Source organism: Cyclospora cayetanensis, unplaced genomic scaffold (genome assembly GCF_002999335.1).
Source record: "Cyclospora cayetanensis isolate NF1_C8 unplaced genomic scaffold, CcayRef3 CcayRef3_contig_60, whole genome shotgun sequence".
In the NCBI taxonomy this organism is placed as follows: domain Eukaryota; phylum Apicomplexa; class Conoidasida; order Eucoccidiorida; family Eimeriidae; genus Cyclospora; species Cyclospora cayetanensis.
Genome location: NW_020312591.1, coordinates 1 through 132,147, shown reverse-complemented (window position 1 = coordinate 132,147; position 132,147 = coordinate 1). Strand labels below are relative to the sequence as shown.

General features: G+C 52.4%; 21 protein-coding genes and 1 non-coding gene across 22 annotated transcripts; 7 read left to right on the top strand and 15 right to left on the bottom strand.

The window, feature by feature from the left end:
• Positions 1–5,773: 5,773 nt before the first annotated feature.
• Positions 5,774–8,918, bottom strand: LOC113146792 (the record flags this gene model as incomplete). The annotated part of the gene is made up of 6 exons (XM_026335175.1): positions 8,397–8,918; positions 7,979–8,077; positions 7,486–7,552; positions 7,078–7,140; positions 6,606–6,703; positions 5,774–6,079 (listed from the first exon to the last, which is right to left on the bottom strand). Coding segments are annotated over exons 1-6 (1,155 nt in total), but the record flags the coding sequence as incomplete, so codon positions are not given.
• A 6,778-nt stretch (positions 8,919–15,696) lies between these two features.
• LOC113146791 lies at positions 15,697–18,628 on the top strand. Its single transcript, XM_026335174.1, has 5 exons — positions 15,697–15,894; positions 16,880–17,330; positions 17,787–17,906; positions 18,084–18,160; positions 18,455–18,628. Exons 1-5 carry the CDS (start codon positions 15,697–15,699, stop codon positions 18,626–18,628), a joined length of 1,020 nt encoding a protein of 339 aa, XP_026190959.1.
• A 1,434-nt stretch (positions 18,629–20,062) lies between these two features.
• Positions 20,063–24,713, top strand: LOC34619145. Its single transcript, XM_026335173.1, has 8 exons — positions 20,063–20,093; positions 20,246–20,540; positions 20,882–21,026; positions 22,407–22,611; positions 22,717–22,877; positions 23,394–23,661; positions 24,408–24,486; positions 24,608–24,713. The coding sequence occupies exons 1-8, from the start codon at positions 20,063–20,065 to the stop codon at positions 24,711–24,713; spliced, it is 1,290 nt and encodes a 429-aa protein (XP_026190958.1).
• Positions 24,714–26,415: 1,702 nt separating this feature from the next.
• Positions 26,416–28,320, top strand: LOC113146789 (60S ribosomal protein L22-like). Its single transcript, XM_026335172.1, has 3 exons — positions 26,416–26,452; positions 27,343–27,675; positions 28,055–28,320. The coding sequence occupies exons 1-3, from the start codon at positions 26,416–26,418 to the stop codon at positions 28,318–28,320; spliced, it is 636 nt and encodes a 211-aa protein (XP_026190957.1).
• A 4,068-nt stretch (positions 28,321–32,388) lies between these two features.
• LOC34619142 (probable phospholipid-transporting ATPase IA) lies at positions 32,389–43,507 on the bottom strand. The gene is made up of 19 exons (XM_026335171.1): positions 43,412–43,507; positions 43,011–43,124; positions 42,770–42,895; positions 42,126–42,248; positions 41,514–42,068; positions 40,789–40,984; positions 39,880–40,530; positions 39,326–39,412; positions 39,034–39,199; positions 38,324–38,824; positions 37,584–37,698; positions 36,727–37,122; positions 36,444–36,584; positions 35,664–35,885; positions 35,106–35,321; positions 34,532–34,653; positions 33,736–33,949; positions 32,888–33,198; positions 32,389–32,716 (listed from the first exon to the last, which is right to left on the bottom strand). Exons 1-19 carry the CDS (start codon positions 43,505–43,507, stop codon positions 32,389–32,391), a joined length of 4,680 nt encoding a protein of 1,559 aa, XP_026190956.1.
• A 6,461-nt stretch (positions 43,508–49,968) lies between these two features.
• On the top strand, positions 49,969–58,459 carry LOC34619140 (AF4/FMR2 family member 4). The gene is made up of 13 exons (XM_026335170.1): positions 49,969–50,298; positions 50,642–50,975; positions 51,265–51,335; positions 52,131–52,182; positions 52,719–52,724; positions 53,681–53,703; positions 53,912–54,350; positions 54,549–54,916; positions 55,133–55,243; positions 56,213–56,395; positions 56,939–57,463; positions 57,713–57,809; positions 58,332–58,459. Exons 1-13 carry the CDS (start codon positions 49,969–49,971, stop codon positions 58,457–58,459), a joined length of 2,667 nt encoding a protein of 888 aa, XP_026190955.1.
• Positions 58,460–62,139: 3,680 nt separating this feature from the next.
• LOC34621962 (DNA gyrase subunit B) lies at positions 62,140–68,046 on the bottom strand. The gene is made up of 12 exons (XM_026335169.1): positions 67,937–68,046; positions 67,385–67,437; positions 66,723–66,928; positions 66,292–66,384; positions 65,792–66,075; positions 64,913–65,510; positions 64,182–64,344; positions 63,881–63,957; positions 63,433–63,620; positions 63,275–63,367; positions 62,455–62,932; positions 62,140–62,250 (listed from the first exon to the last, which is right to left on the bottom strand). Exons 1-12 carry the CDS (start codon positions 68,044–68,046, stop codon positions 62,140–62,142), a joined length of 2,454 nt encoding a protein of 817 aa, XP_026190954.1.
• Positions 68,047–68,763: 717 nt separating this feature from the next.
• On the bottom strand, positions 68,764–73,120 carry LOC34621961 (polyadenylation factor subunit 2). The gene is made up of 6 exons (XM_026335168.1): positions 72,914–73,120; positions 72,123–72,520; positions 71,693–71,818; positions 70,626–71,165; positions 69,286–69,655; positions 68,764–68,925 (listed from the first exon to the last, which is right to left on the bottom strand). The coding sequence occupies exons 1-6, from the start codon at positions 73,118–73,120 to the stop codon at positions 68,764–68,766; spliced, it is 1,803 nt and encodes a 600-aa protein (XP_026190953.1).
• A 9,002-nt stretch (positions 73,121–82,122) lies between these two features.
• Positions 82,123–83,929, bottom strand: LOC113146788 (antifreeze protein Maxi-like). Its single transcript, XM_026335167.1, has 4 exons — positions 83,741–83,929; positions 83,405–83,614; positions 82,979–83,023; positions 82,123–82,371 (listed from the first exon to the last, which is right to left on the bottom strand). The coding sequence occupies exons 1-4, from the start codon at positions 83,927–83,929 to the stop codon at positions 82,123–82,125; spliced, it is 693 nt and encodes a 230-aa protein (XP_026190952.1).
• Positions 83,930–85,273: 1,344 nt separating this feature from the next.
• LOC34620088 lies at positions 85,274–89,044 on the bottom strand. The gene is made up of 8 exons (XM_026335166.1): positions 88,881–89,044; positions 88,320–88,743; positions 88,153–88,218; positions 87,971–88,024; positions 87,813–87,875; positions 87,637–87,706; positions 86,014–86,133; positions 85,274–85,875 (listed from the first exon to the last, which is right to left on the bottom strand). Exons 1-8 carry the CDS (start codon positions 89,042–89,044, stop codon positions 85,274–85,276), a joined length of 1,563 nt encoding a protein of 520 aa, XP_026190951.1.
• Positions 89,045–95,843: 6,799 nt separating this feature from the next.
• Positions 95,844–97,691, bottom strand: LOC34620087. Its single transcript, XM_026335165.1, has 3 exons — positions 96,656–97,691; positions 96,262–96,381; positions 95,844–96,139 (listed from the first exon to the last, which is right to left on the bottom strand). The coding sequence occupies exons 1-3, from the start codon at positions 97,668–97,670 to the stop codon at positions 95,844–95,846; spliced, it is 1,431 nt and encodes a 476-aa protein (XP_026190950.1). The 5' UTR covers positions 97,671–97,691.
• A 977-nt stretch (positions 97,692–98,668) lies between these two features.
• Positions 98,669–100,061, top strand: LOC34620086 (RNA-binding protein pno1). The gene is made up of 2 exons (XM_022733353.2): positions 98,669–99,411; positions 99,836–100,061. Exons 1-2 carry the CDS (start codon positions 98,669–98,671, stop codon positions 100,059–100,061), a joined length of 969 nt encoding a protein of 322 aa, XP_022592902.2.
• Positions 100,062–100,838: 777 nt separating this feature from the next.
• On the bottom strand, positions 100,839–102,329 carry LOC34620085. The gene has a single exon (XM_022733352.2). The coding sequence runs from the start codon at positions 102,327–102,329 to the stop codon at positions 100,839–100,841; it is 1,491 nt and encodes a 496-aa protein (XP_022592901.2).
• A 2,508-nt stretch (positions 102,330–104,837) lies between these two features.
• On the bottom strand, positions 104,838–106,244 carry LOC34620084. The gene has a single exon (XM_026335164.1). It carries the CDS (start codon positions 106,242–106,244, stop codon positions 104,838–104,840), a length of 1,407 nt encoding a protein of 468 aa, XP_026190949.1.
• Positions 106,245–107,901: 1,657 nt separating this feature from the next.
• LOC34620083 lies at positions 107,902–109,176 on the bottom strand. The gene has a single exon (XM_026335163.1). The coding sequence runs from the start codon at positions 109,174–109,176 to the stop codon at positions 107,902–107,904; it is 1,275 nt and encodes a 424-aa protein (XP_026190948.1).
• A 355-nt stretch (positions 109,177–109,531) lies between these two features.
• LOC34620082 lies at positions 109,532–113,119 on the bottom strand. Its single transcript, XM_022733349.2, has 4 exons — positions 112,212–113,119; positions 110,421–110,569; positions 110,159–110,236; positions 109,532–109,704 (listed from the first exon to the last, which is right to left on the bottom strand). The coding sequence occupies exons 1-4, from the start codon at positions 113,117–113,119 to the stop codon at positions 109,532–109,534; spliced, it is 1,308 nt and encodes a 435-aa protein (XP_022592898.2).
• A 2,635-nt stretch (positions 113,120–115,754) lies between these two features.
• LOC34620081 (ubiquitin carboxyl-terminal hydrolase 6) lies at positions 115,755–118,513 on the top strand. Its single transcript, XM_026335181.1, has 6 exons — positions 115,755–115,858; positions 116,156–116,396; positions 116,546–116,773; positions 116,890–116,947; positions 117,125–117,663; positions 117,905–118,513. The coding sequence occupies exons 1-6, from the start codon at positions 115,755–115,757 to the stop codon at positions 118,511–118,513; spliced, it is 1,779 nt and encodes a 592-aa protein (XP_026190966.1).
• A 1,804-nt stretch (positions 118,514–120,317) lies between these two features.
• On the bottom strand, positions 120,318–121,242 carry LOC34620080 (signal peptidase complex subunit 3A). The gene is made up of 2 exons (XM_022733347.1): positions 121,075–121,242; positions 120,318–120,749 (listed from the first exon to the last, which is right to left on the bottom strand). Exons 1-2 carry the CDS (start codon positions 121,240–121,242, stop codon positions 120,318–120,320), a joined length of 600 nt encoding a protein of 199 aa, XP_022592896.1.
• Positions 121,243–123,872: 2,630 nt separating this feature from the next.
• Positions 123,873–124,079, bottom strand: LOC113146794. Its single transcript, XR_003297362.1, has one exon. It is a non-coding gene; the product is annotated as an ACEA small nucleolar RNA U3 (small nucleolar RNA).
• Positions 124,080–125,508: 1,429 nt separating this feature from the next.
• Positions 125,509–127,043, bottom strand: LOC34620077. The gene is made up of 4 exons (XM_026335162.1): positions 126,672–127,043; positions 126,313–126,540; positions 125,915–126,087; positions 125,509–125,707 (listed from the first exon to the last, which is right to left on the bottom strand). Exons 1-4 carry the CDS (start codon positions 127,041–127,043, stop codon positions 125,509–125,511), a joined length of 972 nt encoding a protein of 323 aa, XP_026190947.1.
• Positions 127,044–128,083: 1,040 nt separating this feature from the next.
• On the top strand, positions 128,084–131,420 carry LOC34620076. The gene is made up of 4 exons (XM_026335161.1): positions 128,084–129,844; positions 129,899–130,694; positions 130,900–131,046; positions 131,170–131,420. The coding sequence occupies exons 1-4, from the start codon at positions 128,084–128,086 to the stop codon at positions 131,418–131,420; spliced, it is 2,955 nt and encodes a 984-aa protein (XP_026190946.1).
• Positions 131,417–132,142, bottom strand: LOC113146785 (the record flags this gene model as incomplete). The annotated part of the gene is made up of 1 exon (XM_026335159.1): positions 131,417–132,142. A coding segment is annotated over one exon (726 nt), but the record flags the coding sequence as incomplete, so codon positions are not given.
• Between the last annotated feature and the right edge of the window lie 5 nt (positions 132,143–132,147).

Below are 132,147 nucleotides of genomic sequence, written 5' to 3'. Positions count from 1 at the left end.
TTTGGAGGGAGGCGTTTTTTAGAGGCGCACTGCACGACACGGCCTTTAAAGACCGTTTAGAGCAAGGAAGGGGAGCTTTCAGACTTGAAAAAATGGGGTGTATGGACACCCCCCACCATTAGGCCTGCCGTGTATGGCTGGCTTACACTTCTCAAGGTGAAATCGTAGAACTTGCCTCGTAAGCGGCTACGATACAGGAGCCTGACTTGGCGAGCGAAGACACCGCAAAGCGCTGTGATCCCGTGGTTCCCACCATTACTGGGTGGAGGCATTTGCTCTGCACTGCTGCCTGCGTGATGAGGAAGCAGCGATTACAGCACTTAAGCGAATGCATTTTATGCTTGATGTCGAAAGACAGACGCGACAAACCCAGCCAACCCATAAAACCCCATAAAAGAAGCCCACAAGGAGGTGGGAAGCTACAGGCACTCCAACACCCTGATGAATACACCTCGCTGCAGGAGCTCGCGAGTTGCTCCTCCCCCTGACCTGTTCAGTAAGGCACAAAAAGTTCAAAAGTTCCTGGGAAAATCGCGTGTCTGGCCGACGAAGCAAATCCTGCAGCCACCATGGATATGCACAGGAGGAGGAGCACAAGCCGTTGGAGAAAAGAACAACAAAAAGACGAGCGACTGCCTTGCCACACACGCTGCGCTGAACTACATCTGCTAGACGACACCCGATGGGATGTCGGTCCCATGTGGAGAGCCTGGATGCCCAGGCCCAATAAAGGCTGCATGCACAGCTAGCCAGCTAGCTGTACAGACACTGGGCGGTTGACGAGCTAGCAGGAAGAGGCGGACCTGCAGATAATTGAAGAGCTTGTTTTTCCTCTTCTCTAAAAATCGCGTGTCTGTCACGGAAGGCAGGAGAGTCTTGGGGGGAAGCTCTGGCAGTGCCGCGTAGTCGCTGCAGTCGCAACAGCAACAGAATTAGAAGCGTGGCAGCTACAGCGAAGTTGCTGTACCTGGACGACGAGCAACAGCGCAAGAAAACGCAGCTATCAAATGCCGATACCAGCTGCCCCACTGTCGCAATACAGCTTGAAAAAGCGCACAAGCCACAAGGAAGCAGCTGCAACAAACAACGAGAACACGAGCAGCAGCAGCAACGACAAACTGCAAAATGGAAGCAGCAAGGCACCTGGCGAGGAGGTGCTCGTGGAGAGCAACGAAGTCGCTGAATCGACGCCATACTGAAAAAGCGGCAAAAACACGCGCATATTATAGTAGGAGCAGTTGCGAAAGACAAAAGCACTCGAAAATATCGGAAGCAAGTGGTGTGAAGGTGATACACCAACAGCAGCGGCACCAGCGACGACGTCATCTCCACACCTTCCCAGGAGAGCTTGGCATACTGTACAGACACCTTGAAGGCGATGCGGCCCTCCTCGATTTCCTCAAAATGAGGGACAGAGACGCGGAGGATGCTGCTCTCCATCCTGACCACAAACTCTAAAGCGTAAATCCAATGCCTGAAGAAACTCGCTTGCTAGCGGTCAGCGCTAATCGTACAACCTCAAGCCCTAAGGCCTTCGCCAGTACCAAGGAAAGTTGCACGAAAGAATACAGAGAGCCGCGCAAATGAAGAAACCACCGATTCTGAAATAAAGGGAAGGTACAGAAGCAACGGAAAGGCGTAACCCCCAGGGAAGAGCGGCTTCCATGGGCGAAGAGAGAGCATCGAGCACTCCAAACACTGAAGCTGCATGATCCCTACGGCTAGTGCAGGGAAGAATGCCTCCATTGACACGTTCTGGAGCTGAGCAGCCTGCAATGCGGAAGATAATTCTCACCCCGAGGGCAGTCAAGTCGGCTGCGCCGCTGTCCAAAGAATCGAGAGCCCTGAGCACTGTTTCCAGTCAAGGTGAGCACTATTCGCCGATACTCGACGCACAATCGAAAAGGAATTCCACGAAATGCGCGAAAAGTAAAAAGACACACAGCGGAGTTTGCCCTGGTTTACTCACACAGGAGAAGCTGCGGTGCTCCCTGGATGGTATGAGGAAACGCAGGTCGCCAATAATTTATTTGCAGCGCTAAGCCAAATACATATATCTAATTAAATGAATTTCCAAACCTCTGTAACCTCTGATGCAGCTGCGGCTGCTGCTCGACCGAGCAGCAGCCGCAGCTGCAGCCCCTGGCACACAGCGGGTCTGCTGTACAGATACCTTCTTCTAACGGCCTGTTCGGCACTACCGAAGCGATCGCGTTGCTTAACGCTGCTAATTTCACGATTGTGCCCACTCCAGCAAACAACACATCCGACTAGTTACGCTGACTCGCACGACAAGAAAATGCCCACTTCCGTCAGTGCCACAGGGTGTTATTTCTAAGCTCAGCTAAACAATCGAGCGCATGCAGGGAAGTACACTGCAGAACCGTTTTCACACCCTCAAGCCGTAATCCCTTTAGCCTGCCATGCTTGGAGGTACGCACACGAAGCCACAACTAGCTACAGCTAGCCAGACTGGCCAGTGGGAGGCGGTGGTACAGGCCTCTCAAGCAATGGTCTATCCGGAACCCGAAAGCCATATTGCTGATAACGCTTAGGAAGCTCTGGGGAGAAGTCAATTTGCGTTCTCCGATGAGACGTCATTCGTTTTTGTCCCCTACTTTCGCTTTGCCGCACTTGCAAGCTATGCACGAGCTAAGCTGCACTTTTTACCGCACCAACTATATTTGGCTACGACGTAGTAAATGACGGCCTACCTATTTGTCCGTGTATCGTATTTATCGCAGATTGGCTTCAGCTCACTATAGGAGAATGTAATGTTGCAGTCTTTGCATGCACGCTAGGTGCTGTGTGCAACTCGCTGTGAATACTAAGAATGCTTAAAGAGTGCAGCGATGCACTCCCTAGCTGCTCCTCTCGCCTCATCTCAGGAACTCTGAGAGGCCCAGGAACGGTGCGGAGGAATTCTTTTGAAGAACACTCAATAATTCTTTATAGAGTGTGCATTGAACTCCCTACCAAGACCTTAGATGAAGCGGTACAGCTGGTGGCACCTCATGGCTCGACGCAGCCGTTCCCCGCTCATCCACTGACGGTCGATAGGGTGGGGCATCATGCTTCTCTACAACGATTGTCTGGTTTTGATAGTGCCACTTCGTAATTCAGTAATCTGAATTTGCTTTGGCAGCAGCCTGAAAAAGCACTTTTGGGGATGAACGTTGAAGGTGGCAAAATGCCTGTCACCATGGCAAAGAGGCCGGCCTGCAAGCTGATGTGGATTGAGTAGCTCCCCAGCTGGGGAAACTCGTGCTTCCCCAGCCGATTCATTTGTATGAATATGCTGATGAATTTCTGGAAGTCGGGAAAGTATGACAGCCTTACAAATACCACGCACTCAAAAATTTTGATTAAGGTCTTTGTTGGGAGGCACTTCACTCCAGACTCAATACAAACCTACTACTGAATAACTAAGTGCTTTCTAAGGGGGGAACCTTACCCCCCTGCCCTCGCCCCTCAGACCTTTCGTCATGAGGGAGAGGAACATGTAGGCTAACACTAGCTTCACCCTCTTAGCACTCCGAGCATTCACACCTAGTTGCTCAAAGCATCTAGCCCGCATGCAAACAATTGTCCTCCTTTGTTTCGAGCTGACAGTGCGTCGTAATAAAGAATATTTATCACTGACAAACCGGCTAGTTAATTCAACCCAAGTCTAAATTAAATTTACGTAGTGTTATACAAAGTCTTCAAGCGTAGCTTAATCGGCTGCGTCTGTCCTTATTTCAAACAGATGCCCCAGGGTTGCCTTATGTCGCTGACAACTGCATGCGGCACAGCGGAGGATTTCCTGCCTTATCGCTACTCAGCAGACACACAGAAACCCCGAAAACACTGCAAATGAGGGAGGGAATGCGTGCCTCAACTGCTGATGCTCAATTGAGGAATAAGGACAAATAAGACACAGTAACCAAGGGCGAACAAGAGACCTGACTAAAACGAACGCGGTGGCGCAGTGGCTCGCGGTCCTTTGTTGGAACGCTCAAATGTACGCGCCTCCCGCTATGCAAACATGGGAGACAAGTAAATTGTGTGAAGAAAATCAAAATATACACGCAAATTCAGGAGTGCCTCGGCGCCTAAACCTCCTAGAGCAGCCTATGCATGCAAATACAGCCGGCGCATGCAACACAGCGTATTACAAAACGTCAGAAGAGGCCTCAGGCAGGCTGTCGGGGCAATAAACCTGAGAGTGCTTGCGCATAAATCTGAGTGTAGACAACACCTGATCAATATTGACTGGTTGCGTTTCAAGCAATACCCATAGATTAAGGTAGCGTATTGAGGCAATATAGATATGCTGGGGAAGGATATTTATCAAGAAGCGCAATGAATACTGTCTAGTGCGACTGGCGTTGCACAGCCGCAAATTCTTTCGCAGGCAACGAGGCGCGCAACTGCTCCTCCGTCAATCACTGTGGTTGGCGTTCCCTACCCCATTTCACTAGACACTCCCGTTCAGTGTATCCTCGGCCCCTAGCCGTTTCAGCCTTCAGCACATCTACGGCTCCCTGTGAATCCTCCTCCACCCGATGAACCGTGCAACGGACTGGGCTGCACTCCAACACTTTACTCTACTCCATGTAAACAAGTGAAAAGGAATGCACTGGCTGGTTCGTCATTTCGCATATTTTTGCTTATTGCAGAGTACTGATAGCTCGATGTGAAAAGAGAAGCACTGGGTGGGCTGTACGCTAGATGCTGTATGCGGCTAGCTGTGGTTGTTCGAAGTGCGTAGAGGGTGAAACATCGCATACCCTAACGGTCCGTATCTCACCTCAAATCTCAAAGCTCAGCGGGTATCGTGCAGGGGAAGTAGGGTGCTTTTTTGAAGAAAACTTAACGCTTTTTATTCGGTCCTGTTGAGTTTGAAGCTAAGCATCTCCCTTAGGAGACTATAGAGGAAGCGCTACACACTGCCACAGTGCGCGCTCGTTCCTTAGCTAAATCTTCCTTCAGCATAACATGCGTAGCACAAAGTGCCAGAGGGGCGGTTGCCTTGTTTTACGCCTGTTGTACGGCACAAAAGCCTGCGCCTTCGATGCTCTTTTTCCTCACCTCAAACACCCCTTGGGGTGTTTTTCGCCTCTCCAGGCCTAGTCACTGCGCTGAAGCTGCTTCCAGCTATAGTGTCCGATGCAATGTTGCCAGCCAAGCAGCCCTCTATGCATCCCCTCCCTCTGTGTATCTCCGTTGCCTTCACTTTTAGTCCTATCTAACGTCTCTGTGTGACTCCTTTCCCAGCAGCTATTTATACATCCTCTCAAAATGTAGCTGTCCCCCTTTCTGCGCTCCTTTTTGCTCTGCCAGTGCCTGTGCCTTCCTTCTACATTTTTTCTCTTCGCTGTAGGAAAGGCCACACCAGCCCTGGCTTCGAGAACAAAGAATTACAGTCGAGCTCAAGGAGGCATCAAGACCAGCCGACCAGCGGCACAAGCAAGGAGCGCCAACTACTGCCGTGCTACTGCACCTCCGTTACGCCCATCTGCACGGCTCACTGCTTGGGCTCTATTTGAGTTTTCAGCAAACGATTCAGCAGCGGCTTCAGCTACCTGGGTGGCTGCAACTGCTGAAATTGGTGATTTCGCTCTTGCTCGCTTTACTTGTGTTTGTGGCTTTTTCTGTGCCGCTGCTGCTGCAGTTCTGCAAGCTCCTGGCGAGCCACACAGGAAACATCACGCACAACTCCAGCCGCATCGGCGTGTTCTTGCAGCAGCACCCGCTGCTCCTGCTGATGCGGAGGCATAAGACGAATGCTGGCCATGCAACGCCCCATTCGCTGCTGCCAAAGCTGCTGCAGTTCCCCAACAAGCTGCGGAGTGGCAGCCACAAAGGCCTGCGCCGTGCCAACTGCTCTTCTGCATGCATCAATGGCTGCTAGAGACAGCGTGGGGGGGCAGATACTCTGTTGCTCCTGCTGCCGGAAGCGGAGATGAGGTCTCTGCAGCTCCTGCTCTTTCGCTTGCTGCGGAGTCAGACCAAGGCGCTCCTGGCGTCGCATCTGCAGCAACTGCTGCTTGTGCTGCTGCTGACCATTCATGCGCTGGGAAGGAGGCTGTAAAAGCTGCATGCAGAGGCAGACAAAGCCTAGCAATTCCAAGGGCATCAGTCCTTTACCCCAAAACAAAAACAGTCATGCATTTTTATCTTGGTTCCAAATATTTTTCCTAATAGTGTCAGCAGCAATGGCAACAAAAGAAAGGACTAAGCGTATATGTAGCAGCAGCAGCAGCAGCAGCTGGGCATAGCAATATTTTCCCCAAGAGTGTCAGCAACAATGGGAACAAAAGAAAGGACCAAGCGCATATGCAGCAGCAGCAGCAGCTGGGCATAGCGATGGGAGGAGCAGAGAAACAGTGTATACGGGCTACAAAGCAGCGCAAAAAGAGGCATCCCCCGCTTCAGAAGCAGCACTGGCATGCGCGCTGAGAAAAAGCGAACCAGCAGCCCAAGCACACCGACTGATAGGGAGGCGTGTCTGTACGAGCAGCAGCATCCTGCAACATGCGCAGGCATCAGCTAATGGATTGAACGTGAAGAGACCTGCTTACGGGGTGATGGAGGAGACGCAGCCTCAAAATACATCGAACATCCTTTGCTGCTCGCAGTGCATGCAGGAGGGGAAGAAGGCAGAGGAGTTGCTCATCTGCTTCGCTCCCGAACCAGCCGCCAATAGGCACAAAGTTTTCTGCGTACAGACACGCCGGAAACCTGGAAGCGCGAGTAATGGGGATGCATGCACTGATAGCGCTAAAAAGAAGGAAAATAGGCAGCAAAAGAAAATTCCGCTGCCGCAGCCTGTGGGGTCGAGGAAGTAGCGAGCTTGCCTTGGCAGTTGGTTCCAGCCACTGGAGAGTCATCGACGAGGAGAACCTTTGAGAGATCTGTGCGGCACTTTGTGAGATCTTTGACATACCCCAAGTCTGCGCAGCACGCACCAGTAAAAGAACTGAGTTGCGATATAAGTAAGGACGCAAGAAACTGACGTGCATGCGCTACGGTGAAGAACTGGACGCATGGCGAACGTTTGACCTAAACAGGGGGGCTAGGCGTCAAGATTACCCGTCAGGATACAGTCGCTTCGCGAGAAAACGCGATCCACGTAGTGTACTAGATTTGTAGCGTCTTAGAAAAACAGCGCAGAAGAAGATCTCAGTACCACAGCAGATTGTAGTAGCGTCTTAGAAAAAACACCGCAGAAGAAGATCTCAGTACCACAGCAGATTGTAGTAGCGTCTTAGAAAAACAGCGCAGAAGAAGATCTCAGTACCACAGCAGAGGGCGTGCAGATGGAGAAAGAAGATGCCAGGCCCCTAAGCGGGATTGCTGGAAAGATCTAAGGCCAGAAGCAGGCAAGCAAGAGCATCCATCATAACAAACAGCAGCAAAGAAGTGAGCAGCTTTGCGTGTAAACATCGCCCTCGAGGAGTCTAGTCCATAGGGTTTAGGCATTTGGATCGTTGTACGTACCAAGGACGGCATGCGCGTACTCCTGCCTACTTGCGGTAAAAATAACGATCTCATATAGATCATAAAGCTGCAGCAGCACAGCGCAGAGAACGAGAAAATGGGCGTCTACCAACCCCAAGAAACAAAGGGCAGTCTTGCAGCGCAACGCAGGGAAAGCCGGCGACTCCAGGCTCAAAGGGAGATGAGAGATAAAAGAGATAATAAGAGACAGACAGAGAGAGCCAGACAAACAGACAGAGAGCGATGGAAATAAAGAAGAACCCGAGCAATAAGGCAAGGGAGAGAAAAAGGCAGATGTAATGCGGGTAGAACGACACGTAAAATGAGGCATCCGTGGAAATGGGAAAAAGTCTTCTGCTCTTCAAGAAGACTCGTGCCCCAAGAAGAGACGCGCACGTCGCATCTTCTGCATACAAGTAAGCTGCTTCTAGGCGTAAAGGAGAAAGGCTGCACTGCTTGGTGAGGCAGTCCCCGTTGGGCAGTGTGTATGTACCTCCTGGAGAAAGTAATCTGCATGTGGTCGCTTTGCGACTTGAAAGGTGACAAGTCCAGAGCTGACACGCATCGGCACGCTCTTCTGAGACGCGAAAAGCTGAGGGCAGCCACAACAACAGGAGTGCGTGCACCTACTGCATCCGTGGGGGAGCAGCTTTTGAGCGGCTAGAGCTAGAAATAGTACGAGCGTCCATGAAAGTGTATATTTGTATGTGTATGTGTAAATATATATGCGTATATATAATATATATGTATGAATATGTACGTATATGTATAAATATGTGTGTAAATATGTATACACATATATATATGCATATATACATATATGTACTCATGGATATACTTATGTGTGTAGGTGTGTTTGTGCGTATGCATGAATGGGCAACTCTCGGGAGGCGTTGAGTGCTTGGCATCACTTTGCATTGGGTGGAAAGAACAAGTGTTTCGTCAAGATCCACTGCGAGTGTCATGGGGGGCCGTGTTCGCTGCCTTCCGCCTAGCTTTTGTCTGCCGCTGTTACTGCTGCTGAGGCTGCTGCTGCTCCGACAAGACGCTATGTGGGCATCGGAAACATCGGGGGAACCCGACGCTGCAGCGGGAGCCACGTGCTGCACTCCGAGCAGGCGACATGCGCTATGGTGCTGATGATGCTGCAGGGGTGAAGACGCAACATCCCTTTTCCAGCGGTTGTTGTTGCTGGCGCCGCTGCTCCGCCTCCGACGGAGCAGCCGCAGCAGATTCCACGAGTAGAAAGCAAGGGGGGAAGGATAGTCTCGCATGCACCCAAAGAAAAAGGGCAGCCCCTGTAGGAGTGTCTGTGCTGCATACGCACATAAACCCGTCGCAACTGCGGCAGGCCACTCCTGCAAGAGAAGTAAAAGCAGCCATTGCAGCTGCTGCTGCAGGGGATGGATGCATTCGCATATGAAGCCTAGCATTCTTGGCAACATCGCAACACTGCCACTGCTGGCGGAGGGCTGAAGGCATCCATCAGGCAACGACAATTGATGGGCGAAGGAGGAGAAAGCGCCGCCGCTGTTGCTGATACTCGCTCTTTGGGGTGAGGGTACTGCTGCGTCTGCCTTTATTGCTGTTGCTTTCTTGTTCTGCTTTCTTCGCCGCTCTCGCTGTTGACGTTGCTGCTGCTGTCTTTGCCGCTGCTTTTAGTGTCGCTGCTGCTGCTGTCTGCACCGCCGTTGCCGTTGATGCTGCTGCTGCCGCTGCAGGACGTTGAGGATGCCTCTGAGCAGCAGAAGTGCACGTATGCAGCTGCATAAAAGAGATCCACTGCCTCAAAGAGGCAGTTTGCCTCATGCAGCACTCCTGTGTGCCGAGTGAAGAGAAATAAATGGCTGCAAGGCTCTCCGCGCTGTCTTCTACACGGATGGTACTTCAGATACAGCGCAACCCAAGGTCCAAAAACCCTTGATCCGAGGCCCTAAGCCCTAAAAGCTAAACGAATTGTTCATAAGCATGTAACAAAGCAATCCCAAAAGTTTTGACCACATTGTTTACCCCAGCATGCATGCGCAGCGGCAGCACGCCTACCCTCTGTATGCCCCGGCCCTTAACGACTTAACCTGAAACACCACATGCTGACTTTTAGAATTACTCCATACACCTCTTATAGGGCTTTAGTTTTGGAGTAGAACTCTCTCAGGGGGCCTTCAGCGATATGCGTGGGTGGTTAGTTTATCGGTTTACGCCCCTGTGGAACGCTTGGCCAGCAACGCAACGGCGCATCTGAGCCAAGAATTCCTCCTCAGCTCCTTCTCCATCGCGAATACACCACACTCCTCCAAGACACTACAGAGGTCAGCACGACACTGAATGCAGAGGGTCTTCTGTGCAAACTCTGCTATAAGGAGGAGGGGGGCCCTAGCAGATTCGCATCGTTTCACGAGGCTACACGGGGGAAATAAGGAACGGAGCTGCCCATCTGCGCGGAACACAGCACACTACGCCGGAGGTTTTACCCGTTGTCTTGGGCTTGCTGTGACTAGCGGCAGTTTTCGGGTTTGCCTAGGCTTGATTGTGCCTATCGGTGATGAGGTGTTTAGCACACTAGGCTACACAACCTTCGACGATTTCTAGCACACTAGGTATCTTTAAAGACAAATTAGTAATGAACCCCTCAACTGTTTGATCTTTCATACTTCTAATTACAGAGTATTGCTACCACGCTAAAAGAAGTCACCAAAGCTTATTCTAGGCTGTCGGGAGACGCTCAACTGCAGACACAAAACAGCCCTCCGAGAAACCAAGGACAAGCTTTTCTAAAGGCTTACCTCATACCCCTGCCCGCGCCCCTCAGACCTTTCGCCATGAGGCAGAGGAACACATAGGCAAATCGTATAGCTTCTTAAGCACTCCGAGCATTCACACGTAGTTGCACAAAGCATCTAGCCCGCATGCAAACAACTTCGCGCCTTTTCGTTTCGAGCTGGCAGAAATTCCTCCTGAATAGCATCACGAATAGACAAAGCAGCTAGCTAATCCAACCGAACTCTGAGTTAACTTTACCTAGTGTAGTACACAGTCTTCAAGTGTAGCTTAATCGGCTGCATCTGTCCTCATTTCAAACAGATGCCCCAGGGTTGCCTACCCTCATATCGATGCCAACTGCATGCAGCACAGTGGAGGAGTTCCTGCTTTTCTCTACTCAGCTGACATGCCGAAACCCGAAAACACTGCAAACGAGGAAGGGAAGGCGTGCCTCAACTGCTGTTGCTCGATCAACGAAAAATGGAGTAATACACAGTGAACAAGAGCAAACAAAGGATAGGAGCGAAACGAGCGCAGCGGCAGCAGCCATGTTGGTGATGCCACATACCTTACTGTACAGCTAAACTGCAGGTAGCGTTCAAGCCAGCGAACCACGCTAGGGTTATCAAGGTCCTGACTGTACTTTTGAAGGCGCATTTGAGATCGATGGTACTCCGGACAGAGACAGACACTCATGTAAATAGTGCTGGGACCTTTTCAGCATCGCTTCATCACAACACATACAGTCCGTTTGCCCGCAGGGGATTCGGCTGCTTGTTTCGTTCAAACGATGAGAGTAGAAAGCAATGGTTGTTTGACTTGCATGGCGTGCAGTCTGTTAAGAGAAGAAAACACCAACGCAATGTCCTAGCATCGGTTGTAAGAAAGGCATGAAGAAGCCCACAATCGGGAAGCGCACGTACTGAACGAAATGCAACGCATCCACTCTGCCATCTAGTTGTGGCATCTGCATCCTCCTTTCAGGTCATAGACTGCGATTTCTTCAGTAGATTACTCGAAAGAACAGCAACTCCAACAAAAAATGGGATGAAGATTCACTCATAGGATTCTAGCTTATAAAACTTGTCAACGCCGTTGCAGCCGCGTTGAGGTAGAGCCCACTCCATGATCGCTCCAAGTTTTCCGATTTCGGCTCGATCCCTACAGCCGAAACAGAGATCCTCAAAAGCGTAATTGTCCTTTCGAAAGTATGACACGTGCGTGCCTTCGCAGTCACTGTTTATCTCGTAGCAGCTGAAGCGTAAGCTGCAGCTGCTGTAGATGCTTTTGATGGTTTTGGCTGATTACGAAGATATTGTCCATGAATAATGCCATGACCAGCGCAGATTCCTCCTTTCATTTTGCCCATTCCTGCTGGTTTTGGCCCAAAGTTCAGCTGCATTACCTGATGAGAGCCTCCATGCAGAGCCATTGAGCTCAGAACCGTTTTCTCTTGCTGCACTGCTAGCCATACGCGTAAAGACTCTGCCTTGCCTTGCTGAGGCACCAGCTCTACCCAGCTCATTGCAGATGAACTGCACGCTACTTAGGAGATCGCGAGATCCTTGCTCGTACCATTTACCGGCACACCAAATTTCGCACCCCGCAGCTGCGGAGGCATCCACGCCTTCCATGGCCTACTTAGAATTTGCATCACGGTGCACGTGCTCAGCATAGAGCTCACCGGCCATGCTGGCCGTGCCCAATCCCGATTTAAGAAAGCAGTCAGCTACCCTAGCCTTGTCACTTCCTATGTTCTGCCTCCCAAAAGCAAACCCAAGCCTACAAGACCGAGCCGACGAGTAAATGCGTAGACCGCACTTTTGTGCCGTTTTGTCAGATCCACTTTACATTCAGTGTCAAGTAACACTATCAATTGTTGGTCATTGATGTAAATTTATCTCTGCGCAAAATTGGCCTACGGTGGATCCCTAACCGCGCCAGTAGCCTCCGTAGCTCCCTTGCCTGCACCACAACCTGTGACGGGGGGTGCTGGGTGTTGGGGGGGAGGAGGGGGCTTCCTGTTTTCCTGATGTGCCTTCTTTGCTTGTCAAGCAGCCTGTGATTCTCTGGGTCCAGTCTTGCTCTGCAGATTCCTTGGACTTTTATATGCGCTTGCAAATCCGGAGTGTATGGCCCAGTCTCGCATGACAGAAGCAAGTGTGTTGTTTGAGGTCTGTCAGTGGCTCCTTAGGAGCGCTGGAGGTTTTTGTCAGGCGTCTGTAGAGCTGTGGTCTTGCAAGTATTTCTCTACTTGCTAGCTTAGTAGTTTAACTTTCTTCAACAACAGGCTGAAAACACCTGGCGATGCAAGTAGCCATAGGAAGACACTTGGCTCCTGCCTTAGGCATTGCTTAGTAATAAACAGAGGAGGTCCCACCTTACTCAATGTGTGATTCTCAGAGCGGAATGGCATCTAGGCTGCACCTAGCTGCACCCTCACGCATCATTGATTCTTATTTTACTAGATCAGCTGTACATTGCAAATAATTCGATCTATGAGCGACCGAAGCGAACAGGTCAATTCTTCACCATTCGTGAAGTAAATATGCCTTGTGCGGTGAAAAGCGTCAAAGTGTATCTTATCCCAGTAAAATTTCGTCATCTGAAGAGAAAGGACTGAAAGAAGCGACTCGCGGTGGTGTGTTCTTTGACAGCTTCGCACATTCGTGCCCAATTACACATTGCCGCTAAGCGCGTAGGCACGGAACTTCCCCAAGTTACTCCGCGAAAGTTAACATACAAGCAGACATCTTGGGGAACTCGATAAAAGATGACTTCACTTTGGTATAACGAGAGTAGCGCGAACCGCTAACGTGGAGCTTGGTTCCCACAGGTAGAATGCACACATACCCAGTCGCTTGACCAACCGCAACAAAGAGACGCCACGCACACACTAGCCTTAGGCACGTTTTGCCAGCGAGACTGCGAACATGTATGCGGAAGGCTCTATTTAGGTGCAAAAGCCTGAAGTTCAGAGCTGCTTCCCGGTCTAATGGTACTTCCTGGCGCTGAGGGCACCAGAGGGTGAAGTTTTTTTACAAGGGACAAAGTGTCAACGAGTCGACTTAACCCACATGCATACGAGAAATAGGTTCACATATTTTCCCCAGCCAGAAATTGGTAAAAAGTAGAGGAGCATATGAGTCCAGCGAGGTGTTTGTGGGGGGAAATACACACACTCGGAGAAACTGGAAGAGTAGAGGTAGTTTCACGCAGGGAACAGGGTGAATTGAATGAATAGCAAATAACGAGAAACTCATGGAAGGCGAGTTCGTAGAGATTCTGATCAGGACACATCAGTGACAGAGAGAAACGCGCACCAAGAAGAGTGAGAACGGCAAGAACAGATCTAAACACTTGTACGCCATTCCACGCAGTTTGAAAGACACACTGCTCCTGTACAGTGGCAGTGTGCCTTGAAGGTGAAAGAACTATAAAAAGGCACAAAAACGTCTTGACAGGTTAGAAATAAATAGCTCAATAATAGGATATACCTTAGGATTGTGTCCCATCACAGCTACCTGCCCTGACGGCCTCGGATTGACCTTCTGGTGTCTGTACGCTTCCCTGCTTGGGCTGTCCCTTTACTTTGGTATATCTAGGTATATAGCCATGTATTTGAAAAAGCCGTGCTCTGCTGAATCACCGCTAAGGCGCACTGAAGTCCTTTGGGACCGCTCAGACCCTAAAGAAGACTACCTGTTTCCTGACTCGCTCCGGCGTTTTCCCTCTAAGAGTAATGCAGAAGACTGCAGGGGACTCTGTTTCTGCAACAGACACAGGGCCCCTCCAAAGGGCAAATCAGTGCCACAGGACTCGGGCTGCATTGCCAAGGTCTCAGGCACATCGTCAAAACCTCCACTAGCCCAAGAAATACTTTGCCTACTAGGGGTCGGAACACACCCGGATACTAGCTGCCCGTTGCACCCTTACCCGTCCGGAGGTGAAGCTTAGTATCGTGCGAATAAGCTTTCCACGCTCGCAGAGTGCAGCTTTTAATTGCAAAAGACACTGCAACTCGGCAATACAGTGCTGGGGACTACTAGCTGATGCCGGCAGGCTTGCTGAATCACTTGAGAAAGAAGGATGCAAGGAAACATTAAAAGCATGCAAAGCTCCTGGGAGGTCCAGTAGAGGGCCCTAGAGTGGCCTGAAGTGCACTTTCTTAACAGATCGCAATGCTCGTTGGATTGCATCGCTGGGGTGTCTGTACAAGTGGAGGCTGTGTAGCTGGGGACCGGCTCTTTTCGCCCCTGATTCTTACTCCAATACATTGCACATAGATGTAGAAAATTTATTTTCAATGTTCAATTGCAGCCACTTCTCTTCGTTCTTTGTAGTGGCAGTGCAGTGGGCCACCCCCCGCCAGCCAGGGGCCCCCAGGGGCCGTGTTGCCACCGCAGAGCGCCCGAGGGATATTTTCTTCAAGAGAAAACTCATAGTTTTTTTCAGTTTCTGCATTGTTTCCCGCGTGTGGATGGATGAACCCTTCTTAGGTCCTCACAGTGAGGCGGATCAACAGCTCCTTCCTTTCGCCCTGAGAGTCTCAGACGCATCGGATAACCGGCTTTTCCCTCGATCTGATTGCCGCTCCAACACCAGGCGACTAAGATTGATGCATGTAACGGCGGGGTACTCTCGGATGCCCCCCTGAAAGTAATTACCAGGGGTCCCTGGCTGGCGTGAGTCTCGGTAGAGACCCTAGCAAAAGACGCTCAAGGGCATTTGTTTCTCCTGGCAGCGCTCTGTTCAAGCTTCAAGATCTCTATTTTTCCGCACTTTCCTGTGTGTTTCTGCTCATGTGCTTGTCTGGACGCCACTCACCTTTCGGTATCAGCAGCCGCGCCTCTTTGCCCTCCCGTCCCCCCTGTTCAGTGTATGTACGTCGCCTCCTGCGACAACATCTTCGGCGACCAGGGGCCACCTTGAAGCTTCAAAGGATCCGGCGAGAGCTCCCTAACCTCGCTTTCGTGGGGAAGGCCTCTACACCGCCAAGAGGTGCAGCGGTGACAGTTGACTCTACAAAGGTCTCCTGCCCCTCGTTCCCTTGTTCTATCGCGCCAGCATCCTTTAGCCTTACCTGAATGCTCTGCCGAGCGAGCATTTTAAAGGCGTTTTCGATAGCAGACTCTGCCTAATAAGGCCCTGCCCTGCTGCAGCTACCCCACAAGCGCAGAGGAGTGCACAGCCAGAGAGTACTACCAGCCTTCCCTGTCTCTCTCTCTCTCTGTGTGTGTGTGTCTCCCTCTCTCTCTGTGTATGTGTGTGTGTCTCTCTCTCTCACACACACACACATCCTCTCTCTCTCATCCTCTCTCTCTCTCTATCAATGCCCATCGCTCCTCTAGGACGCATCTCCTCCTTGCTGGCTCCCTCTATTCTAATTGGGGGTCGTTTAATGGGCAAAGCCTCTGCAATTTTTTAAAGGAGGAAGATTAGTGAGGTCGAATGGGGAAGCCCCCACACGTAGTCGTGTGGCCTTGCCGATGCTGGCTCTGGCTTTGTTTCTGCTGGGCATTTGCCGAGGAGGCAGATGCGGCGACTTCTGAGAGTTGTGCTGCTGGCTCATTCTTCGACGGCTCCTCCTGTCTGCCCTGTCCGGCGAACTCCTTCTCCCCCTCAGCAAAAATGATCCAATGCATGGGAGTATGTCAATAAGATTCTTTAGTGCTCCCTAGAAGCAGCGTGCGAAGCACAATACGTGTGCCGCCACTAGACCCACCTCGTTTCTTGCGTTCTCGAATTCGCCCTAGCAACGAGACTCCTGAGGCTTTTCTCAGGCTTTTTATTTTTCCTGGCCTTGTGTCAATGTGGACACATACACGCTTACACACATACACGCTTACACACATACATACACATACATACACATACATACACACACATACACACACATACACACACATAGACACTCATACACACATACACACATATACATACACATACACACATATACATACACATACTTACACATGACACATAACACTTACACACATACACACTTACACATATGCACACACATACACACTTTCACACATGCACATATACACACATACATACACTCGCCGCCCCCTTTCGGCTCTGCGTGCGTGCCATGCTGGCTGCTGCATCTCCCTTCTTCTCTCTGCCCGAGAGGCCCCTGGAGCTGTGCTGCGTGGTGCATGCACGAGCTCCTCTGTCTTGGCTGCCTGCTTTCGCTTTGTGCTGCCTGCAGTGCCCCTACGGATCGACAACTTTGGGTGTCACTGGCGCGAGTAGCATTCAAAGCTGCAGCTGCGGAGAAGGTGCTGCCTTCCGATGTTGAAACACACAGATAACTCCTTCTGAAGCGTCTCTTATGGCGTTGCATCTTTTGCTGCGTTGCGGCCTCTAACGCTCTGCAAGGGCTGTTCGAACCCGTGAAGCGCCTTCTAACACGCCTCTCAACACTGCTGCTGCTGCTGCTGCTGCTGCTGCTATTGCTGCTGCTGCAGTACCTCCTTCAGCGCTGCTGCTGCTGCTGCTGCTGCTGCTGCTGCTGCTGCTGCTGCTGCTCGAGCACACTCCATTAAGGGGGAACTTTGAGCATCTCGCGCTGCCCGACGCGGCCTCCTTCTTCTGCCGCTCTTCGCTTTCCTATTTTGGGAGTGAGGCGACTGCGTTTGCCGGTGGCTTCGCAGGTTTGTATCTAGACGACAGCCTCTTCCTGTGTGCAACCTGTCCGACTCCCCTCTTAGCCTTTCAGTGCCCTGGAGGCATCACGGAGGAAAACGAGTCTGTTGCTTGCAAGGTAGGGAGAAGTGATCTCTGGCGTTGCTCTGCGGCGTGGGAGCTAACGGGCAGGCGTGGAGGGAGGGGTTCATTGCGTCTGCTTCGCGTGGCGATGTCGCGATTTTCCTGGTGCCTTTCACTGCCTCGAACGCTTGCAACTGCCTCCTTGCTGCCGTCGCTGCCGCATGGATCTCTGCTCGCTCAGAACCTTGTCAGCCTCAGCAGCGGCTGGTGGAGACCTCTAAATTCTTCCTGGCCTGCAGTATACGAGCGATGTCTCCACAGCACTGCATGCAAAGGGCCTTGCGGAGAGTGCCTTGAAGGGCATGCAGGTAGGCGGGAGCCGCCGCGACAGAGATGAGCGGCGCAGCAGGAGGGGGAGACTTGCAAGGGCGGTATTTGCGGGGGAGGGGAGGGCGTAGAGAGGGAAGAAACGCAGGGAGCGCAGGGAAGCAATGGCGACTGAAAAGAGGGGGAAAACCGTCCGAGGCACACTGGGGAGACGTGTTTCCTGAAAGGGCAGGAGTAGGAGCAGCGCGTAAAAGCAGACCCACGTTCTACCCTCCTCCACACACCCCAAAGCTCCCTGTGCATGCGCTTGCTTCCTCACACAGAGGCGGTGGCGAGGCAGGGGGAGGCGTGGTGGAAGCGGGAGCCACGAGGCTTTTGAGGGCCTCCTACGCGAAGGGTGGCTGTTTCGTGCTGTCTATCCTCTGGAAAAGAATTTTCTCCGGCTGTTCGCAGGAGCAGGGCTATAAATAGCCATTTGCATGCGCGTCTGTTCGCAGGGCCCCTCTGCCAAATGTGCAAAGAGAACATGACACGAGACTTCCTTTCGGCAACCAGCGAGTGCTCAGACTGTCCAGCAGGATGGAAAATCGCTCTCATTGCACTAGGACTTATTGCCGGTTAGACGGCACATTTGTTTGGCGGGTTCTAAAGGAGGATTTTTGGAGCTTCGAGCGAGCAGTTGCCGGTCTGCTAGCATTCGTGCAAGGGGAAGAAGCTTTCGGGAACAGTTTTGCATGCGTGTGCGTCTGCGTGTGTGTGTATGTGTGTGTGTGTACGTGGGTGGTTGCTTGCAGCGCTGTTGGTGTTTGTGGCCTTAGTTAGTTTCTGCCTGGAATGTGAAGCGGAGGAACGCCTCAAGATCGCCACGGATGTGAGGGGAGTGCAGACAGACAGCTAGGCAAAGAGGCAGGCAGACAGGCAGAGAGGCAGGCAGACAGGCAGAGAGGCAGGCAGACAGGCAGGCAGGCAGAGAGGCAGACACCCAGGCAGACAGGCAGAGAGGCAGGCAGTCTCTACAATCTGGAAGCAAAGAGGTAGACACGCCGTGCGACGGAAATTAGTACCGGGCTATTTTTCGCAAGAAGGTTCTTGCAGAGGAGGACGTACATTGGGCAGAGAGTATTTTACTTCCACAGGGAGCGATACGTTTGCTGTCGCTTTGCAGCGTATTTGCTTCACTCCGGCGCTGAAACAGCTTTTTATGTATCTAATTATCTGGGGGTCCTTCGGGTATGGCTTCTTGAGTCCGCCTTCCGCAATCCTAAGTCTCAAAATGAATCCATGCATCTCCTTCAAACTGGAAGGGAGATGCGGGCTGTTGAAAGTCGGGGAGACTTGAATTGTTTCTCTCTTTTTGTCTCTCTCTTTCTGTCTCTCCCTCTTTCTGTTTCTCTCTCTTTCCGTTTCTCTCTGTCTCTCTCGAGAAGCACAGCTGCCTCCTCGCATCTCAGCAGCGGGCAATGAGGCGAAAAAGCAAGCCCTCCTTCTTCTGCTTTTAATTCTTCAGTGCTTCGCATTCACAAGGTGCTGCCCCCCTTTTTGCTGTTCGTTTGCAGCCTCTCCACCCGAGCCATAGGCCAAGACAGTTTCCAAGGAGAAAGGGGGATCAACAACAGCGACAGCTCACTAACAGAAGTCTTCCTCAGCTCGTCTTGGTATTTGGGTTACCGCAGCTTTACTTCCATCGCCATCACGTCGGTATTTTCGGTATGCGCTGCGTGCTATTCCCCCCTTTCCTCCCTCTAACGAGCTGCAACTCATTGACTGCTTTACGTGACTGCCTTTCTTGCTCCCTCTCCTAATGCACACGTTTGCAGCACGCTACCCTATTCATCCACGCATGTTAATGTATAGTCTATATACATGTATATGAATTTGTACAGAGCTATGTGTGCACCAATATGTACAGAGCTCTGCGTGCATATCCAGAGGGGCGAAATCAACCCCAATGCATCTCGAAAGTTTTTCCGCTAAAAGACGCATTCGGAAGCTTGTCTCCCTGTCTCTCTCTTTCTCTCTCCGTGTGTTTCAAACGACCAACTGCATATGTGCGCTTTTTCTCTCAGATGCTTGCTCCTGACTGCTGGAGCTCAAACTGGGCAAGTCCTCTATACGCGTATTGCATCTTTGCGTTCTGCTGCCCTCTGCTCTTGCTGTTTGGCTATTTCGTCATTCTCACGATCGTCTTCCACCACCAACGCCATCATGCGCCTCCAGAGAAGCGCATTTTGCTTCTTGTCCAAGGCGAATTGTGGCGTAACTACGTCGGGCAGAAAGTCACTATCATATTCAGCAGACTCTGCCTGATCACGCTGTATCTATGGTCCCCCTTAGCCGCTACCTCCTTTTCCTCAGCCCTCGCCTGCAGGTCAGTTTGGCAGAAAAGGAGTTGGGAGGGCAGAAAATCGCGCTGAAACGTGCAGGAATGCATCCTGTTTCGTTTTCTCCCGTCTTCTTCCCCTCCCTCCCTGGCCATACCAGAGTCTGGCATGCAGAGGGCGGCGTCATCACTGCAGCGTTGAGCTTCGCTTGCCGCTGTCGCTGTGTCGTCGCTCTCTGGAGTGTTGCAAGTGCTTAGCCTCCCAAGCTGCGCTCTTTCTGCTCATAAGAGTCAGCGGTACTCACTCCGCGGGAGGCAGCGACAAGCCTTGGCACGTGCCTCTGCTTCTGTGCTGTTTCGTGTTGCGCTGCGAATCTCTTGCGCCAAAGAAATCTCGCCGATGGAGTATCCTACTTGGCATACGATCCTACAGTGCCGTGTGGCGGTCCCGAGATGTCGCTTGGAGCTCAGCTCGCCATGCCTGGTAATAGAGCACGCAGAAAACACCCCGCTTGCGTGTCTTATTCGAGGCTGAGAACCTCTACCGACGAGCCAAATCGTGCTTGACGTAGTCCAATTGCATGGCTTCTACGGAATGCGCGCGCCTGCATGCGCTGGCGAGCCGTCTATTCTCAGGGCTAATGGTGTACGTCGTTGGATTCCCCTTTGTTTGCTTCATTACGATACTCTTCTTCATCGCACGCCTGGACTCTCCCCGCATCACAAAATGTTTAGGCTTCCTCACCGACTTTTACAGCTCGAGACGCGTCGGATGGGAATGCTTGCGCCTCTTCTTGACCCTCTCTTGCGTGTGTGTCTCTCTCTTCGTACAAACCGTCGAACCGCTGACGATTGCATGGGCAATTGTATCGGGATACGGCATTCTGGTCTTGTTCTTCAAACCGTATGGAGCTGAAATGGTTCCTTCTTGGTGCGTTTTTGCCATGCTCCTTTTCTTTCCCTCTCGCTTCTCTTTCCCCCGCATTCTGCAGTAAGAGGAAGAACAATAAGGGACCTTTCGTTCTGCGGCGAACGCATCTCGTTGTGGCATTTTAGAGTGACATTTTCATCCCCTGTGCTGCGCTTTTTATGACGCATGCTCTCTGTTGCTCCCGCGCAAAAGCGCAATAATCGCTTCGCTTTGCTCCAGAGGCCTTCAGAGCCTTCCGCATGGCTGTCTCATGGCTTTGCAGCCTCAGTGCTTTCCATGCATGCATGCATGCATGCATGCATGCATGCATGTACGCATCCCGTGTGTCCTGCTGCTTACAGGGCCCCCTTTAAGGAGCAGAGGGGCCCCCAACGTCACTTCAGCGTTCCCTTGACGCTGCACGCGAGAGAGTTAGCTCTCTGCAGCTTTCTCGCCTTTGCCATCCAATTTCACTTCCTTTCCAAGATCACGCAAGGGGTTACCTCCGTGTGTTGCCACTCCCCTTCCTTGCCGCGCGAAAGCAGCTGCAGTGCATTCGCTGGTCGGCTTCCTCTCAAGAGCCTCTTGGCCTTTGAGTGGAAGCACAAAAAGATCACACGCATCTCGCCTTTTCCCACCGCTTTCTACTCTGTCCTCCCGCAAGACTAGGTGCTGTCTGCCTTGTGCGTGTTGTGGCTTTCTTCCAGCTGGCCATGGAATGCATGGTAGTGCTAGCCTCTTCTTGCGGGCAGCTGCTTTTCCTGTGCTTCGTCTTGTACGAGGCGCAGCGTGTAGCTAGATTCTACTGGGAGCGATACATGAAGAGAAAGAAGGACAGGGATGCTATGGACGCCAGCTACGCTGCGGTAAGTAGAAGACGGCATCACGATACCTCCCCAAAAGAAAAATCCTCACATCGAAAACGGCTCTCTTTTTCTGCAGCGTGAGCGCCTGTGCGATGCTTCCTGCGGGAAGAAAAGCCGCCCGGTCTGCAGCACAGATCAAAATTTACAGATCACACTGCTATGTATATATATATATATCTACTCGAAAAAGGTATATCTATATGTATATGTGTATATATGTGTAAATATATGCAATTAAAAAAACACTTCTCCGTCCTGTGTTAAAGGCGTTCACGCGCATGTGCAAATATATATATATATATACACATGGAGAGCTACAGAGAGGTGTCTGTACACACGTTAGGCAGTGTAGGACGTTAATAGCGCCTCCTGCAGAGAGATCCTTCACGTTGTGTGTCGCTGCTGAAACACCCCATGGCATTTCGCACTGTATATTGATGTAAAATTTGCCGTTGAACGGCAAACAAAAGGGTGCTCCTCTGCACTTCTTATGTTTGCCGCGCATGCACCCGCCTGCAGGGGGCCCAACTTTGCAAGCGCCACCATATAAGTGCATGCACGAGGTTCTGCTGTATATTGTTGTAGAAGGCATCCTTCGCATGCGTCTTTGTGCTCCTCAGCAGACGCGGTAGATCCGCATGCCACACACAATATGCAGAATACGCTTCCTAGATCAGCGCGTAGAGAAGGGCGGCAAGGGACATGAATTTTGCGTTCATGTATATGTGCATATGTATATTTGGATATATATATATATGTATGTGTATGTATATATATACATGTATACAGATGTATATATATGTCGATGTAAGTGTATGTATATATATGCATGCATATATATGTATATATGCATGTATATATGCATGTATAAATAGATGTATATATCCATGTATATAGATGTGTATATGCATATGTATATTTAGATACATATATACGTATATATGTGTATATATGCATCTACATATATCTATGTGTATATACCTATATATACATGCATGCATGTAATTATCTATGCTTGCAGCAAGAAGAGCTCGCCGAAATGCTTGGGGGGCAGTTCGATGAAACTCGCCATAGATTTCATCGCTCCGACGAGCGTTTCTTTGTAGACGCTGTCCGTATCGCTCCCTTTCCCGCCGAAGCGATTGCTCAGCTGAAGGCGCTTGCGAATCTCCCGGATTTGGCGAGCTTTGATATTGTCGATGCTGCCGGATGGATATTTGACCAGGGTATGAACCGCTGAGAGTTACGTGATGGATGTGAGAAATGCATGCGCGCGGGTGTCGCCTGCGAAGATTGCGAAACTTTGAGGCTTTTTGTGCGCGCGTTTCAAGGGCACATAGAGGTGCAGGGCCAAATCTTGTACGCTACTGTTGGTCAGATCGCTTCCATGTACAGCGATCTGACTTATGACATCTCCACTAGCGAGCAGTTCACTGAGGAACTGAAAAAGCTTCTTGACAAGGTGGCCACGACTCTTAATATCCAGGATGAGGTCAGCAGCACATTTTCTGCTGTCAACAAACGAGCAGCGCCGCTTAGAATTTTGCGGTATCCTAGATGGGCGAATCTGTTCTCATGGATTGCACCGCTGTGGGCTTGAAGTGTACAGCCTGGAAAGCCTTTTGAATCCTTCGAGGCACCGACCACACAGCGACACACACACACACACACAGACAGAAGACACACAGAAGACAAACACACTTACAAATACATCCATACACAAGCACACATACAAATACACACTAGAGCACACATACAAATACACACTAAAGCACAGATACAAATACACACTAAAGCACACATACAAATACACTTTCAAATACTCATACACAAATCTACACACCAGAACACCCGTACATACACACAAATATACACACCAAAACACACGTACATACACACAAATATACACACGTACACCCTGTATATGTATATTTAGAGGTGTGGCAGCGCCAGCGTTCATCTTTCCCTCGTGTGGAAACTTTGTGGCTTGTTGTGCATGTGGACATAGGTTGCGGCTCGAGTCTCTGCTGCTGCTCGTGTGAGGAGTTGCTGCGGTTCTCGCCAAGCGGAAAAAGTGGGGGGGCTTGCAAAGGCGGAAGCGGCTCTTGCGCGAGCAGCTGCTAAGCAAGAGGAAGGAGGCGCAGAGACAGGGTGGAAGAAAATGTGGGGCGTCCAGACGGATGCAGATGTTGCTCTGAAGTGGTTGCAACACCAAATGCAGCCGCAAGGCATCGACCCCGCAGTTCTTCGTGCACAGTTTGTGGAGGTGTTTCCAGGTAGGGGTGTTGCGGGAGAAGGGGGACAGGGGTGTTGGCTTTAGGGTGTATGGAGCCTTCAAGAGTGCTGATGCTGCTGTTGCGGGAGGTGGGGGGTGTTGCTTTGCGTGTGTCTGCTGCTGTCTTGGGAGCAAGAAGGGGGGATGGGGGAGCAGGCAGCATCGCTTGTTCTGCGGCTCTTGGCAGCGGCACGGGTGCTGCTTTGTGGGTTTGGAGCTGCCTGCATGCGTTGTTGTCTTCTTTTTGCCTTGTTGTCTTTTGTTTGCCTTGTTGTCTCTTGTTTGCCTTGTTGTCTCTCTTTTTCGCGTTGTTGTCTTCTTTTTGCATTGTTGTCTTTTTTTTGCATTGTTGTCTTTTTTGCCTTGTTGTCTCTTTTGCCTTGTTGTCTTTTTTGCCTTGTTGTTTCTGTTTGCATTGTCTTTTTTACCTTGTTGTCTTCTTTTTGCATTGTTGTCTCTTTTGCATTGTTTTCTCTTTTGCCTTGTTGTCTCTTTTGCCTTGTTGTTTCTTTTGCCTTGTTGTTTCTTTTGCCTTGTTGTCTTTCTTTTGCGCTATTTTTTTCTCGCGTTATCTTTTTCTGGCGTTGTTGTCTTTTTTTTGCGCTATTTTTTTTCGCGTTGTTATCTTTTTTTCGCGTTGTTATCTTTTTTTTGCGTTGTTGTCTTTTTTTGCGTTGTTGCTCACACCGTGCTGTGGGGAGCCTCTGGTGAGGCGCGTATGTATGTGCGCGTTATTTGGGGTCGCAGATGCAGGAATCGTGGAAATGCAGAAAATGGAAATTGAAGTGCCGCCTTCGCCCACAGAGCCTCCGGGAGTTTTCGCGAGGTGAGAAGCGTCCAAAGGACGTGGCGCGGTGTGGACGATCGGCACCAGCTTGCATTTTTATGGTGGTTTGTTTACGGCTCGGAGTCGGTCTGTCTGAGGGTGTTTTTGTGTCTTTTCTTAGGATTTGGTATCACCTTGTCGGCTCTCCACCGCCCCCTCCTCCTAAGTCGATTCCCGACCCGCTGGGCGTGAAAGTGCATCCTATCAACGCTGCTGATCATCTGTGAGCTGAGACTTTTGATCGTGTTGCGCTTGATGCTGCAGTACGTAGCGCCAGACGCTTCCTGCAGCATCCAAAGTTTCTTCACGAGGCAGGTGTTGCGGTCCTAGGCAAAGGAAGAGTCTGTCTGTCTGCTCTGGCTCGACAGCGTACTTCGCGCAGCATGCGGCTCAGCATAGGGCGGAAAGGGGATACACACGGGGAGGGAGAAGGGCCTGCGAAATGGAAGTAGATAGAGAGCACTACTAATAGGAAGTGTTATCGCGTCGGCGGCTACTACGCAGCAATGCATAAATTGTTCTAATTTTATGTGTCTGTGGCAGGTTGTGCTTCTTACGCCCTATATATATATATGTAGAGGGGATATACACATATATATATATATATTTATGTATCCTCTCTCATGCGAATTGCGCCCGCACTGTTATGGCGTGTGCTTTCTTGCTACAGCCGCAAACTCCGAAAAGACTACTAGTTGGCTGCTGTCGGCAGGACTGTAGGTGCAGACACAGCACTTGACGCCGCTTGTTGCATAAGCTTTGCTGCTGCAGCTACCTCTGTCACACCTCCAACTGTGGCGTTTCGCTGCGCACGCTGGTGTTTGCTGTTGCTGTCCCCGAATTACAGCGCCATCCACGATACGCTTGTAGAGACAGAGGCATATATATATATATATACATATATATATATATATGGCATGGCTCCCGCTGCAGAGGGTGTCTCTCGTAGTCGTGTGCTACAGCCAATTTTTTTGTGTTCTTCGAAGAGGCTTGCGCGTCAACGCACGCAGCAGAAGGCTGCAGTGCCGCCAGCAGCAGCAAGTGCTGCCTGCCACGGCTTTTCCCCCAGCGCTCTTCTTCGTTTCGGTTGGAGAATTGTGTGCAAGAGATAGAACCTCTAAAGAGAAGGGAATGAGGCATACACAGAGCGTGGATACCCGAAGAAGATGCAAGCAAGCGACACTAGGGAAGGACGCCTTATGTTTAAAAAATCTTAGGCCAAACGGGGTAGCAGTAGAACATATACAAATATATTCATTTATTTAGTTGCAGAGAAGAGTCGTTCGGATGTAGATGCATGCATGCATGCTGCATCCTCATGTACAGCAGGCGTGAGTCGTATGTTTTATGTATTGAAGTGCAAGCGATGTATTATTAGGGTCTATAAGGATCGGCTTTTGCCGAGTCTCGCGTTCAATGGGCCCCTCTTCAGTTCCTTCCAAACGCCTTCCCCTAATGCTAGGCCGTTGTAAAGGCTTCACCTTTAGTTCCGCGCGGCTGCTGTTTTAGTGTGGACAGCCCAAACATCGGCGGCTGCCTGCAAGACGTGCTGCCCCGCGTTGCTGTTGCTGCTGCACAGTACTTTCTGAGCAGCGGCGTTCGTCATGAGCAGCAGGAGGGAGCCGCAAGACGAACGAAGTGTCTCGTAGTGGCAGTCGCAAAAGTGACTATACCCGCTGGTGTAGGAGTGCTGCTGCGGCAGCAGCAGCAGCAGCCCGGAGCAGCTGCTGCTCTGCCGCAGTTTTGCGACAAAGGAAGATTTCTCTCCTTCCGCAGACGCACTCCAGTCCGGAAGGCAGAGAACAAACACTAAGGGGTCGCTGTTGTTGGTGCTGCCGTTGCTCTCGCTAAGCACAGAGAGAATGTGCGCTTCTAGGCGCTGAATAAGGACTTCTTCGAAAGGCGGATTGCAGAAGATGAAGGACCGCAATGGGTGTTGCCGCGGGTCCAGCTCCCGCTTCCAGAGGCTTGCGAAGAAGCAACCCCTGCTGCCGAAAGGGGCATCCGTGTCTTCGAAGAGGGAGAAGTAAAGGCGACATCGAGCGTTTAGGGGGGAAGCAAAGGCTTCAATAGGTTCACCCAGGTGCTGCTGCAGCTGCTGCAACACAGATAAAGGGACCCCGCAGCCGAGGCCCCTCCCCTCCTTATTCTGCCCGCAGATACAGTAGGTTCTACACAGCAGCACGAATACACGGTGTATGAAAGCGTCCACCAGGCAGCCGCAAACGTCGCGCTGCGGCTCTTGCTCGCAGCAAGCTGGGAGGGCATGCAGCCTCCTGAGCTCGCTCCCCACACATTTGCAAGCACCAACTTCGGAGGAGCTTTTCTTTGAGCACCGGCACGCAACACTGAACCAGTCCGGGGGAACAGCCTCATCGGACTGCGCTGACTGAAGGCCGATCGCGCAGCTGCTGCAGTGCATGCCGCTTCCAGGAGGACTGCCGCCAGCACAACAGCAGCAGCAGCTCCTGCTGCCTCTCCGGCGCCACTCGCTGAGGAAACGACGCCACAGAAGCAACAGCCTGTTGCCTCTAATGAAGAACCGCGTCTGCAGGAGTCCTACAGCCCCCTCCAGCTGCTGCTGCTGCCCCTCCGAGTGCCGCTGCAGCAAGACTCGAGCATCGCCTTGCAGCGCTAGACAGTGGAAGCGACGGCCTATCCTCCACGCCACCGACCACTGGGGAGGCCCTACAAGGCGAACCTCCTCCGAAGACAGTCTGTTCCCGCGAAAGCCGCTGCTGCATCCCAGCGTGGCAGGCAGCTGCGCTTCTGCCGCTGCTGCTGCTGCAGTGCAGCAGCGACCCCGCCAGTAGTCCTCCACGCAAGAGCGCCTTTTTCCCCCCCCTTCCCCTGCAGCCGCGGAAGCCTCGACGGAATATGCTCTCAAGGAGACTGCTGCGCCTGCATGCTCTGCAGTGAAGGAAGCGATGCGAGCAGCAGCTGCGGCAGCTTCTGCGGCGAGGGCAGCGCTTGCTCGCAAAATCATTGGACCCCACAAAATCCACGTCAAGGGGCGGCATAGCCGCAATAGCCAGGGGCCGTGCAGCCGCTCAAACTCTGCAGCTTCTCGCTCCTCTACACGCGCAGACGCAGCTCCGTCCGCTTCTTCGGCAAGCTTCCCCGAAGCCGCTCCTGGCTGTCTTTGCAGCTCAGCGAGGCGAACTGAGGAGTGCAGCTGGGGCCAGAAAAGCAGCCGTTGTTGTTGCTGTTGCTGTTGTTGGTGTTTTTGTTGTTGCTGCTGTTGCTGTTGTTGCGCACTGCTGGCTGCAAGGGTCCCTCTGTCCGCATATTCAGTCCGCTCTGAGATCTGCTGCTGCATGCGCTGCTGCTTGCGCCTCTTGAGGCCGTCCAGCGCTTGGCTAGCCGCCGCGGCAAAGATGCGCAAGCACTCAAGCTTGAGGCTCACGTCTCCGAGATGAGGATTTTCCGCGAAAATAGACCCCGCATCTCCAGACGTAGACGGATGCGCTGAACAAGCCTCCTGCCCCCCCTCTGGCAAAGGCCAGCAAACGTTCCTGATCCTCAAGAGACACAGCAAACCTCCTAACGCCCCCTGCATGGCACTTAGCGGCATGGCACTTAACGCCGGCAAGCTCAGCCCCTCATGCTGCTGCTGCTTCTGCTGCATATTTCTGCACACCTGAATTAGCAGCTCCGCAAGGCGCGAGGCCATTGCCTCAGCTCCCTCTACGGAGATTACGGCTGCCTCGCGTAGCCGCCGCTTGGCATGCAGCCGTTGCGGGGGTTGCTTTTTCTCGAGCTGCACCAAGACATCTTGCAGCAATCCCTCTTCCAAGAGCAACGGCGGAAGCTCATCTAGCCACTCCCCCATGAGTGTTTTGCACAGCAATGGCCCCTCTAGAAGCTCTCGCGGCTGCTGCTCAGCGACTGAAAGTAGCTCCTGCCACCTCCTCAACAGCGCATGTTCGATACTGCCTGCGCTTTCGCTATCAGCAGCACTTTTGTTGGTCGCATCTGATGGAGCACCCGCTGCTACCCCATGCTGACCAACCGACTGCTGCACTTCTCGCAGCAACACTTTTGCAACGGCCTCCAGCTGCTCTGGCGTTGCCTCCTGCTGCTGCTGCAGAAGCTGCTGCTGCAGGTCGTCCAGCTGCAGCATTGCGCTGAACGGCTGGCAGGGAGGCATGCTAGCAAATCCTTCAGAAAAGGTGCCGCTAATATTCATGTCCTTATTGCTGTTGTTGCAGCAGCTGCTGTTGTCGTTGCTGCCGCTGTGGCTGCAGCAGCAATTCTTTTTGTTGCTGTAGTTGCAGCAGCTGGTATTGTTATTGTTGCTGCTGTTGCAGCAGTAGCTGTTGTTGTTGCTGTTGCAGCAGTAGCTGTTATTGTTGTTGTTGCTGTTGCAGCTGTTATTGTTATTGTTGCTGTTGCAGCAGCAGCTGTTGTTGTTGCAGCTGTTATTGTTGTTGCTGTTGCAGCTGCAGCAGCAGCTGTTGTTGTTGCCGCTGTTATTGTTGTTGTTGCAGCTGTTATTGTTGTTGCTGTTGCAGCTGCAGCAGCAGCTGTTGTTGTTGCCGCTGTTATTGTTGTTGTTGCTGTTGCAGCAGCAGCAGCAGCTGTTGTTGTTGCCGCTGTTATTGTTGTTGTTGCTGTAGTTGCAGCAGCAGCTGTTGTTGTTGCAGCTGTGATTGTTGGCGCTGCTTGTGTTGTTTCCGCTGTTGTTGCTGTTCTTTCCGCTGCTGCTGTTGCTACAAGTGCTAATCGTGTTTCTGCTGGGTCCTCTGCAGCAGCAGTCGCCTCCGCCGCTACAGCGGCTGCAAAGGAGAGGGTCGACTTTGGAGATCTCTGGCAAGGGGGAAGGTATTAGAGGGTCTTGGTGTTTTACGTGTGGTGTGCCTCTTCGCTCCATGATCCATCGAACAAATCCTTCTCTGGGTTGTGCAATGAAACGCGCTTCTTCCTCTTGCCCCTCAGTTTCGCTATTTTCTTCACCACTGCTGGTGCTTCCGGCATGTCCTTTGCAGCCTGACTCGCCTTCTGTCTTCTCTTGCGTGGTGGGGTCAGAGGCTTCCTTTGCTATGAACTCAGCTGCTGCATCCGGCTGTGTCTTGTGCTGCAGCAACAGTCGGTGCTGCTTCTGCACAGCGGCGCCGAGGGCAGCACTGATCTGCTGAAAACGGACTCTGAGGCTTGCGAACTCCCACTGTCTGTACACCTCAATACATAGGCAGGGCCCCCACAAATCTTCGGGGTCCTTCCCGCAAGGGGGGAGACCTTGGGGGGCCCCCTGAGCCATTGCGGCCGATTCAAAGTCTGAAGACTTCCACACAGAGACAACGCTCCTTCAGCAGACCACCTCATAACCCCCTGCTTCGGATCCTGTGCTTTGCTGGGAACGGATTGAGGCGCCAGGGGAGGCAGGAGGCGATTGCAAAAATCAGAGGAAATCAGGCCAAAAGAACTGCTCAAATACTGGTAAGTGGAGTCTCTGGCAAAAATTGTTCAGACACTCCAAGTGCAGTGAGTCTCTATGATGCATTGAGGGGGCCCCTGTTGAGGGTCCATCGAGATATCGAGGGACCGGTCCCCCGCCGGAGGGGGGCCCCTTCGCCCAAGGATGGCTGCCCCTTTAGCCTCCTTCTGTTAAAAGTTTGCACTTTTTTGCCCGTTACAGAGGCAGACAAGGCACAAAGCCGCAGTGAGCGTCTCTCTGCAATTCGCCTTTCAAAGGGGGAAAAGCAACATGGACCCTTGCGCAGGGGCTTGCTGCGAAGGGGCCCTTCGGCCTTTGTTTTGAAAAGTACTCCAGCAAAAATGGTGCAAAGGAACGCTTGCTTTCTGCATGCAGGAGGCTATGAAACGGTACTACAGCGTCAATGCATGTGGAGCTGTGAGGCTCAGCGAAGGAGGACTCTCGGCGTAAATTATCAGACCCCCATCGTCGATTGCCTCGCCAATGATGGCAAACCTTCACAATCTTGCACAAGGAGTAACTAGGAGCAATGGGATGGCGCGGAAAAAGAGGAAAATTACCCCTCTCCTCCCTGCCTTGATAGGGTTCTTCCACTCCTAACAAAAAACTGTCATGGGGGAACCCCTCTCAAACTGTAAGATTCGCTAGGTTTGGCCGCTTATGGCACCGAAATTCTGCATCCCGAGTCTCTCGAGGTGCACACGTGGCAGGGGGCCTTTTTTTCCTAGCCTAAACCGGCGACGTTCCGGCACAAGTCAAGTCTTCTTCCAGCCATACAGCCCGACGCAACACAGCCGTGGTCAAGAGCGGCACTAACAGGGTGGCATATCCTCGCACACTGCAGCGCTACAGGGGTCTTTCTCTAGTGAGGAGTTACCCACCCGGTCCGTATCGGGAGGGTGGGAGCCTGCATTGAGCCTCCAAGCCGGAGGCATAACGTACGAAAGGATGCGTCATGTGTGTTGCGCACGCCTTTAAAAAAAGTCTCGCCCCTTCCTGGTTCCAACATCCTTCCACAGGGTCTCTGCCGGAGAGGGTTAGGCGGAGAGGGCAGGGATGCGCATTGTCACACACACACACACACTCTATGCTGCAGGCGCTCACACTTGTTTAAATGCAGCAATTAGCGCACAGGCACGACCACCCACCCCCACGTAGAAAAGAAGCTCGTGAGCACTACTGTGCAGCGAGCCGAATAAGACACACCAGGCACCGAAGTTACGAGCCACTACGCAACTCCCCTGTAACTGCATGCAACTAGCAAAGGACACAAGGACACAGGGGAATATTTTACGTCAGGGGGACCAATCTCAGTTTGTGCTGCAAGTGGCCAGCCTCTCATCCAAGATTTCCCTTTGAAGAATTAATAATCGTGTTTGGCCTATCTACCGCCCTTTACGAAAGGTCTTCGTCGGGCACTGCTAAGCTTCAGAGGCACTGCAAACCTGCCAGCAAATTCCTAAATGCTTTTTGAAGGGGTCCCTCATTCAAAAAGCGTTTAGCCCTTCTGACTTTCCGCCATGAGGGAGTGGAGCCCCTACAGCAACCGTAGCTTCACACTCTTAGACTTTGACCTTCCACACCCAGCTGCATATTACAACTGGCGCACGCGCAAACAACATTCCGTCTCCGTGAATCACGCCACCGACGGTACGCTGCAATAGGTTATGCGAACGAACCAAGGGTGCAACTCTTTGCCCTTGCTTAACTGAATGCAACTACTGTGCAAAAGAATGCGTTGAAAAGCAGCATAGTTCGCTACCAACAGCGCTGCGCAGGACAGCCTGCAGATCCGCTACAAAAAACTTCAGACACCCACATGCCCAGCCGGCCCCACGGCAAGGAGCCGCATTTCTAGCGAAACGGCTTTCCACCCGTAAAAGATGCGTTGACTCGTCTTTGTACAAGGCCATACAGTGGCAGGGACAGGGCAAGGAGTGTCTTGGGGGCGCAGTCAAGGTTGCACTGACTGCAAACGCTTTGCTCACAGCAGCGGCAGGTGCAGTATTTATCCCGAGAATAACGAACAGCAGGACGTAACCGGTTAAACAGCGCATCAGCAGCGAAAGACACAACAACGGTGCACAACAGGCGGGGGGCCTTATGTGGCGAGAGAAAAGCCGGATGCTACGAATCATCACATGCGCCTACTGAGGGTTTTGCGTCCCGCTACCCTGTGTTTATGCCTACGCAGTAGTTCTGCAGCCCTACTTAAAGATTTGAGGATTTTAAATAGAGACCAGCTCGCTCGCTCTGTATATATCTCTATCACTCTATCTATCTATCTCTGCGTATTCATCATGGCACATGGGTAAAAGCCAAAGCCGTGCAGCGTGTGTGGAAAAGGCTTCCACGACCACTGTACAAAAGCGGCTGGCGTGTTTTTTTAAAAAGCAAATGCCACGGCATCGTGACGTTCGGTAAGTTTTTCCCGAAAGCCGCGTCTCCGCTGCGCAGTCTCGCGTTCAAGCGCCTTGATGGGAGTCAGCGTGCTTGTTGGTGCACGCTGAGGACTCTCTGGTCAAGCTGTTATGCGGATCCAAATTGCTGTTGCTACTCCCGCTGTGCCCCCTTCTCGTGTGAGCGCTGCTCATGCTTCTGCTGAGGCTTTTGTTGTTGCATCGGCTGCTACCGCCGTGCACCGCGTCTTGCGAGGGTGGTTTCAGAGTAGTGCGCTGCCTGTGCAGAGTATCGCCATCTTGATTCAGGACGTTAACGAAGGCAGGGTCTGCCTCGCTGAAAGCATAGCCGCTGTACGGCCGAGGTGAGAGCTGCGTGCTCTCCCAATCGCAGCTCTAAGAAGCAGGGTTCACCACACACGAAAAGTGCACACCGAAGACTCGTGAAGAAAAACGGTTTGCAGGAGCAAGGACAGATGATAGCAGGGAAGAAGAGGCGAGTGACGCAAGGCGTCGTGCGTCCCACAACACAGGCAGGCAGCACAGCAGTTCCACAGGACCTAACCAATGCAAGAAAAATGGTGCAAGTACAATTTTTTGGAAGGAGCGACGGGCGTCAAAGGAAGGAGAGGAAGGAGATGCGAGGCATGCAAGCCACAGAGGTGCACGATGCACATCCTCGGGAGATACCTGATGACGCGGAGTCGATCCTTCCAGGAGGGTTCCTGCGGGAGACTGAATGACCGATGGTTTTGGCATAAAGGAAACACTGCGTCCCGCAGGTCGTGATCGTGCTGCTGCTGCCTCTGCGGCGGCAACAATTGTTACTGCCTTTCGACCGCGGAGCTTCTGAGGCTTGATTGCGGCTAAGCCGATCTGCGATGCCATGTCGGCACTCTTCAAATACTCCTGAGGCGAAAATAGCAGTGAGCATTGGCGCAGAAGGTGGAGAGGCATGCATCCCGCAATCAGAGGGAGAAGCTCCCCCCCGACACGGCAAAACATCGCGCCGGCAGGAAAAGAAGAAGGAGGAAGAAGTGGAAGCACAAGGGAAGCAGGAGCACACAGCGGACTAAAACGGCGGTTACGGCGGCAACAAGGGGCACAACACAAAATGTGAGTTGCAGCATACACCCGAACGCGGGAAAAAAATCCAGCGAGAGAGAGAGACCCTTGTAGAACAGGGAAGAAAACCCTACAACTGTACAGATACATATATAGAGATCTACGTATAGCTAGATCTCTCTCTCTCTATATATATATATCAGTTTTTGCACGGATGTATGTGTGCATCCGCGGGTGCGACACGAAGCACTCGAGCGCTCCCTCCCTCCTCCCTTCCCATTCCAGAAGAAGGCACAGCGCAATCCTCTCAGCAGCAACACAGCAATGTGCTTTTGCGAGACGGACCACCTGCTGGACATAGTGGTGAAGTTCGGGCATGAGGGTGAGCTTGAAAGTCTTCCAAATCCAATCTCGGAGGAGGCAGAGGGTCGGTCCAGCTGCCATACAAATGATTGTGCTCGGGGCCGCATGTACCAGCAGATAGTAAATATTTCCCAAGACAGATCCCGCAAATCCTGGCCACGACGAAAAGCCGAACATGAAGAGCAAACAAGCCAGCAAGCTGCAATCGATTCACGCAGAACCCCGCACTTGCACACCGGCAGTCATTTCAGCGCCAGCAGGTCGAAGACATCCACAGACATGAAAGGCCACCCGCACGCAAGACAGCCGGCAAACATGTATGTCAATAAATATTTATTTATAGCCATATTTTTTGTATATACATATACTTGTTTATATATATTTATGTATCATTTTGAAGGAGACCGCAAACTTTTCTTCTCCCTGTCCCGTGCCCCGATTACACATGGCGGCGAACAAGAGATCCACAATGATCAATGAGACACTTTATGCACACAAGACAGAAGCAGCAACTGCACAAGCTGCAGCGGCAAATGCAAGTGCTGGCCATCAAGCACATACATACATCTGCAGGATCATACGAAAAACACCGCTGCGCCGCAGACGCCGTTTTCCAACACAACTTGCAGCCCCCAACTCCTCTCTTCCCCCATCCCCTCCCCCTCCCCCGCGTTTCACTAGCCCCCGAAAACTCCCAACAGGAGCACCACCCACCACCGTCAGCAGAACAGCAGCAACACCAGCAACAGCACTCCCTGCAGCGTCCTCAGCAGCCTCATACCTAACAATAAACCCTCCCCAAACTACAGTATTCAGGTAAGCAGTTTCCAAGAGGACCTTCACGTTTACGACTATCATCGTGAGCGCAAAGACAACCATCCCACACATCCACAAATCGAACGGCTGCATCAAACACAGCATATTCACACACAGATAGATACTCAGTCACACACAGAAATACACACACAGATACACACAAAGACACATACATACACAGGTACAGATACATACACAGATATACCCTATGGCACAAAAACCCTCTATTCAAAGCCCTTTCAAGGATTCGCAGATCCTGCAAAGGGTACCCTGAGAAGCTCAGAAAGCGGGCGGCCGCATGCAGCCCTATAGAAGTAAAAAGAGTTTTTTCGTCACCCTACAACCGGCAGCCCCGGAGAGCGGCAAACACGCCAATAGAACAACAGAAAGAGCCGCAGAGAAAGGGACACACATACATACACAACCCGAAACCCAACAGGCTACACCTCAACAAACACATGAAAGCTTCTAGCTAGCTGGCTATCCGAACAGCTAGCTAGCTAGCTAGTTGGAGCCTTGAGCGTCGTTTCTGTGTGTACCTGTCCTCCGAGTGTCGGGATACTATAGAAGCCGAGAGCGCCGAGGGGGAGCGCGAAAACAACAGTTGCATGCCAGAATCCGGTGAGGCACCATAAAAGGAAGACTTTGAAATTCAGGTAATAGTGGTTTTGTCCGCAACGATACAGCTGCGGATATTTGAGGGACAGACGCCGATCTACGTCCTGATCGAGCACTCCGTAGAGCGTAATGGGGATCTGCAGACGGCTACGCATCATGCATTATGTATCCTTCATGCCACGCTGCGACCCAGGCATCGTTCGCACTGAGGTGCTCTCTAGAAGCGCTTCCCGCTGCTGCAGGGAAGGGCTGCGTGAGCGTGTGCTCCGGAGGATGAAGTTGCTAATAAGGAGGGAATAAAGAAAAGGCGTATATATATAGAGAGAGAGCGAGAGAGAGAGAGCGAGAAAGAGAGAGAGAGAGAAAGAGAAAGAGCGAGAGAGAGAGAAAGAAAGAACGACTCGATGCCCGTTATCTATTCTCCCCATCAAGCCGCCCCCGTGACTCCCGCGAAAGAACCCCCCCCCCTCGTTTCTTACAGCGGTAAAAACAACGTTGTACATTTGGTAGAGGTACTCAAAGTAAAACTTTTGCGAAGAAAAGAGGGAAAAGGCGCCGTAAAAAAACATGGGCAGAACCAGAACGAGATTCTTGTAGAACATGTACAGCACGAGGCGTGAGATGCGGCGATAATTCCAGCGGCCATGCACCAGGAGCAGGGGCTGAAGAAAGCGGAACTGACTCAAGCCGTAATCCGAAGTCTGCGCATGCCACCCAAAACAACGCACGCTCCAGGTGCATGCAAGAGGCAAGAAGCGATGGGGTCCAACGGAACGCATGCATGCAAACGCGCACAGCCCGAAAGGGCGCAAGGCAGGAGGACACCGCCACGGTCGAGTTGTTTAAGGCGAGCGTTAAAACAAAAAGGAGGCGCAACGAATGCACTAGACGAACAAACAAAGTAGAGAGAGAGAGAGAGAGAGAGAGAGAGAGAGAGAGAGAGAGAGAGAGAGAGAGAGAGAGAGAGAGAGAGAGAGAGAGACAGACAGACAGACAGACGAGCGCAGAGACGGGAAGTTGGGGACGACGCGCGGAGGGGCCCTGGCGGAAGAGAGGCGCAGGTTTAAAAGGTCGTGCGTTTAGAGAAGAAAGACGCGTGAAGAAAGGATCATCCTGTCGGTAAAAAGATAGACAGCCTTTGAACAAAGGCTGCAGCGTCAATAGACAACCAGCTACTATGGCGCTATGAAAAAAACGCTCAGATTCACGTCAAGGCAGGCTCGCAACGCTCAACACAAGCTTTAGAAGAGGCCCCGTACATTAAATGCTTGCATGCCTTCTTCGCCTCTTAGCCCAACCCCGACATCTGCGGCTTGGATCATGTTGCAGTCATTCGCACCATCCCCAATCGCAAGCGTCACTTCTCCAGTCATTTCTTTGAGCAGAGATACGACAGCTCCCTGGCCATGCCACACATACGCGGCAGCACAGACACATACCAGAGGCAATTAAAACACCCCCGCCAAAAAATAAATGCATGGCCGTCTGTCAAGAGAAAGCAAACAAGGACCCCCACAGCACGCACGCGCACCTGCCACTCACCTTTTGGTAGGGTGTCACCCTGCTGCAGATAACAGCCTTGCATGCAGTGCAGACAGCGGCAAATTGGATAGCCGTGTCAGGCTCGAGCAGCACGGCCAGAGCGTCCCCATCAACAAGCATCGCACGCTCAGTCTGCACGGCCCCTCCCGCTTCTTCTGCGTTCTTGCTGGGGTGTCGCTTGCTGCCAGCCGTACCAACCGAGAGGGCAGCAAGCTTCTCCTGCCGCCTCTCTGCAGCAAGCGAACGAACGTCCTGCTGCAACTTCTTGATAAGCCGCTCCTTGCTGCCCAATTCTTCCCACACGTATGTAGTCTTCTGCATGGTCTCTGACAGCAGCGAGGTCGCTACGCCAATGTTTACTGCCGTCTCGACTTTGTCACCCGTCAGCATCCAAACCTAGGCAAGAAAAAGGCATGCACAGCAAAGCAGCACGAAAAACAAACACTCGACGACGGTCACATATATGTGTTACACACACGCGAACGAAAACTGCACATGCGAAGGAGGAAGAGAGGAGGAGGAAGAGGGAAAAGACGCCACCTTTTACAAATACGAACATCAGGAAACGCACAAACGACACCGCGCACAGACGGAAAGGGCAAAAACGCGTAAACAACAACACCGCACCAAAAGGCCTCCCCCCACACGTACAAACGCCTCTAAGCTGCATAGCTAGCTTCTTTCCTGCATATCCTTTCTGCTAGGCCCTCTCTGTGTGCGCAACAAATGCAGTTTGGGTGCATCACGCCGGGAAAAAGTGCGCTCAAAACGTGATCTTCAAACGTGCCCTTGGAAGCCGCCGCGACTGCATAGACACCCGCTAAAAATCGTCGCAAAAGCACACACAGCAGACACACCTTAATGCCTGCTTGCCTCAGCTTCTCGATGGTAGGACCCACGTCCTCCTGCAGCTTGTCTTCCACGCCCGTGATACCCTGCAGCTCAAGATTCCTCTCTAGCATCTCCGCCACTCTGCCGACATGCAAACAGTGCATTGCACGCAGCACACACAGAGCCACCAAAACGTATCCAACGTCCAAGCAAAACACTACAAGGTTATGACTTAGACACACAATCCAGGGGAGAGAGAGAGAGAGACAGGGCAAGCAATTGAGCGAGCGAGCGAGGCATCGCCTCACACACAGAGTGAAACACAGACAGACCGAAGTTGTACAGACAGATACACCCCACAAATATGTAGAGACACGCATGCGCGCACGCGAAAGAAGCAGAGAGCAGAGAACCATCGATACGCCGAAAAACGGAGGAAAAAAGCCGAGATCAGCACCCTGGAAGGCGTGTAATGTAGCTTTGTAATACACCGATATGGAGAAGCTGTAAATACGCAGACGGTGATGCCTCAACGTGAGCACCTCCCTCCTACCCCCCCGAAAAATGAATACAGAAAAACCCAGATAGAACTCGCAGCACAAGTCATATCTGGCTGCGTTGATGATTTTCATTCCCCTCCCTTCATTGGCGTTCCCCTCCTCATCCGTAGGACCTTTTCCCTCCTTCCTCCCCTACCCCCAAAGGCTGCCTATCGATAATACACAAACTACGCCTAAGGGCTAGAGTAACGCGTGCACATCTTTACTGCTCGATCCTCTCCTGCCGGTTCTCGGTCGTGTTTTCTGCTTCTTCGTAGAATTTTGCCCACTGTACGAACTCCTCGGGTGATACTTCCCTTTGCGCAATGCAGAGCGTTCTCAGTCCATCCTTCGCGTATTCCTCCATGGTTTCGATCATAGATTCCTCCAAGGGACCGATGCCAGAGAGCAGCGGAATGATTACCGTATCTGCACCCTTGGTAAGCAGCAAGATCTTCCCTCGCAGCCCCTCACACGCGCTGCTGCTGCTACTGCTGCTGCTGGCAGCAGCAGTAGCAGGGGTACCTTCATCAGGGAAGCCGACATGAACCAAAACGCTCGATCGCTTTCGTCTCGAGGTGAATTCAATGCAGCATAGAATTCGGACAAGCACACGCCGCCCCAATACGGAAACAGACAGCCCCTCCGAGTGTCTTCCCAAAAAGGATATCCCGAAATGATGCGCGCTGTACACGAGAGCTCCCTCATCAGGACTGCTCGCGCCGTATCTGCAAGGAAAAACACACGCTGCCTCCCAAAGCCGCCGCTTCGCTGCAGAACGCGCATGCCTCAGACCGGCTAGTTTCCACACTTATCGCAAAACTCCCTGTGTTGCCCCTTCCCCCCCTCATCGCCCCCTCCCAGAGGACTACCGGCATCACTTGGGAAGACAGACCGCCCTCGTTCCCGCAACCTCTGGGGAAAATGCAAGTCGTACGTCGTGCCTCCGTCTTCCGCAGCCTCGCAGATCACCGAATGATTCACCGCGAGATGAAAGAAAAAACGAACGGCGTGTGCGTGACACGGACTGAAAGGATCCGAAAGGTGCTCACGCAGTTTGGTGTCGCTGATGCGCACATGGGGTGTATCCTCATCTCCAGGAACTGCACGCATTCGAAACACGCAGCACGATTTATCAGAGGCAAACCCCCTTCATTCGTCCTGCCCGTGAAGAAAAAACAGCCGCAGGCAGTGCATGCAGCGAAAATTCGCAAAAACATGAAACTCACGGGGAGGCGGCTCGGGCGGCACAGGCTCCCCAAGCCGACGCAGAACTTGACGTCGAATTTCTGTCATACCCGTTCCGTAACAGATTCCTGATACCATATGCAAACACATTAAAAAAATCCTCTCCCCCCTTCCAGCAATCGCTCACACACCATCGGCTATCAGGAAATCTTCCTCGAGCCTACCAATCCACCACGCTGAGCACTCTATTTGTACATCTACAACTGTAGATGCTATAGGTATGTATATATGCATAAATATGTATGCATGCATCCATATTTATATACATATACACCCTACAAATACACATATTTGTGACGCATATATATATACATATATATTTATACAGTTGTATACATATATATATATATACATATACATGCACGTATACATGTGTATACCTGTACGACGCAGGCGTCTCCCTGAATACAAAAAATATGCTTCTTGAAACCCCTACCCCCCTCCCTGTAAACGAAATGCAGCACTGTATGTGTATAGGCCACGGCGTAATCTGCATCACAGGAAAGACGCCGTCTTGCCGCCGCTGCGCGCGCACCCTTGATGCAGCACTTTTTGAATTCCATGACGTTGCGTGTGAGTGTTCCTGTCTTATCAGAGAAGATATAACCAACTTGACCAAGCTCCTCGTTGAGGTCGCTTGTGCGAGGCCAGGCCCCCTGTTTGGTGGGAGCCTTAGCGGCAGCAGAGACAGCAAGTGTTGAAGGATCGCGGCTGCGGCGCGAATTCGCTGAACTCCGTGTTTTGCTGTACTGTCGGTAGTGGGCAAAAGAGGTTCCTGTTTCCACAACGCTCCCAGACACGATCCATCCTTCGGCCTTGGCTGTGGAGTTTTTTGCGTAAGGAATGAGGGAAGCGTGTGCGTCCTCTCCCCTGAGCGATTTGGTGCCTGCTCTCCTTCCAAGTCCGTCTTCCAGCCCGCCTCTGCCGGCTGCTGTGTCTTTTCGTCCGCTTGCTGCTGCTTCCCCCAGTGATGCTTGACCCCCTCGAAAGGCGCCACTCGTCAAAACATCTTCAGTTGGCAGGTAAATCCGCTTCCTTCTCGCTGAGACTTCCTCTCCTGACATCATGTCCTTGTCTTTGAGAATAAAGAATGCCTGCAAGGCCTTCACCATGCCCATCTGAACGACTAGCGAGATCGGTACCATGTTGCACGTCAGCACCATCCACGTAAAGAAGCTCACAAACCCTGAACCGCAAATAGGAGGGCACTCATTCCACCTTCCCACATCATCACAACGCTTTTCTCAGTCGCTTTCCCTTGACCCCCCGCTGCGTGTGGCATGCACACACATAAACACACCCTCTGCAGAACTCTCTTCTTCCATTCGGTCCTCTGTGAGCCGAAACTGCAAAAGCACCGGCAATAATCGCCATCCAACCCCCTTTGCAACCCTTTTCCCAAAAGCCATACCCCACAACGCCTCCACCCAACCACCCGCCTTACAGAAAAGCGTAGCGGACTGACTCCCCTTCTCCGCAAACTGCTTGTAAAAATCCGTTGTCGAATGCCAGTACACCAAAGCCAAATGGAGAAACGCTGCCAACAAACACAGGAATACCTGTAAGGCCCAGACGGACAAGGTCAGACGATTCGTCAACCGCTCTACCCGAGAAAGCTTTCGAGGAGCGCTGCCACTATTCTGCAAGCATACAAAGAGATATTATATTGATATATCCATACATATGCACATAGATATATATACATATACACACATCCATACATACGCACATATATATATATATATATATGTATATATATATATATATATATATATATATATATATATATACATATATATATCCATACATATACAAATATATATATATATATATATACATCCATACACACACACATGAACATGTATACATACATTTTACGCGCATAAGAAAAGGACTTAACAGAGGAATAGGCATGCATCCAACCCTCCATCCATCTTTTTCTTGTGCGTGTTTTTCGAATCGCATCGGAAGACTTGACGCATGTGGGGCAATCCCTGGAGGGAGTTTGAACGATGTAAGAAATTAGCGCTGTCCTCCTGAAGCCTTAAAAGATGCATTTTTGCTGACGGAGAGAGAGTGCCTAGATCACCACTCATGCACATGAGCCCCATTGCACATAAGACATGCGAGCACGCAGACACACACCGTAGAATGGACAGTTAGATTTACCATCTGAATCTTGGTTTGCTTCCCCGTGTATACTACCAGTCCAACGACCCAATCCGTATTCCTCAGTCTGCAACCTCGAAGGAGGATTTGGGAGTAGCCGACTGCCACGGGTTTGTTGAAAGCGCTTTGCGCCCCTTGGAAGCCTTGACGTCCTGGCCGTAGGCTGCGGGAAGAGCCGAAGGCAGGGGTTGCTTGCGACTTGGTAGACAAATGGAGCAGCCCTTCGAAGACTCCCAAATCACGATTGGGCTGCTTGGTGACGAGCTTGCCTTCAAAAGCCTTTGCCGCCTTCACGGCCTCCGGCAGCGAAGACGGTAGAGCAGCTGCCATGCCTTTCGCCGTTTGCTTCAGCTTCAGATTTGTTTCGCCGTCCAGGCTGCTCGTCTCGATGAACGCTAGGCCCTTGGGATCGGACGATCCCAGCAGCAACACATCGGCTGCAAAGGCCTCGTTCTTGAAGCAGACCACGAGGTCTCCCACGCGCACATCTTGCCATTTGCGACTGACAAGCCCCAGACCAGCCAGTCGATCTCTTTCGGCGTTTTGCTGCCGCTGCTGCTGCCGCTGCTCTAACAGCAAATCCAGATATCCCTCGCTCTCCGACACATAGACATCGCCTTCCCTGGCTCTAAGGCCCTGCCGCACGGCTGCATCTGCAGCCCTTTGCTTTTGCCGCGTGTCTCTCCGTGCAGCCTCCGCAGCGTCTGCAGCATTCCGCGGCAAGGAGTGTGTAACCTGCAGATTCGTCGCAAGAAATCGATCCGAGTCGTATCCCCATCGCAATACTTCGAGGGGCAGGGACGGCACGGCTGCATTCACAGACAGGCGTAGGCTGCTGCACCGCCAGGGCCAGAGAGATCCTTGTTGCTGCTAGCCACCCCAAGCGCTACACTTCAAACCGGAAAAAAGACGAGTCTGCTAGCGTCGAAGGAGCGGAGGTTGGGCTTGGAAGAGGGATTAGGAGAGGGAGAAAGAAGATTCGGGGTTAAAATAAGGATTAGGAAAGGGAGAAAGAAGATTCGGGGTTAAAATAAGGATTAGGAGAGAGAGAAAGAAGATTCGGGGTTAAAATAAGGATTAGGAGAGGGAGAAAGAAGATTCGGGGTTAAAATAAGGATTAGGAGAGGGAGAAAGAGGAGGTGGGGTTAAAATACGGATTAGGAGAGGGAGAAAGAAGATTCGGGGTTAAAATAAGGATTAGGAGAGGGAGAAAGAAGATTCGGGGTTAAAAGAAGGATTAGGAGAGGGAGGTGTACCTGCAAGTTTTCGAGTTTGTCTGATCTGTGCCTTTGGATGTCCTCATACGCATCTTTGAATGCATTTACTGTGACAACAACCGCTAAAGGAAGAGCCAGCGTTGGCGTTCCGTTTGTTGTTGAGATCTGGAAAGCGAAACAAGCGCATCATGAACAATTACCCCATAAAGATGCAAACACGAGCCTGCAAGGACCTCCTATCAGGAATGTAAAGGCTGGGGGGATGAGACCTGAAACTTACTGCTGGAATGCATTGTAGCGCGCAAATGACGATGAAATAAACATTCGACGTCTTCTGAAACTGCTCCCACAAATTTATTGGCAGGAAAGTCAAAACGGTGTATTTCGACGTGACCTGCAGCATCACCCCCAAGCACACACACATTAACACACACACACACACAGATAGATACATAAATACTAACACGTTTCCATGTGCATACACATACGTATACACGAATACGCATATTTACGTACGTACATACATATATATAGACAGACACATGCACATATGTGCATGCACTGCACCCTCTTAATAGCGCAATCAGCCAGGAATGTTCAGTTCTCCAGGAACGAGAGTGAAGTGTGACGATCGTAGCTAGCGGGATGCAGCGCAAAGTTCAACCACTCGGATTCTAGCGCGGTTCGGAGGCAGCCGTTGTCAAGGTCCCCTGAAGAGGGAAGGGTGAGGTGTGGCCATCTCAAGGCGGCATGACGTGGAGGGTTGGCAGCTCTCATATTAGACACAAACGCGTTAAGACTACTTGAAAAACGGGTATAAGTACGATGCTCGCTCCGCCCACCACTTCGTTGGTGACACTCTCCTGCCGTTGCTGCGCATTTAGGTATACTGTCCAGTCGCTGGTAGGATCTCTGCAAAAAAAGCAAACTCTGAATCCACTCCAGAATCTTCAGGGAGGTAAAGGGGGCTTATCTTTCTTTCAGGGATGGGAGCGGGCGCACACACTCGAAGGGGACCCTGTCTGGAGGATCTCTCCCGAAACGCAAGAGTCTCACGTCTTGTGGCGCCTCAAAAAGTTCCCCATGTTGACAGCGTTTCCCAGCGTTGTGGCTAGCCGTGGGAGCCGGTGCGGGCAAAAGAAAAACTGTGCCTCCGCAGACTTGTCGGATAGCCTTCTCTGGCTGTGCAGCGTCTCAAGGGAGCCGAATTCTTGAGGAGGGGCCCCCCAGCCCAGCAGGGGGCCCCCTTGGACCGCTGCTGTTGCCGCGGCTGCTGCTGTTGGCGTTGCTGTTGTGCTGCGGCTGCGGCTGCAGCTGCAGCTCCCTGCAGCCGCCGCTGCTGGAGTTCGCTAGTCCACTCACAAGGGAGGCTCGAGTTGGAGTGTTATAATACACCTTCCAGTCTACGCCGGAAGTCTTGCACTCCACACCCGGAGCTGCCCCTAGAGGTCAGAGAGGCCTCCCCCCGTTGTGCTTGGGGTCGTCTGACTCTCCGATGAGTCGAGCATGCAGGCGCTGTCTCACTCAGCCTTTGGCAATTATTACCATCGCGCTCAGTTAGACCCTACAAGTCACACCCTCAAGCCTGAAAAAAAGCCGTGGGTGTGGCTTGTGTGTTTGCTGAGCGCAGGGGCGGACTGTTCTCAACGTCTACCGAGGCTCAACGAGTATTCGCCGCAGGAGCGATTACGACACACGAACCTGTCTACGTTAAGGCACAATTCGGGAAAAGCACTGAAGGAAAAGGAGGTTAAGTGACTTCAGCTGCATTGAAATCCGCGGGTGTCCTCATCTAGACGGCAAACGGCTCACGCTCATCACTCCCAGGAGTCTCACTCCCAGGAGTCTCACACTCCCTACGAAAGGGGCCCCCTAGCGGCGGTGCTATGGCTTCCTTCCCCTCACCTCCTTCCTTGTATCGAACACCCCTTTCTTGTGAGTAGCGCTGAGACACAAAAAAATTGTTTCTTAGAAGAAATTGAGATGAAATGCAACTGGCGAGGCTGTCCCAGGCAGTGCGTGGCACTCCATTGCACACTCGCTCACCCCTTTGAGTACAGACCGCCGATGCAGCAAGGGCCCTCGCTCTGTCTCATTCCTGTGACAAAAAGAAAAGTACATGCAACCTCTAAGCAATATTCGTGTGATCCATGCCTCTTCAAGTGCTATTGAGGGCTTCTGGGAATACTGAGCCTTCTGAGTGCGCCTTGTCTGCCTGCCCCCCTTAGCGCCGTTCTTTTATGGCCCCAGCGTATAGCCAGACAGACACACACACAGAGACAGGAAAGCAGATGCTCCTCTATGTATTCACAGGGTAACTCCTCTCTAGCTGGTGCGTGATACCCGCTGCTCTTGCTCCCACCCTGCAATGCGTTGGGCACGCAAAGGCGGGGGAGGGGAAGGGAAAGCAGCCACGAAAAAGCCTTCAAACTAAACCAAAGATAAAAATCACGTCTAATATCATCTGTCCACGGCTTCCCAGGAGAATGCCGCCCATTCGTCAAAACCACGTAAACGCATCCCCCAAGAGAACTTCTCTTTTGAAGGAAAAAACGGCTTCTGATGGCAAACTCCTCGCACCGCTCTTCGAAAACGACACAAAAGCCCCAGGGCGCATTCGGCGGCAGTCGCTTTTTGCCCTTCATGCGTGTCAAAAGGTAGCTGACCGGTGTAGCATATCCTAGATCACGGCAGTGTGCGCTACGAATTTGTAGCAGGCTACGCTATACTTTAGCCCTTTCCACTGCATGCATAAATTCTGGCTGAGAAAAAAGACTCCCTATTGGGGTCGGATGCTCTAGGATATCATGCTGCTTGCAAAGGAGAGGGGAAAAATGAAAATCCTGCGGGTTGCTAGGTGCAAGTATCTGCAAAGCCTTGGGAAAAAACGCCGACAGGGTGCAGCAATGGCCGTGTACTTGAACGCTCCGTTCCTCTCGCCTTATGCCAAAGCTCTGAGGGGCGTGAACGAGCAGAGGGGGAACAATTTCTATGGGAGGAATTTAGAGGGCGTTCAATTCGCTTGTCTTTGGTGTAGGGTTAACATACCGTCTCCCTATGGAAACCTTCCGTGCAATAATACAAAGAAAGTAGCCTAAAACGCACGGCAATAGCAGAACGAATCCAAGATCAATAGGCTTCCTTGGTTCATGGTACCGTGCACAAGACCAGAACGTTGCCAGCAGTAACAGCTGGAGTGTATGCTGCGCTAACAACTGAAACTTAATGCTGGAATACGCCTTTCTAGAGGAAAGTTCCTTCTGCGGTGGTACAGGCAAAGTAAAGGCTCACCATTGTGCTCGATAAAAGAAGAGAAGGCATTATCTGTCTCACACTAAGGGGATGTATCAGCTAGCTCAAAAGAGTTGCACTGTCTAAGAATAAAAGGAGATGCGAGCCAGCTTTATAGGAGTACACGCTGCCGGTTTCAACCCACCTTACTCAACCGCCTGCTTTCGTGGCGCTTCAAAGGAAATTCAGGGAATGGGGAGGAGCAGCAGGTGCATGCGTGCAGCAGGTGGACAGCATGTGTTTTAAGTCTAAGAAGATCAGGTGTATTGGCAGCTTGAGAACTACTGTAAAGGTATCTACAGAATGACGGAAGCACGCAGGGCTGGTACTGCCCTTATCTAGCGGGCAGAAGACCTTTGTTCCTTCTGCGTAACACACGGGCAGAAGCGATAAGTAGGCGAGAGAGCTAAAATCAAAGGCAGCGGAGTGCGCGAGAATGCGGGGACAACAACAGAGGAGCACAAACTTGTGGCTGTGCGTCTCCGCCTCAATCTGGATGACCTCAAAGAAGGGTTTAATAGGATCGAATCATGAGAGAAGAGAGGGCTACTTAGAGACCCACGCAATGGGGAGGATTGGGAACTTCTAGGCAGGCTGATGAAGCAGCACCGTTCCTGCGCCAGTGTGTGCCCCCCGTATTCTATTTTTTTTACTCAAAGCGCGTGGAGTTGTACTTGTTTGGGTGTCTCGAAGAAGCTGAGTGTTGTTGATCCTGTCATGTATGCCTCCTTGGTGCAAAAGGGCCGCTGTGAGCCGAAGGAGGAGTCACCAGAAAATCCTCCAGGCTAGGAGGAACGCAAACTCGCCATAAGGGCAGGACGGACCGCTGCACTGTATCTGCACATTGCTACGCATGTACCTCCTACCTCTAGGGGGATGCATATGTTGGCAGACGCGTGCAAACGTGCGCTCAGCCAAGCCACCATCAGCAGGGAGACAGACTGCGCTTTGAAGGAACTCTAGAAAGGGTAAAACGCCACACACAACTCTCCTTCGCAGTGTACAGGCCCGATGTAGGGGATCTCTTTAGAGTACGGACAACAGCGAGCATTCTCATGTGCGTCCTTGAGAGCACCCCTCTGCTGATTTTTCGCATTAGAAGTAGTTACCTTTAGACATGCATTGACTCATGAAACGTCCTCTAAGGATGCTTATCGAATTAGAGCCGAGGCAGCGCCTCTGTTCCATACGCATCAGAAATGGCGAATTGCGAGACAAGAGGAACAAGAGGAATCGAAAGGCGCAGTGGAATGAAAAGAAGGAAAGAAAAAGGGTACGAACGAATGCACAAAAAGGGCTAGGAAGACAACGCCGAAGCGAGGGTTCACTACAAGTAGGTACGATGGTTCTTCGCTGACCTGAGGCTGTCGGTGTCACCCGTCCATTTATTCTTCAGAGGCGTCTCCTCATCTGCTTTGGAGGTAAAATGGAAATGCAGTCTTGTGTTTGTGGGCGTAAGGTTTATGGTCATCGGGTTGGCTGCCTTCAGGGCCTGTGGACAGGGCCACGATGGTCTCTTCCGTTGGGGAATTGTATATTATACGTGAAGCAGCTTTCTTTTTTTTGGAGCTCGAGACACTCAAGGAAGGCTCAAGCTACCTCCCTTCTTCCTGAAGACACTCAAATGTGGTGCTGTGGGACCCTATGGGGGATTTACAGAAGCCGTTTGACAGGGCAGTTAGGACACAAGTCACTACACCACAGGTGCACCTTCTGCGGCTTCAAGAGAGAGCCGAAGCCTCCAGCGCAGGAACCAATATTATGGCCTTAATAGGGCTACTTAGCACTAGGCCCCCGGGATCCCACTGGAAATCTTGATGCGGCAGCAGAATGAAGAATACGCCACTCTTATTTGCCTCTTTGAAGGTGCTGGTTTCCTCTATCCTTACCCGCACCGCCTGAAAGGGCTTTGGCACATGCGGGGTAGGAGAATGCACAGCGGGCGTGCGCGCGTTGCTGCCCGCGTCAGCCGTTCGATGTATTCGCACTCAAAGTCTGATAGAGCTTTGCCAAGAGGCACACAGCAACCACTCGTTAAGCTCGGAACTAGTCCTCCCTGCTGTGCAGCAAATACCCTGTAGAGTTGCCAAACCATGCGGCGTATCCCCAGCTAAAAGCACATTCACACGTGCTATCTGGGGGCGTTTTTATGGGCTCAAGATCAGCTTTCTTTTGGGGTAGCAGGGTTGTGCTGTCACACACATGGGGGACCGGACCTGCACATCTCGCCAGAAGAGGAGCATCTGCAAAAGTCAATTTGCTGCCAATTTCTGAAAAACCCAACCCCCCTTAACCCCCGTGCCCGCAGTTTGTGTCAGACGCTGGGTTCCATTATCGCACGCCGTCCGTGACAGGCAGGCTAAGCGGGGCCTAAACGCCTCCTTTAGGTTAAACCTGTTCATTATAAATACTCAAGACTCCACAAGCACGGCTGCCCCCTGAGCGGGAAGCTTGCGAGACAAGCTTGATCGCAGTGCTTCTCGCGCATTGTTTGTCCCTAGAATTAAGCGCTTGCATCTGCTGTGCTAGGCAACTGGGACCATTCTTCCTTTCTGCGTGCCTGCTGCTGTTGAACTGTTTCTAGTCGCCTTTTCCTGGTAGCCTGCATTATCAATCCCGCGCAGCAACCCTGGGCAGCGTGACCTCTGCCCGTTGAAGGGTTGAGCTGGGGGCAGGTTTGGCGAGCAGGCAAGGATATTCTAGGGGGATATGCAAAGGAATTTCAGAGTGCGAGAGACGCTAAGAAGCACTCCTCTAGCTCCCATAATGTGCCGCCGTTTTGCATCCTCTGCAGCCCTTCGCAATGGATGCGTGGGCCAGTGCCGTCTCAAACAGCCGCCAGCCTTCAAAGTGTGCAGACATTAGGGTTTAAAGTTCATCGACATTTAGGTTTCAAGTGTCGTCGTCGGGCTTGTGTGAGCCCCCACAAAAAGGCCTTATCCTGCTGCGCTGCCACTGCCACCACAAGGCAGCGAGCGGCAGTGGCAGCGCAGCAGGATGAGGCGCGCACCGTGGAGCCGAGTCGGCCGGTAGGATCCTGCAGACGCTGCATGCCCACGCAATAAGGTCCTAAGCGAATTTATTTGTTCCCCGCGGCAAAATGGATGACTTCGTTGCTCTAATAGGGAGGAGGGCGAATATATATATTTATATAAAGCCGCAGAAGGTGGCCTTTTCAGAGGGTTGGTCTTGGCCCCCCTGCAGCCCCCACCCTTCGACCCCCCCGTAGCACAGCACCTCAGAGCAGCAACACCACACACCGACCCCATCGTACACACCTCAGCCCTGCTGCAGCAGCTGCGAGCAGCACAGCTCCCTCGCCAAATTAGCCACTATTGGCGACGATTGTGGTTTCGATCTCTCGTTTCGCCTTTGAATCCTTTGACCGTCGTAAAATCGGGGTCGTGTGACCCTCTGGAGGGCGACACTCCGCGAGCAGCGCAGGGGCCCCCACCCCAACGCCCACCGAAAGGGGCCCCCAAGGGAGGCACTCGGCTCCTAGGGGGGCCCCCTGGGCCTCTCTTTTGGCTTTTCCGGCCAGAATTTCCTCTAGGAAGCCTCCAGCGGCTCCTCGGCGAGGCACGTGAGCGGGGGAGCAACCGCTAGAGGCGGCAAGAGCACGAGGGTCGTGCCCTCTCCCGACGAAGAGGCAATGAAACACGCATGCCAACTCCCGCCAGGCAGCGGCTGCAGAGAAGGCGCTACTGCTGCAGCACAGACTGCCGTCCTCAGACTCGAGATCGTTAGAAAGCGATGGGTGCCTTCTCAGCCCACGAGCAGCAGCAGCCTGAACCCCCCCGATTCTCGCCTTTAATGCTGCACGAACGTGCAGACACCAGCATTCCGCCTCCTATCCCCGGCGCAAGCAGCCAGCGTCAGCTGCTTCAACGACTGCAGAAACCACCCGCCTCTGTCGCAAGTACCCTCAGCTGCAATCCTACGACGTCATGGGAAACAGCAGAGAAACGAATACCAGACACTCCGGCACGCAACTGCGTCTCTCAGACTTCGGCAACAGCAATACGATCGCCAGAGCACAGCTGTCTGCCGCAGGGAACGCAAACGCACGGCCAACAACACCCTCTACACCATGTGCAACACCCTATACAGCATCCTGTGCAACAACACATGCAACACTCTATGCAACCACAACAACACCACCCTATGCAACAACACATGCAACACTCTATGCAACCCCAACAACACCACCCCATGCAGCATATGCACCAGCAGCAAAAGCAGCAGCATGCTCGGGAAGACTCCCCTCTGCGAGCCTTGTTAGCCTCAAGTAGCCTCTGGTGGGGTGGGGCAGGCTCCCCCGCCACTTCAGCATCAGCAGATAGCCAAAAAAACGCGTATAAGAGCAGGCAGGCTTCCTCCGCCTCTACTCGGCGCAGCCGCTGGGGAGGCAGCAACAGCAACAGCAATAGCAACAGCAACAGCAACAGCAATAGCAACAGCAATAGCAACAGCAATAGCAACAATAGCAATAGCAACAATAGCAACAATAGCAACAGCAATAGCAACAATAGCAACAATAGCAATAGCAACAGATCCCTTCTGGGAGGCGATTTTTCTCCGAAAAAGGTTTCGTGTGCCCCTCCTGCAGCGTCTGCTGCTGCTGCAGCGTCTGCTGCTGCTGCAGCGTCTGCTGCTGCTGCAGCGTCTGCTGCTGCTGCAGCATCTGCTGCTGAGACGTTCTTCCGGAAGGAGGAGCAGAATGAGACTGCTTCTTGTGGCGGGCATACCTTGCAAGAGTCGCAGCTTTGTCGTGCTGCTTCAGCAGAAGGAGGCGGTGCATTGGAAGAAGGCCGCGTCTCTGTGTGGGAGCTCCTTGAGAGGTGGGCGAGCGACAGCGATGATGAAGAGTTTGTGCTGCACTCCCCCGATTCGAGGAGTCGTTCCTCGAGACCACACTCCTCCTCGGATACCACTCGCTGTTGTCGTCGCAGCAGCAGATACAAGAAGCACAGGCAGCAGCAGCAGCAGCAAAGGGAGCCGCTGGAAGGCGGGGAAGGGCGCTCTTACGAGGCGCAGCATCTGTATGCAGAGGAATCGGCGGGAGCAGCGGACAGCAGCACGTGCTACAGCACTTCGAGCTGCAGCTGCAGCAGCAGTTGCAGTTGCAGCTGCAGCAGCAGCTGCAGCAGCACCGAAGGGGAGAGCAGCGAGGTAAGCGCGGAGGAAGGAGGCGCCAGCAGCAGCGTCCAAGCGCTGCCTAGGAAGCGTCATCACCGCAACAGGAGCAGCAGCAGCAGCAGCAGCAGGCCTGGCAGCAGCAGCAGCAGCAGCAGCAGCAGCAGCAGCAGCAGCAGCAGCTGGCGGCTTGGCAGGGGCCCCCGCAGCAGCAGCAGTAGCAGTAGCAGGCTAAGAACGCTAGGGGAGAAGTGGATCGGTTCCAGTGGAGGCAGTGGAGACGCAGCCGCATGCATTCTGCGCCCTCCCTTCGCACTTGAGAATGTTCGCCATCTGTTGCCGCAGCTGCAGCTGGGGCAGCAGCGTCTGCAAGGCAGCAGTGGAGGAGATTGCTCTGCAGCAGCGGATGTGGAGGCTCCTGGCATCACTGGGTTTACGCAACAGCAGCTGAGGAGGCTCAAGCTACAGCTAGACGCGCACTTGCAACTCCTAATGCAGGCAGTCTTTCTCACCAAAGCCCCTCAAGCAGCTACAGCCACCGCTGCTGGGAGTACTCTGGCTGCCGCTGGTGTCAGCTGCAACACTATGGAGGAACGCTCAGCAGCAGCAGGAGCAGCAGCAACAGGAGCAGCAACAGGAGCAGGAGGCGTTTTGGAGGCGACAACGCATCAGAAGCTCTTAGGTCTTCTTGGTGATCTCCTTGTCGCACGCCTTAAACATGTGGGGCCGTTGCTTCCTCTTATGCGCCAAATGAATCTTGCGATCGCTTGTTTTTGTTGTTGCCGCTGTGCGCTGCGTAGCTTTGAGCGGCATTGTGTTGTGTTGTGTTTTTGCCGCATGTCTTCTGTTGACAGCCGAATGCGTTTCTTCTCAGATAAACGCCTTGCGGCGATATGAGGGGTTGCCGCCTTTGGAGCTCCAGGAGCCGCTCCCTGCTGCTGCCGCAGAAGGATGCAACAGCAGCAGCAGTAGTAACAGCAGCAGCAGTAGTAATAGCAGCAGCAGTAGTAACAGCAGCAGCAGTAGTAACAGCAGCAGCAATAGTAACAGCAGCAGCAACAGCAGAAGGGCGTTAGATGATAGCAGCGGACTGGTGCCATTTGCAGGATGCAGGTTCCGCACATGTGCAGTTTCCGAGGGGGAGTGCCCTCGGTGCTGTGTACTGGACGTTCCTCTTCTGCGGAAGGTTAAGCACTTTTTGCTTCTTACTGAGTAAGCGCACCAGCTAGCTAGCTAGCTAGCTAGCTAGCTCTCTGAGGATGCGTTTTTCTCAGGGGCGTTATTTCCTTCTTAGAGCGTGCCTGCTGCAGGCTCTAAGAGGAAAATAGCGCCTCTGAGAAAAGCGCATCCGCCTCATCCTGCCCAGACATTCTCCTTTGTTGAGCTCAGGGAATCTATTCAAGGGGTCCATTCTTAGACGCATGCAGCACGCAACAGAGCACAGCAGAGGGATACGACTGCTTCGCGCTGTGTTGCGACGTGCAAAAAATATGATTTACGGACAATCATTATGCATTCAAAGTGCCCACAAGCATATACATATACATAATTTCATACATAGATAGATGTAGGCGTGTGTGTCTATTAATATCTCTGTATAGCTATGCATCCCCCCGCGAAAGGGGGCATCTGCTGCATCTGCTGCATCTGCTGCTGCTTCTTCCGTGAGGATCTCCGCTCACCTGTTTGCCTCTGCAAAGGCGTGTTGGCTGCCTTCAGGGAGGGAGACAGCTCCTTCTTCGACCCTCTTCGAGAGTTCTTGAGACTCCAGCATCCCTTTGTCGATTTAAGCCTCATTCTGACACAAAAGCCTACACCCAGGGGGCTTCTAAGTCAGCCTGCACAGCTCGCCGGCGAGGAGTGAGTTTTTTCACGCATCTTTTTCCTTTCCCTCGCCTTTGAGCACTGCCTCGAATCGCCTAAAAGCCTGTCTGACAATATGCATGCACGACGCATGCATGCACGCTTGTCTCTATGCGCATGCTAGGGGCTTGAATTTCTTCGTGCCTTTATGGCCCTCGCGCTTCTCCACCGCTCTCCCCACTCCCGTCTCTCCTTGCGCGGCTTCTTTCCACGCCTCTGCTGCTGCTGCTTTCCCTCTCTTTGTCAATGCCAAAAAACATCCGTAGACTTGCGTCCTCTCAACTTTTCCTACGCAAAGGGCCACGTGTAGACCCCTCTTGAGGAGGCGAAAAACTCTTCACAGCTCCTCCACTCGAATGTGTGTGCATGTATGTGTATATGTGTATATATATATATGTATACATATATATATATATATATGTATGTATACATATATATATATATGCTTGCCTGCCTTTTTTGTGTTGCTCAATGCTGTCTTTAGGGGATATTTTACAGTCTTTACTCCCGCGGAGGATCGGTTGCTGGCCTTAGGTCTTCAGCTGTCTGGACGCCTAAATTTCGCCTTTATTCAGAGACAGCTCCTTCCCACAAAGTCTCTTCAGCAGATTCTCCGACGCTTCAAGGCGCTGCAAAGGAGGTGGCAGGCAGCGAAGGTAGGCATCAGGACGTGTTGCTTGGACGTGTTGTTTGGAGGGGTTGTTTGTCAGGGAATTCTTTATGTGTGGACAGCTGCTGGCAAGCACGCGAGAGCTTTCAGCCCGCCCTAAAAGGGGAGTACAGCACAGCACAGCACAGCACGACTAGAAGGAGGCGTGTCTCAGCGACAACACTAGCAGCAATAGCAGCAATGGCAAGACGCTTGCTACTGCGCGTCATGTGTGTGTTTAGGACCTGCGTAATCCTTTGGCGCGATGGCGTCTGTCTCTAGCGCGGCCGTTTACTGCAGAAGAAGATGCCTTGCTGTTGCGACACCGCTGCAGCAACGGAGGCAGCGGCAGCAGTGCAGCAGGCTGTACCTGCAGCGTTGAGGCTATTCTGCTGTACGCGCTGCAACAAGGCCTTGACAGAGATGTGACTTCGCTGCAAAAGCGGCTCAAGCGTCTCCGCAGAGAGATTTCTTTGCGCGCAAGTGCTGCAAGTGCTGCAAGTGCTGCCAGTGCTGCTGCTCTACCCGGGGGGAAGGCAGACTTTACGAGAAGACCACTGCAGCGGCTCGAAGGGTGCTTGCCACCCCTCACCTCGGAGGAAAAGACTGATCCGCAGCAACACACGGCCTGCATCAAGGGCGTTAAAGGCACTGCTTGCAGCAGCAGTACACCCCGTGGAAGCGCGCTGTCTAGCGAAGCAGGGGAGTCAAAGCAGCAGCAGCTGCAGCAGCAGCAGAAGCAGCAGCAGCAGACGCAGCTGCAGACGCAGCAGCAGCAAATGCAAATGGTGCTGAGGCGAGACGTCGAGATGCCTGAGTGCCTCTTGAGCCGTCGGACAGCTACGCCCTCAGACGCGGCTGCTCTTTTTAAGATTTCAGCATCCATGGAGCTCGAAAAGCAGCACGAGGAAGGCCGCATTCTCGTGGAGTTGACAGAGGACGATGAAGAAGGCGGGCATCTCGAGCAGGAGCAGCAGAAACAAAGCGTCCATCCAGAAGCAAAGCACACGCAGCCTCAGGATTGCACGTTCATTCGGTGTCTGTCGTTAGGAGACTCCTGTCTCACTCCCGAGACTGCTGGATCCGCAGAGTTTACGGCCTCTGCAGATCCAGCAGCAGCTCAGGGGGAGAGAGAAGACAGCGGGGATGACGGCCTTGTTGACATATGGGGAATTCTGCAATCCGAAGCCGCTCAGGTGCAACAGCACGTGCAGCAAGAGGAGCAGCAGGAGCAGCAGCGGCAGCGCCAGCAGCGGGGAGGCATCCACCAGCTCGGTCCGCGCGAAGCAGAAGACGCAAGGCAGCAACAGCAGCAGCAGCAGCAAAATCTGACGCAAGAACATGGCTTGCAACGGCAGCAGCTGCCACTACCACCTTCAGCGCACCACCGCTACCCTCGGGGTGGACGTACACCAGGGCTTTCTCCAAGTCTCAGGCTTCCTCTCCCCCCCAAAAATCTGGAGAGAGTTTGCGTTCCCTTCTTCGCAGATGTTACCTCCATTGCCGAAGGTCTCGATGAAATGCCATACGACTTTCTTGAAGGCAACATCAACTGCCAGCTGCCAGCTGCAATGGTGAGAGACAAAGAAAATACACTTTTTCATATTTGGCTCGGCTCCACACTCCATCCTAGAGCTCTTTCTCGGTGTATATATATATATATATATATATATATATATATATATATATATATATATTAACCCTCCTCTTTGCAGCACCTCTCGCGTGGATCTCTCTGTCCCTCCGAAACTTGCCTACACCTCCAGCTCTCCATATTTCAGTTGATGTCTTTAGAGAGAACTATCTCAAAATCACCCCTGTGTGGCTCAATATCTCCCACTAATTCTCTAACTCTCTCTGAATATATATTTATATGTATATGTATAGCCACGTCTCTCACATCTGGCTCTCTAACTCTCTTACGTCCAGTTCTCTAGCTGTCTAGAAGCTCTCTAGAAGCTCTCTAGCTTACTACCTTTCCTCTTTGAATCATTATATGGCCTTTCTTTGAGGCACTCCCGCCTTCCTTCACCGCCGCGTGGCATACGACTACGTGCTGAGGAGTGCTGTATCTGCGTTTTTTGCAACCTCTCTGAAAGCTGGAATCCACTACGCTGTTTGTCATGGTCTCAGGTGTACGAGCCGCTTGTGCAGTCCATCATCAACTGCCATTCGCATATTTTTAGAGATAAACCGAAGCCTGCAAGGATTGGTGATCGCATCATTCGCGCCAAGCGCATCTGCCCCCCATCGCTCTGTGTAGGTCCCGTCTAGAGCGTTTTTCGCCGCTTTCAGCTGCTGACTGGCACGCATCGAGCAACAGCAACAACAACCCCACCTGCTTCCTCTCCCCTTCCCCTCCCTTCCCTTTTGTGCGCCTCCTCGCATATTGAATCTGCTCTGCCTGCACACATGAGGATAGGTAGGCATCTACAGCTCCCGTATGTGCTTGTGTTTGCTCTCGTTCTAAGTGCTCTAAGGACTGTAGTTGTTGCTGCTGCACCGTTGCTGCTATGGCTTTGCTGTTGCTGTTGCATCCACAGGTAAAGCGCGAGCTGAATTCTTTGTTGCGGGAAATAAGCAGCAAACGGCGGGTCGACTCGTCTTGCCTTTCGCATGCCGCTGAAGAGGAGCACTACTGGCGAGGCGATGCGCAGCTGCAGCAGCAGCAGGAGGTGCAGCAGCGGCAACAGCATCCAGAGCGGCAAGAAAGCCGGGAGCAGCAGCAGCATCAACTGCAGCAGCAGCAGCAACAACAGCAACAGGATGATGGGGCTGTATGGGATGCGCATCCGTATGTACACCAGCACTTGTTGCAGCAACACCACCATCTGCAGCAGCAGCAGCAGCAGCAGCCAGCGGCCACGCAGCACGAAGTGCTGCAGTCACAAAACTCAGACAGCAGTTTCAGCTGCTTGTACAGCCACACACCCCATGCCCTGAGAACACCTCAGGCTGCAGCAGCAGCAGCAGCAGCAGCAACAGCAGGAGCAGCAGCAGCTGCAACCGCCCCAGAGAATGAAGCCTATTCCCAAGAGGCCCTTTACGCGCATGGTCTTCCGGCTGGTGAGTTTGGTGTTATTTCCACTGCACACGTATCAGCGGGAGCAGACGTTCTAATGCAAGCACCAGCAGCGGTTACTGGCGGCACACAGGAGCAGCAGCAGCAGCAGCAGCAGCAGCTCTTGTTGCTCCCTGGTATCGCCCCCGTGGCAGCTCCGTGTTGCAAAAGCTCGCAGCCGCAAGAGCAACAAGAGCAGCATCAACAGCTGCAAGGGCTGCATCCTGATGATTCAGGCACATGTCGCAGCGTAGAAAGCAACAATATGGATTCTTTAGTCCAGCGTCTACTATCCTGCACGAAAGATCTGCAGGAGCAGGAAGATGATCACCCAAAGCAAGCCAGCAAGGCTGGCGATGCAGCTAGAACAGGGCATACAACTGCGGAAATTGTTTCTGACGAGGCTGATTGCCGAGAGCATCTCGAAGGGGTGTGCATTCTTGCGCCAACTATTGAGCAGCAGCAGCAGCAGCAGGAGTTGCACCTGCAGCAGCAGCACCTGCAGCAGCAGCGGGCTTCGGAGCTGCTGGTAGAACTGTGGGGCTGCATGCAACCCCATGCAGCCACGCCAACGGCTAGCGAGAAGCAGGAGCTTCTGCTTCAGGTGCAACAACTTTTCTTCGGAATTGTCTGTAACCGGCAGCAGCAACAGCAGCAACAGCAGCAGCAGCAGCAGCAGGGTGTGGAGAAGCCGGAAGATGAACTGACGCTGCAGCCTCAGCAAGAACGGCAAGTCCAAAAAGGCAAGCAGCAGCAGAAAGTTAACACCCGAGAACACATGCAGCTAGCGCCGCAATCAACGCAACAGTATACAGTCTGTAGCCGCATCGAAGGCGATTCCTACGCCTGTTGTGCAAAGATGCAACAGCAACAGCAACTGCCGTCTTCCCGCCTCCCCAATCAAGTGCAGAAGCAGCCGCAGGAGCAGCAGCAGCAGCACTTGTTACAGCGGCAACACCCCCACGATCCAGATGCTCAGCAGCACCTGCAGCAACAAGTATATGCGCAGCAGCAACAAGTACATGCGCAGCTGCAGCAGCAGAAGCAGCAGGAGCAGCAGCAGCAGCAACCCCCACACCGTACGCTTCACAATGGATCTTCGGGGGAAGGTGGCCTTTCTCCGTATGCCTCCCCTGCACATAACCTGCAACCGTACCCCTACAAGCAGCAGCTAGCACTTCAGCCTCTGCCGTCGCACCAAGTGCAGCAGCAAGAGCTCGTGTTCATACACCGTGAAGGCGCCCTATCCCATCGTGATTCGCCTCAGTTCCACTATGCGAGTTATCCGCAGCAGCAGCAGCAGCAGCAGCAGTTGTTGCAGCAGCAAACAGCAAACCCTTGGGCCGCACATCCGCTGCAGCAGCCGCTTTCTTGCAAGTACTCCAGGGGCAGTGTGAATGTGCAGCAGCAGCAGCAGCAGCAGAAGCAGCAACAACAGCCCTGTGACTGGAACGTTTCGACGCTTAAGGTATCGACTGTAGGTTCGTCTTCCCAAGACTGCAGCAGCAGCAGTAGCAGCTGTTGCACGTCCAGTTGCACTAGCGGCAGCTGGAAGCTCCCAGCGTTATATACATGTCCACCCGTTGGAGAGACTTTCGCAGCGGAAAGTCTGCTGCTGTCTCCGTCTAAACCCCCTGAGGGGTCTACAGGGGCCTCTTTAAAGGAGCCTCCGCGCTACGCAGGCTGTGGAGCTCTGCAGCCACAGCCAATCCACGGGCTAATTGAATAGACTTCCGCCGTCCATCCAATGCAAGCCCGTTTGTACCTTGAGTTGTTTCTTCCACCGCCTGCTACGTGGGAAGCTTATTCCCAACACGTTTCCTTTTAAGCCGTATTCTTGCTCGCTCGCTTCTAGCGGCCCTTTCGGCAGCGAGACACAAAGCCACAACGGCCTCAACTGGGGTGTGGGGTGTGAGGGCGTAGCGCTGCCTCGGCTCTGATTCGATAAGCATCCTTAGAGGACGTTTCATGCGTCTGTGCATGTCTAAAAGTAACTACTTCTAATGCGAAAAATCAGCAGAGGGGTGCTCTCAAGGACGCACATGAGAATGCTCGCTGTTGTCCGTACTCTAAAGAGATCCCCTACATCGGGCCTGTACACTGCGAAGGAGAGTTGTGTGTGGCGTTTTGCTCTTTTTAGAGTGCCTTCAAAGCGCAGTCTGTCTCCCTGCTGGTGGTGGCTTGGCTGAGCGCACGTTTGCACGTGTCTGCCAACATATGCATCCCCCTAGAGGTAGGAGGTACATGCGTAGCAATGTGGAGATACAGTGCAGCGGTCCGTCCTGCCCTCATGGCGAGTTTGCGCTCCTCCTAGCCTGGAGGATTTTTCTGGTGACTCCTCCTTCGGCTCACAGCGGCCCTTTTGCATCAAGGGGGCACTTCAGGGGCCCCTGTCAGGCATCATACACGTCATTTTCTGGTGAGATTTCTTTCTGTAGAGACTTCTTGATGAAATTTCGAAGCCTGCCTAGGTAGCGGCGATGTACGCTATACACAACACGCCGCCGCTGAAAATGCGCCTTGAAAAGGAGTGCATGAAGGAAATGCGCGGTTTGAATTCGGGGGAGGGGGAGGGGGGTTGCTTTGTACGAGTTTTTGATCCTATGGAGTTCATGTAGGCTGCAGTGAGTCTTAATTTGTGGATATTTCCCGCAAGACCATTGGTTGTTGCGGTGCTATGGTGACAAACAGCATCAACTGCAGCAGTACTAACAGCAACTGTAGCAGCAACCAGCTTGCAGCGAGCGCTTGGGGTACAGTAGGAGAGTCGATTCCGTTCAAGAAACAAAGAGGTCTAGTGCTTCCTTTGCAAAATTAGCATCCATCTCGGGGAGAACGGGGCTTTCGCATGCGTGTAGCAGCATTGCACCAGAGCAGGAGCTGTGGCAGCCGCATGCAGCTCCAGTACTTGCTGCACGAAAGAAAGCAGTGTATGGCTTTTCCTTGTCTCTGCAGATTATGCGCATTAATCACCTTCTTGGCCTTATACAACGTAGCATGCACAGAGCAAAACTCCTTGCGATGGATCTCACCTGACATCTTTGATTCCCTGACCCTCGAGTCTGAAACCTGCACTGTTGTTCGTCCTCCTCGACTCCAGCTTTAACTCCCCGTACACCTAAAGGCTCGCACGGTATCGCCGTTGCGCCTTTTTGTGTGGACAGCCCAGTTTAGCTGTCTATGTGCTCGCTTCGCTCACTCGCGAACCTCTGCTGACTAAGCCCTCCTCTCGTACAGGAGTGCCTCTCCACGCTTTGGGGGTTTCTGACTTTCATTTTTTTTTCTCGAGGGTTTCCCGGCAGTTCCTGAGCCCTCTGATGTAGAATGCCTTGCCCTCCTCCGCCCCCTCGCACGCTTGATGGTTGAGTGTAAACATAGACCCATGCATGCATCCCTCCACATACTCATGCCTGCATGTGTCTGCATATCCATGCATTATTGTTTGCACTTGTTTCTACCTCCCGATGTATCCCTGTGCACAGAGGTATGCGAATATGCCACCAGCTCTGCATCGAACGTCATCCCTTAACTCCCAGAGTGTAGGCGCAAGGCTCTAGGGTTGAACCCACTACGGCTTTTGCCGCAGCGAGAGGTGAGCAGCTGCTTTCGTCTGAAAGCGCGCGCGTTGGTCTGGTCGTCTTTCGCTCCTCCTCACGGATCCCCCCTATGCACAGTCCCTCTATGACTCTCGGCGAGGAAGTTTCCAGCAGCAGCAGTAACGGTAGCAGCAGCGGCTTGCTGCACCGGAGCGGCCTATTAGGCAGCTCCGCATGCTCCTCCGCGATCAACAGTGGTAGCCTCGGCAAGGGGAGCAGCACCAAGCGGAAGGACGCGTTCCCTTGTCTTCTTAGCCACCCCCAGGATGAATCCTTCTACTTCGGGTTAACAGAAAGCAGCTGCCGAGGCAGCACTGCGGCAGCAGCCGCTGCTGCTGCCTCGGCGGCTGCTGCGGCAGCCTTCCTTCGATCCAAGAGGCGCAAGTCTGCCTCCCCGTCTCCCCTGAGAGGCACGCGAACTCGCAGGGGCCCCCCCGATGGGATTTCCGGCGGGCTTTCCTGGGCAGGGGCCCCCGGGGGGGGGGGGGCCCCCATAGGGCCCCTAGCGGGAGGGGGGGTCGCGTCGCAGCTGTCGCTTCCCACATTCTCTCCATGGGGAGGGCCTCCCGTTTCTCCCCCCAAAAACCCCGTGTTGCTGCAGCAGGGGGGCCCCTTTGGGGGCCCCCCCTCGGTATGCGGTGCATCTGCCTCCATCCTGCAGCAGCACTCCCTCGGCGAGGCCCCCCCCCCAGCGCAGAGGCTGCCCTCCAGTCAAGGGTGTTCTCAGCAGGCGCAGCCGCTGTCGGAGCTGCAGCAGCAGCACAAGGAGCATCTGCAGCAGCTGCTGCAACAGCAAATGATGCTGTACAAGCAGGAGATCGCCACGCGCAGCGGCTGCAAGACATACCCCTGTGAAGGGCTGCCCCCCCCTTACCACTAGAAAGGGAAGAAAGGAGGGGTGGTGGCTCCTTCTCGCTTCATTGCAGGCCCTCCGCATTATGCGATGTGTGCACTTTCAATCTCCGTCAGTGATGATCTGACGGGGGGGATGGGGGTTCCGGGGGGGAGAGCTCCGAAAGCTGCACTCTCCCCTCCGCATGTCAGAGGGTTGCTAGGGAAAACTCGCGTGTAACAAAGCGGAATACAGAGGGAGGTAGGGGGGAAGGGAAGGAGAGGGTAGCGGCATGCAAACGCGACGACGGTTCTCTCGGGTTGCTCATTTTGACGGGAGCTGTCGCATGCGGTCGGGGGAAGAGGAGATCGGGGGAGGCGCTCTAAGAATATGTTCGTGTAAGCCGCTATGGAAGATGAGAAGCTCCCTAGTGTTTGGGGAGGCCAAGAGGCCTCCCTCTAGGGAATCTGCACGGTGTGGCAGATTGCGCCTATTTGACAGCGAGAGCTAGCCGCGCGTTGGGTTGTGGATGCTGCTGCCTCCGTTCACTCGCGTCTGTGTCTTTTAGGAACGTTCGTTCCTTTCAAAAAGGCGTCCGTGTTTCTTAGAACGGCAAGGTTGTGTGCTGTTCTCAAGAAGGCCCCCTGTAGAGCCACCTCGTCTTCGCACCCACCGCCTTCTCTCCACGTTGGGGTCTCCCGAGCAGAGAGGCTTTTATATGTATATATATAATACATATATATACATTCGCGCAGAAACGTAGAGTTGGCGGTGGGAGTGCTGGTGCTGCTGCCGCTGCTAGTTTACATTTGAAGCAACGGTGCAGGTGTGTGAGATGCAGGACGAACGGCCGCACCTGCAGCAACAGTCTGGCCTGTATCTATGTCGGCGAGCATAAGTGTGCGCGCTGGATACGTAACATCGTACGACCCTCTCGACTGACTAGAGCCCCCATAGAATTTAGAATCTTAGGGCACTCCCTTAGGTGCTTAGCGCCTGAGGGTCAGCCGCTAAGGAGGCACTTAGAGACAAGACGAGCTGTCGCCGCTCCATAGGGGCCTCTCCCATCAGAGAAGAGACAGCAGCCTCAGCCTGAAATGAACAAACACTCACGCACCCATATTGTTGGCGACGGCCTGAACTATATGCGTGCCTAGATGGAAAAGCTTTCTGCGTTCGAGGGGAGCCGGAGAGGTGACAGAGGGAGGGAACACAGACAGGGGTGGACAGAGTCTGCGAGAGGAATATATGATGTGCAAGAGATGACTTGACTGGTTGCTTTTGGGGGTTAGCTACCTTGGCAGCATCCTGCAGAGTGATCCTCTTGAGGCTTCGTGCTCTAGGATCCATTGTCGTCTGCCACAGCTGTTCTGCCTGCATCTCCCCTAAACCCTTAAACCGCTGCAACCGTAGGATGCCTCCGCCGCCTGCTTCGCCGTATGCTGCCTGTGTAGTTTTCTTTTTAGGATGCTGCTGCTGCACGAGGGCTGCGAGACGCTGCGCTTCTGCATCCGTCCAGACGTATGTCTCTGTCACTGTGCTGCTGCTGACGGTGCCACGGCTGTCGCGGGTGTGCGGGAGCTGCTTGAAATGCTGCTGCAGCAGGGCCAAGGGCATCGGCGGGTGCACTGCCTTGTAGAGAGGGGGGCACGCAATGAAGAGCTTATTCTCTCTCAGTAGCGCCGTATAGAAACGGTAGAAGAAGCCTAACAGCAGGGATCGAATATGCGCGCCGTCCACATCCGCGTCCGTGAGGAGGATCACCTTCCCGTATCTACAGCGCGCATGTACACGCAACCGCAAGGGCGGAGCAGAGGAACGAGTGCAAGAGAAAGGAACTGGGGGAAAAAGCAAGCGTACCAACGCCAACACCAACAGCCAGAGCCAAAAAGAGTGAAAAGACACATAAAGAGAGCCAACACGCCGAGACATGCACACTAAAAACGCTTATTTGTGAGCGCCTGTAGGCGCATCCGCGGAAAAACGGCAGCCAACCGACAAAAACGAGAGCTCAAAAGGAGAGAGCAGGTGCATGACGACATGCACATTGCAATAACAGGCATACTGCCTCCTAAGAGGCAGTTGACACGGAACCCACAAGTGCGTGCCTCCCTACCTTAGGCCCGTTAGGCTTTGCTGTTTTGAGCTATCGTCTTGCGGTGGGACGCCTAGAGCAGATACCAGTGCCTGGAAATCGCAGCAGCAGCAGCTCTATCTATCAGCTGCAATAGCACGTGGCTAAGTGAGCGCGCATGTAGTCGTTCCTCCTGGCGCTGTGGTGCAGCCGTGGCGGGAGCCGTGTCTGCTTCTATAAAAGTTGTGAATGTTGCTTCGGAGCTGCGTTTTGCACAGCTGACCTTGACCTCCTCGTTGTTGAAGATCTTGCGTCTGTTATTCTCGCGCTGTACATTGAGGATCTTTCCACGGAGGGGCAGGACCGCCTGTAGTCGGCGATCGCGCGCCTACAGGTGCAAAGCAGCAAAGCACCACCAAGTCAGGGGGTGACGGGAGCAGCCGTGGGGGTAAAATGTGCAAAGTGTACTCATGCGGGGCCTTGGAGGAGAAGGAGAGCGGCGGCAAAAGAGTGGGGGGAAGATCAAGCTGCCCGCGAAGTATTCTGGAAAGCAAGTCGGAGAAGCAGAAGAAGCCGAGACGCGGAAAGCCCCTACGAGCGTGCTTGCTAGGAACGCGCCTGTTGTGCGCATGCGCTTTTTAGAGATACCTGTTTTGCGCTTCCGGCTGCTGATTCACCTTCCACGATAAACAGTTCGCCGCCTCGCTGGCAGTCTACCAGCTTCCCTTAAGGGTGCAACGGGAGAAGCAACACATGCGTTTGAAGGGATAGAAGCGAGTTTCTTGGGGCACAGCGTGGAGAGCGCACTGGTAGAGGAAGTTTGCGATGTTGATGGCGCAATGCGGTGAGGATTGTGAGCGAAGAATTGAGCGAGCAGAATTTGGCAAGAGCAGTCATCACCTAGCTCCCACTGCTGCCGTCCATTGGAGGCTCAAAGGCGGCACCGTACCTGGAAGAACAGAGGCCTGTACTGCCCTTTGTCGAGCTTTCTGGAAGTCTCGCGCTGCCTTTGCTGCCGCGGCTGCTGCGGCAGTGGCGGCAGCGCGCTGCAGGAGCTGCTGCAGCTTTCCCGGATTCGCCGAAAAGAAATTGAAGAGTGCCTCCTGCACCAGCTGGTCAGAGACACAAGCACATGCAGACAGCCTGCTGCATGAAACAACTCTCCTGCCACTGCCCCACGCCTCCTTAGCCAGCGCCAGCAGCCGGCACATACGGCCAGTAATACCGTCCCCTCACTAGCAGAGATAGCGAGAGAAGCTAGAAATGCAAAAGAAAAAGGAGGAAAGCGAGGCGCGGAGAGGAAAAGAAACCCAGAGAGCAGCAGAAGACGAAATCGCATGCGAATGCGAGCAATCAGCGCCCCAAACCTTCCCGCCTCCGCCTGCGGAAATCAGCGCGAGCGTCCGCTTTTCGCCGCAGTACAAAGAGACAGAGAGAAAGACAAAGAGAGACAGAGAGAAAGACAAAGAGAGAGACAGAGAGAAAGAATGAAGTAACCGAGTCTCGCCCTTTGGCCAGCACGCATCTCTCCTTGTGTTGCATAGGCTCCATTACCGGGGAGACACGGGCTGCGCTGGAGCAGACATCGCTAGAAGAAGAAGGCTTTTACAGAAGGGGCAAAAAAGAGGCACCCTCGAGATCAGGACAAGCTCGGGAGCTAAATCGGCATATTCTCCTTGCCTGTTCTACAGCGCGTGCGACTTCCTTCCCCTTCAGCCTCCTTTTCGTCTGGCCCTCAAAAACAGGATCGGAAAGTTTGAGGCTCACGATGCCCACGAGGCCCTCGCGCAGATACTCCCCCTTAACCCCAGCAGCTCCTGCGGCTAAGCCGGAGGCACCTGCTCCCGCAACCCCCCTTCCGCTGCCAGGCGTTGCAGCAGCTTTTGCACTGTCTGCAGCTTCTTGCTGCTTTGTGCGCAGCAGCAGCCGCTTGTTCCCCCGCCCAGTCCACGCCGCAGCCGCTGCGGCAGCTGCTGCCGCGGCTGCATGCACTGCCTTGGTAAGACCCGAGAGACAGCCGTCCACATGCGAACCGCCGTGTGGCGTGCTGACGCCATTCACGAATGAGGCAATGCTGCAGCCCAGTGTGTCTGCCGGAACGGCGAGCGGCGACAGCCGCTGCAACTCGCTCGCCAATCCGCTGCTTGCCTCGCTACGGCTCTGGCGCTCGATGCTGCAATCGCTGCGAGGCGTTCTCACAGCGGTGTTGGGAGTCTTGGTTGGATCCGTAAACATGAGGTGGGCCTCAAGAGAGAGGAAGGCATTGCTACAGACGACACTGAGGCGCAAAGCGGCGCAAGCAAGACGGCCGGCAGCCACGAACTTTCACAATTGTGCAAGCACCGCGGCGCACGCCCACGGCATCAGCAGGTTTCAATGCCGAATCTTGGCGAGCGAGCTCCATAGAGAGGGCACACAGAGAAACAGACACACTAGGATACATGGGGCACATGGGCAGAGGGGGGAGCCAGAGTACAGACATACAGAGAGACAGTCAGAGAGAGAGACAGTCAGAGAGAGAGAGCGAGAGAGAGAGACACAAGGTACCAATAGATGCACCTAATAATGGGTGTATCCGTGAAGAGGGCCGCGAGACCATGGCTCATTTCACGCAGCATGGACTTGAGTCCGCCCCCTTCGTCTTTGAAGCGAATCTCTTGAATCAAAGGCTCCTCTGATTCCTTCTCTGCGCTGCCAGCCGTGCCCTGCCGCTCGCTGCCATCTCCAATTTCGGCTTCTTTACGCGCTTCTGCCCTTGCTGCCGCCTCTTCAGTCTCTTGCTTCGCGGCGGAGGCGGTATCTGCGCTGCAGTAGGCACGCTCGCGCTTCAGATGAAACACTGTCTGCGGATACAGAAAGGATAATTCCCTCAAGCGCTCCGCAACCTTCTGCCACGGCACGACTGCTGCCTCCCCGAAGATGCTTCTGTCGGGGTAGTAACGAATAGCGGTGCCCTGGTGCTGCGAGGAGGGCCAAGTAAAATTCCAGACTTCACCTGCGGCTGCCCCTGCCGTCAATTTTGGAGCTGCCGCTGCTGATGCCACTGCCGCAGCAGCGGCGGCAGCGGCCGCTGCTCTGCTTTGCCTCGTCAGGGGTTGCGTGATGCGGCCTTGGCTGCACTCGAGGGTGCACACTTGAGAATCGCGGAGGACCTTCACACAACGCAGCAGCAAGCGAAGATACCGAGAAGAGGGTACACCTGCTGGAGTCGCGGTTTTTTGCCTGCGCTTTCTCCCCTCCCTTCGCTCCTCGCTTGCTTCCGTAGCAGATAAAGCCACACACATACACATGCTTGCACACACTGTTAATGCAGTGCAACGGCCACCGATGCCAATGAGGAGGTTCTTTAGGCCGCCATTTGGTGTGTTGGAAGCGGCTCTGTTGCGCAGGTAGGGCAGCTGCTACCCGCAGCGCGTGAGGCCTCCACCCTTGAAGTGCTATAAGGTTTCATGTCGCATTCGGAGAAACAGGTGAGGGTTAGACAAATTACTTCTGCTCTGAGCCTGGAGCTTAGCGCGTTAAGGACCGGCAACCCAACGCCGTGAAGGCCTCCGCTGCAGCTGTACGGAGCTGTTTCTGCCCCCGTCGCTCCCACAGCGCCTTCTGAAGAGCCGGCTTTTACGAATTTCCCTCCAGAGTGGAGAGTTGTCAGTACGACTTCCAGTGCGGAGGGGCATTCGGGAGCTGGTGAGCCATCTGAGGGGGCCGGAGCTGCAGCGTACGCCACAGAGACACCGCGGCGCACGGTGGTGAGAAGGGAAGCGACATACACATATACGCACAGACAGACAGATGGACAGATGGATATAGAGATATAGATAGAGATACGCATGACAGATAGATAGATGGATATAGAGATATAGATAGAGATAAGCATGACAGATAGATAGATGGATATAGAGATGTAGATAGGGATACGCACGACAGATAGAGGGGTGGATATAGAGATGTAGATAGAGATAGGCACGACAGATAGAGGGATGGATATAGAGATGTAGATAAAGATAAGCATGACAGATAGACAGATGGATATAGAGATATAGATAGAGATAACCATCGGAGAGGCGTGCAATGAACACCGGAAGAAACAAGCGGTCGGGCAGAGCGAAAAGGGTGGCAGGGACGGCACAGGAAACGAACTTGGATGGTGGCGCTGGACAGGGTCGCAGGGGATGCCTCTGCCATTGTCTTGTACGGAGATTGAGCTGCAGCATCAAAAGAATGCGGGAAGGCACAGGGGGAGGCAGCGGCTTCGGGGAGTGCAGAGGCAGAGAGGTATCAAGAGGAGGCGGCTGTTGACGTCGCTAAGCGGCGGGCTGCCAGGCGAAAACATCGCACATAGGCAGCCGGCCCCTTTCCTCGATACCAAGGAGGCCTCAAGATTGCGCGCGACAGTGTTGAGACTGAATACGGCAAAGAGGCACAGGCTGTGGAGGTGAGGAGAAGCATGCGACAGGCAGCGCAGCGAAGGGCGGTAAAGGCCCTTCGCGAGCACTGCAGAGAGGGAGCTGCCGTGCAGGCGGAAAGTAAGCCCCCCTTGGGCACGAGGCACCGAAGGCATGCGTTCAACGGCGGCAGGAAACTCAGCGAGGGCCATAAGGCAAGCCAGACACGGAAAATGCATGCCACGACCCCACGCAAGTCGCCCCTTTCGCGTATGGCTGCAGCGTTTGAATCGTCTCCCCGCACCTGTCACGGTGGAGCCAGACCGTTATTTCTGTGCAGTTGCCTTGAGCGATTTCGTCTGCAGAGTTCTGTAAGAGTTCCATGAGGAGGTGCAGCGCTCCCGAAGCGTCGGAGTCTCCGACATACATCCCTGCAAGAATCTCGCGAACAAAATTGTTAACGAGGAGTGGAGATAAGCAGCGCGCATTTTTTCGCGGAAACGGGGAGGGAAGGAGGGACAGTTGCGAGCCCGCCGATGGGCAAGAAGGACCCCGCGCATAGCCAAAAAGCCTATTTTGATCCTTAAGGGCTCAACGGGAAGCCCTCTATGCCTGCACGCGTGGCAGGGAAGAAGCTAGCGAACGAAGGGAAGGCGGCTGCAGGGCATGTTAGTAGGAGGTGGGAGGGGCATGGGTGGGTCAAGTACCGAGGCGGTAAATAGACCCTGAGAGCTAGTTTAGAGAAAAGAGGCGAGTCGAGTTCGCGGAGAAGAGTGCGTATGAAGAGATAGAGAGGTAGAGAGAAGACAGGTAGATGGTCAGAGAGACAGGAGAAAGAAAGAGAGAGAAATAAAGAAAGAAAGAAAGAGAGACATGCTCATGCTCAGTGTAGGCTTGAAAGCGGAGACCAGAGGGTGGCGGGGGGGCCCTGCCCCCGTTGGCGGAGCTTTGATGTCGCATCGAGTAGGGTAACACCTGAGTTGATGAGAAAGAGTACTGTTGACTGCAAGCCAAAAACAACCGAAGCCCTTGATTTCCCTCATGCACTATGTGTGCAATGTACCGGGTCTGAGTCGGACGGCTTCGAGACCTTCCAACACGCGGATGTCTTTGGCCGTGTAGGACGCCTGCTGGCTTTGCTGCTGCTCAGTGCATCCATCGTTTCGCGCCGCTGCTGCCTGTGGGGCCCTCCGCAGAGAGTCTCGAGGACTCACCTTTTGAGAGCACAAGTGGAGGGGGCCCCCCATGAGGGGGCCTCCTGGGCGCTGCCCTTTGGAGAAACGCCGCTCGTCGAGGCCATAAATTGACCTCAAAGGGAACCAGCCGCTCATTTGAAGCCTTTCTGCCCCTCTCGGCGCGGCTCGGAACGCAAAGGTCTGCTGGGGTCGCAGCAGCAGGAGCAGCAGCAACAACCGTAACAGCAGTGGCATTTTGATGTTGCGCTGCAGCACAGGGGGCCCCTTAGGGCCCCCTGTTGCGTTGGGGGCGAAGTGAGCGCAGGTGGTGGCTCTTGCCGTGCGGCGTTGTGCCTTTCGAGCTGTGAGGCCCCCTGTGCTCCCCCTTCGTGGGAACCTTGGTGTTAAGGGCTGAATGCTGGAGTTACGGCTAAATCCGCACGTGTAACGTAAAAATTGCAACAAAGAAGCAAAGAAACACCTGGAAAATTACCTGAGTAACGGAGGGCCCTCTTGAGGGGCCCCCTCCACACCTACCCCCAGGGTCTCGTGTCTGGATCGCACCCACCGTGCAGTGTCTTGACACCCCGGTCCATCGAGAGGCCCCCGGGGTCTCCCGATGCGGGGCCCCTCCCTGGCCCCCCACCTGGGGGGTCAAAGCACCGTTATTTTCTGCTGTTGTATGAGAAATTTTTACCAGATAATATTGCAGTCCCTCTTTTGGACCGCATGCAATGTCTGGTGTATGCGTATTCAATAGGCGGTGGGCAAACGATGCGCACAGGGCACTCTCCTGGGGGCAGTCATTCAGCCTCCTTGAGCGAGCCCCCTGATTGTGGTCCGCTATTATTGTTTGTAGTATCCTAAATGGAACATGGCAGGATAGGGATAATTAGTAACATAAGCTACATACATTTATGTGCAGCGTGTAGAAGTATGGGAGAGATGCAGTCACAAGGGAGCTGGGTCACGTGGGGGTGCAGCTGGACACTAGAAAACGGACCGGCGCAAATGTGCCTTTCTCGCGCGCAGGCTCCTACAAGAGATACTACGTCTGCCTTCCTACGCATGGGCCTACTGGAAGATGCCCCTAATAAAAGCGCTGCACAAGGCAACGGCCACCGGCGTGGGGGCCCCACAGGGCCCCCCCTTTCTTTCTCCCCCTCCCCCGTACTCGTAGAGGCCTCCCTCTGGGGAAACAGACGATATGAGAGGAGGTATATACCCCTAACTGTGTAGTGCTATCGTTCACACACACTCCCCTAGCTGCTCTCCTGCCGCCCATGACGCCCCTGGGAAGAGAACAAGCACCGCCGTACGGCCCTCCTTAGCAAGGGGATGGCATTTCACAAGGGCTCCCCCTCAAAGCCAGTCACATGCACACGTCCCTGATTTCCCCGCCTTCTGGCCTTCCTCTAAGGACCCGAAGTCTGAAGTAGCGTAGAGGGAGCCAAAAGCAAGGTCGCAAGCCTGAAAAGAGGGCCCCTCGACCCAGAAGTTCCTCCACTGAAAGAGCGTCCTCTTCAAGTGGTGGCTGTGGTTGCTGCACGCTTCTCGGCGAACTGCAGCAAGAGGTGTTTTGAGGGGGTTGGCAGGCCCTCCATCCATTCGTCTTCACCCGGAGACCCCATCCCCCCCCGCAAGGGGGCCACCCCCTCTGCAAAGAATCTTCCCGCTATGTGGCCCCCTCCTGTAGGACCTCCTGTTGCAGCTGTTGAGGGCGTGGGGCCGCCTGCTGCATCGCCGACCCCAGTAGCAGCAGCAGCAGCAGCGAGCCGTTTGTCAGACAGCACCAATCTGTCTTCGACCCTAAAGGAGCAGACGGGGTAGTACCCGTTACCATCTAACTCGAGGAGGGCCCCCGCATTGAGAGCCCTTCCTACGGGTCCCCCAGGGGCCCCCCTTCCCCAGAGCCTAAGTAGTCTACTTTCCGACGCGGAGGCGATAGCGGCCCCATGAGGCGCCCATTCTAGCGCTACGATTGCATTTTCCCTGCTGGAGGGCCCTCCGGCCCCCTGAGGGCCCCCTGCAGTGGGGCCCCCAGCCTGAGAGGCCCCGCTATTGTCAATTCTGCACAGGGGCCCCCCAGGCTGCAGCAGCGAAAAGAAGGAGAGGAACCCGCCCGTGTCTCCCACACAAAAGACATGAGGCTGCGCCGGACTAATAGCCAGCGTGCTAGGCTCCCAGCCGAGAGGCGGGGGACCCGCGGGGGGGGGCCCCCCACCGCCGGCCTGGGGCCCCGCCGCGTGGCAAGCGGAGGGCCCCCCTGAAGGAAGTTTGTGCGTTTGCAGAGACCTTAGCGTGCGGAGGTCCAGCAGGCGGACCGAGGAGTCTCTCGAGCTCGTAAGGAGGCTGTCTCCCGATGGATGGAATCTGCACAGCCACAACCAGAGAGACGGCAACCCCCAACCTACAGGCGCAGAAAGAGACGAGGGCAAACACGGCTGCCTCCCCCTAGCCAAAGGGGTTTTCTTATTCCCGCTTCTACATCCCTTTGCAAGGACTCAAACTGCCTAGAAGAATAAGAAGCGCGGGGCGGCACACAGGCTAGCCGAAAAAAACACACAAGCCTCTTAAAATGCACTGTAAGGCAGCAACACGGCATAGAGATATGAACCCCCTCTCTTCCTTCCATCGTTCCCCGCCTGCCCCTTTCCGCCGTATGGCCGGCCCCACATGTAGAGGCATAACAGGCGCAGGCATCTGCAGCGTGCCCTTCTTTTCGGCTAAAGCTCTCTTCCCCTCTTCTCTTCCCCTCTTCCCTTCCGCTCTCCTTCCTCCTCTTGAGCGCAAGAAAGCACAACGAAAGGGCCGAGATCTAGGGTTGCAGTGGATGTGCTTGGCAGCTTAGAGGCTCGCTCCCCGGCGTTCCCCCGCTCCTTCTAACGCCTAGCGCTTACAGAATCTTGTTGACGGTGCCTCTGTGGGGCTGGATGGCCGCTACGGGTTGTTGCTCCCTGACATCCCAGAGATACACCCAGCCCGCAGTGGTGCCTGTTGCAGCCAGAGAAGATACTGGGTGCCAGCAGCAGCAGCAGCAGCTGCTGCAGTCCAGCGAGGCTGCTGCCGGCGCAGCTGCTAGGGGCCTCAGCAGTCGCTGCATCTGAAGGTCCCATAGGAGGGGCGAGGAGGAATCTCCAACTCCCAACAGGAGCGCCGAGGAGGGGCATACAGACAATCCCAAGACGGAGCGCGAGAACCCCTGCATGCAAAAGCTCCAGCCGTGAACATGCACAAAAATCGAGCCCAGCCCTGGGGGAGAAGGGGCATGCATAGAGGCTCGCCAAGAAAGGGGGGAGGAGGAGAACAAAGAGGCCCCTGCTGAGGCACCCCAGTTTGCTGCTGCCACACATCTTAGCACCCCGTTTTTCGCCACAATGCACAAGACACACCTCTAGAGGTTCCGTTTCGATTGGGCTGAGTGCGAGCGAAAGCACTGCGATCTTTCCAGCAGCGTCCCCCACAAAGATGCGATCGTAGAGAGTATCGGCTTCGATCGCTGTCACAGCGCCACCTGCATGCGGCAGCCGCTTGAGATCTTCAAATCCCAAGGCGCCCCCCCCCCAAACCACCAATTCACCACCAGCTGTTCCTCCAATGAGCCTCACTCCGTCCCCGATAAAGGAGAGGTGAACGCAAGCCGTGCGCGTCCGATTCACCGAGGAGACAGCGAGAGAGGGACAAACGCCAGCGAAGGAAAACGGGAAGGCGTAAAAAACAGGGGCAGCCTGCACACACACACACAGATTTACATACCTATATATACACATATACATATGGACCCGAAGACGGACCGCTACTACGATGTGGCAAGGCACCACAAGCGTGCTGCATGGCCATGAGGAAGCCAAAGAAACCCCCTCCCACAGACAGAGAAGAAGCAGTCCAAGAAAGCGAACAAAGACAGAGCAAGTGAGGCAATCACAGACAGACACAGAAAAAGCAAGAGAGAGAGAAGGTATGGGGGAGGAAGGAAAGGGGGCCGATGGCGCGGACAGACAAGCAGAAGAAGATACAGGAACGAATATGCGGAGAGTCGTGTAGCAGTTTGTGTGCAGATACACGGGTGTCGGATTAAAGCTGTGAGCGCAGGGTTCAATGGTTAGGGCATGTGGCGTTACATAGCGAGCAAAGAGAGGATGAGGCCTTGGAGTGTGCTTAGGGGGGCCCTCGAATAACAGAGAAGAGAGCAGGGGCCCCCCTAAGGCTGCGGGGTCCACACAGGGCCTGTCGATTCCCAGACTGGGAGGAGGCTGGCCTTGCGGTGTCGCTCCCCCAGAGTCTTCAAACGAAGGGGGGGCCCTGCGAAGCCCTTGGTAAAGGAGCATCGTGGGGCCCCCTGCTGCTGCTGCGGAGACTTAGGAGCACAGCCAGTGGGAAGAAAAGCAATGGGACGGTCCTACTCCTGCAGCCTTTGATTCATGGCCCCCCTGGGAAGCTGTTTTCGCACTCTCAGACGTTAGCTCCCCATTTAGGGCTTACTCTTGGCAAGTTACACGCGAATGCAGCAGCTTTCCTGCCTCGATTTTACTTTTGCAAATTAATTCTGAAAAAGAAGCCGCCAAAATCGCGCTCGCGCGCTTGAGTTTAGGCCCGTGGGGGCCCCCCGTTGGCGGCCGCTGGAGGGCGGCGACCCCTGGGGGCCCCGGGCCTCTCGACACCCCGCAAAAATCGTCTTATAACTTCAAACGTTAGCTAAGAAACAGCCGCATAATTCTTCGCAATATTTGCCGCGGGTGAAGCAGCAACAGCTGCAACCCTCTAGCCACCAACCCGGGGAAGGGGTGCGCCACAGGGGGCCCTCGGGGCCCCCATCAGAGTGCTTATCCCTCGAGCGACTCTCTCTCTGTCGTGTCGCATATGGAAGGCATCGGCAAGTCTGGCACCACCAGCAGCAGCAGATGCGACGGGAACCCGCAGCTTTCCTCTACCGTGGCAGCCAGTGCAGAAGCAGACCGCGGATCTGTACCGGCAGCAACAACTGACGCCGCAGCGTCAAGCTGTCCAGCTGCAGCAGGTGAAGTTGTGCAGTTCTTCCGCAGCCGGAAGAAGCAGCGGAAGGAAGCATCATGTCTGGTGTCTAGGGAGGCCCCCGGGGGCCCTCCGGCAAGTGTGTGCAGCGCTGAAATGAAGGCTGAGTCGGGGCCTTCCCGCGTGAAGGTTAAGACGGAAGAGGTGCAACACGAAGAGCAACGAACGGGAGGTGGGGCAGCAGCAACGGCAGTACTAGCCGCTAGTAAGCGTCCTCCCTACGCGCTCAAGGATGAGGCATGCAACAGCGCAAAGTTCGACCCCTTGCCTTCCGCTGCTCCTGGCGATAGGACGCGGAGGGTCTGGACTTGCGCTGTCTGTACACTGCAGAACCGTAGGAGGTTCCTGCAGTGCTCAGCCTGCAGGGCCGAAAAACCCCACGGAGCACTCACCTGCCGCCGCATCAGCATGAGCAGCAGCAGAAAAAGCAGCAGCAGCAGCAGAAAAAGCAGCAGCGATGATGGAGTCGAGGAGCTGGAAGACCCTTCTGGCCGCCAGGAAGATGCAGGTAGGGGCACCTGCATACGGAATTTCTGGGTGGGATGTCTCTCAGACACACTATCTGACCTAGCGCCTTTCCAAAATAATTCAGCCTTTGTGTTATGGTGCTTACTAAATGTTGTTTCTTGTTGTCTGCGTCGTCGCTGCCTTCCTTCAGCAGCAGCAGCAGCAGCAGCGGACCCGACGTCGATCCCTTGGGCACAAAGGAAGGATTGGAATAATGGCGCGGAGGTATGGGTTTGCAGAAATTGCTCAGACGTCCTTCCCGTCAGTTTCAAGTACTGCTACTGTTGTGGAGCTCTCAGAAACCTAAACTGGCAGCCCTAATGGGGCAGCCAACCACGTTGGCTTAGAAGCGTGTTAAAGACTTTCCCCTTTATCTAAGATCTCCACAGGGGGACATTTAATTCCAGAAGCAGTACAAGCCTATACAAGCTTATTGAAATGTGCTCTAATATTTCCCTTCAACATTTGCCTGTCTTTGAGCGAATTATTTTGGTGATTCAGTGCTTTTGTTTACTTTGGCAACACTGTGGGAAGCAAAAATCCTCTGGCGATGGGATTATTTGGTGACACACCTGCTGGAGCGGCTAACGCCAGCGCGGAATTCGATGTGAACACGGTAGCTCCATAGCTCTTAGAAAGGAATGCTTTGTTAATAAAACGTTTGTGAGTGATTCGATAGGGCTATGCCAACCAGAAAAATATGACGGGTGCAAGGATGGGCAAGTGCTCAAATTTATTATCAGCCAGTTGTAGACGTACCTCCCGCTGTGCCCCTCAGATAAGAAAAGCAGGTTCTTCTTATGGCATGATTTTTTGACGGAGTAGCCTTATCACTTACTTTATCCTTGCAGAGGAGGTCGTCTTCCCGCAGGGGGTACTACAGCTCAAGGCTTCATACCAGCCGCGGTTCATCGGTTTTAGCTTGAAAGCAAGCAGCGGGAGAATGAAAAAACATTTGACAGGGGAAGGTATCAGTATCTCAGCGTATGGGGAAACACTAAATTTGGGTTTGTAACAGCCACTGCGTAGTCGAACAGCTGCCTTTAGAATGGTTCACTTCGGGTCTACCAGAAGTGTCATGTCAGATGGTCCCAGGAAGGGCACCAACTCAGCAACTGAACAGCCGAACGGAGAGGCGTCCATAAGTGAAGGATTAGTTGAAGCTCAAAGAGCAAATGGTCGCAACGTTTGCGCCTTTTGGCTGAGAAGGAAGAGCCACAAAGGAAATGAGAACTTACAGATGTGGGGGATGTGGCAACCGGCCCTAGCCTACAGTCGACGGCTAACGAGAAAACCAGACAGGAGGAGCTCGCGCTCCAAGGTAACCCTAGACAGCCCTGAATGCAACGCAACTGCTGTGTGGGCTGTTGGGTTACATAATCCCGAAGTTCGATCGCATGCAAAATGCCATAAAGCTTCAACAACGGGGACTAGGCCTAGCGAAAGCAGGCTGCTTGGTAAACAGAAAGGGCGCATAAGGGAAGTGGCGGTGGCAGTAAGAGGGCTCCAGCGGGTTGAGCAGCCATTGGGGACCCGCGCAGGTGAATTTCGCGCTGGTACAATTTGCAAGAACGATCAATAAATTGGTAGCCTAATTTGACACTGGATGTAAAGTGAATCTCTTATCCGAGGAGACGGCAGAATTGCAATCTGCCTGTTCACAGGTTAGGGCAGTCCCCAAGACTGAGGATTGCAAAAGGGGCGGCAGAATGCACGGATAGGTAAAGCTGCGGGAGCGTGATGCTACTTCAAATTGGAATCGTGTCTTGTCAGCATGTCCTTGACTCCTATGTTGGTTGCGTGCACCACGAGGTAATCCTAGGTATGTTACAAGCAATTTTCGGCTTCCTCAAAGTCTAACATATCGTCTATGGGAAGCGGTATACAGTCCAAACATCAAGATGAGGCAAAGTGACCATGCCGGCGGCTCAGCGGTGCACTGGGAGAAAATTGTTCTACACATGTATCCCGCCCCAGTAGCCTTTTAACTGGTTCTTCATTAGGAAGTTTGATGGCATGTCAAACTCGGAAACAGCAGAGATGGGCAAATATGAAGGTTTTGGCTGGGGTGCTAAAGAATGACGAGCTGCCAGCAGGCACAGCCAGCTGTTGGCCGTCCAGAGCACCGTATAGTGCAAATACATGAGTCAGCCCAAGCCACGTTTTGGGTATCGAAAGACCCCACAACATCAAGAAAAGAATGACCGGCAGGTGAGTGACTAATTATTGAAGGCAAAGTACATGAATTGGCCAGCGCTTTAAGCACTTCCCAGTAATGTCAAAAAAGAAAAGAAAATGCCAATCCACATAGTCATTGGAATGCAGAAGTTCCCATAGCCTAGTATTCGCGAAACAGCTAAAACCTCGGATGGATCATAGGTATACTTGAAACTTGAATTCACAGATGCCGTCTTACAAGTTCCGGTTTACCGAAATGACACGGACGAAATGACATTCCCATTTTGCATTGGCAAAAACCGGTTGGACCTGTGTGGGTTTTAGGTGCTGTATGGCACCGGTAAACTGCAAAAGTAGATAAATCGGAATATTTACTGAGCCTGTGAAGCAGTGTTTCATAGCTGTCTTCATGCACGGTGTCTTAATGTTTAGCTGAAACATTCAAGAGCACCTACTGGTATCATGGGACCAGCAGTGGTATGTGGAAGCACGCTGGTACTCGTCCTCCTTAAGACTAACTGCGTTCCTATGAATCATTGTATCTGTTGCAGGAAGTGAGCCGGATGTGGAAAAGAAAAGCCATAGGGGCGTGACCCCTGCCACCAAGCACCTTCAATGACGCTCAAAAGTCCTATGACCTTGCATTTACTCAACAAAATTTCATTCCTGGGTCTGCTTAGATCGCTGGTCCATTTACTACGAGCACTTCAAAACACGACATGTTTGGTTTTTACTTTCGCGAAAACCGAAGCTGAGCGGCGGTAAGAAGTGCGGGCAAAGGAGATCTGTGCATTATGGTGGGCCTGGAAAGGCCGGCACTATTCATATGGGCGTCATTTCAGTTCTCAGACTGAATATCAGCCTTGAAACTGGAAAAAAGCAGTTTCCGGGAAGTTGATAGCTCTAGAATCCCAAGCTGGCTCGGAACCCCCATGCGGTAGGAGTTCGTAGTAAGTATATTGAGAGCATTACCACGGTGGTCGCCAATGGGCTCTCACAATGCCCCAGCGATTAAGTAGTACGCAGAGTAGCCGCTCTTGTCTATGAGGATTCACGGCTTGTATGACAACTGTCTAAAGCTTATGCTTTTTGGCACTCATGCATCAGCTGGTATTGTCATGATCCATAATGGCAAACAAGTGAAGCATCGCCGCTTTGAAAGTGGCCTGTCGCGTCTCGAAACAAACCACAGACTCGATCCCTTTTGCATGCCGACGTAGCTCTGCAGTATTCTTGCGCGCAAAACAAAAGATAATCTTTTTTGGTGAACAATGAAAGTATCTACGATACGGTATAAAAGCTATTGCAATACTTATGATCATCTGGGAAGCGTTTCGCTGTAGAGGAGCATGCAGTATCTTACTCAGGCTGTAGCAGCTAAAGCCTCACGGCTCCCCTAAGCCAAGTTATTCGCAAAGTCTGCAAGCTTCTCTAATGAGCCCGAGTGATATCAGTGTGCTCTTTACTTTCGGACTTGCTCTAGGCCAAGGATAAGGCTAGCGCCTACGTTGTTGTTGGACGGACTCAGGACAAATGCTCATTTCACTCGTTGCTTTAGCTCTATCACGACTCAAGAAACAGCTCAATCAGTCTTGAATTATGTATGCGAGCCTTACGGGTTTACCAAGAGTACTATTATGAGTTAAGATTGGAACATTTTTCGTGAGTTCTGACATGCCTTTACGAAGTGCCTACGGACTGGCCATATTATTACCCCGCGAAATACCATGATACAGCCGGGCATACGGAGTGCAGCAACAGCGCTACTCTGGAGTATGCGCAGCTCTAAGCTCGCAAAGATACAACTGCATGGGTTGGTTTTCTTTCCTTTGCCAAGTAGGTTAATAGTACAACAGTGCCCTCACTTTGTGCACCATAAGGGGATCACACGAAGAACCTTCATGTGGCTAAGCCCATTCGCTATCCCTTCATGGACCAGCACTGCTTCTTGCTCTATCGATTTGCCTGCGGGTTTTGACATGCCAAAAGGCTACTAATATTGAATTTCTCGAAGAAGTTTTACAAGTTCCTTGATTATTCATGGACTTTGTTACGCAGCCAGGAACTCAACTCGCATGATGCCGCAGGATCCACAGGGAATCGCAGGAATACAGGATTCAAGACCTGTTGAGCGCCAAGTGTACACAATTTGATGAAGGTGCAATTTCGATGTTGCCTGCGGAAGCATATGTGGCTGTGCTTGATTAACAACCCCGGTCACCAGTGATGTACTCCTCAGTCTTTTTGGTAATTGTCATTTCATAGCACATGCTCTGAGTGTGGTGGCTGCCTTCATCAATGGGTATTGCCCTGCAAAGTCCTTGGTTCCTCGTGTGAAAGTCTGTTTTACACTCAAATATATGCGCAGGTACCCTCAGGTATGGTATTACTATTCAACTATGCTGAATACACCGGCTGTACCTGCGAGCTGAAATCGCTTAGCCTTCGAGGCACTGCTGTAATAATGTGCTTTTGACCCCCTCTTATGCTTTATCTAAGCAGGTCACTCACACGTTTCAGCTCTCTAGCGGTGGGCTGTTGTCTCGCCGCTGTAGTGGTAGATTGGTTGCTCTTGATTTGTTGGATAGTGTATCTTTCTTTCTCCTCTTTGATTTTTACTTCGCCGATCGATGCACTCTTGGCTTTCCTTATTTGCACTGTATTCGCACTTTTGCCTGGTCATAAAAGACGACAGAGCGGAAATTCTGCCAATGTTCTACATACAGTTGGTCTCGATGTACAGGAACGGAACGTGAGGGCGTATGTTCGTAACTGGGGGAGAGGATGTAGCGAGCTGTTACCCAAGCACTTTCTGCCGAGCTGGCTATTGTTATCTATAATTACTGAAGACTTCACCGTTAAATTTGTTTGCTAGTATATATTATCTATCTCATATTACAGTATTCTTTGTACAAGAAGTATCAGTGTTGTTTGCGTGCGGATTAGATGCAATGCGCAACTGGCTGTACATGCTAGAAGCGTTTCGAGTATGCAACTAAGCGCATCCTAGCTATTCCTTCAACCTCATGTATAAAACTGTGAGGCAAGGGTGGGAAACGGTGGTTTTCCTTCTCGAAAATGTTCAATAACTTTCCATTGAGTTTGTATCGAGTCTGGAGTGAAGTGTACCCATAAGGCGACCTGAGATAGAGTGACCCAAGAGCCCCCACCTGCCTGTTCGTAGGCAATGCCACTAGTTGACAACTCACGATACCCTGTCTCTAAACTTTAAGTGTATAGCCATGGAACACGTAGCTGTCAGGGGCCCTCCTTAGCGCTTCTGGAGGGCTTCTATTCTCGTAGAGAACGCAGACGCGGTGCCCTGAGGAGCCGCAAATATGGTGGTTTTTTGCCAAGCCGTCGTCTCGACTGGCTGGAATGGGAGGATATTAAAGAAAAAGTAGCAGTCCTGAGGCCCCATAGGCCTTGGTTTCTGTGGTAGGTTGTTTTGGGGGGACTAGCATTAAGAGAAGCAGTTGTCGTGACTCCCCCACAGACAACGAATGGCGCTATGCAGAACAAGACCTAAGTCGCTTGTGAGAGCCTTGTATAAAGAGTTCCTTGCTTGTTTTTTGAGATAGCTAGCAGTTAGGTTGTGGGTTGGGGGGAGGTTGGGTTGTGTTCGTGTGCAGCGGCTGCACGAAATGCACGTGACCCTCCGCGAGCTGGTTTAGACCGTTTATACCTCATGTCTCGGTGTATATTTTTGGAAGTGTAAAAAAGAATGTACATAAATGCATTAAAAATGCAGGCAGAATATATTTCGAAGATAAGAGTTTGGGGTTCTGCGCTTATGACGTGCTCGCGGCGGTGGTGGTGATCCCACTCCCTCGCTGGTGAGAAACGGGTTTTTGGGTGTAAGGTTTAGGGTTTCTTGCTCGAAACATTTGCCGTTTTGTTTCTTTTTGGTGCTTATCTATCCTATAAAACAGCTGAATCTTTACGTGTTTTTACCTTTACTTCCTCAGACCACTGGTCTGCATTGGGCTGCTAGGCGTTAAACGCAACAAACACCCTGAACCCTACACATAAATACCTGAGACTGAACATTTGTATTGTTGAAATATTCGTCCTCTTTGTAGTTTTTGTATCCCATGAATCCCCAAAGGACACTGTTGCGGCAACTCCTCTTGAATTAAAACCGACTATTCTCCCTGACATCCCGCAAACACCGACGAAGCGCACCGAACAAGAAGCGCTTTGCCCTTCCCAGTGGCCCCTTCCTTTCTTCAGGATTCGAAAACGCGTGTTTGTCGTTTTGCCCATATTGAAGCGTAAATTCCACGCAAAACCCACCTCCCATACCCATAGGCGCACGTCTTTCTCTGCCCGACCCCGTGCACCCCCCTGTCTACCTTTACAGAATGCTCCCTCCACTGGCTCTTTCTGCGAAACGTGGGCCGGCAAAGCAGTATCAGGCGTATCCCTGGTAAGCACATTCGCTAATGCATGTGTGTAGCTCCGCTCCAACAGCTGCTCGCTCTGTGTTGCCTGCTTTGCCTTCCTTCGCGCTCTACAGGCACTCCTTTGTCTGCTTACAACATGGCGGCAGCTCCTTCCTTCTCCGTCCCCCTGCAAGGGCACGGGAAGGTCACCCCCTCTCAAGCGACAGACCAGAGTCCAACGTGTTCAGAAGCCTCTCTCTCTGTCGCCCCCGTGACTCCCACCCTCTCCTTTGCCACACCCCCGCGCTTTGTCGGGAGTTGCGCGACTTCGGGTGTCACCAGAAGCTCACGGGGGGGCCCCCGCCTGGTGGGGGTGCCCAAGCTCCAGCAGCACTCGCCGGCTGTCAGTACACCCGCCACAGCGCCGTCTTCTTCCTCCGTGGCAGCGGCACAGCCTCTAGGAGAGGGAGGCTATAGTACGAGCAGCAGTCAGTCTATTGCCTTTGGTCAGGCCCTCCGTTCTTCTCCAGAGTCTGTTCGCAGCAGTCCTGGGCAAAGCCGCCGCCGACCGCCTGTCAAAGGGGGTGGTGCGTCGCATCCAGGGAGCGCCATTGTTGCAACGCAGATGATCAAAACGAAGCTCTGCATGGATAATCAAACGCGAGGTTGCGTACGCGGCAGCAGCTGCCCCTACGCGCACTCCGAGCAGGAGCTGAGGGCTCTACCTGACCTGCGGAAAACGAAGATTTGTGCTGCCGTGCTTGCGGGAAAAGGATGGTCAGTCGCTCACCCACCCCTCTAGAGCGGGACCGCACGCAGTGGCGGGGAGAAGGGGGAAGAGGCTGCAGCGACGAGAGCTAGATAAGAACGCGTTCTGCAGCCGCGCTAAGTCGGCAGGGCAGAAGCTCGCAGGCTTTTGCACGGAGGCTTCGGGCGTATTACTCTTCTCCGCCTGCGTCCAGTCTGCATGCATGCAGCAAGAACAAGGCGTGCCGCTACGCGCATTCAGATGAAGAGCTGCGCTTGACGTGCCACTTTGCCGAGTACAGAACTCGCGTCTGCAGGTGACTCCCATGAAGCCTCGAAAAGATCTCCCTTAATCGCCGAAAAAAGCCTTCCAGCCAGTGCTTCCATAGAGTGCAACGATCCCTTGCAGTTCGCGCAGTTCCCCAGCGAAAAAGCACGGCAGCGGCACGCTGTCAAGGTGTGGGGTGATGCGCATTTCGACATCAGGTTTGCTCGAGAGCAAGGAGGCCGTGGGTGTCTCTACGGCTCCCGCTGCCCTTACGCCCACAGCGAGAAGGAGCTGCGAGTGTTGAGCGATCCAACAACGCCACTGGTAGAGGGCCTAAAGGAGGGGATGCAGTCTCACACAGCCTCGCCGCTCCTTGAAGGCATGCAGAGAGATGCTGCTCACGCACAGGAGGAGGGGCGCCTCGGTGTCTCTGAAATGCGACAGCAGCAGCAGCTGCTGCTGCCTCCCCCCCGGCAGCCTGTGGGGGCTAGGCAGCAAGGCAAGGCGAGACAGCAGAAAGCCCAGCACCAGCAGCCTCCGCAGAAGCAGGAGGTGGCTGCACAGCTGCTCAGGCAGCAGCAGCAGCAGGAGCAAGCGGAAGGCGTCGCTGCGCTGGACGGCAACGCAGAGGAAACAGAGCTCCCCAGTGTTGCTGTCAGGGGGGAAGAAGAGGGCCCCCCCACGCAGCAGAAGGCAAAGAAGCCACAGCAGCACAAGCAAAAGCAGCAGCAAGGTGCTGCACATCATTCTGGCCCCTTTCCGCTTCGAGGCAGCCGCGCATCTGCCGCAGTCGGTATGTATTTTGCCCTTAAGCGTTCGCCTGACCTCCTGTACGAGCGAATCGCCAGTAGAATCACCGTAGGGGTGCGCTAAGGGTGAATATGTGTATGTATGTGTATGTATGTATATGTATATGTATGTATATGTGTATGTATGTACATGTATGTATGTATGTATGTGTATGTATGTGTTTGTGCCATTGTTTTCAGGTGGAGGGACGCTGAAGGGGGCACCTGCAGGTAATGGAGGCTCCCGCATTCGGGAAGTAATGCATCACGCAGTGCAACAACAGCTGAAGCGTTCGCAGCAGCGACTGCAGCAGCCGCAGCCATCCCCTGTGGCCTTTCCTTCGCTCTGTGCGCAAGGGGGCCCTCTTGAATGCCTCGAAGGCACCTTTGGGCAGCAGCCTCTAGTTGCGCAGACACCTCAGGTGCCGCATTGGTTGCAGCAAAAGTCAACGCTCTCTCCTAGGGGGGGCGCCGCCAGATGTGGGGTAGCACAAGCAGCGCAACACAGAGTTGCAACATCTCCCGCAGTGCAAGAACTCCCCCCGACATTGTCGATGAACAAGGGTACCTCTGGGAGCCTTTCACAGCAGCCAGAAGGCACTTGTGGCGTCTCGATAGATGGCATCTGTTCAGAGCTGTTGCTGCTCCTACGAGGCCTCCTCGAGCAGCAGCAGCAGCAGCAGCAGCAGCAGCAGCAGAGTTCCCTGCTGCCGCCCCAGCAGCCGCTGACGTCGCGGCTTCTTTCACAGGAGCACCATTTGCAGCTGCAGCAGCAGCACCATTTGCAGCAGCAGCACCATTTGCAGCAGCAACAGCTGTTGCAGCAGCAGCTGCAGCAACACCTGTTGCTGCAACAGCAGCAGCAACGCTTGGACGCCTTCCCGTGGGTAGGGCCTCCCCAGGGAGCTGCTGGCATGTCTAATAAAGGTTTGGACGTTGCAGACATAGCAGCGCTGGGAGCACTTGCCTTGGGGCAGCTAAACATAGGATGATGTGGCATGCATGCCCTCTTCTTCGCGCTGGTTCGCATCAGACAGCGAATACTTCCGCAGGTGCTGCTGCCACCCTATCCCGCTGGAGCACACGAGGTGTCTGCGCAGCAGCGGATTTCGTGCAGTTGTCTCTAGTGAAAGATCTGAGTGACGCTTTGCGGACAGGCCTCTGCCTTGCTGCTCCTGAGGTGTGGTGGTCAGTGTATTCTCGTCGTGGTAGCTTGCGAGCCGGTGCATGCATGCAGAGGAGGGCTGCCAAGCTGCATCCTGTGGGCGAAAGCGGGGAAGGAAGGGAGGCGGGAGGGGAGAGGCATTACTCCTTCCTTCTCTGTTGGGGGTCGCTGCTCTTCTCACTCCGCCTCCCCCCCTACCTCTAGGCTAAAAATATCTCTTCTTTGTGTCTTTCTCTCCACACCTCGCGCACGGCGGATCCTCTCTGGGCAGAAAGAGGGAGGGTCCCCTTGCGGCGTATTTCTAGGCAACGCAGTTTTCTTCGCATTCCGAGTTCGTCCCTCCCCACGCCATCCGCAGCCACACGCGCAAAAGGAGCAGCAGGCTCCGCGTATTTGCGGGAGCAACGTCAATGAGCACAGCAAGAGGGAAGGGGGAGGGGGGGGCACATCCGAGGCTGATTGTCTTCCTAGGCCGATTTCGGAGTGAACGGACGGAGGTCCTGCTGTTTTTGCAGGCTCCACTATTTTTGAGACCATAATGACTTGTGTCCATACACTACATCCATGTATTCCTTCCTTAAACGCAAACCCCAAAGGGTTTGCTTCAGCGGTGCACAATCCGCCACTATGTATATACATGTATACTACTGAATCCGCTTGAGGATCCCTGAAAGGCCCCTCCCCCTCGCAAGGTAGTGGGCCTCGCCATGAGGGGCACGGCAAACCGATCCTCCCCGATTCACGGGCAAAAAAAAAGCGAGTATATAGACATGTACAACCCCTCCTATTGCCCAAACCCGCTTTCGGAGGCTCAAACCTTCGGAGCAACGCCATTGGGCAAGCTACAGCCAGCCCCCTCCCCCCTCCCCCCCTGCCCTGCACGAGCACAGCAGAACTATCGACAGGCCTGCAGGGAAGACAGCGAAGGGGCAGCGAGCTGACTGGGTATGCAGTGCAGGCATTGATAGTGGGCTAGCAATCCACCCTGCGGCTAGGTAGCAAGCTACGCATGGGACTGAAGAGAGTTGCCCTCTAGGACTCTTGTGTGAAGAGCTAGGCGGCCAAGTATTGAGCTGCACAAGAGAGAGCCTCGGAGTCTGTTTCACCGATATGAACTGCATAGCGCTAGACGCTGCACGCCCGTCAATCATCAGTCACGCAATAGTCGTGAAAGCGGGGGAAAAGAGGGAGTCGGGGGGAAGGAAATCCCTCGTTGAAGCGAAACCCTACTCGGGAACTTCTAAAGGGGAGGGTGCCACACAAACAATTCGACTCCCCCCAGAGCAAAACGCAAGAAGGGCGAGTAGGAGGCTTACAGGAGCCCATCAGTTTAAAAAGCGCGGGGGGGTGGCCTTAGTCAAGAGGTGGGCCCAGCAGGTATCACTAGCGTTGCAGCTATAATTTTCAGGGTGTTAGTGGCTCCTCCCCCCCGTGTTTGATCCCCCACCAGGAGAAGCCGGGCGGGCTGCGTTCCCTGGTTGGTGCTGCATGCATTCGTAGAAAGAGAAAGACGTCGACGGCTCAGTGGTATCCACGCCATCGCAGTCCGTTGCAGCAACTGGCACTGCTTCCCTTGCAGATGCAGAGGGATACTGCAGGCCGGCATTAGGAGCTTCACGAGGCCCCTCAACTCGTCGCGAGCGAGGCTCACTGGAGCCTTCGTCGCTATCCCACAGCTGGAGCCCTCTCCACGAGCGCTCCTGATGATGGCACTGCCCCCTTGTTGCAGAAGATCCTACCGCTGCCGCTTGCTGAGATTCCTTTGCAGCGCTCGTGGATGCCCTTTCTTGCCCTGAGGGACGCTGGGAAGCCGCGAAGGGGTTCGGTGTACTGCCGCTAGGTGAGGGGCCCCCATTGAAGGCTTCTCCCTGCTGCCGTGATTCGGGGAAAACAGGGGCCTCCTCCGTAGATGTGGAATGGGCAGGAGGGAACCCTGCACTCTGGGAAGCGCTCCATCGGGAGGCCCCTGGGAACGCTCCCCCCGTTGCAACAGAGGCAGCCTCGCCGTCACCTCCTTGATGGCTTTCTGTAAATGAACGGCGTCGGAGACTGTCTTGCAATAGCTGATTCTGCTGGTGTAGCTGTTGCTGGAGCAGCAATGAACCTTGCTGCACCTGCTGCACTGCTGGAGCTCCTACCTGCTGATAGTCGCCATCCCCTTCCTCTACAGAGAAAAGACAAGATGAGGCCCTCCGCGTGTCGAGCGGTGGTTGCTCAAGGTCGTTGGATTCCTTGTGTCTGAAGGCTGAGAACATGCGAGCAGCCGCACGGCCTACAAAGGATGAAGACGGCGATACACCCGCGTTTTCTCTCACGCGTTGTCTGTTGCTTTCCGGGCTCTGTTGCCGCAGAATTCGCTGCTGTGGGGGGAGAACAGGCGAGTCACTAAGAAGATCCGGGGGATGAGATCTGTACCTCCCAGGAAGCTGCTTGGGGGGCCCCCACTGTTGGGCGCTTGAAGGCATCCTGCTGCCCCCCCAAGACTGCATGTCTCTATGGCCTTGCTGCTGCAGCTGCTCCTGCTGAGTGTTCGTTTTCTTGAAGCTCGCCGCCATCTTGGACAGGGAAGCGAGGGGGGCCCTCAGCCAACCCCGCGAAAAGCTACCCCGCCTGCGCGCGCTATACACCCCCGGGAAGTCTGGTGAAGAGGAGGCCCTTTCAAAACTCCCGAGGGGGCCCCCCTGCGGCTGCCGCGGCTGCTGATCTTGCTGCGGCTGCCGCGGCTGCTGATCTTGCTGCGGCTGCCGCATCCCCGATTGCGGCACCGAATCCAATGACAGCAGCAAGGAGTTCCCTTCCCAGTCTCGCGGGCTCTTCGCTTTTGCGGCTGCTGCTCCTGCTGCTTCCAGCGTGTCGCTACCCGAATCGCTGGCAGTATTACAACGTTGCCACGAAATCCCTCGACCCTGCAAAGGGACCCCTGAAAAAACCTCCTCATCGTGTAAAGAGCAGGAAGAAGAAAGCAGTGGAGCGCTCGATCCGGCTTTTTGCAGGCCTGCACAGCGGCAGCACAATACCAGGAGCAGCGAAGGCGCTTGCCAAACGCGGCAGCAGCAATAAATCCCTAGCAGCAGCTGCTGCAACCACCTATTAGCAGAATCAACGACACATTGAATAAGGGTTTGTCATTACCCGAGCTGGCTGCTCGGTGCCGCTTCACGAAGTACAGAGTGCTGATACTTTGAAGACAGCGCATAAGGGGCCCTAGAAAAGGCGACAGAGAATCCACCATGTCCGCTGAAACCGAGAGCGACTGTAGCCATCACAGAGACACGCAATGCATGCACGAGGCACCGCTTATTTTTGCGTTTTCAGGTGCACTCCGCATTGAGGCAACAGCAGTTAACCCCCCCACCCCCCACCCCTCCCCACAAACACACACACTCATACATACACACACAGTTGCCACCAAACCTACGGCGATCCTGCTAGAGGCAACAGGAGCTGTGGCAAAACCCTGTGTGCGCCTCGTGGCAAATAAACCACCTCCCCTTTACACCACACGCATGCGAGCCCCTTTAACCTTAAAGTTTCCAAACTGAGCACACCTTGCTGACGAGAGATGCCGCCAACATAAAGCGATTAGCCAAAAAGCCATCGACTTGGTTCCTATGGAAACAGCGCAGAAAGTACCCTTGCCCTCCCCCGCGGCTTAAGGTAGCAATTGCAGACCCTCTTCGCAACGCCGACTTTGGCTGCCGCCATCTTCACGGGCTAAGAAATATACCCAAAAGGAACTTATAAAGTCTCCCCCCCCCCCCCAAGCGTAGAGAACCCCACACCCACTTTACTATTTGTTCTTTCTCGTAGAAATCGGTTAGAGCTTTGGAGAGCTTTTGCTCATTCTGAAGCGCAACAGCGCATACAACCGCAAAAACCGAGCACTACGGACCGTTCCGCAAGAGACACTGACGCCAATAGTTAAGCCTTTTATTCCCTGACCTTCCTTACCCTCAGGAGGCGAACTTTTGCCTTGTGTGTAGCTGCAGGCTGCCCCTTCAAGAAAGTCAGTTTCTGCAGGCAGCACGCACACCTCTGACTGCATGACTTCAGCAAAACTCCCTCTCATGCTTGAGCAAACACCCCAAAGCGCTACTTCGCCTACCCACCTTCGTGTAATGGGAAACCTCTCGGGCAGCTGAGTCTCTCTGATTAAGCAGCGCCTGCAGCACCAAACCGCACAGCCGCAATCCCCAAGGCGTAAGTTCCCTTGGCATGAAGCACGCACGCCACAAATCCCTTTATGCGACAACACTAAAACAGCCCTTATCCTGCATTTACAGGCCAGTACCTCTGCTCTTCGGGTTCTCCGCAGCATCTCTGCGCCTCCAAATACCGCATTTTCGATGGCTGGTCCCTGAACGTTAGAAGCATCAAAGCGAAAGTTGGGAGTTCAACGTCCTCATTGGTATGCGCAAAAGGCGCTTACGGCAGCCTGCGCTTTTAGCTCTACACTGCCGCTGCTGGTAGTGTGGCTGCAGTCGGAAAAATCATACCAAGTCCGCTTGTGTTTTCCGCATGCATTCCTGAGCACAAAAGGCACAAGATGCCACAGGGGCCATCCACTTCCCTGAATGCCACGAGACTCTCCACTTGGTGAAAAAAGTGCCCTGTTGCGCGATGCTGCCGTCCCGTCTGTGTGGTTTCTAGGGCTCTTGCACTCGAGATCCTGCATTCCACAAGGCTTACGCAGTAGTGCATCAGGGGGAGAAGTACAGCTTCGTAGGGTGTGCCCCTGAAGAAGTCTGTCACAGCAGTGTTGACTGCTCTGTGGATGGATTCTAGCTCTGCAGCACGAAAACCACAAGCCACCGAGCGAAGGGTTAGTAAAAAGGCCTCCGCTTCTCTGAGCCTCCGCCTGCTGTCGGCCTCCTCAACCCATCTCCGCTAACGCTAGGATCGTAAGGCCTACCTTTCAGCGTCTTTTTGTATCCCTTGAGAAACAGTTCGAGTCTTTTCACCAGATCCGCCTGTCTCCTGAGGTCGCTGCAGATCTCTTGACTCACCTCGAGCTGGCACTGCGCCTTGCCATATGCCGGTACAGCAGCACGCAGCACGCTAGCGAGGCCTGCAGGATCGCCGACAGAAGTGTTCAGTGCATTTTCTGCCAAAGGTGAATTCGCGGAATGAATACCTGCAGGAGATCCCATGGTGGGGAAAGCCCCCGTACTAGCGGCCCTCATTTTTTTTCTCTCAGCAGCCAAAGGCTTGGGTGGATTTGATGCATGAGGCAGTTGCTGCTGCCGAAGTTGGAGCCGCTCCTCTCCCTCCAGCCTCCGGAAATGAGGGTCGCTCTGCAGAGAGGCGTGTAGGAGGTCCAAGGGCTGGTGTTGGTAGTGGTCCTGCTGCTCCTGCTGCTGCATCGGGTAGAGCCACGCACGCCGTTCTCGCCTTTCCTGCTGCAAGTTGCTGATGCTGCCGGCGTTGTTCGTGTCGTGGCAGCCGCGCTGCTCTCCGTAGAGGCGCTTTTGAACCAGAGGCCCTGCGCTGTATGGCTGAAATATTGGAGTCGCTGGCGCTTGCCTCAGCCTGATAATCCCCGACAGGAGCCGTCTTGCTGTGCACAGGTGAGCTGCCTCTCTCTGCGGATGCACACTTTGCAAAGAGAGGACCCTCCAGCGGTGGGAGCCCTTCCTGCTGAAGCACCCGATAGCACCCGACTCTGCCGCCTACGGACGTGAGTACGACCCAAGAAGTGCAAGGGACCGGAAGCGCGGAGGCTGCGCGCCAGCATTTAATGACGAAAAGGCTAAAAATTAGGGAGGAAAATCAGGCGGAAAGAAGAAACGACTAACCGCAGCCGCGCAGCAGCATTCGGACCCCTGTGGGAGGGGAAGGGGTAAATGCAGCCCTTTGTCTCGATCGATTTTCATGAAGAGGACTAACATAGACAAAAAATTGCAGTCGACACAGAAAACACATGAAAGGGGGCCCTATATATGCAATTTGCCTTTGCAGCGACCACACTCCGATGCAGCCCGAGCGAACACTGCAGGGCTTCGACTTCTTGAGCGAAGGGCTGCTCGGCATATTTTCGAAGGATTGCCACATTTGAGTGAAATCAAGCATCATATACACTCTACATATAGTTTAGACCTTCTGTGCTACAAAAAAACAAATTGGTTTGACCCTAGAGTCCCCTACGGTGTCCGAGCAGCTTCGAGCGGGATGCCATAGAACAAAACATGAATTTCATTTGTTAGATTTGTAACCATGATGTACAGCGGAGCGCTAAAGCCCAGAAGGACGTGAGTCAAAACCGTGTAATCAGAATGATCACAGGGATTTTACCTTTTCTCCTTGATAATGCTGCAGACAGCGGTTATACGATAAAACGAATACGTAGTTTGTTGAGGGACTGCACAAAGTAACAGGCTTACAAGGCCTCTCTCTAGGATTCAATAGACGAGAATGAGTATGAATCGCACAAAGGCTAACTTGCAGTTTAGGTATTGCCCTTCTGTGAACAGCAGATGAAGGTACAGTTATGTGCATTGCTAGTTGATATGTATGCCTATGCAGCAGCCATCAGGAAGGAGCTGCCACGAAAAAGTAGCAGAGACCGAAAGAAACGAAATACCCATTCACCAACAAAATATACAAAAGCTCTAAAATGCAATGTTGGGTGCTCTTGTGCAGTTAACATGACAAAAATGGCATCGTGCGTATACGCAAGCGTTCGGTTTTGGTTTTGTTGTATGAAGCTACTTCCTTCGCTCCTCAGGAAGGCACACTCTAACGCTGCATCAAAAGGTCTTTGTAAGGAATTAGTTGATTCCTTCTCAGTGGAAACGTAATAGAAAGTTATGAGGTGTTCTTTCAAACAAATTGCCTCCTTCCACTGCCCGCGCCCCTCAGAGTTGGCTGCGTGATGGGAGCAGGACAGCCAGACTGCGCGTAGCTGCTTCACTAAACTCTCGGAGCCTGCACAACTGGTTGCACAAAGCACCTAGCCGAAACACATGCAACAATGATCCTTGTTATAGCCAGCCAACAATGCAGTGCCATAAGTAAGATATACGAACAGACAAGCCTAATAGTGAACTCTGTACTACTTTTTGGCTGACCAAAAGTAGTGTAGTAGAAGTGCCTAACTATAGCCAAGTCCGCTACAACATAAGGCAAATGAGGAGCATAGGCTTCAACCTGCTGACGGAGAAACAGCCCTGCATTCCTGCTTCGGTGATACTCTTGCCTCTATCATCCTGCAAAAAGGTAACTAGGCACATCATTAAGAGCCGTCGTACTGCATCGTAAACAGCGGCATTCCTTAAGTACAGAAGAAAGCAAAAACAGGCTGGAAACAAACACAAAGACCCATCTACTTGCTTTGCCTCCGCTTCGCATCGGGATCCACATGCTGCCTCTGTATTGACAAGGCTATGAAGTCTTAAGCGCCTCTGCAGAGTCACTAAATGGGGCAACGTAAAAGAATGAACGCCTAAGGTCTGCAGTTTTGAAGTATCAGGCTGTGAAATGTTAGAGTATAGTGCCCATGGCGCAGAGTTGAGCACAGGGCTTATGTTTTAGTCTATACGATTCGCTGAGAAACTCAGCCCCTTTTTGACCTTTACACGGTGCAACGTAGCTTTCTGCGCATGATTCGCAATATGGAGCAAAGGAATTGTGTGTGAGTGAGTTCTACTTTGTTTTTGTAAGCTCCGCACATCAATTTTGTACTCCTTTCCCATGCTCGCATCTCCATCACGTTTATAATCTCAGTTTACTGAATGCCAGCGGAAAGGAAAAACCTGGAGCCACTGTGTCTGGTTCACCAACGGAGAGCAGAAAACCAGCAGGCAGAGCGGTAAAGAAATGCGCTCGGCCAAACCTACGTGCAAAGACCTCAAGGAGACATGCAGGAATAGAGAGATCATCAGGAGTGAACGAAGGACTCGAAGAAAAAGTAGACGCTGGACAGCAATGCAAAAAGGATCAGAAAAGGTCGATACCGAAACAGCGCACCTTGCGGATTTTCCCAGATTGCCCCTCTCGGTGGGCAGATATGAACCTTGACTGCACTTATGTGAAGCACTTTTAGGATTAAAAGGAAGACAGTAGAGTTGTGTGTAGCGCCAAAAGTGCATTTTGATGTTCTGCCTCCACTACAGTACAAGCGAGCATTTTTAGCTGCCGCAAAAAAAACAGCTTCCACAGAAATCCATGCAGCATTTCTGGCAGTAAGATCACGGATGCTAAAAAGGCTTCCCACGACGATGAACTAGAGCTTCTGCAAATGCGTGTGGCAAGGCTTGCTTAAGACTTTTACGGATCTCCACCAGCTGTCCAACTGAGATTTCCATCCCTTTTCCAAGTAGTTTTCACCCATCAACGACAGCAATACCGCATCTAAACTACTTGAAACAAAGCTGATCACGACGAATTTCCCCCCCCCTTGGACTGCTTCACCTGCAGTACAGACCGACCCTTCGAAGACAGATCGCCGTGGCAACGTATGTGCAGCTTCAAAAAGGCCTGTGTGAAGGCATGTGGATGAGGTTCTGTGGCTCTCGGCACTTTTGAGCGTCCAATGAAACCCCCTCTACATCCAGGCAGTGCTTCTGTTGCTACCGTCGGGATTCCCGTGGGGCCCCTCAGGATCACGTCTGTTCCTCTAGGTTGCATTTGTTCCAGACAGCATGAGTTGTTGTATACAGTCAAGCAAACTTGGACGGGCCCTTCAGGGTGAAACTTCTTGGATTGACGGTAGTAATGCAACCTAAGACTACAGCAGTACCTCGTGCTCTTCCTCATAGCGATGTCGTCCCGCGTCAGTACTGTAAATTATTTGACATACTGTGTGCAGCAGCGAAAAGATCAGGACGAATGCAGAAATGCCACCTGTGAGGTTACCTGTATACTCAAATCCATGAACATACAGTCGAATGTCCTAGGCTCTGGGCTCCTCAGCAGATCGACCACGTTCTCGTCATGCGTTGCAGAACACGCAACAGGCGCATAAGCGCTGCGGAGCCATTCGCTGAGAGATCCAGTTCTGCGGCATTACCCGCAAGTGTCGTATGAAAGATACATACGGATGCAGGAACTTTCCCACAGCAAAAAGAAAGCACAAATGCAAGGGAGCAGACCAGAAGGGTTATAGCTTCACTGGCCAGCTAGCACACGTTATAACTGAAGAACGCGGTGGAAAAAGCTGCTGATGGCTTCTTGGTTGTTTCACCACAAAGCAACACCAGTAGGAAGAAGCCCTAAGACTCTCGGACTGCAGTGCACCCTTCAGCCAGCCAGAAACCGAGGCTCCTGCTGTAACGCCTTTGGGAACGCTCGTCGTCGCCTCTATAGAAGCCTCAGTGAGATTCCAGGCAGGTGCACTGTTAAGAAACAGGCTACATTCGAGCCTTCTCCTTGAAGACGCCTCGGGCATGGGACACGCTGTGCGATATTCTACCTCAGGCGAGAAATAACAGAGTGCGCTGCAGCGTGGCGTACGAGCCTGGCTTTGCTGCCTGCAAAGCACAAAATGCTGCCCTCTTCATCTGGCAGTCGGCTGCCCTGCTCCACCTACTTAGTGATACCCAGAGCTCTGAGCTGCGCGCGCTCCTGGAGCAGCTCCAGTACCAGCAAGGATGTACCATCTTTGCCGGCTACCCTAGTCTCACCTGAAAACGCAACAAATCACTGGAAAAGCCCTCATGTAACTTCTGCCACTGCAGAGGAAGATCCATTTTTTAAGGCTTTTCGCATGTACCGTTCATTTTGGAAAAAGCATGCACATGCCACCTACTGTTAATTCGTGGAAATCTCACGGCTACAACCATTGGACTGAATGAATCCGTTCCTGCCTTTCCAATAGTAGTTTGGTCCACTGAAATCTGTTGCTTTGTAGAGGAATCCTTTTTCATGATTCGTTTATCTGCTTGCCGCAGGCCTCGCATATGGCAGCGCTCTCGTATTCCCTGCTTTCGGGTACTTCTTTCCCTGTCTCCGAAACGCGCTTCAGGGCTGCGTTCAGGCAGCCCTCCCTGTCGCATCCTCAGCTGTAGGGTAGAGCTTAGGGCTCAAATCCACAGATGTGAACGAGTCTACGTGCCGTTAAACCAGGTGTTTCGCCGCTTCTGAAGGGTGAAGTGCACATCAGTACTGAGAAGCAAGCTGAGCCAAAGATTTGTCGCTCAAACAGCTCCACCACCACATTTGATCGGCTGATTTTTGCTGCTAAGACTTCGCGCTTTGGCTTCCCCCATACCTGCACTAAGTCAGAAAGGCAAGGGCCAGCGTTACCCCGAAACAAACTACAGGGACTGTGCAGCGTGCAGAGTCTTGGGGGGCACCCTAATCTTCACTAGGGAGCACCAGAAGGGTGCAGGCAAGAAGCCTTCGGCTGCTCATGAAAGCCAACGACTTTCCTTGGTGCATGTGACACTTAAAGCTGAACTCTGCAATGAGACACAATGGAGAGCACCTCAAATGGACCCGTCTTGCAAAGCGAAACTCTTGTCACACACGATCCCCATAAAGTCATCGTGCAATCAAAAGGGGTTAGGTTGCATTTCCCGGCATCATATGTTGTACACCTCTCTAGGATAATCGAGAAGTACACGCATTTTAGCTGCAGATTGCAATTACACTTGAGCCGAGAGCGATCACTTTTTTGGCGTATGCTTGCGAAATAAGAATAGGGAACCAGAAGCCACGGTGTATTCGAATTAAAGTGGCGTGCAGCGTGCATGCAGGATGGGCGAATAGGGGAAAATAGCAAGGACAGCCAGTAGAGGGTAACACTTCGTGTTTATCCCTCAAGGCTGCAATGCCAGTTCTGCCTCGAGCCCTGTGGCATTTTTTGAACTCTCCACCGGTCCTGGCCATCAACCCAGTGGGCATTATAGCCTCCGTCAGCACTATATCTGCAGCAAGCCTGCCCTCGGTGATGCACCCTTACGCTACGAGCAGGTGGAGGATATCATTCACGAGGTTACTGCCTTGGGTGTATCCCACGTTTCTGAAAGGCAGGCAGTGTGGGGCGCGCGCTTGTTCGTTTGTTGTAGCTATGAACAGGGAACCGACCGTCTCATATGGAGATCCGGTTACACCGCAATAAAGAAACGCGCTTGCCAGCCCCCGCAACACCTTCCGCAGTTTTCTGCATATTCCACTGCTAGGCTTTTTTGGTCTGAAGTGCTCTTTTTCAACTGCTTAGTAGTGCTCGTTCTCTGCGTAAACTGTGCACTTTAAGACTCTCGGGTGACCTGCTGAAGCCGCCACTTGTGATGTTATTTTGCGAGCTGCCCGTGTTCCTTCTGAACTTCACAATAGCCTCCCGCATCTCAAAAAGTACCATATGGAGTTTGGAGCCTTCTGCTTCGACTTATCCTTCGAATTGAGCCACAGAGGCCTCCTGGGACCAATTAAGCAATTCCTGCTCTTCCCCTGTCGCGACGGTCATCCTACATGCCTCTCGCAGTGGAAGCCAGCACGAAGTGAAAAGCATCTTACAACCAACTAACGACTAGGGCAACCCGAGTCTCCATGCGACTGGCTTCTCAGTCAAAACAGTAGGTGGAGCTTAATCTGTGTCAGCCAGCCCAAATTTTCAGTGCAGCCTTTTGTATACAGGCCGCCTGGATGCCCTAATGCAGCAGTCTGAGGTTGACAAGACCAGAAACATGAATGACTCACTCCTTGTAAGAATTTTAACGTTGATGCTTTGCAGAGGTATTTTCTGGTGCACCAGCATTTTGGCCAATGCGATAACTATGGCTGTGTTGTACAGCATGAGGATGCTCTTCTCCCAACGAGCAATCTAGTGCTGCAACTGGCGGTCAGAAGTCTCAGTTAACAATTCCACTGCGACGTAGGTACTCTGCGAAGTGCGTGCCTTAATCGAACTCACCCAGACTGCTAAGGAGAGCTGCTGCAATTCTGGGAACCAGCCACCTGTGCAAGCGGCCCCAGGCAGTCTCAATCGATTTTACAAGTTGCAATAAAAGCAGGGGTCCTTGTAAAAATTAGAGACTACCACCATCACACCGCAAGGATTCGGTGCGAGCGGCCAGAAGCCCAAGAAATGTTCGCTCTCGGAGGTACTTCAAACAGTCTCAGCCTTAAGACGATCTTCAACACCCTCTGCAGCTCTTCTCTGTCCCACGACGTTTCCGCACCAGCCACCACTGGCACAATTCCACAGCCATGTGGAGTCAGCCTTGTGGGAGGAGACCAGATGTGAGGCCAAACGCGTCCAGCCCCTCCGTTTTTCGACTTCTCAAGAATAAGCTGCGCTGCCGTTTGCAGCATTGCGCGCTCTTCTTGCGAAAACGAATCTGAGAAAGTTACAAACACCACCCACTGCATGTGCACTGCCAGGCAGCCAGTGAAACTGCCCTCAGCCGGTCAGAGAAGTTCTTCACGGAAAACGGCTGTTTCGACCCAATTCCCAGCTTACCCTTCAGATTGCAAGCGCGCTTAAAAACGGTTGCGAGCCATGAACTTCCAGAGGCTTCACAGAGGTTGTACCGCAAAGACTGCAGCGACACAGCAGCAACACGAACAGAGGCAACCACCACTGTGTCAAGTGTAGGGTAGGCACTCCGTGGCACTGCCATTCAGCAGGTGTACATGCTTCACGCCGTGCCGGCATGGAAGAGAACCTGGCTGCTGAGGTCGCTAAGCGTCTGACGCGCCTTTTCGCTTCACCCCAAAACTGGTACTGCTGCTGCCTGCCTACGCCGCACTCCGAGCACCTGTTCGCAACTGGGGAAAGACGCAGATGGTGGCCTATTGCCGTCTGCAGCACGCTTCCGCTACAGCAAGACGGCTGCACTCAAAAGTGCGCGCACAGTGTAAAAGTCTGCTCACCGCAGCCACAACGTGAAGGACCTCCTTTGGCTCCAACAGAGGAGCTCTTCGCGTCGCTTCTGCCCGCGCATGCGCCTCAGCGGCTGCAAGGAGGGGCAGCAGTCCGTGTGTTCTTACCCCCTCTGTAAGAAACTCTGCAGCGCTAACCTTGGCCTTCAATCTCGTTAAAACCTCCTTCAAGTCTCTTAAAGCCCCAAAGACCACCTCGATTTGAGTTGCAGACAACAAATGCAGCGGAGCGCGAAGAACTGCACGTAAGCACATCTCGGACCAGTCCGCGACGACGTTGCTTTGGAGGCCGCTTGCGCCGCTGCAGCATCCGCCCTTCTCTTCTGCTAGCCGTTCGCATTGCGCCGTGTGCCTCAGGAGTAACCGTGTGCAGATGAGCGCTGCCTCGACCTCCCGATCCCCCTCCTGGAAAGGCTGCAAGGCCCCTGCAGCCCGCACGGTCGTCTGTAGGTGGCTTGCCATGTCGTCGCTTTCTTGACACGCCTGCAGCGGCTCGAGAAGCAACTCGATGACGGCAAACGGATCAGAGCGCACAAGGCTTGAGAAGGATTCTGGAGGCGGTTGTGGTTCCGCTAGGGTGACGTCTGGCGCTGCTGCAGCCGTTGCCGCGTCCTCAAGAGCTTGGACGCACTGCGGCAGAATGGGAAGAAGAGCGCGTCTCCTCTGCTCGAACAGGTGCTGCCTATCTGCACTAAGGCAGATGAGCGGCTGCAGCTGCAGCAACAGCAGCAAGCGGCTGCGAGGAGATATTCCGTTGGCTGCCAGGGCTGAGGGCACTGCTGCTGCGGAGCATGGTGTCGCCAGAAGCTGCAACAGATGCGTCGCTAGAACGCAGGCGTCCGAAAAGGGGCACCCAGTTGCACGGAAAGCAGCAGCAACAGCAGAAACAACAGACAGCACGAGGTCTTCTCCTCCTGCAGCAAGCGTGCCAGAGTTTCGACTTATCCGCTGCAGCAAGCGTCGCCAGGGGCCCTTGGATCCATACATTCCCCTCCGATGCAGTTCTACGAGCCGCGTAACTGCATCCTCTACCTCAGCGAACCGTCCGGTGGAGGCCTCTGGCATGCAGCAGCTGGCAGCCTGGCTTCTTGGTGCAAACCTGGCTCTACATCTTACAAATACGGTGGACAGAAGCCGCAGTTGCGCCTGCCGCCTCAGGGAGGCTCCCAGAATAGGGACTCCCCTCAAGCTTCCCGATAAGCAGGACGGGGAAAGGGTGGGGTTGGTGGGCAACCAGGAGTGACTTAGCCGTTCACGGAGCAGGGAAACGGCAGGGGAGGGAGAAACAGGCATTTCTCACGGGATCATACGCATCATTTTTGTTTGCTCTTTAATAAAATCGCGCGAAAAGGATAGCCGCAAACACGAACTGGGGCATCTTGGCAGCTGTCAAGAGGAGGAAAAAACGGAGCCATGCATAGGGGAGCAGCCCTCTAAGACTTGTATTCTTATGAAAAAGTACAAATGAGGCCCTGAGGTCCCCATTATTGAGACATCGCTGGTTTAGTTGTTTTTGCAGGTTGGACTTCCGGTGAAGGTGGTTCTCGATGAGCACAGAGGCCCCTAACGGGTTTTGTTGGCTTCTTCTGTGGGGCCCTTGCGCAGGGCAGTTAGTGCCTGAAAGGGGGCTATTTTAGGTAGACTTTTGTTTTTTTCTTCTTTTTCGTTTTCTTTGTTGCTGCGCCGCTGCGCGTCTGGGCAAGCCTTGCGTGGGCTGGAGTTTTTCGGTACATTTACTGGGAAACGAAAGCGTAGGTAGCAAGGAAAGGAGCGTCGGAGGAGGCTGCTTGCGTGATTCCGCTTGTTCGAAGGGTCAGAGGCGGCTTTCAATTTCGGGGAGCGATCCTTCCTCCTTTGTCGGCAGCACTGTCACTCTGAGGGAGGACGTTCGCGCCGTTTTCCTCATTTTTCACGCCGCCTTCCCACGTCGCACCCTCTCCGGAAGCCTCGAACCAAGTCTTGTTCTGCGTTCCACGTATCCCACTATGGATGCGGATGGATTTAAAGCCGTGCGCCGTCGCAAGGGCCCCCGCAAAGCTGAGGTGATGCCTTATGAGGGGGGAGGGGCGGTCCAAGACCCCGCAACAGTGGCAGCGGGATCGCTCACGCATGCAGGTAGTGCGGAAATGGAGCAAGAGGCTTCAGAGCTACTGCGTCGCGTGGAGGTTGCAGATCTGGACGCTGCGACAGACGAAGAAGACGCAGAAGACGCCGGAGAAGAGGCGGCCATGGAGGTTGCAGAGGGGTCTGCTGAAGAGGCTTCAGCACGGTTACCAGCCACTAGAGGAGGGGCGATCTCTGCTGATCGCAAGAAGGGCGTCAAGCGTGCAGCAGCAAAAGGGAAAGATCAGCAGGAACAGCCGTTTATAAGACGCCTGCCCGTGCCGCAGCACAGGTACACGCCTCTGCGTCAGCAGTGGGTTGACCTCATCAGACCGCTAATTATGCACATGAGGCTTCAGGTTCGTATGAACGTGAAGAGGCGGTGCGTGGAGTTGAGGGCTGCCCCCCCTCCTACCGGTGCTGCTGCTGCTGCAGGAGCAGTAGCAGCAAAGTTGCAGCTGGGGGACGACAATGCGCGATTGGGAAAGGGAGCTGATTACGTTAGGGCCTTTCTGCTGGGATTTGAGCAGAGAGACTGCGTGGCACTGCTAAGGCTCGACGATATGTACCTCGAGACTTTCGAAATCCAAGATGTGAAGAGGCTGACAGGCGCTCACTTCTCACGGTAAGCGGCAGGCAGCTGGAAGGGAAGGAACAGGGACAGGGATGCAGAGGGGCGTGTGGGGTGGGGGAGAGGCAGAAAACGGACGGTACGATAGGGAAGGATTGTCAGGAGCAATGATTATGAGTGACAGAAGTAGATAAAAAGGAGGGCTCAATAGGCATAGCAATTGACAGACCAAAGCTCCGTACCCGCGGGACCAGCTATATTCTGTGGGGGCTTCACTTCGTCAGTAATCATTTTTTCATACTTTACATACATTCTGAGCCTCTTTTTGAATATTTGTGTCAGTGTGAGTTCGCCGCTCTCTGTGTCTGAATGCCCCCCCTCGCATACCATTCTTCCTTATTTTGCCTCCCTGCGCTTTTATCCTAGTCGTAGGAGCACGCTGTTCATGTGTCTCTTGGCTTGCCTCCTCTCGCTGCAGGTGTATCGGCCGTCTGACGGGGCGGAATGGCTCGACCCGGTTCGCCATAGAAAACGCCACCAGGACACGCATAGTTATCGCGGGGAGAAAAATACACATATTGGGTTCATTCGACTGTATAAAGCTGGCGAGACACTCCATCTGCTCCCTTATTCTAGGGAAGCCCCAGGGGAAGGTGTACTGCCATCTGCGAACTGTGGCTAAACGGCTCAGCCAGAGGATGTAAAAGTATTTTCAAACCACATTTTGTACTGTATGGGGAAAACCATTGTATGAGGCTTCATGATGGATAAGACCTTAACACAAACCTACAAAACAAGGGCCAATCTCATCAAGCAGTTTGTTGTTCAACAGAGGCACAACCGACGGGCGGCCCATGACCGACCATAGCAATTTTTCCTTCAAAAGCATGCCTGGCTTTTCCCTAGAGGAACCGTTCAGCTGTCTCTTCGCTTCTTTCTTAGCCAGAGACCCAGTCCTTACTTGCTGAGTAGACCATAGAACCTTATTGTACTCCTAAACAGTCGGGCATGTTGTAAACGGATAGCAGTAACTGGAAGCAATTTGGTGAGCGTAGATTAGCGAGTTGCGCTTTTTTGCACAAGCTGGCATCGACGTGCCAACAAACGTGGAGTGTCAGTGACTATTAATGTGAGGTGTTAGTGACTAGGGCTTCAAGGAGCCCACTTAATCTGCCATCGGCGAAAGAGTACGTTTCGGGGTGCATCTACGAGGCGGGATAGGGTTGACAGCTGTGCGTGGGCTGAGCGCTCAATTCCTTAGTTGTCTGGTCTTCTCATTAGAAACGAATCGTGGAATTCGGTTAAAAACGACCACCGCATGGCGGCCGTTGGTCGGAATGTACGTTGTATAGGGGCAAGTGGGTCATACAAATAATATTCGTATGCAGCTGCGCGCTTTCGACGAGCCGACTTGCTGTGGTGTTCCAGCTAGTTGTTTTGAATAGGGTCTTCATGTTTATCTTAAAGTTCCTGGGAAAAGATTAGTTGTAGGTCGTTTCCCAGCCGGTTGGGGTGGTGTCCATACCAGTTGTCTCGGTGTACACGGGAGTCCCGCTGGTCTGCATGTAGTACGTGTTTTGGCCTTGGGGCATGCGGGTCTCTCCTACGCGTCGAAAGGTGGTGGTGCCAGTGGAGCTGTTGGACTGGGTGTTCTCAGTGATTTTTGGAGATGGACCAGTCGAAGAGTAAGTTTTTGCAGGGGAGAGGTCAGGAACTTCCAGACGACGCCAGAAGTAGGGGGAACCCCATGCCCAGGGACTGTATCGGTGGCCGTAGTATGGGTAGCTGCTTCCGTACCAACCATGGTAGTGGGGGCCCCAGTAGCCATAACCGTAGCCGTGGCCCCAGTTGTGGTACAGGGACCGTCCTGTCATCGCCTCAGCGGTGCTCATGGGAGACATTTCTGGTTTAGTATTCATGGGAGAAATGCCGGCTTCCTCAGGGGTCATGGGAGCGCCCATCTCGGGAGTCATCGGGGGTCCCATGGGAGGCATCGAAGATTCAGGAGTTGTATTCTCGCCTAGGCGGCGGAGCCAGCCATATGATCTCGCGTAATAGGGAGACCTCCATCCGTAAGCGTAAGAGGGCCCCCAAACAGCGCCGTGTAATGGGTAGCCCCAGTCATAGGCATATGGGTGGGAGTACCCATAGTAGGCAGGATACGCGCGGCTGTAGTACGCGGGGTAGGCGGTGCCAACGTACGCGGGGTAGGCATAACCGTATCCATAGCCACCAGAGCCCTTCCTGCCCAGGTTGCGCTCGGGGCAAGTATCAAACATGCCGGTGGGACCCTCTTTAGCGCATGTCTTGGATTGAGGGAGCATTTTGGTTATTTCCTCCTCAGTGAAACCAGTGGAACGAAGCCTTTCTTGCATGCGGGAGAGGAAACCATGGACAGCCTGAGTTGCGGCCACGTGCATGGCCTGCTGCTCGTTTGTAATCCAAGGACGATTCTGTGAATCACGCAACACTGCCCAGAGGGTCTCAATGACGGCCTCTTGCACCATTATCTCTTTCAAGAAATCGTTGGTTACTCCCCGGAGGGCTGTAGCCGTGTTCATAGTGGCTCGGCCAGTCTCAGTCTCATTCATGCTCGTGGTGAGTCGCTCCCTTACTTTCTCAACTATCTGCTTGACTGTATCTGTGGCTGATTCCATGGTGTCCCAGCCGGGAACTGTCAGAGTGTTTTTGATAATCGTCTGAACCTCCTTCATAATCGCATCCAAAACTGCCTCCTGGACAGCACCCTGTTGGGGGGTTGTCTCAGTGGTGCTCATCATGCGGGACATTGGGATGCTCATGCCCTGAGTTGTCATGCCGCTGATTGCCTCATCCACTGATGCAGCAGCGGCGCGCTGAGCCTCAGCTGCTGCTTCTTCCCATTCCATGTGCGGAGTGGTCTCCATGGGCAAAGCAAGGCCCTGGCCAGCGGCCAGGGCAATAAACCCAGCCAGAGCAGCTGCACGCGTCATCCTTCCCGCGAAGCCTTGTGCTCTTCCTATGGTGTATTGTCGACCGGTGTGTCGTAAGATGAACTTCGAAAACCACAAAGGCTACACGAAAAATTATGTGGGAAACTAAGGCAACCATATGGACACATTACATAGAACTATTTTTATTCCATTGGTGGAAGGAATATGGCCACCTGAGGGGGAGACAGCGGGAGCGCTGCGCGCCATTGCCGCGCGGTGCGACATGGCGGCGCTCGCGCACCGCTCGTCTCGCTATCTCCATACGAAGGAAACACAAGAAGCACACCTGAAATTCCATTCAAAATTCTATCTGGGCATAGCTAATCCGTTCTAGCGCTGACCTTGGACAAGGAACCAAAGCAAAGACTGGCAGCTCTATTTGGTTTCGGCGTTCTGTAGAGTTAAGATGCTATGTAGAGGTCTGATCAGCCGTATGGTGAGCTTTATCATCTTCCTTCCTCTAAGTTAAAGACATTATGTGCGAAAATAGCCAACAATCATGGTTTCATAGTTTCGGAATGGGTTTCCACAGGATGGTACATGATCTAAAAGACCTGGCTATGGCAGAAACCCAAAACGCCCTAATGCATGTCCAGCAAAAATGAAAACAACACTGTTCCTGCATGATTCCCCGATAAGAATACTTCTTATCGTGCCTGAGTTACATCACCTATATTGATACTGCCCGAACTAGCCAACCCAGCCTGCTCTTCTAGAGACAGAACGTCTTCGTGCACCGTGACTTCGGCGATCATATGAATGAACCACCAGCTCATTCTGCAATCTAGGCTTGAGTTCCATATGGGAGCACAGTAATAATTACAAAACATTAGTTCTTACTCTTTATTTTGCTGTGTTGATCGTAATTCTGTCGTTAATGCCATGCGTTCCTTGCTTGCGCATCCATTTTTTGTATTGGCATGCCCGAAGCAGGCGAAGGTTATGGGTGAGGACGCACAGCATAAGCATGCCACAACTAACGGCGCAAAATCGTTCCCGCCTAAGCTGATTCGCTTCAATGTAAGCTACTACATCCGAGAAAATACACATTTGTGTTTCAACACGTTTAGACAGCGCCAAAAGTGCACGAATAAGAAGCCGGAATTCTCGTGCTTCCGGCAATTGAAGGTGCAGAGACTGAAACTCCACTTGGTCACGCAAAATTTTTTCACAATCGCCATAGGGTACTCTGTTAAATTGCACTCGCCACTTATTTTCATCATCTCTTGGTTGCTCACGGATGCAGGGGTACCCAGTACGATCTAGGAATTGGCTACATTCATAATGCTTGCTTTTTCAGCATACTAGAGCTAGAGAAACCCTATAAACCCATAAACGGACAGCATCCACTTAAACTCTCTTTCAGCAGAAACGAACACGAAGGGCATCGCCCAGTGAATGCCGATCCCTCTTTGACGCAAATCGTCCACAGCTGCAATGTGTTGGACCTTCACCAGCTAAAGAACTCCGTTCACTGGATTCACAGAAATACGGCTAATACTCAAGCGTCCCAGAATTTGTGTAATAACCAGCCCAACGAGCACCACCTGAAGAAAAGTAAAGGTCTACAGCAACAAAAAGATTGGATCGAATCACTTTAAAATTAAACAGCCAAGCAGAAATATATTAATTCTGCACATTGCGAGGAAGGCTGCGCATTCGACCCCCGAATACGCCTTTACGCATTTCTATGTATCGTTAATCAGATTCATTTCTGCAAATGACCCTGACAGAAACAAGGCTCCTCCAACATCTAACTGTAAAGGACAAGCAAATGCCCTAAAAAAGAAAAGCAGATCCTGCTTGTGAAGCGTGCACAACATTAGGCTAAACCGAATTGCTCAGGAACACAGGTACCTCAGAATTACACTATCTGCAGTAATTTAACAGACATACGGCTAAACAGTGCTGACTATAGGTAGTACCTAAGAAGCAAACACACGACGCACACGTCGGAGCCACATGTGTTTACCGTGGTGTAAAAGCCAAGGCGATTTTGCACTATTGTGGATGCGGTGATAAGTCTCCATTAGAAACCAGCAGCTGCACAAGGACTAAACACCCTGTGGCTCACTAGAGAGAACGCAGCACCGGCATGGCGTACTAACCATATGAGGCCTGCTAAAAAACAAGGCCTAATGTCCAAGCAACTTAAAACGTCATAGGGATTTACTAACTAAGTTTTGCCAGCCCACGCTACGACGAGTCGCTCGAAGTATTAGAAAACGAAGAGTACAGCCTCACAATCTGCGAGGGGCTCGAGCGTTTGTTCCCTACTGACGAAAAGAGTGCACCATTCGCAATGAATGCAGCAGGGGGACGAGGGCTAAGGGAATAAATATATGGTGAAATATACAGGTGGGGAGACTCGTTTCGCGCCCAGCTTCGCTTAGAAAGGCATTCTGCAGTGCAGACACACAATCAGCAGAACGACCTGCAACCGAAGGAATACAGGATTAAATCCATCGTACACGAATTTTCATCTAAATTGCCAAGCCTTAATGTAGCTCACGGTGGAGTAGGGCCAGGGCCCAGAGGATAAGCTTGCATAGAGGGTTCAGGCATGTATCCCATCATATCGATGCTGGGGGCAAGGTTGCGGTGGCCGCTTAGGATACCACTCTCGTACGGGTTCTCCATGGTGGGTGCCGCGTTGTGAGTCATGGTTTCAAAGGGGTACCCCATACCCTCCATGGTGGGGGGATACTCAGGAGGCATGGGAGTGTCCATCATTGGGGGGTTGTAGCCTTGATTCATCGAGGGTGCCATGGGTTCGTTGCCAAGGGTGCGAAATGGAGGCATCACAGGAGTCGGAGCGATCACACCAGGGTTACCAGCAGGTGGGCAGCCTGGGCGGGGAATGGGAGGGTTGGGTTGAGCTTCGCTCAGGTGCCTCCAGTAGTAGCGGGAGTAATATGGATAGCTCCAGCTACGATAAGTGGGGTAATAGCCGTAGGAATAGGGATAAGAGTAGCCGTAGCTGTACGGGTGGTGATAGCCATAGCTGTATGATGGGTATGAATATCCATACCTATATGCGGGGTATGAGTATCCATAGCTGTATGGGTATGAATATCCGTAGTATGAAGGGTATGAATATGCAAAGCTGGAAGGGTAGCCATAACCATAGCCAGCAACACGTCCATAGCCATATCCATAGCCATAGCTGCGGCCCATCTTGCCCATATTGCGGACCTGTTCATTGGTCTGGGTGTAGTCAGGCTTCGGCACGAACTTTGCAATGTCCTCCTCAGCCATGCCGGCGGTGCGAAGGTTGTGATACATGCGGCTGAGAAGCTCCTCGGCAGCGTAGTTTGCAGCTGTATATGCATCCTTTTCGTCAGCAGCAGTTGAGCCGGAAACCCACGCGCTGGTCTGCACTCCGCGAAGGGATGCCCAAAGGGCGTCGACAACAACATCCTGCAAACGTACCTCTTTGACGAATTTGCTAGCAGCATGCCGGAGGGTTTCCTGGTCTACAGACCCGCTATGCATGAGTTCGTTGGTGTTGTCAAGTGCAGTGTTCATACGGTTGCTGATCATCTCCATCATCACGTTGAGCCTCTGGAGCGAGGAGGATTGACTGTCCGTCCCCAGGTTGAATGTTTGTTTGAAGAAGTTCTCTATGTCACTCAAAATCTGCTTCAGGAGGGTCTCCTGGAGCTGCAGCTGCCTTTGTACGGCCTTGGTAAAGTTTTCAAGCCAAGTTTCTGGGGTCTCGGGAGCGGCAGTAGAGGTGCTGGTGCTGGTGCTGGTGCTGGTGCTGATTGCGATGTCATCGCCATCACCGTGCTCACTATCCTGGTAAGTTCCCATCTCCTCGAAGTGGTGGACAGAATGATCCGTGGGTGGTAATGCCAGGGTGTGGCCAGCGGCGAGCGCCACGGCGAGCGCACAGAGAGAAAGGCGAGTCATTGGTGTGGCGCAACAAAGACGGCAATGAAATGAGTAACGATGAGCAAGTAGACGACGAACGTAGATGATGCACACTTGCTAAAGAATTTGTGCGTGCTTTTAAAAGCGAAGTGGGCACTCTATAGGCTCTTTGAGGTCGCCTTGTTTGCGGGAAGCCGGGGGAAGGGAGGGAAGGGCACGAGCGGCACGGCGCGCTTCGCCTAGTCGCGCTCCTTGCTGTCTCGCCTAACCACCCTTCATTGGCAACTGCCTTGGCAGTGTATTTTTTAGCACGCTTTATATTATGCTTTGTTGTGTAATCAGATTGATTTCACTAGCTTTCTGATGCCCAAAGGCAGGGGGTGTCCTCGAGCGGTTGCAATATGCACGGGCAGGTTCACTTTTATTTCGGTGGGAAACTGACATGAACTGGTGGCTCCATCTGGGGAAAACCGAGACATTCCTTATTAGATAAGCTTATAAATGAGAAGATCTATCAAGGTTTTAAGTATTTCTTATTTCGGCACTTGGATGGAGGCCAAACCAGTTAATAGGCTTGAGAGTGTAGCACTAGTATAGTCTCGGTCATTCTGCCCAGTCATATTGTTTTTTATAGAAATATAAGCCAATAAGTCACATAATATGAGGAAAATAATGCACTGCTGTAGTAACATACAAGGGGAGTCGAAGCTGCCGTTCTTTTAGCGTAGATCGCACGCGCCCAGTGGTCTGTTTGCACATTGATAGAAATCCCTTTCAATCACCCCTAGCATTTCCTGACGTCTCACAGGGTTTTTCTTGTATATCGGGCTAAATGCACTGAAGAAGCCCCGGTAACTCAGATATTCCTCATTTGGGATTATCTACGCCGTATGCTGAAATCATGTGTGAATTACCTAATATGAGAGGCTGTCTGCTGCTTATACTGAACAAACACTTAGTTTCCACCACGATTAGGGTTAAGCTTAATAGGAAGGATCATAGGGCATGCTTACATGTGGCTAGCTGGATGCGCTTTCGTCAGCTGCCCCAGGTAGAGGGAAGGCTACAGCCGTCAACCTGGATTGTACAAGGTGTAGAGAAGGCAATTTTTTGATGCAGCCTCATTCTGTACCATAAGTTCTCTCGATGGAAACCTGGTCACCACTAGATCTGGTGCGACCCAATGTGTCTACGGGTAGTCCCCTACTGGCTTCAACCAAACCGCAATGTGCATGCATTATATTTAAACCCCTATATGATCTATTGCATAAAGCTGCACTGTGGCTCAGCGTAACTGTCTACTTTCTGTCCACTCTCTGTCAAGCACTGTGCTGCTCATGATTGCGCACCACGATGCCCTGCCTGAGAGAACTTTGTAAAAAAATGTTGAGTTGGATATGCCTTTCAAAAGGGCCCTTCGAATGCTGTAAAAGTTGCACTTTAACAGTGCATAGGGAGAGCCCATCATGTGCAAGAAACGCAAAACTAGAAGAGGGCATGCGGACATGGCTGTAGCCTCAGACAGGTTCTTGACCCTCGATCTGTAATCTTCTAGTAGGGCATCCTGTATTTGCATTGTCACAACAAACATACATGGATCGCTGAGCATCAGGTGTTTTGGCTATCGGGAGAGTGCAACAACAAGTGTTCATGACCGGCTTTCATAGTAAATTACTACTCAAATGTCAAATAGGACTTACCCAGCAAGCATAGGCTCTGGAGCAACCCCTAACGTCTCGGGGGTCGGGAAGAGGCTCCGGTAGGAACCGGTGTAGGTGAGAGGCATCATTGTGTTGTAGGGGGTTCCCATAGTTCCCGCGGTGTTCATGCCGCTAGCCATGGTGTCCATGGGGTAGTTCATGCCTTCCATCATAGGATTGGGGTATCCCTGGCCCATCATGGCGCTGTACCCCTGATTCATGGTGCTGTAGCCCTGAGGCGTCATGGGGGTGGTGCCCATCATGGTTTCCTCCCCCATGCTGCGGAAGGGAGTTGTCAAGGGAGACATCATGTTTGTGGCTGGAGTAGGAGGGCAGTCTGGGCAACTGGTGGGGCGAAGACGACGCCAGTAGTGGCGGGAGTAGGGGTAGCCCCAACCGTGGCTGTAGTAGGGGTAGCCCCAACCGTAACCGTAAGAGGGGTAGCCCCAACCGTAACCGTAAGAGGGGTAGCCCCATCCGTAACCGTAAGAGGGGTAGCTCCAACCGTAAACTGGGTATCCGTATGCATAGCCGTAGCCACGGCCTTTCTTGCCCATGTTACGGGCCTGCATGGTCTCAACCTCCATTTTAGGGACGAACTTGACAATGTCTTCCTCAGAAATACCAGCAGCGCGGAGGTTGTGATACATGCGCGTGATAAACTCCTCAGCAGAACGGTTGGCAACAGTAGTAGTATCCTTCTGCTCAACTCCCGCGGTGGTTGTCATCCAGGCACTAGTCTGTACGCCACGAAGAGAGGCCCACAATGCATCGATAACCACGTCCTGCACGCGCACTTCCTTCATGAATTTGCTGGTGGCACGGCGGAGGGTCTCAGTATCTAGAGTCTCGCTATTCGCCATCAGCTCGTTGGCGCCGTCAATGGCGGTATTCATGCGGTTGCTGATCATCTCCATCATCTCGTTCACCTTGTTAACGGCGGTGGATTGGGTTTCACCCCAGTGGAAAGCCGCGGTAGTCTCCTTTAGGTATTCGTCAACATCCTTCATTATTTTGTTCATCAGTGTGTCTTGGAGCTGCAGCTGTTTCTCCAAGAGCTTGGGCAACTGAGAGAGCAGCTGTTGAGGGCTGCCAGCATAGGAAGTCGTTTTAGGGGTAGTAGTATCTTCCATGGTGTAAGTTTCAGTCTGTTCCTCCCCTTGAGTGGCACCCATTTCACGGAAGCGTTGCATCGGCTGGCCCATGGGCTCCGCCAGTGACTGCCCGGCGGCAAGGGCCACTGCAAGAGCACAGAGGCTAAGGCGCGTCATTGGCGATGGGAGGCAGAAACGCTACTGAAATATGAAGAACTATCCAGAATGATCTCTCAAAAGCATTTGTGGTGCGTAGATAATGATCAAAGGGACTCTTAGCATCCCTTAGACGCCTGAGATTCGGGGAAGAAGGGGGACAACGAAGATAGGGCACCACGGCGACGGCGCGCTGAGCGGCGTCGAGCAGGTCGCGGGTTTAGGTTCGCATCGCTTGAAGTTCTGAACCAGATGCTTCGTCGACCCCTCTTCAAGCTACATATACTTTCACCCAATAATGATCTCTTTTCTTGGTAGTAGGAAAAAGGCAAAGAAGTATTCAGGAATGGGAAGTTGGAGCCCGCAGCAGCGAGATCTAGAATCCCCCACCAGCAGAGCAACTGTCCCTGTCTTTTGGTACATATAAAGGTTCTAGAACAGGGAAAGTCTCTAAAAAGAGGTTATTTGTTTTAAAATTAATTTTTTCGCAATCATCCAGTGTAACACAGCTAGTGACAAGTTCGGAAACGCACACAAACGCATTCGTACCTACCAGATTTTTACATTTCCAGATCTTAGCAGTAAACAGTATCTAAGCCCGTGGAAGGGTTGCCTCGTTACATGTCACGCAGATCTTTGGTGATCGGCTCCCCAATACAGAACCCGAGCGCTTTCGAATTCTTGGGGATAGCCATAAATTCCGAAAGCTGGCATACCCTAATGGGGTGGCATGAGGTGCATTCAAAAATGTTGCTGAAGAACTAGCCAATTTCCTTGAAGTGATAGCAATTAATATGCCTACCAAAATTCATTCTACCAATATTTCGAGACGCGCAGATGGCCTGTGATTCCATAGTGCCGCTGTGCACTGCTTTCCGGCACTTGCTTATTCCCACCTCCATAAGTGGCCAAATTAGTTGAGTTTACTACGGTTCTAAGGGCGATGCAGCACGGAGGTAGACCGAAGTACTGTCTCAGTGGTTGGGAGTCAATCTTCACTTACTGGAAAGGTGGTCCCTACTAATGCTTACTTCGCTGACAGATGTCGAAACTTGTGCAGAGAACACAGCAACCCCTGTAACTAAGGATAAAATCCTTTATCCATATAAATGGATGCATTGTGACTTATAGCATGATTTCAATTTTTTGCCAAAGCCATTAACTTAATTCGAGCACCAAGTATCGTAACCGTGTAATCCTGAAATGACAAGCCAAGCAAGATTCATCAGAGTGATTGAAATAATTCAGCTTCCTTTAGCCCTAGCAAGTAGCAGCAGCTTCGCTAAGACATGATAAAGTATGTCTCCAGAGGTCGACGGGTATAACAGCGGCGCCCTTGAGTCCCCGGTCTGCACCGCTGGCAGCATTCACAACACACTCCTGAGTAGTCAAGCAGGTCGGACCCCAGCAGATCCTTGGCAAATTTGGTAACGCTAACTTGGTATGGTGCTATTCTCTTAAAGGTGCTTGAATTAGTCCCTCAAGGCGCACTCACTGCAATAAAACTGCAGTTACCCCGTCTCAGAGGGTTGCAGGACACGTACCAATAAGGGTTGTAAAACTAAAACCTATCCCTGCGCTAGGACCACATTTTCATTTTTTTGAAATAAGTACCAGCTTTATATGCTAGATCCTCTAGAGGTAGACTCCTTCAGTGCCGCAGCCTATGCGAGCAGGTACAATGCCTGCTTTGTTGGTAAGAGGCCATGCACGATTAGTTCACTTTGAAGTCTGCGCGCTAGCGAGGCTGGCTCACCCTTGTTTCTAGTTGGCAAGCCAATAGAAGTATGTAGCTTATACAGCCTGAAAAAGGTTTTTTTACTGATGCTGGAGCACATATATTTGTGACTAAATCGCCCCAGTTGAAGAAGAGCTGAAGGCCTGCATTTTTAATGTGTCCCCCAAAGTATAACGATAAGTGGCGTTCATGAAGCCATTCTTAAAGATGCTCCCCCGTGCTCCTTGGTGGCCAAAAAGACCTCTGCAATATTTAGGCAGTATAATTCAGGATGCCCCGTTTTCAGACGCCAGCACCCATATGCAGAGGACAAAGTGGATAGTCTTCAAGATGAAAAGGCCTCTCCGAACTGCATTTCGTTTTATAGCCTTCATGTCTTATGGACTTCTAGACATGCTGTTTAGCTAACTTCATGCTTGAATAATACAACAAATACGGTTTCATGACTTTAGTTTGATGTGAAGCTGGCGCCGAAGCACCCTTTTGAAGAAAAAGTTTGCACTGGGGGGCCAGTCCAATATATCCTGTGTCATTTCGAGAATACTATGTAAAGGAGTATTTTGTCAATACTAAACGATACAGATGATGGGTCATGTTTTCGCTCTGTGATAGAAAGTCTTCCTTGGAAGGAATATGAGTATAATTAAAGTGCACTCCCGCAGACTATGATTGGCCCCTGCGGATGCATATTGACAGGTATTCGTCATATACTGTTTGAAATCATTTCCACCTACCAGGAATACCTTGCTTCAGGCAGAAACGGCTCAAACTTTGGATCAATAGAGCTGTTTTACGAAGTTTCATAGGTTTCACTGTTACTTAGAAAGGCTTCCTGCACATGAAGACACACAACCAGGCCGAGTATCGGCATCGTTCCACTGCAAATTAAGTTGTTTGGCAAACAATGACTAGCAAAAGAAACACTAGATGCTACCAGTTCCTTTCAGCACTAAACGCTAATCAGCATAATTCTGGCAATGCAAGCCGCACGGAAACACCTATACCATTCCCGAAACTAAATGAAGGCTGCAGCCTGCACTTTTTGACAATGTGAGAGGTCTCAGTAGTGACTGTACCGGTCCAGCTGCTTGCTGCATTATCTTTGAATTAGGTTGTATTATCCAGAGGGATTGTGTAGCCTTGCCCTGTAACAGGCTTGGTTTGACTCTCTTCCATTATTGGGATGGTGCCCAGCAGGTTTTCTGCGTCGATTTAGGGGAAAGGGGTCATCAACGGAGTCGGCACATCAGTCGGTAGGAGACGACGCCAACCGTAACCGTATCCTGGATAGCTACGGCCTGGATAATTGTAGCCGTACCCTGGATACCCATAGCCGTATCCCGGGTAGCCATAGCCGTATCCTGGGTAGCCATAGCCGTATCCTGGGTAGCCATAACCGTATCCTGGATAACGGTGTCCATACCAATGGCCATACCCATGGCCATATCCATGACCATATCCATGGCCATATCCATGGCCATACCCATGTCCATGGCCGTAGGCCTGCATATCCCGTTTACGATTTTGGTCTCTCTCAAGCCCCCCCTTCGGCAGAAACTTGACAATGTCCTCCTCAGCCATGCCAGCAGCATGAAGGTTTTGATACATACGGCTAAGAAAGTCCTCTGCAGCTTGATTCGCAATCGAAAATAAGTCCTTCTCACCAGTACCATCGGCACCAGCCATCCACGTGCTAGTTTGAATGCCACGCAGAGATGCCCACAAAGCGTCGACAACTGCATCCTGTACACGCACCTCGTTTAGAAATTTGATAGTTTCACTGCGAATCTCTGCCTCGGTTTTCGTTTTGCTAGCCAGATTATCGGCTTCTTTTTGGGCAGTCTTCATGCGGCCGCTGATCATTTCCATCATCTCGGTGACCCTGCCGAAGTCGGAGGATTGAGCATTTTCCCAGGATTGTTGTAGCTCTTTCAAGTAATTCAAGACATCGTGTGCTAGCTGCCTGATGAGAGTTTCTTGCATTTGCAACTGCTTCTGCACAGCCTTCAGAAAACTGTCAAGCACCTGCTCAGGGGTGTCTGGAGGGTTGTCAAAAGTGTCAGTAGGGGTGCTGCTCGCAGGCTCGATGGGAATTTTAGTGTCCTGCAGAGCCTGAGACTCCTCAAAGCGATGCATTGCACGCTCGATGATAGAGGGCACAGGAACAGCCAGAGAGTGGCCTGTAGCCAGGGCCACAGCGAGTGCACATACGCCAAGACGTGTCATTGTTGGAGGTCTGTTGGACTGAGTAGTAGGATTACAAAATGCAAGCCACACCGGAATTGAGTGGATAATAGAGGCTTTACGCCATTATTTCACTGCCCTGCACAACCAGCTGGCTGTACAGGGGTGAGAGATGGGTAGAGATAGGTAAGCGGGCGACGGCGCTGGGCGACGCTGGACCTTGGAGCGCCACGCAGCCCGACACGCACTCCTCGACATGCGTTGTTCTACCCTACACTAAGCAAAACAGTAGTGGAAGTCATGAGGTGGGCTATATTTATGCAGTGAATGATTTTGCTGGAACTCAAGTGTATGTAGACTGGTGAAATCCCGGGGCATCACCGTGAGTCAGTTGGTAGTCGGCCTTGCATATTCCAAACTCTCCATATCTCTTAAAGCTGCTAAAGTAAGTTATTCTCATTTTTGATCAGCTATCGGTTTTTCAGTGTATATCGCTTCTTTTGCTGACACTCGCCCGGCCAAAAATTCCATTTGAAGAGGTGCTCTGCCGACCGACCATTGGACAAAACCAAGTACTCCTCTCTTCATTACTCGCTTCCATCGGGTTAATCCCCACCCCGTTTCTGGGAAACCTTGCATTTTTAGCTTAAATATCTTAGAATTGCAACAAATACGTATGAGGGCTGTGTATCCGTGAGCACCCTAATTCCCAAAGGGCTCTGTCATGTCCACTGCAGAGTAACAAATACTTTTTCCTTCACATGTATACTTATTATGCCTCTTCGTCACCCTCATGCTTAAGGCGAGTACCCTCTCTTGAACTCATCTCTCTTCCACTCGGGGAGTTTTCTCCTTTGGTTCCAGTTCCTCAACTGCCACAGGTAACCTGAGTGTCTCCATTATTCAGGGGAGCTACCACGATTCCTGTAGTATCCAAATTAAATGCTTGCTGAAATCTGTACACTGGGTAACCCTTGCTGGCAGTCCTCACTTGACGCAACTCTCCTCACACACCGAGAAGAGTCAATCTCGGGCATGCCGGTGTCAATGCGTCGCGTTATTTGACGGCGTCGCAAAGATCATAGGTCCCTACAGATAAAACTATGATGTGTTACTGCATATTTCCAGGATAGTAAAGTGCATCAAGTATGAAGCTCGTTAGGGCCATCAATACCTGCTTTGACTCACCTTAGCTGCCACCGTATCTTCCCCCATTCACGGCATTGCTTAGATAAATACGTTTCACGTGTGAAGCTATCCCTAGGCATTTACTTTGCTTAAGCACTCATGCTCACTGTATTCGTAAAAAGAGGCGCACATATCTCTTACTGCATCGGTCTTTAGATAGCTATATGGTTCCTATGGATAAAACCATGTCTCCAAATATAACCTACAAGAATATAGTTCCCTTCATTTTCCACAAATTGGCGCGCTTCATATCAGGGCTAAGGTGTGGTTCTACGATGTGAAAGTGGGGTAGAATACACAGCAGCTCTTCAGAATCTGGTCCTCTATGCAGACCAAGGAAAAAATTGAGGCAGGATATGCAAATATCTAACAGAAGTGCATTAGCGCATTTCTGTTCGATTTTTGCATATGCTGCCCTAAGGTGCGCACTTTTCGCTGAGCCCATAGCTCTCCTCACCTAATTGGCTACGTGCACCTTTGCAAGTATCAGTTACTGCTAGCCAGTTAAGGAATAACTCGACTTGCCAACTTTCTTTGCTATGCAGAGGTGGAACAAAAAGCCTTGCCTATTACCTTGATGCTAATAGGTATTTGTAGTGGATAAAACACAGCCCGCCTTTCATTAAAAGGGCAGCATGAAAGGGTAGGGCGAGGAGCACGTAGAACTTTTCCGCAGTACAAGCAACGCCGTGTAAGATGTCTTCTTCACTGTGAAACTGTCTTATGAGTACCCATCGGCAGCCGAATTTTTGAACATCGGTGCAACAAGGGATTAACTTTAACTGTTCGGGATCCCACATGAAAGCATAGAGATCTTGCAAAAGTCCCGTGGCTTTAAAGTCCCGGAATTCTCGACCCATATCCAGATATTAAGACCCAATTCATGGCTGCTGTGGTGCTTGATTCGTTCCGAACCAGCTAATGTTTGTGGCAAGTTGTTTGCCTATGGACTATTTCACATGCGCCCTAATGCGTGTTGAAAACTTACAAGCAGCCACTTAACGCTAATGCAGGTTCACATCGGGGTTGTTCTGAGTTTTGGAAAATTTTAAATAAGCATACCGGTACATGCTTGTGGGGACGGGGCCTCTGACTAACGGGAATAACGCTACCCTCTGGACGGACGACTACGGTCATGCAGTGGCCTAGTTTGGGGGGAACAACTGCATGACCCATTATTTGTAAGAGACGCTTAAAAGGAACAAAGCTGATATATGCTCTTATTAGCTGGAAAACTGAGCTTTCTATGCGGGGAGGAGGCTTTAACTGGTACTTGGTGGCTTTGTTTTGGCAAGAGCTGTTCAGGTCCCACATGACAGCGTTAACCTTCTAGCAAGGGTCTTCATGAATCGTTTCTTTGTATTTTTGCACATCTAATGCCATTTGGGGGCTGTTATCCTCCTGGATACTCGAATCCATTTAATTTGTGCGCCCTGTAAGACCGGTCTTCCCCCCACCCCCTCCAGGCCCCTGCTTTTCTCTCAGCAAAATGACGACCATGGAGGTGCAAGCTGCCGTCAAGTGGGGAACTAAGTCTTTCAGTGTTCAGATTGATCCGAACGAGGCCCTCGAGGTTTTCCAAGCACAGCTCTAGTACGCCAGGCACCCCTGTCCATACACAGTATCAACTCTCCTCAGTATAGTGCAGCAATAGAATCACCCGCGACAAGAAGTCGCATCCTCAGAGTGCATTTTCTGTACCTGAGTGCGAACTGTCCTTAGCGTCGCCGTTCATCATAGACAAAGCAGCAGCAAGAGTCGCTACAGTGAAGACCCCAGTCTCGTGATGCGAGCTTCCTCCTATTTACGCTGGGGAATTACCGATATGTGGAGGCTATCTCGCAATTCGAGGTTGGAATCTACCGTCCATTCGTGTGTGTGCGTTTGCAGCACTCTAACAGGGGTGCCAATAGAGCGCCAAAAGCTTTTGTGCAAAGGCAAAACTATAAAGGCCGATGCAGACCTTAAAGCCTTGGCGGCTGCAGGTTGCCTCAAGATCATGCTAATGGGCACTGCTGAGGAAAAGGTAGATGTGCAGACCCAGCCTGAGAAGACAGTGTTTGTTGAAGACCTAACCCCAGCGCAGCAGGCGGCGTTGTTGAGGGAGAAGAAACTAGAGCCATTGCCTAATGCAAGTCAAAGCTCCTCATAGCTCTAGGGCACATAAGGCAACCCCCTTGGTATCTAGCCAATAAAGTATGAAGTTTTATGCCCACTGTCGGCCTTCAAATAGGAGTTTTGAGGCCCGACGACCGCAATGCGCACTCTCTTCGTTTGCAGGGTATTGTCAACTTGGGAAATACCTGTTACCTCGCATCAGTTCTACAGATGCTGCGTCCAGCCACGGATTTTGCTGCTCTTCTTAAGAACTTTCTCCCTGGAGGAGCGTCAACAGCTCAGTTTGCGGCCTCTGGACAGCAGGGCGCCGTGCGCAGGCTAGCGTTAGCCCTCAAGGATTTCTACAACCAATGCGATCAGACAGTGGAGGCTGTCTCGCCGTTTCTTTTGGTAATTCGAGTGTCTGGGGATTTTCCTGAATCACCATTTAACTAGTCGCGCTGTGAATGCAGATTTTTAAGGCGAGCGGCCATATGGTGGTGAACAGATTGCTGCTGGATGCGCAGGTACCGACGCTCAGGGAAGCTTATCCGCAGTTCTCTCGGCGTTCAACGTCTCAAGCGGGTAGGCCACTTCTTTGTAGATACGTTGGCCTCTCGCCATGTCGTATGTACTCGCGGGGGTTGTACGTTTGCAGAGTGAAAGCAGCGTCGCCAAGCGTGTTGGTATGCTGTGTAAGAATCCATGCATAGAAAACCCGCATGCACATGTGCGTGCTCTTGTGTTGTGGGGATGTGTCAGGCACAACGGGAGTGCCCATGCAGCAGGATGCTGAGGAATGCCTAGGCTGCCTAATGGCAGCTGTGGCAGAGAGTCTAGAGCCAGGAGCCGCTGCTGGCATTGCAAAAACGTTGCCTTACGTGCCACTCAACGCTGGTTCTTCTGCGTTAGATCTGCTTTTCGGGGTGCAGGTACAGGTGACGACAAAGAGAAACAATGTAGAAGGGCAGAAGGAGCAGGAGCCCACAGTGCAGATCGAACGCCACCGGAAGCTTACTTGTTTTTTGGGCACCCCACAGAAGCCCGTGAGCACAATTGATGAGAGTTTGAAGTTTTCGCTAGGAGACGAGGTTGTGCAAGCTGGTACTAGCGCATCCGGATCAGGAGCAGGCGAAGAAACGTTGGTTCGCAGCAACCGCATTGGCAGCCTTGCTCTGTATCTCATTGTTCATTTCATGCGCTTTGAATGGAAAGTGGGAGGCACTGAATCGGAAAAAGCCAAGATCTGCCGGAGTGTCAAGTTTTCACAGACGCTTGACGTGTTCACTTACTGCACCAAAGTAAAGCGCACACACAGAATTAGCTCGAGAGCATCAACTGTGCCTTTTAACATGATAGGCATCCATAGTTGTTTGCATGGGCCTCGGTAGATGTTGTGTAGCCAGCACGTGACTGTTCTTCTCTAAGGATTAGACTTGCAAGGTTGTTGTACCGGCAGATTCAGATGCAGTGAAGGGTATATTAGCAGTGGCACGATTATAGACTTGCTTTTGTGGCGTTCTGTGCACCCTTCCTTCTCAGGAATTGCAGGATTCTTTCAAAGTGGGGAGGGCAATTTTAGCACTTCGCCGGGAGCGTGAGGTATCTTCTGGGGGTGCAAGTGAAGCGAGCAACACCAATTCTGGCGCTAGTTCCTCTTCCGCAGCATCTGCTGCTGCAACGAATGGTAAAAGTACCGAAGAGTCCACACCCACTATGCAGGAATGCGACACAAAAGCGGCAAATGGCGAATTCAAGTTAGGACATCTCGTCGGAAAGCCGTGCCCCACAGGAACGTACCAGTTGCTCAGTGTTGTCACCCATCAAGGCCGTTATGCTGATAGTGGACACTATGTCGGGTGGGCGAAGGCAGGAAATCCAGACACAACACAGGGCCCTCGCAGCTCAGAGGAAAAGAAGCAAGAGGAAGGGAAAGAGTCCGAAAGCTTGACAGGTCCAGTTGCTAAGCGCCAAAAAAATGTGATGATGTGGCGGAAGTTCGATGATGAAAAGGTCTCGGAAGTCCCATGGGACTCGATTGACCTCTCAGGGGGACGCAGCGACTATCATGTGGCCTATTTGCTTCTCATGAAGCATATCCTGGTAATTCCATCGGAGGACGAACTCCGAGCTATCGAGAATCAGGTGTAGATAGCGTTTTCTTATGTTGGGCGCTTATCGGCTGTCATGGACGCTGCTCTTAGAAAGCGTGGATGCCTCAGTTTGCAAGCCACAGAGTTGGACACATTGTGCATTTTTTATTGGTCTGCACACTCCCCCCGTGTTCGAGGGTGAGGCGTAGATCCTTCTCGATGGTCCACGGCTCACCCATTGCATACGTTACGTAGCATTGCTTTTATGAGCCAGAGAGGTACTTCAGAAAGCGTTTTACCATTTCGTATAGTACTACGGTACTAGCCCCATTTGGGGTCTGCAGGCGGGGGCACTTTCAGAGGGTATCGTTTTTGCAGTGCGGCAGGGAAGCACCACTCCAGTGAGGTGGCTGTCGCGTCGTTGCCCGTTGATGTGAATGCTCACTTTCTATTCCACATTTGGAAACCGGCTCAGTCGTAATGCAACCCAACTGGCTCCCACTTTTCCCGAGCAGTTTGCATACATATGTGCCTTCTATGAAACGTTGTTTAGCACGTCCTGTGTAGGTGGCGAACTACACCTCTTATTGTGCCTTGGCTATCTCTCTGGATGCAGACATTGCAAGCCTTGAGCTGTACCAGACATGATATTTCTCGAAAGCCCCAAACCAGTACAACGAACTTTTCCGTGGACCGCAGTAACAGATACATGCAATGTAGCGGGCTACGCTGCACTGTAGTACTTTCTGTTGCAGTAGTTATATCTGATTGCTTCAGGAAAAAAGTGACCGCATAGTTAGGCTGTCCACATGCGTATTTGTTCCCGAGTCGCTTAAACTTGATACGATAAGAATGCCGCTTACGCGTGCAGTAGGTTAAAAAATGCTTCTGAGTCAAAGCTCTCTTCACAACGCCATTCCCAGAGAGAGCCTCTTTTATGAGCCACGACTAAGGATTTATATTCAATCCTAGCACGCGTATTCTTCTGGTTATTATTTTCTTCACACCTAAAAAATGGCTCTGAGAGCTGCGTGGCTTGCGGGTGGTCTCCTCGATTAAGCGTCCACTAAAAACCTGCACAAGTTTACTCTTACAAGCTGTTCAACAGTGCACTTCCCCCCCGCCCATCAGTCCAACGGAATCAAGCCTCACACAGGGAGACTTCCTCAGTAGCTACACTTCTGCGTCTCAAATGTTGTCGAGCAATCCACAGACGCTGCTTCCACATTGTATTCTATGTATCAGCAAGCTCACCGACATTTAAGTGAAAGCAGAAAATATTCGCTTAATGGAGTGCATATTAAAAATAAATTGCTATGTACAATCGGTCTACGGGCCACTATACAGAAGAACGCCTCGTTGAGTCCCAGCACGGGGAGACGAGATCCACAGCTGCTTACTTTAAGCATGAACCCCACAAATGGCAAGAAATGTGTACGCCCTGTTTACATGAATAATATTGACAGTTCACTATTCCTGTATTGCATACACTCGCTCCAGAACTGCATGTCGTTTACTCAGGGCGTCGCGTGGACGCCCTGAGTAAACGACAGCTGCCAACGCAGCATGTAAAGATATTATCCGAAAGCCCTGCACCAAAGTTGTCAAGCTGCAGCCGTAGAGCTGGTTAAACGTTATCAGAGGCTCCTCGAAAAGTAAAGTACAGTTAGATGCCTATGCATGACGCAGTATACTACCCGGGCGGAGCACGAAAGTAGGCCCACGCTCAAATTACGTAAAGCCACAGTTCAAATTCATGGCGCCATGCCAAAAAGCCTACGCCTGAACAAAAAGGCGAACAGCTGCGGTTTTATTTCGCCAGAGCAGCAGCTGCCATCTTGCACAGTAAAGGAAGTACAGGCCTATGCAAGATCCTCTGGTCTTGCAGAAGCAACGGCAGCAGCTTCACGCACTTGTTCCCGCTGTTGTGCGTGTTGCTGTTTTGATGTAATGCGATCGTAGTTGGACGGCATTCGGAAAGTAGAAGACGCAACCGTTTGCGTGGATATACGACCAACGATTGGATGGTAAACCACTTGCAATTTAAGAGTCACGTCCCGACCCCTCAAACCCTTCCCCTTATCCCGCAGATGATACTTTGCTGGCACGTTCACCAGATTGATCAGTGCGGCCTCCTCATGGGTGATGATCTTATCGAACACGACCACTTCATTAGCAGGGTGTTGAGGGGTTTCGTATTCGGCGACTACAAATAAAAACAGCTGTTTCGCATTCCACTGAAACAATCCGCGCAAATCCGCCTTAATGTCCAGCGCCAACACCGCCTGGTCCCCCTAAAACACACGGAAGTTTTACGCATTGTAGCAAACAAATGCGCAGGAATTCGCAAGACCGCTGTAGATTCTTAAAAGTGTCAGTTGTCACCTACAGCCCAAATTAAAACTGAGTGATAATATAAAGGAGAGCTGTCATTAAGTAGTTCTTCCTGCTCAACTTTAGCTTAGCATCAGCACAACTAGCTCCTACGTAAATAAGCACTCGCGACCTTCACAGAACCACCGCGCCACGGAGCGTTCTACCAAGACACTGTCTGGTGGGTTCTTGGAGAGTCGTGTGCGTGCTCTAGACGGGAACCTTTCGAATGATCAAAAAGCTTACACTGAGGGCGTAGTTGTAGCCAAATGCATAGACATCTCGGGCTGCGACCGAACCAGAAATTGGGTTTGTAAGAAAGTACGAAGACCCTATATTTCCAAGTGCCAGGACACTCAGGCACACCATCATCGAGCAGAAAACCGCATTTGCACGGTTAAGGTAACTCTCCATCTTGCTAGCGGTTCCAATGAGTGCTTAGTGCTCAAGAATCTTTCGCTGGCCACTCAGTACTAGCACTGCAGGAAGACTCCCAGCTGCTCTGGTGGGCTGTCGGTTTCCCAAGTCGCTTCCGCAAATATCGCCAACACCCTCTTGGACTCGATGCGGCAGGCTCGAGAGACACACACTTTGACGAATCGACAGAAAGTGCTACGTAGGGTCTCCGACGAGTTAAGCCTCAAAGCTCTGTGTTGCCGTTGACGTGAACACCCATGTCATTGCAAGACGGTCCGCAGCACTGCTGGTTTCTATTCGAGAGCCACGACAGGGCATTAGAGCTTGGCCTACACCAGCCAGTCTGGTTTGTGGCTCAGTTAAAAAGGAACAATATGGAGTCGTTGCTGTCTGGGTTGTTCAGCTTAGGAGCTGCTCAAGCTGCTGCCGCAGCCGCAGCCGCCTGCGCCGCTAATATGCACCCCACCAAGCCCTTGGCCACAATCCTCTGCTTGGTTGGCTACAGCGCTTGTGCGAAACATATTTCAGGTTCCAGAATTCATTTGCTGTTGGGGGTCGCAGACTTGGAAGGAACTGCTTCTTCTGTGCTGCGTTACTCTTGCTGCCTCCCCTCTACAGGGTACGCCATGAATGCTGGTGCATGCGTTTTCATCGAATGTTGTTCAGCACCCCCTTTCTTCTTTAGTGACCCAAGCTATCGCGTGGCACTTTGAAAGAGAGATTTCTCATCTCACCTTTTCAAAAGCAAAGAGTGGCAGCGCGAGCCTGCAACAGGACCCCAGCAGCCTTGCCAGCATATCACCGTCAGTCTGACGCACTTTAACGCTCCTGAGGTATAATTATTCTCAGTTAGAGGCACAGAAGAAGGGCGCGCTTGCAGAGCCTTCGATCTTCACAGTACCTCTGCATTCAGTGGTCCCCCGGCCGGCGCGCCCCCATCTCCTGCCTACCCAGCCACGAAAATGTCGCATCAAATGAGCAACAAGAAGCTTCAAAAGATTATGACCCAACCGATTGTAAGAATTGATGTGGCTGTTGTTCATGGGCTTGCGCGTATGGTGGCCGCAAACCGCATTTCCCGTCCACTCCCTACAACGAGGATTACGTAGGAGCCACCACCGTGTTGACTGCTTCTCAAGCTATGATGCTTGATTTCGAAGCAGCATTGCTCCCAATGTATGCCTATGCCATGGTCATTTGCTTGCCGTCAGTCGTCTAACCTCGTCCTCGCACGCAGCTTTTACATGCTGTTCGGCTTCTTTTCCATGCGATGTACGTGCAGAACCTGATTTTCAGGTTTTTCACAAACAAGAGCCGGGTCCAGCTTTGGCTGTACGAGCAGCCTGACCTGCGCATTGAAGGGCGCATTATGGTTAGTTTGGACTTGGCACAGATGGCGTGTGGGGTAGGGCCTGAGCCTGGTTTGAAGGGCTTTTCACGTGTAATCGAGCTTTGGGGACGTAATAACTGTTTAATTGGGCGCACATTTTGTGCTAATATGATCTCAATGTCTAGGGTAGTCACGGGAAGGCCTTCAATACGTTCCCGTGGCAAAACTAACCAGGCCTGTGTGTGATTGCTTCGTGTGCTATTTGTCTAGGGTTTTGACGAGTATATGAACATGGTGCTGGACGACGCGGAAGAGATTCAGCTGAAGAAAAACACCCGCGTTTTTGTTGGGAGGATTTTGCTGAAGGGCGAAAATATTTCATTGATTATGAGCACGTAAGTCCAGTGAATGTACCTTCATTGCCCTGACCACGAGCTTCTATAGCACGTCTGTGCGTTGAGTACTGCCAACCATGGGTTTTTTCGAATGTGTGTATGTGGTCTCAGGGGCAGCACATCGGAGTAGCGTCGCACATGAACCAGAGCAATTTACCGAGAAGCATTGTGTGGGAATGTTGTGTGCTCCAGCACTAAGCATAGTCGAAAGTAGGCAGTATTGTGCTGCCGTTAATATCCCTTTTTCTGAGCTTTAGATGCCCCCTGCTTACCGGGATCTCCCCGACGTGCTAGGCCCCATGGGCGCCTTGCAGGGAGCCAATAGCTCAAGTGTACGCGTGACTATGCTGCAAAGTCGCCGCTCGGCAGCTTGCAAGCTCCTCGGTTTACGAGCAGTTCGAGCATTTTAGCTAATTTAAGTGGCGAACGGGATTGCCAAGTTCGGCCTCTTTGTGCTCGTGGTAAAGGGCTTGGTAGGCCTTTATGCAGCAGCGACACACCAAACCTGCCTTTTAGACACCTGAATAGGCAGCAAGGGCAGAGAGCTCTAACGAACCGTAATTAGTGCCCCGTACCGGTAGTGCGAACAGGGATATTGGCGTGGAAGCTTGCCGGTCACTTGCTAAGGTCACCCGCGACGCCAAGCTCCCGTGCAAAAGTACTGCTAAAAGCCCTCGGATAAACATTTTCACCGTAGAGCGCACCAGCGCTGATAACCCAGGAGGCACTCTGTGCCGCACACGACTTCCCCGCCTACCCCACAGTCCGCAATTTCCCTCCGTCCCGTAATATTGCTTCCGCCGAAACGGACCTGGAAAGAACCACTCAAGGTTCCCTAGAGAAAAACTAAAACTGCCCAGTTTCAAAGCCCCAACTGCTACAAGAAGATATGACTCCGGAAATGTCGCTCAGAACCGTCCACGCCAGGGGAAACCAAGCCTTCGCCCGGTTGCCTGTATCATCAAAGCCGCCCCGCCTTGCGGCGAGGGGCCTCCCTTCAAGGTCTGGCAGGACGCACGTCTCATCATCGCGACTTGTGGTGTTGTCTGTCGATGTAGCGGTGAACGTGCAGATCGCCTATAGAAGTGATCCCGTTCGAGTACAGTCGACAATTGGCCCCACACCTGCAAGCCCCCACCCCCTTCGAGCCCTTAACAGCAGATAGGAGACGTAACGGCATGGCGCAATGGTTTTTGAAATCTTGATTTTCACCCGATGCCCTCAGATTTTTGTTATATTTTACCTTATTTGGTTGGAACAACCCTCCATAGGCTGAGAGAGTTGCCATACTAAAGCCACTGCGGAAGTATCAGGTGTTTTCTATGTGGCTTTCTTGTGACCAACCCCACACCAAGCGCCCGTGGGTGTGCCTTCTGCAACATGAGCAGCAGAATTTTTGCTACATTCACGTTAAGTACCTTACGTTTTAGTATTTAACTGATAAATCACCGTGAAAAAGCACATGACAGTGATTCGAGCTGCGCGGCACGAGTCTCAGAGGGGTTAGATTGAGTGTTCCTGCGGACTTCGCAAAGATTCCACTCTGTGCTAGCTATAGCCACTGTACAGGAGGCCGTGTCGCCTTATTTTTATTTTAACGCAGTATACGCTACGTGCCTGAAGAGCTGCGGGGTAGCGAACACGTGAAACATACAGGTAGCCCAGTTTTGCGGCCCATCGGGAGAACGCGCGAAAAGAGTTGCGGATTCGTCTGTAGCCTGCAGAATTAACAGCATAGTAAGGCTAATCTTGGCCCTTTTCAGCATGAATTTACCTCTTTCATGCGCTGGAAGTGGGTAGGTGTAAGCTCTGGGCCAAAATCGGGGCCGTTGACCACTAGGGTTTCGCAGTGTTCGTGTGCCTGTGATACGACTCTTGTGCAAGAGGTTGTTCTCCAAGCCACTGATCAGATTGCATCCCGCGAGACTAGAAAGTGGGGAAAAAACTAAGGATGATCGTATAACCAAAGGGCGGAACTGTGCTCCAGACTATGCTGCGCCGAGCATGGTGCCGGGCAATTCTCGAGAAAAACATGCTTTTCTCAATGGCCCACGCATAGCATCTGCCTTTGCTTGAGTTGCTTTTACGCTTAATCAAGAAAATCTTGTCTAAGAACGGGCTTATCCAAGGATCTGTGGTGAACTGTCCGCCTTTTACGGATGGGTGTGCTTTAAAGGTGCTGCTGCAGTTGCAGATGCACTCCAGTGCCTCTGAGAGGAGGGTATATGTGTTTCACGGGACTGTTGACTTGTACTCATGCCGTAAACCAGATACACGCATTCACCGAAATGAGCACATCGAGAAAAGGTAGCCCTCCACGTATCGGCACGGAACAATTTAATGCTATTTTTGCCGGGTTGGCAAACGTGAGCTAGCCTTCAAATGCGAAGTTACCGACAAATGTACGGTTCGTGTGGGGGGCCACGAAGGTCAACTAGCAAGCACTGCGCATGGGTCCATTTGTAGTCCCCGGCGTGCAGCCACACTCCGCCACTGTGAAGCGAAATGGGCTTTGGATAACGGGGTTTTGCGTAGCTGTCAACCCGTCCATGGGTAAACAGCAGGTATTATTTTGTGCATCTGTTTTGCTGTAAGTTCTCGATTAACAGCTTCGCCTTTGCACTCGAAGTTCTTGTCGTAGAAGGACTTTTTCATGTTCTTGAAATTCGGATCGTATGTTTCGTCGCTTATTGGGCGAAGGGGGTCATACCTGCGTCTTGCCTCGATTGACTGCAACCTGTGCAAACAACGAAGCTCACGGTTAGGCCACCGCGTTTTGTGGCGATATGCGTCAAGAAATAATCACCTCACGTAGGTTGTCCACGGGGAAATGCACCCCAGACCATCAAGCTCTACAAACCTACAGAACGATCCCTGTGTCTCAGGCCACACTGTTTTTACCCACTGAAAATAAGGCCTGCTCGTCATGCGGTTAAAAGCTCACCGAATACTTTCGTAAAGCAATGCAATCTGGTACCGCCCTTCGGCAGCTCTCGCCACAAGGTCGGCATTACGTTTCGCAGTTCGTTTATCTGTTGAACTCATCGTCTCCAGGTATTTGTGCCACGTTTGCTTCGTCCATCCAGCTGGATAGTAGCTAAATGCACCCCTACAGACCTGAGTTGTGCAACCAAAAGACAAATTGCAGTGGCCACTTAATTCTCATGATTCATCGAGGCCAACACAGTGCGGAGATCCAATGACCGTAGCAGCCCAAAACTGGGCCGTATATATGAAACCAAATACAAAGCGCATCCATATTGGGCCACTCTTAGGCAAGATTACGTGCCTGCCATGGCGATTGTCATCCTGCAACGCATTTCTGCAGAGGCTCAGACTCACCCAATCTGGGCGAACGCCCGGGGGAGGATTAAACTCGAATGGCTTCTTTCCTGTAATTATTCCAATTTCATCCAGGAATTTCAAGAAAAAGGGGGTCAACAGTGGGCATTCATAGCAGAACTGATGAGTGCACTGCCAAAAGGCAATGTTTGTCGCGAGTGCTTCGATATCGGGTCTCAAAACAGAGGAGCCAAGAACGTGGATAATACCGTTGAAGACTGGAATATCCTGCACATAAAAATCTACACATACTTCACCGGCCGTGCTCTCTCAGACCTGCCAACGCGCTGGCGTTCCGAAAATATCAAACGTATCTATTCTCAGTCTTCGCGGCTACCACCACAGGTTCCTTGCCCTACCCATTCGATAACCTGGCGGCCTTCAATGAAAGTAGCCAAATCGCCGCAGTGGTCAGGATATTCGTCAGTGTCGTCCTCATCTTTCGCTGTGCCTTGTGACTTTGCTGAACTGGCAGCAGGCAAGGTGCCCCGCCTTTTCTCCTGCTCTCCTCGTCTCTCTGTCATTGCTTCTCTGTCAGCCTGCCTTACAGTTGGTTCTACCCCAGAGACACTTTCCGACGCCATGCGTTCCCCAAGCTGCCGTGGAAGCAGTCCTCTAAGACTGTTAGGACTGTTTACGTAATTCAAAGCTTCTGATGCGTTTCTAGGTACATGTTCATATATTGGGTCCAATATTCCTGCGTACAAAGGCGCGCTTTTCTCCACGTACATATTTGCCCTAACTTCTTTACCTGCATGTAATTTCGAACTCGGGACAGTCGGAATCTGGTGCCTGCAGCTAGTCTGACTAACCTGTATCTTCCTGCTGGATGCCGTAGTCTTCTGAATCTAGGATTCCTTTCCGATATGCTCCAGGCTCATCAGGGTCATCGTTTAGAAAATCCTCTGTAATCTCTGCCGAGTCATACAGAGCTGTTGGCCATCGTTCATTAACATTTGGGCCTGTAGCTGTCCCCAAAAAGTCAGGAGATGGACAGTACCCGGATGCGCACACATTTTCACCTGTGTGCAGCGTATCTGTGCCTTCGACAGGCTGTTCCACTCTTTTACTGTAAATCGCATATCTTTCACTACCCTCCAACCCGTCAAGAGTCCACTCACGAGTTGATGCCACTCCTGGTACCGATCCTGATGCAGTGCCCAGTTCTGTTTTCCACATTGAAGTGGATTTTGCTTCATTGGCCCTGCTAGTAAGCGATGAACTTTTGCTTTCCGGATGATTGGCTTTGGACGTTTCAGTACTGGGCATCGGTGTCCAGGAGGAAGGTGATCCTGCCATTGGAGCATTCAACCAAGAACGTGCCATCGCGGCGGTAGAACCCGCCGGCTCAAAACTTGTCCCACCAAGGCCTCCCCCTGGAATATTCCTCCTTCCAGATGTGATGAAATCATTGGCAGAGCGAGTTGCGCTGTGCTGCATGCCACCGCTGGCTGCGGAGTAATCCATTAGTGTTGTCGTTGGCCATGCCCTTCTAACACTCAAAGCTTGTTTTGTGGATGATGCAGCATGGTTTATCTCTCTGGGTGAGGCAAATACAACTCCAGCTGGTTGTGTTGAAATACGTATCATCTGACCCGTATTCTCATCAATAGGCGCTATTCCGCTGGGGAGATGATTATCAGGGGCGGCCGCTACAGTTCGCGTCCTGGTGGTTTGACTTTCAGCATCCAAAGGAAAAGCACTACGAAGATTTGACCTCGTGTTGAGCTGAGTATTATGTAGCCTCGTGTCAGATCCACCGCTCTTGCTTATGAAGGATTCAACACTACTAGGTGCTGCCGTCGTAAATCGAGTTCCCCTGCTAGCTGTAGACTCATTTTCGCCAGGTACTACCGTGGTAGATCGAGTCCTTTTGGTGCTTGAAGAAGCATTATCATCAACTGTCGTCGTTGTAGGCTGCGTTCTCCTGCTTGTTAAAGAATCATCGACACCAAGCGTTGCGGGCATAGATCGAGTCCTGCTTGTTGAAGAATCATCGGCACCAGGCGCTGAGGTTGTAGGCCGAGTTCTTCTGCTAGCTGTGGACTCATTCTCACCAGGTACTGCCTTCGCAGGCCGAGTCCTCCTGCTTGCTGAAGAATCATCATCATTTGGTGATGAGGTTGTAGCTCGAGTCCTCCTGCTTGTTAAAGAATCATCATCACCAGGCGCTGAGGTTGTAGGCCGAGTTCCTCTGCTAGCTCTAAACTCATTCTCGCCAGGTGCTGCCCTCGTAGGCCGAGTCCTTCTGCTCGTTGACGAATCTTCATCACCAGGTGATGAGGTTGTAGGCGGAGTTCCCTTGCTTGATAAAGAATCATCATCACCAGTTGCTACCACGGTCGACCGCGTTCTCCTACTTGCTGTAGACTCATTCTCACCAGGTGCTGCAGTCGTAGATCGAGTCTTCCTGCTTGCTAAAGAATCATCATCATCAGGTGCTGAGGTTGTAGGCCGAGTTCTCCTGCTTGCTGAAGAAGCATCATCATCAGGTGCTGAGGTTGTAGAACGAGTCCTTTTACTTGCTGAAGAGCCATCATCACCAAGTGCTGAGGTTGTGGATCGCGTTCTCTTGCTTGTTGAAGAATCATCATCACCAGATGCTGGAGTTGTAGGCCGAGTTCTCCTGCTTGCTGAAGAAGCATCGTCATCATCAGGTGCTGAGGTTGTAGGCCGAGTTCTCCTGCTTGCTGAAGAAGCATCATCATCAGGTGCTGAGGTTGTAGAACGAGTCCTTCTACTTGCTGAAGAGCCATCATCACCAAGTGCTGAGATTGTGGATCGCGTTCTCTTGCTTCTTGAAGAATCATCATCACCAGATGCTGAAGTTGTAGGCCGAGTTCTCCTGCTTGCTGAAGAAGCATCGTCATCATCAGGTGCTGAGGTTGTAGGCCGAGTTCTCCTGCTTGCTGAAGAAGCATCATCATCAGGTGCTGAGGTTGTAGAACGAGTCCTTCTACTTGCTGAAGAGCCATCATCACCAAGTGCTGAGATTGTGGATCGCGTTCTCTTGCTTGTTGAAGAATCATCATCACCAGATGCAGAGGTTGTAGGCCGAGTTCTCCTGCTTGTTGAAGAAGCATCGTCATCAGGTGCTGAGGTTGTAGGCCGAGTTCTCCTGCTTGCTGAAGAATTATCATCACCGGGTGCTAAGGTTGTAGAACGAGTCCTTCTGCTTTTTGAAGAGCCATCATCGCCAGATGCTGAGGTTGTAGGCCGAGTTCTCCTGCTTGTTGAAGAATCATCATCACCAGATGCTGAAGTTGTAGGCCGAGTTCTCCTGCTTGCTGAAGAATCATCATCATCAGATGCAGAGGTTGTAGGCCGAGTTCTCCTGCTTGCTGAAGAATTATCATCACCGGGTGCTAAGGTTGTAGAACGAGTCCTTCTGCTTTTTGAAGAGCCATCATCACCAGTTGCTGAGGTTGTAGGCCGAGTCCTCCTACTTGCTGAAGAATCATCATCACCAGATGCAGAGGTTGTAGGCCGAGTTCTCCTGCTTGTTGAAGAATCATCGTCACCAGGGTCTGCCGTCGTGGATCGAGTCCTCCTGCTTTTTGAAGAGCCATCATCACCAGATGCTGAGGTTGTAGGCCGAGTCCTCCTGCTAGCTGTAGAAGCATCGTCGCCAGAGGCTGCCGTGGCAGATCGCGTTCTTCTGCTTGTTGAAGAATCGTCACCAGGGTCTGCCGTCGTGGATCGAGTCCTCCTGCTTTTTGAAGAGCCATCATCACCAGTTGCTGAGGTTGTAGGCCGAGTCCTCCTGCTTGCTGAAGAATCATCGTCATCAGGGGCTGCCGTGGTAGATCGCGTTCTCCTGCTTGTTGAAGAATCATCGTCACCAGGGTCTGCCGTCGTGGATCGAGTCCTCCTGCTTTTTGAAGAGCCATCATCACCAGTTGCTGAGGTTGTAGGCCGAGTCCTCCTGCTAGCTGTAGAATCATCCTCGCCGGGTGCTGGGGTTGTAGAACGCGTTCTCCTGCTTGTTGAAGAATCATCCTCACCAGAGGCTGCCGTGGCAGATCGCGTCCTCCTGCTGGTTGAAGGATCATCGTCACCAGGTGCTGAGGTTGTAGGCCGAGTTCTCCTGCTAGCTGTAGACTCATTCTCACCAGGGGCTGCCGTGGTAGATCGCGTTCTTCTGCTTGTTGAAGAATCATCGTCACCAGGGGCTGCCCTCGTAGATCGCGTTCTCCTGCTGGTTGAAGCGTCGTCAGCATTAGGAGCTGGTGTAGTCCGCCGAGTCCCCCTAGTTGAGTTCGTGTCATCTGTGCGTGAAAGTGCATCAGACTGCGGATGTATGCCCAAGCTATCATCTGAGGAGCGACTACTGCCGCCTCTGCCCGACTCGCCACTTGCGGACGCCGCCCCGGCCCCATTGCGTCTGTTGCGAGGGTTTGTGCCACTGTCACCGCGCTGCGTGGATTTGCGGCTCGTGTCAGTGGTTGTTGCAGTGGTGGTGGTAGTTGGCCTCCGCTTAGGTCCACCGGGGGGACATGGCCTCCTTAGATGAGCAACAGCAAGCTTTGGCGGATTGCCCAGAACAGGAAGCCAGTCTCGGTTTTCTATAAGTGCTCTTGGGAAGAGCCCTGAAATACAGTGTAGACACAGGTGTACGAGTGGTCTCAAGTTCCAGGGGTGGGACTGTACCACTTGGCAAAAACGCGTGGGTTGACTCCACGCACGACGTGACACCTGTGGACAGGCTTTTTGAATGCAGCAGCACAAGAGGCCGTAAGCGTTGCCACGGTACGCTCTACATCTGGAGTTTCGCGCCGGTATGCGGGTGAGCGCGCACCTTTTAAAGCAGTGAACTAAAACACGAAGGTTTTCGAACAATGCCTGATGACCTACCAGGAAGTGCAAACCACTCAAAAATGCCCTCAAGAACAGCTCCATTTTCAGGCCTTCCAAGGGCGTCAAACACGCACTTCGGCACGGTTTGTCCATTGGGAAAGACCCAACCACTGTCTGGAACCACGAAAATCGTCACCGGCCCGGCCCGTTCCATCTGCAAGCATATCAAAGAAGCAGCAACTCGTTTTGCGTTTCTTAACTCGACACTTCAAGGAGCAAGGTACACAGCACGACGGAGTCTGCACGCCTAGTTGTCTTGGGCTGTACTGACCTGGTCGCGTAATTTTCGCGGCAGCCTCTGAAAGAAATAATCGAGCTTCACGAAGTCTGGTGTTTCTTGGAAGAACTTTGCAATCGTTGGCCCGGGGTTCCACCTGAAAGGTAGTATGTTATCAATTTTATAGATGAATCCGCGCTTCGCCTTTACGACCTCAACAACGTTCGCTTCAAATCCGTTGACTACCACGCGGAGGAGACGCATGTCGCGTGTTCCATTTTCAACAACCTTCGATCCACCGCCACGCGCCCTGTCTGGAGCCACATCTCGGCCTCCGCCTGGAGGAGGTCGCCGCGTTGACCTTTTCTTAGCTTCTGTTGTGCCACGACCTGCCTTGGTGCTACCTGATGGTGTGGATGAGCGCGTCCCACCGGAGCTTCTTGCTCTGGTGCTTCTTGAGCTCAATTGCGCCGCAGCTTGCGTGCTCATGTGCATAGCTTCACTATCTTCTTCACGGGTTCGCCGTGGAGAGCCACCTGCACTAGCAGTACTCCTCACAACCGAGTCAGTAGTGCCGCTACCACCAGTCCTTGAAGGCCTCGTGGAGGAGGACCCCTCACCACTGCGCATCGACCTACGTGAGCGGCTCGACGAGGTGCGTGTGCCTTCGCTACCATCTTCGTCTTCCTCATCCGCCTCAGCATCCTCATCGTCCCCGGCAGATGTGCGCCTAGGTCGCTGAGTAGTGAGTGTGGTGTCTC

Bases quoted from the DNA above. Each gene is read 5' to 3' on its own strand.
- LOC113146791 (XM_026335174.1), top strand. From the start codon at position 15,697: ATGGGGAAGCCCCCACACGTAGTCGTGTGGCCTTGCCGATGCTGGCTC. The intron at 17,331-17,786 runs GTAGGCGGGAGC...GTCTGTTCGCAG, and splicing joins GTGCCTTGAAGGGCATGCAG to GGCCCCTCTGCCAAATGTGC. The intron at 18,161-18,454 runs GTGAGGGGAGTG...GTCGCTTTGCAG, and splicing joins GCCTCAAGATCGCCACGGAT to CGTATTTGCTTCACTCCGGC.
- LOC34619145 (XM_026335173.1), top strand. From the start codon at position 20,063: ATGTCGCTTGGAGCTCAGCTCGCCATGCCTG. The intron at 23,662-24,407 runs GTAGGGGTGTTG...TTGGGGTCGCAG, and splicing joins GTTTGTGGAGGTGTTTCCAG to ATGCAGGAATCGTGGAAATG. The intron at 24,487-24,607 runs GTGAGAAGCGTC...GTCTTTTCTTAG, and splicing joins CCTCCGGGAGTTTTCGCGAG to GATTTGGTATCACCTTGTCG.
- LOC113146789 (XM_026335172.1), top strand. From the start codon at position 26,416: ATGGGTGTTGCCGCGGGTCCAGCTCCCGCTTCCAGAG. The intron at 26,453-27,342 runs GCTTGCGAAGAA...CTTCCCCTGCAG, and splicing joins TCCAGCTCCCGCTTCCAGAG to CCGCGGAAGCCTCGACGGAA. The intron at 27,676-28,054 runs GCAGCCGTTGTT...CATGGCACTTAG, and splicing joins GTGCAGCTGGGGCCAGAAAA to CGGCATGGCACTTAACGCCG.
- LOC34619142 (XM_026335171.1), bottom strand. From the start codon at position 43,507: ATGAGAGCTGCCAACCCTCCACGTCATGCCGCCTTGAGATGGCCACAC. The intron at 42,069-42,125 runs GTCTATGTGTCG...CAGCGGCAGCAG, and splicing joins TTAGAGCCAGGGAAGGCGAT to CAGCGGCAGCAAAACGCCGA. The intron at 37,123-37,583 runs GTGTGTCTGCTG...TTTCTTGCCTAG, and splicing joins TGAGGCAAGCAGGCATTAAG to GTTTGGATGCTGACGGGTGA.
- LOC34619140 (XM_026335170.1), top strand. From the start codon at position 49,969: ATGGGAAACAGCAGAGAAACGAATACCAGACACTCCGGCACGCAACTG. The intron at 54,351-54,548 runs GCGCGCTGTCTA...TTAAGATTTCAG, and splicing joins CAGCAGTACACCCCGTGGAA to CATCCATGGAGCTCGAAAAG. The intron at 54,917-55,132 runs CAGCAGCGGGGA...AAAAATCTGGAG, and splicing joins AGGAGCAGCAGCGGCAGCGC to AGAGTTTGCGTTCCCTTCTT.
- LOC34621962 (XM_026335169.1), bottom strand. From the start codon at position 68,046: ATGTATGTCGGAGACTCCGACGCTTCGGGAGCGCTGCACCTCCTCATG. The intron at 65,511-65,791 runs GTGCATCTATTG...TTTGCGCCTCAG, and splicing joins ACGGATACACCCATTATTAG to TGTCGTCTGTAGCAATGCCT. The intron at 62,251-62,454 runs GTAGCTAACCCC...TGTTCATTTCAG, and splicing joins CTCTGCAGGATGCTGCCAAG to GCTGAGGCTGCTGTCTCTTC.
- LOC34621961 (XM_026335168.1), bottom strand. From the start codon at position 73,120: ATGCTCCTTTACCAAGGGCTTCGCAGGGCCCCCCCTTCGTTTGAAGAC. The intron at 71,819-72,122 runs GTGCCTCAGCAG...CTGCTGCTGCTG, and splicing joins TGTGGCAGCAGCAAACTGGG to CTGGCACCCAGTATCTTCTC. The intron at 68,926-69,285 runs GTAATTTTCCAG...GTTCCCTTTGAG, and splicing joins GAGGGCCCTCCGTTACTCAG to GTCAATTTATGGCCTCGACG.
- LOC113146788 (XM_026335167.1), bottom strand. From the start codon at position 83,929: ATGCATGCACCGGCTCGCAAGCTACCACGACGAGAATACACTGACCAC. The intron at 83,615-83,740 runs GTATTCGCTGTC...AACCTTTATTAG, and splicing joins TGGCAGCAGCACCTGCGGAA to ACATGCCAGCAGCTCCCTGG. The intron at 83,024-83,404 runs GCAGGGAACTCT...GAAAGGCCACAG, and splicing joins CAGCGGCTGCTGGGGCGGCA to GGGATGGCTGCGGCTGCTGC.
- LOC34620088 (XM_026335166.1), bottom strand. From the start codon at position 89,044: ATGAGGGCCGCTAGTACGGGGGCTTTCCCCACCATGGGATCTCCTGCA. The intron at 88,744-88,880 runs GTGCCAGCTCGA...GCGTTAGCGGAG, and splicing joins CCGGCATATGGCAAGGCGCA to ATGGGTTGAGGAGGCCGACA. The intron at 88,025-88,152 runs GTACTGGCCTGT...TTGGTGCTGCAG, and splicing joins GGAGAACCCGAAGAGCAGAG to GCGCTGCTTAATCAGAGAGA.
- LOC34620087 (XM_026335165.1), bottom strand. From the start codon at position 97,670: ATGTATGGATCCAAGGGCCCCTGGCGACGCTTGCTGCAGCGGATAAGT. The intron at 96,382-96,655 runs GTGCGCGCACTT...CACTTGACACAG, and splicing joins GGTGAGCAGACTTTTACACT to TGGTGGTTGCCTCTGTTCGT. The intron at 96,140-96,261 runs GTAAGCTGGGAA...TAACTTTCTCAG, and splicing joins GCGCGCTTGCAATCTGAAGG to ATTCGTTTTCGCAAGAAGAG.
- LOC34620086 (XM_022733353.2), top strand. From the start codon at position 98,669: ATGGATGCGGATGGATTTAAAGCCGTGCGCCGTCGCAAGGGCCCCCGC. The intron at 99,412-99,835 runs GTAAGCGGCAGG...CTCTCGCTGCAG, and splicing joins ACAGGCGCTCACTTCTCACG to GTGTATCGGCCGTCTGACGG.
- LOC34620085 (XM_022733352.2), bottom strand. From the start codon at position 102,329: ATGACGCGTGCAGCTGCTCTGGCTGGGTTTATTGCCCTGGCCGCTGGC.
- LOC34620084 (XM_026335164.1), bottom strand. From the start codon at position 106,244: ATGACTCGCCTTTCTCTCTGTGCGCTCGCCGTGGCGCTCGCCGCTGGC.
- LOC34620083 (XM_026335163.1), bottom strand. From the start codon at position 109,176: ATGACGCGCCTTAGCCTCTGTGCTCTTGCAGTGGCCCTTGCCGCCGGG.
- LOC34620082 (XM_022733349.2), bottom strand. From the start codon at position 113,119: ATGACACGTCTTGGCGTATGTGCACTCGCTGTGGCCCTGGCTACAGGC. The intron at 110,570-112,211 runs GTACGGCTACAA...AAATTTGCCAAG, and splicing joins TACGGCTATGGGTATCCAGG to GATCTGCTGGGGTCCGACCT. The intron at 110,237-110,420 runs GCTAGGGCTAAA...TTTTATCCTTAG, and splicing joins TAGCGAAGCTGCTGCTACTT to TTACAGGGGTTGCTGTGTTC.
- LOC34620081 (XM_026335181.1), top strand. From the start codon at position 115,755: ATGACGACCATGGAGGTGCAAGCTGCCGTCAAGTGGGGAACTAAGTCT. The intron at 115,859-116,155 runs GTACGCCAGGCA...GTGCGTTTGCAG, and splicing joins GTTTTCCAAGCACAGCTCTA to CACTCTAACAGGGGTGCCAA. The intron at 116,948-117,124 runs GTAGGCCACTTC...GGGATGTGTCAG, and splicing joins GCGTTCAACGTCTCAAGCGG to GCACAACGGGAGTGCCCATG.
- LOC34620080 (XM_022733347.1), bottom strand. From the start codon at position 121,242: ATGGAGAGTTACCTTAACCGTGCAAATGCGGTTTTCTGCTCGATGATG. The intron at 120,750-121,074 runs GTAAGCTTTTTG...CGTGTGTTTTAG, and splicing joins GCTACAACTACGCCCTCAGT to GGGGACCAGGCGGTGTTGGC.
- LOC34620077 (XM_026335162.1), bottom strand. From the start codon at position 127,043: ATGTACGTGGAGAAAAGCGCGCCTTTGTACGCAGGAATATTGGACCCA. The intron at 126,088-126,312 runs GTGAGTCTGAGC...TGCACAACTCAG, and splicing joins CGGGCGTTCGCCCAGATTGG to GTCTGTAGGGGTGCATTTAG. The intron at 125,708-125,914 runs GTGAGCTTTTAA...TTGTTTGCACAG, and splicing joins TTGCTTTACGAAAGTATTCG to GTTGCAGTCAATCGAGGCAA.
- LOC34620076 (XM_026335161.1), top strand. From the start codon at position 128,084: ATGAAGGATTCAACACTACTAGGTGCTGCCGTCGTAAATCGAGTTCCC. The intron at 130,695-130,899 runs GTCTGTTGCGAG...TCTTGGGAAGAG, and splicing joins CGCCGCCCCGGCCCCATTGC to CCCTGAAATACAGTGTAGAC. The intron at 131,047-131,169 runs GTAAGCGTTGCC...ATGACCTACCAG, and splicing joins ATGCAGCAGCACAAGAGGCC to GAAGTGCAAACCACTCAAAA.